The following is a 144,179-nucleotide window of genomic DNA, read 5'->3' on the forward strand; positions in this document are numbered from 1 at the left end:
CTAAAAAGTGTACCTGTCAAGTTTCAGCTCTGTAGCATGTCCAGAACCCCTAAAAAACAGCATTTTTCTTATATTTTCAGGAATATGGCTTCTCTGCGGCTGGCTTTTTTTCTTGCAGGCATTTTTTTAGGCAGGCATGTCATTTTTTGTATTCAGTGTCTGGGGGGTCTAAAAAGTGTACCTGTCAAGTTTCAGCTCTGTAGCATGTCCAGAACCCCTAAAAAACAGCATTTTTCTTATATTTTCAGGAATACGGCTTCTCTGCGGCTGGCTTTTTCTCTTGCAGGCATTTAGCGGGCATTTTTTTAGGCAGGCATGTCATTTTTGTATTTAGTGTCTGGGGGGTCTAAAAAGTGTACCTGTCAAGTTTCAGCTCTGTAGCATGTCCAGAACCCCTAAAAAACAGCATTTTTCTTATATTTTCAGGAATACGGCTTCTCTGCGGCTGGCTTTTTCTCTTGCAGGCATTTAGCGGGCATTTTTTTAGGCAGGCATGTCATTTTTTGTATTTAGTGTCTGGGGGGTCTAAAAAGTGTACCTGTCAAGTTTCAGCTCTGTAGCATGTCCAGAACCCCTAAAAAACAGCATTTTTCTTATATTTTCAGGAATACGGCTTCTCTGCGGCTGGCTTTTTCTCTTGCAGGCATTTAGCGGGCATTTTTTTAGGCAGGCATGTCATTTTTTGTATTTAGTGTCTGGGGGGTCTAAAAAGTGTACCTGTCAAGTTTCAGCTCTGTAGCATGTCCAGAACCCCTAAAAAACAGCATTTTTCTTATATTTTCAGGAATACGGCTTCTCTGCGGCTGGCTTTTTCTCTTGCAGGCATTTAGCGGGCATTTTTTTAGGCAGGCATGTCATTTTTTGTATTTAGTGTCTGGGGGGTCTAAAAAGTGTACCTGTCAAGTTTCAGCTCTGTAGCATGTCCAGAACCCCTAAAAAACAGCATTTTTCTTATATTTTCAGGAATACGGCTTCTCTGCGGCTGGCTTTTTCTCTTGCAGGCATTTAGCGGGCATTTTTTTAGGCAGGCATGTCATTTTTTGTATTTAGTGTCTGGGGGGTCTAAAAAGTGTACCTGTCAAGTTTCAGCTCTGTAGCATGTCCAGAACCCCTAAAAAACAGCATTATTCTTATATTTTCAGGAATACGGCTTCTCTGCGGCTGGCTTTTTCTCTTGCAGGCATTTAGCGGGCATTTTTTTAGGCAGGCATGTCATTTTTTGTATTTAGTGTCTGGGGGGTCTAAAAAGTGTACCTGTCAAGTTTCAGCTCTGTAGCATGTCCAGAACCCCTAAAAAACAGCATTTTTCTTATATTTTCAGGAATATGGCTTCTCTGCGACTGGCTTTTTTTCTTGCAGGCATTTATCGGGCATTTTTTTAGGCAGGCATGTCATTTTTTGTATTTAGTGTCTGGGGGGTCTAAAAAGTGTACCTGTCAAGTTTCAGCTCTGTAGTATGTCCAGAACCCCAAAAAAACAGCATTTTTCTTATAATTTTTAGTAGAAAACGAATGCAGTGTCTTTCCAGCTGTCTTTTTTTCTTTCTGGCAAGCTGAAATATGATATGCCAAGGCAAACATGCCTATCAGTTGAGCTATGACACAGACAACACTGCACACATGGGGAAATATGTAAAACAAAAAACAGGAAAAGGAAATTAGGTGACGGTCACAAAACATGATATTGTGATTGGCCAAATAAAAAGTCGCCTCGCGATGAGGTCGCGCCAAAGTCGCGCTAAGTCGCGCCAAAGTCGCACTGGAAGCGACGCTACTTTAGTGGTAGCGGCAGTGTAAACCAGCACTAAAACATCCAGTGTGTGAATACGATCAGGTATGATGTTTTATCGGTCAAGTAGTGTAAGGGTTACGCCCGTCGCCCGCTTCACAGTGACAGACCAAACTCTGACAGACCAAACTCCCCGTTTAACAGTCAGTCAGTCCATTTGCACAACCGCAAACTCCCCATTTGCACAAGGTTGGATACCAGCTAGCCATGTCCCGTTCCTTGTCCTCACTGACATCATTGAAGGTCTCTTCCTCCACCCAGCCACGTACAACACCAAGGGTCCCCGAAAGGTGACAACAAGCCCCCTGGGACGCCTGCTGTGGCTGGTATTCCACCTCCTCAAAGCCAACATCCTCCTCTGACTTCTCTTCTTCAGACTCCTCTCTCTGCGTTGCCACAGGTCCAGCAATTGACAACGACAAGGCTGCTTCTGGTGGTGATGGGGACCACAACTCTTCCTCTTCATGCTCATCTACAGCCTGATCCAGTACTCTTCGCAGGGCACGCTCCAGAAAAAACGCATATGGGATGAGGTCGATGATGTTGCCTTGGGTTCGACTGACCACCAGGGTTGTCACCTCCGCAAAAGGACGCATGAGCCTACAGCCATTGTTCATGAGCGGCCAAAAAATACCCAGCTCCGCAGAAAGAATGAAAGAAAATGAATGTTTTTTCTATGAAAAATTATCCTGCGGATCGCTTTTGGTCTGTTCACAATGAAGCAACGACCTTATCATCTGGGGTGTGCCAACACAATCCTAGAGGTGATCGCTTCATTGTGATGCGCAAGCCCCTTCACCACGACAAGGTAACGATCACGAAGGGGAATTGACACATGTATGTGCCTTTTTTTTTGGTTTTTTGTTTTTTTGCAGCCACAGTGTAGCACCAGAGGCCAGAAAAATTAGGCATGTACACATGCATGAAAAAGCAGGTATTGTTGCAGCCGCTGCTGTAGCAGCGGCCTGAAAAATTGAGGTTTTAAGGCAGAAAGTGCACTAAAAAATTGCGGCTTGAACCGTAGTTGGTGGCGGAGACGTCACGCAAGTCATCCGGCATGCAGAGAATGATTATATACAGCAGCGTGTGGACCATTTTTAGGCCAAGGCATCTCAGTCATCACCAGGCCTTTTTTAGTCAAATGCATCCCCCACTGTCAGTCCCTTCGGGATTCATGCCTCATTCATCTTAATAAACGTGAGGTAATCAAGACTTTTTTGACCTAGGCGACTTCTCTTCTCAGTGACAATACCTCCTGCTGCGCTATAGGTCCTTTCTGACAGCACACTTGAAGCGGGGCAGGCCAGAAGTTCAATGGCAAATTGGGATAGCTCAGGCCACAGGTCAAGCCTGCACACCCAGTAGTCAAGGGGTTCATCGCTCCTCAGAGTGTCGATATCTGCAGTTAAGGCAAGGTAGTCTGCTACCTGTCGGTCGAGTCGTTCTCTGAGGGTGGACCCCGAAGGGCTGTGGCGATGCATAGGACTAAAAAAGCTCCGCATGTCCTCCATCAACAAGACGTCTGTAAAGCGTCCTGTCCTTGCCGGCGTGGTTGTGGTGGTAGGAGGAGGATTACTTTCACCTCTTCCCCTGTTGGATTCCCGTTGTGCTGTGACATCACCCTTATATGCTGTGTAAAGCATACTTTTTAACTTATTTTGTAGCTGCTGCATCCTTTGCGACTGCCGGTAATTGGGTAACATATCACAGACTTTCTGCTTATACCGGGGGTCTAGTAGTGTGGCCACCCAGTACAGGTCGTTCTCCTTCAGCCTTTTTATACGAGGGTCCCTCAACAGGCATGACAGCATTAAAGACCCCATTTGCACAAGGTTGGATGCCGAGCTACTCATGTCCAATTCCTCGTCCTCACTGATGTCATTGAAGGTGTGTTCTTCCCCCCAGCCACGTACAACACCACGGGTACCAGATAGGTGACAACGAGCACCCTGGGATGCCTGCTGTGGTTGGTGTTCCTCCTCCTCAAAGCCACATTCCTCCTCTGACTCCTCTTCCTCACACTCCTCTTCCAGTGTTGCCGCAGGTCCAGCAATCGATGGTAAGGCTGTTTCTGGTGGTGGTGATGGTGACCACAACTCTTCCTCTTCCTCTTCACGCTCATCTACGGCCTGATCCAGCACTCTTCGCAGGGCACGCTCCAGGAAAAAACATATGGGATGATGTCGCTGATGGTGCCTTCGGTGCGACTCACTAGGTTTGTCACCTCCTCAAAAGGACGCATGAGCCTACAGGCATTGCGCATGAGCGTCCAGTAACGTGGCAAAAAAATACCCAGCTCCGCAGAGGCTGTCCTAGCACCCCGGTCATACAAATACTCGTTGACTGCTTTTTCTTGTTGGAGCAGGCGGTCGAACATTAGCAGTGTTGAATTCCAACGTGTCGGGCTGTCGCAAATCAAGCGCCTCACTGGCATGTTGTTTCGCCGCTGAATATCTGCAAAGTGCGCCATGGCCGTGTAGGAACGCCTGAAATGGCCACACACCTTCCTGGCCTGCTTGAGGACGTCCTGTAAGCCTGGGTACTTCTGCACAAAACGTTGCACAATCAGATTCAACACATGTGCCATGCACGGCACATGTGTCAACTTGCCCAAATTCAATGCCGCCAACAAATTGCTGCCATTGTCACACACCACTTTGCCGATCTCCAGTTGGTGTGGGGTCAGCCACTGATCCACCTGTGCGTTCAGGGCGGACAGTAGTGCTGGTCCGGTGTGACTCTCTGCTTTCAGGCAAGTCAACCCCAAGACAGCGTGACACTGTCGTATCCGGCATGTGGAATAGCCCCTGGGGAGCTGGGGGGGTGCAGTTGGTGTGGAGCAAGACGCAACAGCAGAAGAGGACTCAGCCGAGGAGGTTAGCAAAGAGGATGGAGTAGGAGGAGTAGAGGAGGTGGCAGCAGGCCTGCCTGCAAGTCGTGGCGGTGTCACCAACTCTGCCCGAAGCTGAACCGGAGGAGGATGGTACATTAAGGTTCCGAGCGGAAGCTGTAGATGATTGGGTGTCCTGTGTAAGCCAGTCAACTATGGCCTCAGAATTTTTTGAGTTCAGGGTCTGTGGTGGCCTCTGAACACTGGGCATTATTCTAGGGCCTAAGGAAATCACAGCACCACGACCACGACGGCCCTTGCGGGGTGGCCTGCCTCTGCCTGTCATTTTTTTTAATGTGTTGTTACTGTTGTACTATGAGTGCAAGCTGCTGTGCCACCTTATATATCAGTGGTGGATGGGCAGTGGCACAGTACACTCTCTGTGGACCTGACAGCAGTCACTGGCACCCAGGCAACTGCAATTTAAAAAATATATATATTTTTTTTTTTACTTTGCAAGCTGCTGTGCCACCTTATATATCAGTGGTGGGTGGGCAGTGGCACAGTACACTCTCTGTGGACCTGACAGCAGTCACTGGCACCCAGGCAACTGCAATTTAAAAAATATATATATATATTTTTTTACTTTGCAAGCTGCTGTGCCACCTTATATATCAGTGGTGGGTGGGCAGTGGCACAGTACACTCTCTGTGGACCTGACAGCAGTCACTGGCACCCAGGCAACTGCAATTTAAAAAAATATATATATTTTTTTACTTTGCAAGCTGCTGTGCCACCTTATATATCAGTGGTGGGTGGGCAGTGGCACAGTACACTCTCTGTGGACCTGACAGCAGTCACTGGCACCCAGGCAACTGCAATTTAAAAAAAATATATTTTTTTTTTTACTTTGCAAGCTGCTGTGCCACCTTATATATCAGTGGTGGGTGGGCACACAGTGGCACTGCAGTGGGCACAGTACACTCTGTGGACCTGACAGTCACTGGCAGCCCAGGCATCTGCAATAATAAAAAATATTTTTTTTTTCAATTTATTGCAACAAGATGCTGTGCCACCGTATATATATCAGTGGTGGGCAGTGCACTGCAGTGGGTACAGTGCACTCTGTGGACCTGACACAGCACTCACTGCAATTATGACAGAGGAAAAAAAAAATATTTTTTAAAATGCCAGGTACTGTGCCTGTGCCACCCGAAATGAGTGTGGTGTGCACACAGTACAGTCTGTGGTAGGTCTTTGGCCTCTCACACACAGCGGGCAGGCAACTGCAGTGTACAATAGATATATATATATATATATATATATATATATATAGGAAAAACTCTATTACCAGTTACCAGCCCTTAAAAGGGCTTTTGGGGGACGCTATATATATATATATGTATATGTATATATATATAAATAAAAAAAAAAAAACCTCAATTACCAGCCCTTAAAAGGGCTTTTGGGGACACTAGATAGATAGATATATATATATATATAAGAAGAAACAACTCAATTACCAGCCCTTAAAAGGGCTTTTGGGGACGCTAGAAATATATATTATATATATATATATATATATATATATATATATATATAAAAAAAAAAAAAAATTACACAAATACCAGCCCTTAGAAGGGCTTTTTGGGGTGCTGTCCTTACAGCAGTAGTGGACCAAGAACACTGCAAGACCAGGAACACTGACTAACTGTCCCTAGCTTAACAGCAGCAGCAGCAGCAGCAGCAGCAGCAGCTCTCCCTACTCTCACTACACACACTGCTTCAGAATGATCTAAGATGGATGCTGCCCTTGCTTATTTATAGGAGGTGGGAGGGTGTGGGAGGGAGGTATGCTGATTGGCTGGAAATGTGTCTGCTGACTGTGAGGTTCAGGGTCAAAGTTTGCCTCAATGATGTATTATGGGGGGCGGACCGAACATCGCATATGTTCGCCCGCAGCGGCGAACGCGAACATGCGAAGTTCGCCGGGAACTGTTTCGCCGGCGAACAGTTCTATACATCTCTACTCTGTATGTACTTGCATCGCTCAGTTGCCTGAGAGCCTCCAACCTGTAATTTTCAACATCCAGCACCACAACCACCCCTCCCTTATCAGCCTGCCTTATTATAATATCTTCTCTCTTTTTTAAGCATTGTAATGCCTCATATTCTGCTTTAGTCAAATTAAAACGGGCAGGATGCAGTTTAGTTGATTCTTTTAATTCATTCAATTCCCTTTCAATAATGCTCTGAAATATATCTACAACTTCATTCCTGGCCTGGATAGAGTAAAAGTATCTATCTCCCATGGAGATGACACTCTTCTCAATACCATATAGCCCTTTCCCAGACTCAGATTGAAGTGATTCTAAGGTTGATAACCCAATTAAATGATTAAACAAAAAGGACGAACAATTTTCTGGTTGGGGTGTATGTGGTGTATCTCTTTCTTCCTCTGTCTCCTGGAGAAAATGTTTTCTCAACATAAGATTACGTACAAACTGATTAACATCCAGGATTGTAGACAAAACATCGAAATGATATGTGGGGGCAAAAGATAAACCTTTTGATAATACGGAAAGTTCACCATCAGACAAAGTCACAGATGACAAGTTGAGTACATTGACTGTACCTGCTGTATTCCTTATTTCCCCCGTCTCTTGGGATACTTCCTGGAACTTTGTTTTTCTGTTTTTCCTTCCACGTCTTGTTCTTTTTTTCTCTCTTTTTGGTGCTGTTTGCTGCCCTTTGAGTTTTTTGAAGGTTTGACAGGGGAATCCTGTCTTGAGAAGACTGATCCAACTGAACTGTGAGATGTGTTCAGTGATCGTGATTCACCTGTGTCTGAGCATTCTGATTGAGTATCCGAGATGTCTGGAGAGCTGAAATTAACCCTTTTTTCAGTTGCTGAGCCCGATCTTTTCTTTAAAATAGATCTCGGTCTTCTGCGATCATGATGTACATAAACTATACCCTCCTCATAGTCCTTAAGATCTCTCAGAAATTTAGACCTTTTTGTGTCCATAATTTCCATTTCTAAATTCTTTATGTTGGTTTGGAGGTCTTGATTCAGGAGATCATATGAGGCTAGAGAGCTGAACTGGTTAATGGAATTTTTTAAAGAAGCAATGTCCTGATTCACTTCCAGTAATACTTTCTCTTCATAAACCATAATGAGACGCATAAGTCTTTTAGAACAGTCAGACAATATGTCATTCCACTCCATCTGAAACTGTTCTGAATAAACCATTGATGGTATCTTTTTAATCCTTAATCCTCTTGGTATCATATTCTCATCAATGTATTTCTGCAAACCTATGTGATCCCACCAGACTCTCATTTCTTTTCGCATCACATACTTTAATTTCTCAAATGCTGACTTGCAGGAGGTTTCTGAAATTGATGCTTGTTCCTCTCTGGTAAAAACTTGAGACGACTTCATACATCGATATGTGGAGGGGCCCAATCGATATGATCGATTTGTTCATGAGCTACTTAAATTCTAACCATCTCAATTTAGAATTCACACATAACTTTCATCCAGGATGGCACAGTAAATACCAAAACGTTCAGTAAAGAAAGTGCTGGGAACTCGTTGTTGCTGGCCAATAGTTGCCATCCTCCACACACTGTGCGGGCATTACCCATAGGAGAGTTCACCAGAGCTAAAAGAAATTGTTCCCAGGACAAAGATTACCTACAAGAATGCAGAATTATATCAGATAGATTAAAAGAACGTAATTATAGTAAAGAGTTGATAAATAGAGGTAACCGATTAGCCAAAGAGAAAGAACGTAATATGTTAATTAACCCGGTCCTTGAAGACAGAAAACGTTCTCGTCGAAACAAAAAAGGCATACATTTTGTAACATCATATTCAGCACAATATGATCAGATTGTGAAAATAGTCAAACGTTGCCTTCCCATTCTGTATACAGATAACGCACTGTACAACATTTTACAGCAAGGCTGTCATTTTTCCAGTAGGAAAGCTCCCACCTTGGAAACTATGTTATCACCTTCACTTTTTGGCTCCCACAGTCCTCGAACATCTCATTCTTGGTTGAAGACTGTGGGATCATATCCATGTGGCTTTCTCACATGTAAACAATGTGTAAGACATAAAAAAAGTAAAAACGTTATTTCCTTTTCTACAGGAAAGTCTTATTCACTTAGGCATTATATTAACTGCAATTCTAAAATGGTCATTTATATCATAGAATGTAGTGTTTGTCAATTGCAGTATGTTGGATTCACCATTCGGAATTTAAGAGTAAGGATATCTGAACATTTCAATGATGCATCAAACCTTAATGCCAAAAATATTTCTAGTGTGTCTAAACATTTCAGAGAAATCCATGGAGGTAACCTTAGTTCATTTTCCTTTTTTGGTTTAGAACAGGTTGGAAGAGCAGTTAGAGGAGGTGATATACACCGCACTTTACTACAGCGTGAGGTGTGGTGGATACACAAGCTAAATACAAGAGCACCTAGTGGAATGAACAATAGGATGGATATAAACCTTTTCTTGAAATAATTGTGAAGTTTATTAAGGGTTGCTGCCGGTCCACACTTGTGCGATGTGGGAGCCCTGCAAATATACTGCGGGTTCCTGCTTCACTTTGAATTTTCATGGCGATTCGCACTGCCGCATGCGAATCGCTGGGGGTGTCAATGCTTTATTTACTACACCCCTGGGATAGCTTGCATGTCATGGTGCGAGCTGACAGTTCATTAAAGAGTCGTATCGCACTGGTGTGAACCACCATGCAATCCGATTCTGCTGCAAACCTAAATTAGGGCATGTGTATGTTCGATGTGACTCTGATTCGCCCATGCAATCAGAGTGGCTGAGTTTGTGTTGCACAGACTTTGCGTGTGATTGTAGGAGCGGTGCGCTCCGAGTCGCATGCGGTGTCTGTCATCGCATTAGTGTGGACTGGCATTTAATGTTTGTTTTCCTATGGGACACCTTCCTTGATCCTTGACCGACTTGAACACACCACACCTCCCCTGGTGTTATGTATTGATGTTAATTGCAATTAAGTATGCACCGCCCCTAGTTTTAGGAGCAGTTTTCACATTATATAAGTTTGATTTTATTGTACATGTACATGCTATGAGGAAGGCGTAAAGCCAAAACGCGTCAGCATCTGTCATGTTGTCACCGCTATCCATGTTGGAATAAAGCATTTTACTTGGAAGAAGACTTTTCGTGTGCCGGCTTTATTTATATAACATTTGGTTAATTTAATTGACTTTTTGAACATCTGATTACTGAGGACTAACTATAATATTGACTGTTTGCCAATACCAGTTTGATTGGGGCTATAGGCCCCAAGTGGGCCCCCAAAAAGCCCCAGGTCTCCTGTTGCTTATTCAAAATTATTTGCCCCGAGTCCCAAGGCCTGGGTTTGGCCAAGAACTCGGGGCTACATACCTCAGCATTGTAACATTTATAAAGCACATCCAGTGATTGGTGGGCGATCCGGGGCAGCCACAAGGAGAGTAATTGCAGCTGCCAAGTATAAGCATTAATTTTGGGTGTGGGCGGAGCCGAAATGCGGGGCTCCACCCTTTGTTCTGTGCATAGAGAAACAGAAGCTGGCCAGGGAGGAAGGCGGCAGGGGTCGGGAACAATTGTAACTGCTGTATGTGCACCCACAGTGATGTATAATAAACCTGAATTATACACCGCTGTGGATGCACATACAGTAGTTACAATTAGTCCCGCCCCTGCCACAATCCTCCCCGGCCAGCTTCTGTTTCTCTAAGCACAGAACAAATGGGCGGAGCCCCACATACCGGCCCCGCCCACACCCTGCATTAATGCTTAAACTTGACAGCGGCAATCACTCTCCTTGCGGCTGCCCCAGATCGCCCACCAATCACTGGATGAGCTATAATACATATTCTTTAAAGCAGTCCTAAACACTAAGTTATACACTGAATCTCTTTTAAACATTCTTATTGCTTCTAAACTTAAGAAAGCATTAAAATCTCTTATTGAGCATCTGCAGGTTTCTTTGGGCTCTAGAACTGTTACAGCAGGGGGTATCAGTTTGTAGGCAGAGGTATTGATTAGCTGCAAAAAGGTATCCAATTATTGGCTGGCTGCACCTGCACCAGATTGTTGAGCTGCCCAAAGGAAAGTAGTGCAGTTGTCTTCATCAATCTGGGTTAGACAGCATCAGAGGGAATTTAAAATAGATTTAGTGCATATTAAATGCCCAAAAAAACGCCTGCGCCAAAAACGCCCAGGTGTGTTTTTGCAGCAGGCGTTTTTTTTTGGGCATTTTTCGAAGTTCTTTGGAGGCAGGCAAAACATCTGAAATTCTGTATAGGGGTATATATACACACATACTTATATGTATTTATACACATACACACATATAGGTGTGATAGGAGCGGAGCCATATGACTGTTAATTATTTCATTAGAGCAAGCATAGGTTTATGCTACTTTTACACCTATATATGTGTATGTATATATACATACATGTGTGTGTGTGTATATATACCCCTACACAGAAGTTCTGACGTTATGCCTGCCTCCAAAGAACCCCAAAAAATGCCCAAAAAAACACCTTCTGCAAACCGGCAAGGTGTGAAAATAGCGGAGCCATATCCCTGTTCTATATTAATTCTAATACAAACAAACCTTTTTTTTTCTGGTTCTGGACATGCTACAGAGCTAAAACTTCACAGGTACACTTTTTAGACCCACCAGACACTAAATCCAAAGAAATCTCTTCTTTTTTTCAATAATTTTGTCAATAATTGGCTCTCTATCAAAAATGACAATTTTTAAGAACTTTTTTTTGTGTGATTAATAGTCCCTGGGGCATGACGCAGAACCCTAGGCACTTTTTAGGGGCATTTATTGGGTTTTAGGGCTTCAAAATGGTGTTTTTTGATTACCGAAATCCGGGTCCCATTGATTTCAATGGGGTTTTGAAATCCGGGCCGAACTCGGGAAGTTCAGGTGTTCTGGTCGAACCGAACTTTTGAAAAGTTCGATCATCCCTAGTCTCTAAGACTTTGAAATGTGTCCACCACATATACCAGGATGCTTCGCTTTCCATTCACAGGCCTGTGGAAGAGGTGCTGCAGATCACAGCAGGACAATGCTGGATCTGTCGGGTTGGGCAGTTGAGTGTTCCCACATAGAACATGTAAGATGAGGGGAAAAAAAAAACGATGGGACAATGGTGATGGGTACTGGTCCTCTTTAATATTGAGCTGGTCTCAACTTTGCATTTGTAACAGCCTTCACTTTTCTTAGAAGGCTTTCCACAAGATTTTGTATTGAGCTTGTGAGAACTTGTTCATTTTTGAGGTCAGGTACTGATGTTGGACAAGAAGACCTGGCTGTATTTCAATTTAACCCAAAAGAGTTTAATAGGATTGAGTTTAAGCTGCACTCATTTATGTTCCATCTGATACTGCCATACTTCCCTGGGCTCCTGTATGCTGCTAATCAAGATTTTAAGATAAGTGTGCTATATTTAACTAATTGTTGTCTTTGCAGATTAACAAATTCCTGAACCTTGCACTCTGTACAACGCATTCCTGAACCTTGCACCCCGTACAATGCATTCCTGAACTTTGCACCCCGTAAAACACATTCCTGAACCTTGCACCCTGTACAACGCATTCCTGAACCTTGCACTCTGTACAACGCATTCCTGAACCTTGCACCCCGTACAATGCATTCCTGAACTTTGCACCCTGTACAACGCATTCCTGAACCTTGCACCCTGTACAACACATTCCTGAATCTTGCACCCTGTACAACGCATTCCTGAACCTTGCACCCTGTACAACGCTGTCCTGAACCTTGCACCCTGTACAACGTATTCCTGAACCTTGCACCCTGTACAACGCATTCCTGAACCTTGCACCCTGTACAACGCATTCCTGAGCCTTGCACACTGTACAATGTACTCCTGAACCTTGCACTCTGTATGTAACGCATTGCTGAACCTTGCACCCTGTGCAAAGTATTCCTTACGATGAAAGTGTTTTTATTTTATTTGTTTTTAATGATTGTACTGGGGTTTGTGTTCTTTAGATTCAGACTTGTGGGACAGCAATCAAAGATTTTTTATAAGTACAAGGAAGAGTGTTTTTTTAAGCTTTTGGCCACACATATTTTGCCACGCTATGCGCCACAGTTCTCTTCCTCTCTCAAGTGTCCCTCATTCTGAAGTTCAAAACTTGTGAGGTATGGGGCTATAGTATGCTGTTTGCACACCAGTGCTGAATAGAGAGCAGTAGCTGCCAGAGTTACCTTTCCAAGTTTCCCAGCAGGTGATATTGGTTACTAGGACCACCTAGCAACCAGTCACCTGCTGGGTAACTTGGAAAGTTAACTGTGGCAACTCCCGCTCTCTATTCAGGGCTGGTGTTTCTCTCTCCATTTCTGCCTCTGTCCTGCTCCCTGCTCTACTCTCCTGTGTCTCCCCCTCTGCATGAATGAATCAGGTAGAAAGGGGCAGAGCTGTAGGGGGTGGGGCTGTGTAATGCAAAAGGTGTCCATAGGTGTGTGTGGGGGGATGTGTAATGCACAAAGGGGTCCATAGGTGTGTGTGTGTGTGTGGGGGGGGCGTGTAATGCAAAAGAGGTCCAGAGGTGTGTGTGTGAGGGGGGGGGGGGTGGCTGTGTAATGTAAAGGGATCTAGGGGTGTGGGAGGAGGGCTGTGTAATGTAAAGAGTTCCAGAAGTATGGGGGGCTGTGTAATGCAAAAGGGGTCCAGAGGTGTGGGGGGCTGTGTAATGTGAAAGGGGTCCAGAGGTGTGCGGGGGCTGTGTAATGTAAAGAGGTCCAAATGTGTGCGGGGGCTGTGTAATGTAAAGAGGTCCAGAGGTGTGGGGGGGCTATGTAATGCAAAAGGGGTCCAGAGGTGTGGGGGGGTGCTGTGTAATGTAAAGGGGTCCAGAAGTGTGGAGGGGCCCTGTGTAATGTAAAGGGGTCCAGAGGTGTGGGGGCTGTGTAATGTAATGGGGTCCAGAGGTGTCGCCCCATAAAAATGCTCTAATTTGTGTTACACTCACCTTTAATCCATCGCCGGGCAAAGCTCCCTAGTGCTGACTTCACGCCCCCTTCTGATGTCGGAAGGGGGGCATCGTGGAATAAAATGTACCTTCAGGCTGAAGCCCCTGGTCTTTTTCCTACCTAGCAACACCCCTGGCCAATACCCTAATGCAGGGCTTCCCAAACTTTTTTGGGCCGAGACCCACTTCTGAAAACAGTTATTTTTCGGGACCCACTTGCTTGTAATTGAATATTGTAGAGCGCTACAGAATTTTTTGGCGCTATATAAATGCAAATACTAATAATAATGCATATTTTAAAGTTAGGGGGATGTTAAATTAAAAATATCAATTAACTACTTTTCAATTTATTATTGGATACACTTGCCAGATGTTCTAAGTGAGGGGTTAGAAACCTGTGGCATGTGTGGCATATAAGCGGAGTTGTAAGTAATCAGCACCCTCATAGACAGTATAAGGCAAGCAGAGGACAGAAATCAACCACCCCAGGACAGTGATCAGCAGGCTATATAGCACTCACCCTCCTTCCTCTCCCAGCGGTCCACAGTGAAGGTGAAGCCCCTGTTTGCCCTCTCCGGGGGCCCAGCACACCTCACCCAGAGTCTCCATGATGAGGAGCTCTATGCTGGTCTTTGTGTCCTGGCTCTTTTCCTTCAGATCCTCTACTGGGGTCACAGAAGCTGCCATGAACTCCTGACACCGCCGGGCCACCTGGTCCTCCTATCACACTGAAGCTGTCATCTCTGCTCGCTATAGATGAGAGAATCCCGCCACCAGTCTAGCCACCACCGCTGCTGCCAGCAGGACTGAGGAGCTGGCTCTGCACCCCATGAACATATCCTCATGGGAAATGCAGACCAGCCTCCATAAACTGCGTGGGCGGGGTCCTGAATCCATCGTGATTTGACTGCTCTGGCTCTCTGTAATTTGAGCCGGCTTGCACAGCACAACTTAAACAGGCCCGCTCTCAGTGATTTCCTGCCCAGGGCGACCCACTCAAACTCAGCTCGCGACCCACCAGTGGGTCCCGACCCACAGTTTGGGAACTCCTGCCCTAATGTATGCATACCTACTTTGTAACATGTATCCTTGTGACACTGATCATCACTTTCCTGGTCTAAAAACTTTACTGCTTTCCTGAGAAAAGTAAGTCAACTATTTTTTATGGACATTTATTTGAAAAATCTTACTTCATTTATAAATCACTTTCTTGAGAAAAATATTACCTCATTTATAAATCACTTTCTTGAGAAAAATATTACCTCATTTATAAATCACTTTCTTAAGAAAAATCTTACTTCATTTATAAATCACTTTCTTGAGAAAAATATTACTTCATTTATAAATCACTTTCTTGAGAAAAATATTACTTCATTTATAAATCACTTTCTTGAGAAAAATATTACTTCATTTATAAATCACTTTCTTGAGAAAAGTCACACACCTAGTTTTTATACAAATTCATTGTAAAAAAATCTTATCTATTTTACTACTATTTGCATTTCAGCAAAACATCCAAATAAAAAATCTCATTAATGTGTTTGCTCAAGTTCCAATGGTAAATATAAGTTCATTGTTACACTCCGAGTAAAGTTATTATTTAAATTTATTAATTGATATGAACAGTTCTGGAAAAACAGGATTTAACTTTACCATCATCTATCTGCTCTAATAAACATCAGAAACTCATATAAATAGCAGATAACTGAGCAACATTCAGCCAGAAGGAAAAAGGAATCTCCAGGATTCAGAAGATCTGGGAGAATTGTGCTACTGCTGTTCCATTACTTTTCTGGTATGTGGCTTTCTTATAGAATGCATAGATTAGTAATGGCTCACTATTTATGGTGGCTGCATTAGGTGTAGTCTCTGCAGCTTGCTGTAAAGAGTACCTGTAATTAGGCATTAAGGTTAGGTATTAAACATAATTTAGCTGTGGTAGGGGGTTTGAAAGAGGGTTGGGTAAAATTATTATACACATATTATTTGAATACTCCATTCCATCTTGTTACATATTAGTTGTCGTTAATTGTTTGTAAGAATCTGAATTAACCATTTGCCGACCGCCTAATGTACATTTACTGCAGCAGGTCGGCTTTACTGCATGAAATCACATACCTGTACATCAACTCATGCAATACCATTAGAGGACGCGTGCGCCGCCAGAGGCGCGATCGCATGCTGATTGAACAGAGGGGTAGCCAATCAGTGGGTCCGATGGCCACCCGTGATTGTTTCTGTAGTGTAAACATAGCAGATCACCATTCTGACAGGGGGAGAAGATAGAGAATGTTTTTAAACTGCTACACCATGGAGCCTTCATTTTACTTTTACATGAGTGAAGGGGATGTGCATAGCCAATACTAGTGGAGCCAGTGTCACCATTGTAATGTGACAGAGGATCCTTATACATACAGTATGCTGAAACACTTGTATTTGCCTTATTTGAGGTGAGCAGCCACTGCACCCAGTGTTGAATTCTCTGTTTTGCGTGCGTTTCACATCGGTAACACTGTGTGATTGCCTGACATCTCCATTTTGGATTACCACAGATTTTATATGTGTTTAATCTGCAAAATCACATGGACTTTCTGCACTGAACTTGATTTTTAAAAATGTTAACAATTACCATTTCCTTATATGAACTGTATTGAATCTTTAATCATTCACCTCATTACGAATGTATTGGAATTTTTGAAGCACTAGTCACTTTAATTCTATTTATTCTATCTGTGTAATTTTGGGATTATTCTATGATTTATTTGTCCACTTACTTGCATTGATTTTATGCACTATTATTCTATCACTTTGAATTCACTGTTGTCTGTGTGATTTTAGCGCCGATTCTACATATATATTGTTATATATATTTTTACATTACATAATTGCAAGTGGTGACACTGCAAAAATTGTCTGCTATTAAGTTTTATTGCACAGTTTTTTATACCATTTATCCACTCTCTTAGTGGTTAGCGCATTGGTTTATTCCTCCCATATCTAAAAGGGAAATTCTCCTAATTTTATAGGAATGTATTCTTTCTTCCTGTTGCTACTCTGGGATCAGAAATTGCGAAAAAAAGAAACATGGACTTTGCAGGCACTGGGTATCATAAAAAACCATACTTTATTTTACAATGCATTTAAAAACATAAAAAAATTAGAAAAAAAAGCATACAACAGTCATATCCCATATGAGGGGAATATGAGATAGGCTACCCCCTATCCAGGGAGGATGTATGCTGTGGGATCGGGTGTATGTTAAGGAATATCCCTCTGGCCTTACCAGGCATTTGTGAATACAGATACTTGTTATGTATATGAGTATTTTACTCTTTACAAGTATGCTTTATTGGCATATCAATTTATACCAGCTTGTGTTGATTTTTAACGTCGGGTTGCGTGTTTACCTATACAACCACCCAAGTGACAAATCTGATCCTTTTACTTGTACCATCACTGCCTACTGAACTCTACAGAATATTGATCCATTAGCTCCGAGAGGAAGCATAAGGTGAAACATGTCGAGCAATATGGTTCAACGATACTGTATGATCTACTTCTAACACAAATCTTTCGATCTCCCCGGGACAACAGTACCTTTCCCTGTCACCTGTGGCCATGATCGTCCTGATGTGAACTATCAATATTACTGTGACTGTATTAATGTGTATTATTACCATCAATGTAATCATTTTCTTATCAATCTTGTATCTCATATTCCCCTCATATGGGATATGACTGTTGTATGCTTTTTTTCTCGTTTTTTTTTTTATGTTTTTAAATGCATTGTAAAATAAAGTATGTGATTTTATGATACCCAGTGCCTGCAAAGTCCATGTTTCTTTTTTCGCAATTTGTGACTCAATTTAGGATGTGGCACTTATTACCCTACCCATACGCCCAGCACATCGCTATCTGGGAGCGTATTTTCCAACTTCTCACTCTGGGATCAGAGTTAAAGGGAAATCTCACCAATGTGACCCCAACAGCAAAAAATGAATTGACACAGGTGTTAATGCTTCCTTGCCCTAATGAAAACTAAAAACACACATTTTCAGTTTTACATACACTATAATGGCCAATTAAAGTTTATCTTTCAAAAATAAAAGAGCAAGTCCACCTCCAATATACCTATGCTTTACATTAATTGAGTTTTAGTGGTTAAAGCGGAGTTCCGGGCACAAAAACAATATTTTTTTTTTGTGCCCGTCCGCTAGTTCAGCCTAACGTGAAAAGGAATTGGATAGTTAGATTTTTTTTTTTTAAAAACTCACCTTGTAATTGACGATCGTAAATACTCACCTCAGGGTACTTCCTCCCTCGGAGCCGCGGCTCACCCCGTCACTTCCTGCGCTGCAATGATTCCTGGGAGCTGAACGTCATCGCTCCCAGGAATCAATGCGACGGCACCGGCCCCGCTCGTCACTTCCGGGCGATGCCGCATTCCCCTGCTAAACAGCTTCTGGGCATGCCCAGAAGCTGTTTAGGAATGCGGCGTCGCACAGGAAGTGACGAAAGGGGCCGGTGCAGCGCATTCTGGGACAAGAAGACGCGGAAGAAGACGCAGAAGAGGACCGCGCCGGCTTCAGCTGCCCACAAGAGAGATGGAAACGCTGTGGAAGAAATTTTATAAGTAAGTATTTCTTCTAAAAGGTAAGTGCGAACCGGGACAGATCAGAGGCTAGCCATTGTGGAATGTGCTAACCCTGACTGTCCCGGGGGTATGTTCATTAAAAAATGACATCTGTGCCCGGAACTCCGCTTTAAGTCTACACAAACCTGAGAGCTCTAAAATCAAACAACAAAAACATTCAGTTTTATGCTTTACCTAATATTGTATTGTGGCAAGATAACATTTTGTTTATTTTCCCTACATTTTCCTTTAGGTGAATTTCTAAATCATGAGAATGATATTTCTACACACTGCCGCCTTCTTGTGGATCCTCTGTGGGGTTTCTGCTCAGTGTAAGAACTGTTTTCCCTGACTGTTTGTATAGAACGTTATATGTCTTATATTAGGCTGACATTAAATTGTAATATTTTATTTATCCTGTGTAAGCCAAATATAAATGATGGCAGATAGATAGATAGATAGATAGATAGATAGATAGATAGATAGATAGATAGATAGATAGATAGATAGATAGATAGATAGATAGATAGATAGATCTGTATCTACTGAATATATAGATGCCAATAATCATCAATATGAGATAAATTATAGGTAGACAGAAAGAAAGGTAAATGCTTAGATAAATTATTATTAGTATTACTATATAATAGTTATATAGCTCCAACAGTTTGCACAGCGATTTCCAATAAAAGGGAGGCCATACGGCAACAATACATTTCAATACAAGAGGGTTAGGAGGGCCCTGCTCATGGGAGCTTATGAATCTAATAGGAAGGGGCTGGTGGAATAAAAAAGGCAATAACTATGAGTGCAAATAGACTAGTGCGCTCAAATGAAATATGAATCAAAAGACATAATAAATTATGACAATGAAAGTCATTGAAAGATTATAAACGAAAATGATATCAAAAAAATATATTCATTGCAAAAGTAAAACAAGTACTACAAAACTGCATGGACAACCATCATTAGTGCCATAAACCAAAAACGGGCACAAATAGCTCAGGAAATCCCTAATGAGCAATATAATGTACAAAATAAATTTCAAAGTGAAGTCCAACTGGTGATTCTTTAATGAAGAGTGAATAAAGGCAACTTGCAATATCAAGTGCTGCATGCGACCCCACCGTGATAAAAAAAAAAAGAGTGGCTGCTTACCAGAAACAAGTAATCAAAATGCTTGTGGTTATCCTGTACTCTAGGATTAAATTGGCCCCAGCAGATAATGGAATCTCCTTCAGCAGCAGAGATCCATATATGTAGACATTCCACGTGCAAGAACAGGAAAAGAACTATAATCCTGAGTACTCTCTCAATCCAGCGTTGTCCTGTGTGCAGCAGGACACTCTCTTCGGCTCCTGCTGTCATTCAAATCATGTGAAGAGGGAGCAAGGGCGTGGCCAAATTGCGCTGTGTGTGTCTATAGTGGACTTTCCGAGGGGTGCTCAGAGGAGTGAAAGAGTGAAAAACGGCGGTTGGGGGACTCCAGAAGAGGATGTAAGGGCCACTCTTTCGTCAAGTATCCACTCAGGCAGGCCTTCACAGATTTATGAGATCTATGAACTATGAGGGATGAACTGATGGGAGAAATAAAATAATTGGTTATTAGCAGAGGAGGGTTTGCATGATATTTGGAGACAAGGTTGGTGATGTAGCTCGGTGCTCACTCACTCACTGAGATGTAAATGACTTTGTATGCTATTGTTAAAGTTTTGAATATTTTTTCATTGGGCAATGGGAAGCCAGTACACTGAATGGTTGGTAAGGTGGTATAGTCTGGCAGCAGTACTCATGATAGACTGAAGAGGGGATAGCCTTTGAAGAGGTAGGCCTATGAGGAGGCGAGAAATACCAAGGGAGTAAATGGGTTGCTTAGTGGTCCAAAATTACACCCAGCACCCTGGCATGAGGGGAGGGACTGATAGTGGTATTATTGATCTTGATGGAGAAGTCAGGGGAGGGGGCATGAACAGGAGGAAATATTATAAGCTCAGTTTTAGAAAGCTTGAGTTTGAGGAAGTGGTGTGACATCCATGATGATATGTCAGTTAGTAAGTTAGTAATGCGAAAGGAGACTGAAGAAGTGAAGTGAGAAGTAGACAGATAGATTTGGGTGTCATCAGCATAAAAATGATACTGAAAGCCATGGGAGTTCATCAAGAGACCAAAGGAGGAGGTGCAGATGGAGAAGAGGAGGGGTCCAAAGACAAAAACTTGGGGGGACCCCTTCAGAAAGAGGAAGTGGAGAGGAGGAGACAGAGTTATAGGTAACACTGAAGGAGCTTTGTGATAGGTAGGGGGAGAACCAGGAGAGAGCAGAGGCTCAAAAACAAAGAGTGGATTTTTTGAGGAGGAGAGGATAGGAGGATAGTCAACAGTATCAAAGGCCGCAGAGAGGTCTAGTATGAAGTAGTGGCCAAAATGAAAAGTAGTGGTAAAATCAAATTTTTTTAACATTTTTGGCCAATTTGTTTTCTGCTACATATTTTTGGTAAAAAAAAAAAAAAATCGCAATAAGCGTATTTTGATTGGTTTGCGCTATTGCGTCTACTAATTAAGGGAAAGATTTATGTCATTTTTATTGTTTTTTTTTTTTACTAGTAATGGCGGCAATCTGATTTTCTTGCGGGACTGCGACATTGCGGCAGACAGATCGGACCCCTAACTGACATTTTTTACACTTTTGGGGGGACCAGTGACATTACTACAGTAATCAGTGCTAAAAATATGCACTGTTACTGTAATAATGACACTGGCAGGGAAGGGGTTAACAGTACAGGTGATCAAGGGGTTAAATGTGACCCTAGGGAAGTGATTCTAACTGTGGGGGGGTTGGGCTTGTCAGATGATCATAGGGACATGTGATCTTATATAGCAAGATCACATGAGCTCTGTGATCATTGCAGGGAGAAAGACGATCAGCTGTGTTTACATCAGCCAACCGTCCTTCTCTCTCAGCGGGGAACGATTGCGGGTGTCAGGTGGCAATTTGAGCAGCCTGACACATGCACTGGCTTCCCCACTGACGAGCCCCCTAGACTCCCCAGAGCGAGCACCGTACATGTACGTCGATTTGCCTGTAGGAGCCAGCCTGCCGCAGTACATCTGCGGCGGGCGGTCGGGAAGAAGTTAAATTCCAGTAACACCTAAACCTGCTCTGCACATGCTCAGTTACTCTCTATTTGTAGACATTTTTAGGCACTGCAGAGTTTGTAGAGGCTGATCTGCTGACAGCCTTAAAGCGGAATTAAACCCTCCTATCCCTTACAGCCAATGAAGCTGCTTCTGTTTAATCTGCAACTGCCATGGAGCTGCACATGTGATTAGTTATGATACCAGCCATTTGATGGTTTGACAGTTTGGTTGAGGACACAAGCAAATATGACAGTTAGCAATTTCGGCATTCCAAGAATAACTTTTTTTTTAAACCATTAAATCGATAGGTTTAGTTTTGCTTTAAGATTTAATGCTGCTCAGGGGCTCTGGTCTTCAGAAAAATGGCAGCCTCCAGCAAGAAGAAACAGGAGTAATACAGTAGGCAATTTACAGCACACACCAATTTTGGTAGCATAATTATAAATGTGGAATGTATGTTCCTTGCTAAAGAACGTTTTTTTTTTTTTTTTATCAACTTGTAATAAGTAAAGTTCTGCTTTAAGTAATATGTAATTCTACTTTCACATTGACAGATCGGAATGTTGCCCTTCAAGGTCGAGCAACTCAGTCCTCAATTATAAATGATCAAAACTTTGGCTTCCTGTCAGCAGCTATAAATGCAATAGATGGTAACCAGGATCCAGACTTTTACCACGGTTCCTGCTCACATACACACAATGAACTGTCTCCATGGTGGAGGGTGGACCTGCTGAAATCGTACAAAATTGCCTACATCTCCATCACTAACAGAGTTGATTATGGTTATAGAATAAACGGTGCGGAAATTCTCATTGGAAACTCTCTGAGTGACAACGGAAACCATAACCCCAGGTAAGGATGATGTTTGCATATTATTCCCCTTTAACCACTGCAGCTCTTACTTAGGGTTGAGCGAACACGGACTGTATTATTCGTGTTCGTACCGAATAATTGGATTTTTGTTACCCGAACACGGACCCGAAAACTTTACTGTATGTTCGGGTAAAAATCTGTGTTCGGTCATTTTATTTCCGGGTTTTGTATGCATTGGCGCGCTTTTCATGGCAGGCTTTCAACAGCCAATCAACAAGCGTTTAACTGGTGTGCCTTAAGCCATCCCAGCCATGCCTACAAATGTATTAGTAGCTGTGATTGGCCATCTGAAGCATGTGACCAAGTCTTTATAAGTTCGAGACGGAGCGCCACTGCGTCATTATGCTGTAGTTCAGGGACAGAGCACACATCATACGTGCTGGCTGCTGATTAGGGACAGACAGGCAAAAATCATTTGTGTCCGAATAGAATTGAGGGACAGGTCGGAGTGTTTTAGGCAGGGCGAGTTATAGGGCATTTTAGGGCGAGGCTGCTGATTTTTAGGGTCAGTGTTCTACAATCGATTTTGCTGTGTGGGGGGGGTTTGCAGTGACCGATCTTATCAATCCTTTTAGGGAGAGGCTGGAGATAGGCAGGTGTCAGTGGTCCACATCGATTTTGCTGTGTGTGGGGTACAGTGAACACAATCTTTTTGCCCACTAAGGAGGAGGGAGAAAAGTATTTTCTATCAGTCACTGTGTGCAGCGTTTTTCCTTCAGTGCTGCTGTGCTGACTGTGATAATACACTGCTGTGTTCACATGAGCTATTATTGAGTGATTTCAAAGGTTATACACTTTTTTCTATTCCACTATTCAATATACACCCTTGGGTTAAAAAAAAATTAAATTGTGGCATAGTCTGTACTAATCTAGTCAAAAATTACAAACTTAAAAGGGGAATTTCCCCCCCCCCCCATAGCCTGCAGCAGAGCTGAATGATATAAGACACTGCTGTTCACATGTGCTATTGATAAATCACACCAACTTTATATCATATTTTCTATTCCGCTATTCAATAAAAACCTTGGGGTATAAACAATTAAATTGCGGGATAGTCTGTGTTGGTACCTGTGAGATACACCTTTCCAATTTTTGGGGTGCATCTCATACTTCCGAGGATTTGAGGTTGCTGCCTGTTCCGAACTCCTCCTACTCCTCATCCTGCCTTTGGGGGTACAAAAAATAGTAATTGGGGCCTAGTCTGGTTCTGTACGTGTGAGATACATACACCTTTTTTTTTGATAATATTTTCTATTCCGCTATTCGATAAAAACCTTTGGGTATAAACAATTAAATTGTGGGATAGTCTGTGTCGGTACGTGTGAGATACACCTTTCCAATTTTTGGGGTGCATCTCATACTTCCGAGGATTTGAGGGTGCTGCCTGTTCCGAACTCCTCCTACTCCTCATCCTGCCTTTGGGGGTACAAAAAAATAGTAATTGGGGCCTAGTCTGGGTCTGTACGTGTGAGATACATACACATTTTTTTTGATAATATTTTCTATTCCGCTATTCAATAAAAACCTTTGGGTATAAACAATTAAATTGCGGGATAGTCTGTGTCGGTACGTGTGAGATATACCTTTCCAATTTTTTGGGCGCATCTCATACTGCCGAGGATTTGAGGGTGCTTCAGTCTGCCTCCTGCCTGTTCCGAACTCCTCCTACTCCTCATCCTGCCTTTAGGGTACAAAAAAATGTAATCGGGGCCTAGTTTGTGTTTGTACGTGTGAGATACACCGTTTTGTAAAATTTCTCCTATTCCGCTATTCAATATACACCCTGTTTGAGTGTAAAAAATTAAATTGCGGGATAGTCTGTATCGGTACATGTGAGATACACCTTTTTAAATTAGTTTGGCGCATCTCCTTCTACCGCCGAGGATTGCAGGGCGCTTCAGTTTGCCTCCTGTTCCCAACTCCTCCTACTCCTCTTCCTCATCCTGCCTTTAGGGTACAAAAAATTGTAATCGGGGCCTAGTCTGTGTTTGTACGTGTGAGATACACCGTATTATAAAATTTTTCCTATTCCGCTATTCAATATACACCCTTTTGGGGTAAAAAACATTAAATTGCGGCATAGTTTGCATATTTGACTGTGAGACCCACCCGTGCGATACTGTTGTTGTTTTGTTCCGCTATTCAATAAACACCTTTCTAGGGCAAGATCATAAATTACAGAAATATGAAGAGACCGTCAAATAGGGGGCCGTGGCCTGGGTCGTGGTGCTGCTGGTAGAGCTCTTGTTGCAAGGAGAGGACGTGGTCGATCTGTGCCAGCTACACGCACAAGTGAAACACCTTCCTCAAGTGTGAGTAGGCGACAGAACCTGCATCAGTATTTGGTAGGGCATCATACGCCTCTAGAAGTGATGAGGCCAGAAGAAGTAGAGGCGATAGTAGATTGGTTTGCTGCTGACAGTGCCTCCAGTTCCTTCACATTGTCTCCCACCCAGTCTACTGCAGAAAGGTCAGACTTGGCACCTGCAGCCGATGTCCAACCGTCTTTCACCTCACCCCCTTGCAAATCAGGCAAGCAGTCTGAGCCCCAAGCCATACAGCAGTCTCTTCTTCTTTTTGAGGACTCTGTCAGCAGGGTTTCCCAGGGCCATCCACCTAGCCCTGCCCCAGAAGTGGAAGAGATTGAGTGCAGCGATGCCCAACCACTTATTTCTCAAGATGAGTACATGCAAGGACCATCGCAGCACGTCTCCGATGATGACGAAACGCAGGTGCCAACTGCTGCGGCGTTCAGAATTGTGGAGACCGACAAGGAGGGCAGGGGTGAAGACTGGGTGGAAGATGATGTGGAGGATGATGAGGTCCTTGACCCCACATGGAATGAAGGTCATGCAGGTGACCTGAGTAGTTTGGAGGAAGAGGCGATGGTCGCACAGAGCCACCAGCACAGCAGAAGAGGGAGCAGGGTGCAGAAGCGGAGCGGCCGTGCCCTAGACACTACGCCTGCTACTGCCCAACGCAGCATGGGAACGAGCGCAGCAAAGCCAGCTCAAAGGAGTTCTCTAGCGTGGAAGTTCTTTAGAAAATGTGCTGATGACAGGACACGAGTGGTTTGCACCCTGTGCAATCAGAGCCTGAAGCGAGGCATAAACCTTCTCAACCTGAGCACAACCTGCATGATCAGGCATCTAAGTGCAAAGCACGAGCTGCAGTGGAGTAGACACCTTCAAAACCAAGAAACGTCTCTGGCTCATCCTGCTTCCTCTTCTGCTGCAGTCTTGGCCGCTCCATTCACATCTGTAGTGATACCGGCACCTGCCACCCCGCAAACAGACGATCTGTCAGCAACCATCTCCACAATGTCCCGTGGAAGCGTTCAGCTTTCCATCTCCCAAACACTTGAGAGGAAGAGGAAGTACCCCCCTAGCCACCCGCGATCCCTGGCCCTGAATGCCAGCATTTAAAAATTCTTGGCCTTTGAAATGCTATCATTCTGTCTGGTGGAGACGCACAGTTTTAAAAACCTTATGTCGGTGGCTGTCCCACAATACGTTGTGCCCAGCCGCCACTACTTTTCCAGGCAAGCCAACCCTTCCCTGCACAACCAAGTGGGGGAAAAAATCAGGTGTGCACTGCAATGCCATCTGTGCCAAGGTCCACCTAACTACCGATACGTGGACCAGTAAGCACGGTCAGGGGCGTTATATCTCCCTAACGGCACACTGGGTAAATGCAGAGGCGGATAGCAATTTGGCACATGTCCTTCCACCACCGAGGATTGCAGGGCGCTTCAGTTTGCCTCCTGTTCCTAACTCCTCCTACTCCGCTTCCTCATCCTCTACCGCCTCCTCATCCGGTCAGCATAACACCTTCACCACCAACTTCAGCACGGCCAGGGGTAAACGACAGCAGGCAGTTTTAAAACTTGCCTGTTTGGGGGAAAAAACCACACACCGTGCAGGAGTTGTGGAGGATCATGGAACAGCAGACAAATGAGTGGTTGCTGCCAGCGAGCCTCAAGCCCGGCCTGGTGGTGTGCGATAACGGGCAAAATCTCATAGCAGCTCTGGGCCTAGCCGGTTTGACGCACATCCCTTGCCTGGCGCATGTGCTGAATTTGGTGGTGCAGAGGTTCCTTAAAATCTACCTCGATATGTCAGAGCTGCTGCAGAAAGTGCGGGCCGTCTGTGCGCACTTTCGGCGTTCTCACCCTGCTGCTGCTCGCCTGTCAGCGCTGCAGCGTAACTTCGGCCTTCCTGCTCACCGCCTCATATGTGACGTGCCCACAAGGTGGAACTCCACCTTGCACATGCTGGAAAGACTGTGCGAGCAGCAGCAGGCCATAGTGGAGTTTCAGCTGTGAGTCGCTCTGCGGAACAGCACCACTTCACCACCAATAACTGGGCCTCCATGCGAGACGCCGTTGTCAGCTTAACTATCCCACTTCTATGCCTCCTTGAAAAAACAATTCGGGCAATGATGGAAGAGGATGTGGCACAGGATGAGGAGGAGGAGGAGGATGAAGAGGTAACATTTCCCAGGCTTTCAGGGCAGTCATTCGCAAGGGGTTCCGAGGGTGGTTTCCTGTACACACAAACGCCAGGGACACAATTGTCCAGCAGGGGCACAGTTCTGGAGGATGAGGAGGATGAGGAGGAGGAGATGGAGGAGGAGATGGAACCATGTTCACAGCAGGGTGGCACCCAGGCCAGCTCATGGCCATCACTGGTGCATGGCTGGGGGGATACAGAGGACACAGACGATACACCTCCCAGAGAGGACAGCCTTTCGTTGCCTCTGGGCAGCCTGGCACACATGAGCGATTACATGCTGCAGTGTCTCCACAACGACCGCCGAGTTGCCCACATTCTAACTTGTGCTGATTACTGGGTGGCCACGCTGCTGGATCCCCGTTACAAGGACAGCGTACCGTCCTTAATTCACTCACTGGAGCGTGATCGCAAGATGCGCGAGTACAAGCGCACGCTGGTAGACGCGATGCTGCTGGCATGCCCACCTGACAGCGGGGCCACAGTGGAAGCACAAGGCAGAGGAGGAGGAAGAGGTCGCCAACGCATCCAGGGCACCGCCAGCACCTCAGAAGGCAGGGTTAGCATGGCCGAAATGTGGAAAAGCTTTGTCAGCACGCCACAACAAACAGCAGCACCAGCAGCTCATATGGAACGTCTTAGCAGGAGGCAGCATTTCACCAACATGGTGGAGCAGTATGTGTGCACACGCCTACATGTAGTGAATGACGGGTCTACCCCCTTAAACTTCTGGGTCTCCAAATTGGGCACATGGCCTGAGCTTGCCCTTTACGCCTTGGAGGTGCTGGCGTGCCCTGCAGCCAGTGTATTATCTGAACGGGTATTTAGCACGGCTGGGGGCGTTATCACAGACAAGCGCAGCCGCCTGTCCAGAGACAATGTGGACAAGCTCACGTTCATTAAAATGAACCAGGCATGGATCCCGCGGGACTTTTCTGTACCTTGTGCAGAATAGCGATGGATACCGACCTTACCCAGCCATTGTTCTATTTTTGCTCTTTCTCACTCTTTTGGGGTGTACCCTCATTTAAAATTTCTGAAAAAAAGCAGTGTTGGCTACCTCGTCCTCCTCAGGGCCAGATTAACATAGGGGCTATTGGAGCTGCAGCTCCAGGCCCCTACCTTAATATAGGCCCCGGGTTGGCCATATTCACTGTTACCGCTCTTCTGTCACTTGTAAACACAGAAGTCTGGCTTCTATGCTCGCTTCCCCAGGCAGCTCCCTCAGAACCTCCCCACACAGCACGAAGGCCAGACAAGGAGGGACAGTTGCCGATGCAATGATGTGTTTATGGGCTTCAGAGACAACATCCCATGTTGAATTAGGCATGCATGGCTGCACCCTTCCTCCTCTGGGTGCATACCAAGGCACGGCCCTTAAGGCCCTTCAAAATCCTCAGCACCAAGCCCATGATGCTCTTAATCCGGCCCTGGTCCTCCTCCACCGCCGCTTCCACCTACACCGCCCATAGGTGTGTGCAGCCTATTGCATTAGGGTGTGCACCCCAAAGTTTAAATACACATGCATGTGTTTGCCTACATGTACATGGCCCCGATATATTACTCTCCCTGCTGGCAAAGTGAAATAGAGCAGAGCAGGTCCGAGGGAGATCTTTCCCATCTCCTCACTGGCAAACAGAGCGATAATGCTAATGTGCCCTAGGTGATTAGTGTGTGCCCAGGTACACCCGGCACACCCTGTGCGCACGCCTATGACACCGCCACATCCACCACTACCTCAACCTCCCTCCTACTCCATATGGGCCTCGTCCTTCAGAGATGAAGAACATTGTTTTATTTTTCTTTTTTTTTTGTTGTTGTTTTAAGTTATTTCCCTATCCACATTTGTTTGCAGAGCACTTGCCATGCTCTTAACTACGTTTTGCTGCCATTTGCAGCACTCTAGCCCTTTCCATTGGTGTTTTAGAGCCATTTTAGTGCCTGAAAGTTCGGGTCCCCATTGACTTCAATGGGGTTCGGTGTCCGGGAAAAGTTCGGCAAAAGTCCGGGACACGAACCCAGACTTTTTTTTCAGGTTCAGCCGAACCCGCCGAACACGGACATCCAGGTGTCTGCTCAACTCTACTCTTACTCCAATATACTGTACACCTTATGGACCAGAGCAGTTTTTGCATTTCTGTTATGGGGCTTTGATAACTTTCTCATTACTTAAAGTTGAATTTTACCTATAACAACTTGATAAAAATAAATGTTCTTCAGCAAGGAACATACATTCTACATTAATGATTATTCTACCAAAATTAATGTATGCTTCCAGCATTGTTACAGTCTCTTCTTGTTGGAGGCTGCCATTTTGCTGAAGCTAAACAGCAGTAAATCTTTAGGTTGTCAGCAGATAGATCTCTATAAATTCAGCACAGTGCCTAAAAATAGAGAGCAACTGAAGAAGCGTAGAGCAGGGTGAGATTGTGTATTACTGGATTTTAAACACTATAGACACGTATTGTTTATGTTTTACATAGCTATACATGAAAAAGCACCCAGCCTGAAGTGATCTAGCAGGAGTTTAGTTATGACTAAAGTTCCACTTAAATGCTGAAGTCCACAAATTCAGCAACTTTGTAAAAAGTAGTGCAGGCACACCATGAGTTAAAGTGTTACTAAACCCAGGCCCCTGCAGTCACTGTATCCGGTCTCCCACAGTACACAGAACATGGAAATGCAATTATTGTAGTAAATATAAACTACTAAATACCTTATCTCATCAGCAGTATATAGCAATCGTATGACTTCTATCAGTGTCTGGGTAAAGCTTGCAGGATGAGTTTTTATATTGCACTGACTTTCCTATCAGGATGCAGGACCCCTGGCCCTCTGTCTGGACAGTAATGATTGGCCCTGTGCTGATCACATGCACTCTCCCAACAAAAGAAAAACTCTCTAGCATTACACACCAAACTGAGCATGTGCAGACTGACTCTAGTAACTATTTCTTATCCGGACATGTTATGGAAACAATGCAAGAAGGGGAGGATTTGTGCATACAGGATCAAACAGCTTTTTTACACAATGCAGAGGATTAACTCCTTAGGTTCCACACTGAGTAAAACAAACATGCTTTCCTGCATAAATAGACTGATTTTACAGTTGTGGGTTTAGTAACACTGCGTGATACTATAGTCTTGTTTTTTTTTTTTTTTTTTTTTTTAATAATAAACATGTTATACTTACCTCCTCTTTGCAGTTGGTTTTGCACAGAACAGGCAAAATCTTACTCTTTTCTGGTCCCTCTTTGGCGCTCCTGGCCCCTCCCTCCTGTTGAGTGCCCCCACAGGAAACAGATTGCTAAGGGGGCTCCCAAGTCGCAGCTCCCTGTGTCCATATAGACATGGAGCCGCGGTCCGGACCCAGCCCCCTGTCTCTCCTCATTGGCTCACTGACTTTGACAGCATCGGGAGCCAATGGTGCTTTATTGCCATCTAGGCCAATGAGGAGGGAGGGTCCAGGAAAGCTGAGTCTCTCATACAACACTGCTGAATCGAGTTGGGCTCAGGTAAGTATTAGGGGGTGCTGGGGGGGCTTTTGCACACAGAAGGAATTTTTTATCCTAAAGCATTGAATGCATTAAGATAAAAAACCTTCTGCCTTTACAACCACTTTAAGTCCTAATAGCTGACTGCCACATCATGGGCTTATCGCTATAATTATATCCAACTGGTTCATAGCCGGTGTTGTGGGGGAACAGCTCAAGTGGGGATCACCTTCCTTGGGAAAAAGGCAGTACAAAGACAACTTTTTTTAAAAGCTGACTTTGTAGCCAGTTTTATTAATAAGGTTGCATGAAAATAAAACAAAACAGAAAATAAACCCTTGCCAACCAGGCACTAACTAAACAATTTAGGTTTCTCACAGGTGAAGGGCTTCTCTCAGTCACCAACAGAATAGACAAAATGCAAACCTTTTCTTTCTCTCATACAGCAAACTTAAGATCAGTAGCTCTCTCAGGTTTTGGCTTCCTGAGTCCAAGGCCAAGAGCAACATTATGCTCCAGCCTTCCTTTTTATCTCATCTGGACCATCAATTAAGAAATTAAAGTGGAGTTCCACCCTATTTTTATACTTACCTCCATCTTCTCGCTCCGGGTCACCTGAAAAAGAAATGGATAATCGCATATTTTTTTTTTTTTTACTTACCTCGTAGCGAAGAAAATATACTTACCTTACTTCCTTCTTCCTCCTTCCTCGGCCGCGGCCCGTCGTCACTTCCTGGCTCTGCAATGATTCCTGGGAGCTGGACGTCATAGCTCCCAGGAATCATTGCGCCTGCACCGGCCCCGACGTCAGTTCCGGGTCGCGCGCGTCATCCCCTTCTAAACAGCTTCTGGGCATGCCCAGAAGCTGTGGAGGGGTGACGCGCGCGACCCGGAAGTGACGTCGGGGCCGGCGCAGAGCATCGTGGGACCACAGAAGGCGGAAGAAGACGCCGAAGAGGACGCGCTGGCTTCAAGCTGCCCACATCTGAGATGGCAGCGCTGGACAAGACGTTTGCAAGGTAAGTATTTCGTCTTGCAGGTAAGTGCAACCCGGGACAGATCAGAGGCTAGCCATTGTGGAATGCACTAGCCCTGACTGTCCCGGGGGTATTAAAAAAAAAAAAAAAAAATCCAGGGTGGAACTCCGCTTTAACAATCCAGGTGAGAGACACAAAATCTGAACTGGACTACTAAGACCCAAAGTTACCTCGAAAACCTGGTCTGGATTCCACTAATCCCATACATAGGACAGAAAGTGAGGAGAAATATATTGCCCCTCGACGACTTCCCCTTTCCTTATGTCACAGTGTGCACAGCCTATTGCATTAGGGTGTGCTCCCCAAATCTTAAAACAAACGAACACACGCAAAAACAAAGGAACGATAATGCTAATGTGTATGAGTTGTTTAGGGCGTGGTCAGGCACACTCAGCACACCTATGGGCAGATTTATGGCTCTTCCGGAGGATACACTCCATAATCGAGTCTGTGAGAGAGGAGAGAAGCACAGAGAGCAACTATGCCCACTCCTCCCCTCTGCTTCCCAATGGAAATGATTTCACACAATACAAAGGCTTCTGTGGTTGGGCAGGAGGAGGGGAGGGGTGGGCGGTGGCGTTACCAGAGTTGGTGTCACCCCCCCCCCCAATAATGTTTTTCTCATATAACACTGCATTTAATGGCAATAGTAGTGCCATTAAGAACTATCAAGTAGGGATGGGCCGAACATCTGAACAGAACATCCAGAACATCTCGAACAGAGAAAAAGTTCTAGTGAACATGTGAACTCTAATAAAGTCTATGGGACAGGAACATGAAAAATCAAAAGTCCTAATTTTAAAGGTTTATATGCAAGTTATTGCCATAAAAAGTGTATGGGGACCTGGGTACTGCCCTGAGGGACATGTATCAATGCAAAAAACTAATTGAAAACAATTGTTTTTCAAGGAGCAGTGATTTTAATGATGCTTAAAGTGAAACAATAACAATGAAAAATTCCATTAAATATCATGCCTGGGGGGGTCTCCTTAATGTGCCTGTAAAGTGGCGCATCTGTACGATGTATGGAGCCTGCTGCAGCAATACTGACATTTCTAAAGGAACAAATGTAATTTAAACTTGCTCAGGGCTGTAATGTATTGTCGGCTCCCGGCAAAACAGCTAAAAAAAAAAGAAAAAAAGGAAAAACTGCATAGTGCCTGGTATGGATTTTAAGGGGAACCCCATGCCAAAAAAAAACGCGTGGGGTCCCCCCGAAATTCCATATCAGACTCTTATCCGAGCATGTAACCTGGCAGGTCAGGAAAGGGGGGGTCGAACGAGCGCCCCTCTCCTGAATCATGCCAGGCCACATGCCCTCATGATGGGGGGGTGGGTGCTTTTGAGTGGGGGGGGGTGGGGTCCCCGTGTTGATGGGGACAAGGGCCTCTTCCCAACAACCCTGGACTGTGGTTGTCGGGGTCTAAAGATGGGGGGCTTATCAGAATCTGGAAGCCCCCTTTAACAAGTGGGCCCCCAGGTCCCACCCCCTACCCATTCCCCAAAAAACTGTAAAAAATTAAGAAACACAGGAAACAGTTTTTCACAAGTATTTTGTTAAAAAATAAAAAATAGTATCCCTAGATTAAAAATTCATTGTCAATCACAAAAAAATAGAAAAATTAAAAAAACGCTTCTGCCTATTGGGAGGCGTCCCGCCACCTGCCCGATTTGAGCTTTTAAAGTTCTTATATAGGCAAGGGGTGGGGCCATCTGGCTACATCACTCGGTTATACCGCCCTCTTCTGACGTCACGTGAAGTCACCAGGTGACCAGGTGACGTAGCCAGGCCCCACCCCTTGCCTATATAAGAACTGTCAAAGCGCAGATGGGGCAGACGGCGGGATGCCTCCCAAGAGGCGAAGCATCTTTTATTTTTTCTATTTTTCGGGTCCGGCGGGCATCGTGATTGGCAATGGATTTACATTGAGGGACTTTATTTTTTTATTATTTTTTTTAACAAAAGAACTTGTCAAAACTGTTTCCTGTGGTTCTTACTTTTTGACACTTTTTTGGGTGAATTGGTAGGGGTACTATGTACCTGATACCCATTTATATAGGAGTGCCAGGATCTGGGGGTCCCCTTGTTAAAGGGGGCTTCCAGATTCTGATAAGCCCCTACCCACAGGCCCCAACAATCACAGCCCAGGGTTGTCGGGAAGAGGCCCTTGTCCCTATCAACATGGGACTAGGGATGATCGAACGGTTCAGGTCGACCATTGGTTCGACCCGAACATTGACTGTTCGAGGTTCGGCCGAATTCCAAACTTTTTGCTGAAAAAGTTCGGAATTCGGCAACCAGAACCGACCAAAATGCAATGGGACAGGAACTGGGCTTTAAAAGCTCGTGATTGGACCAGAACCATCAGTAAAAGCCAATTGAGGGGGCAGGAGGTTGCTAGGAATGTGATTGGAGTGACTAGGGGGTCCAGAGGCCAATCATTAGTGTATACGCCCCCCCAGTATATAAGATAGCCCCACCAAATCTCTACCATTTTAATACAGGGCGGTGGAAGAGAGTGGAAGCAGTTCTGTTACTTCTGCTTCAAAGTGTCATTTAGCAATTATTAGTGTGAGGAAAGGGATATCTAGTGTAGTTAGGGTACTATTTTCCACTATAGTTAGATTTAATAATCTAGTTTCTGTAGGGAAAGTGTTAAGTGTAAGGGGACCGTAGTGTAGTGTAGGGTTAACTGACTCTGACTGCTATGGCAGGGTGACAAAACCCTTCCATGTCAGGGTGACCGCTATAGAGAAAAGATTGTTTCTTTTAGAACACTTATAGAACCGGATAGTGGCTTCTCCCCTGTCACCCGGCTTTTTGTTGCAGGCGTTTACAGGGCTTTTTTGAGGACATGTTTGGAGTCAGGCATGACATCTGAACTTCTGTGTAGGGGTATATATACACACACACACACACACACACATGTATGTATATATACACATACACCCAAAAAATGCCCAAAAAAACCCAGCTACAAAAACGCCCAGGTGTGTTTTTGCAGCAGGCGTTTTTTTGGGGCATTTTTGGGGGGTCTTTGGAGGCAGGCAAAACATCTGAAATTCTGTATAGGGGTATATATACACACACACACTTATATGTATTTATACACATACATATATATAGGTGTGATAGGAGCAGAGACATATGCCTGTTAATTATTTCATTAGCGCAAGCATAGATTTCTGCTACTTTCACACCTATACATACATACATGTGTGTGTGTATATATACCCCTACACAGAAGTACAGATGTTATGCCTGCCTCCAAAGACGCCCAAAAAATGCCCAAAAAAACACCAATAATTTTTACAATAATTGGCTCTCTATCAAAAATGACAATTTTTAAGAACTTTTTTTTGTGTGATTAATAGTCCCTGGGGCATGACCCAGAACCCTAGGCACTTTTTAGGGGCATTTATTGGGTTTTAGGGCTTCAAAATGGTGTTTTTTGATTACCGATGTTCGGGTCTCATTGATTTCGATGGGGTTCTGAAATCCGGGCCAAACTTTCGGGAAGTTCGGGTGTTCTGGTCGAACCGAACTTTTGAAAAGTTCGATCATCCCTAATGGGGACATGGTACTTTGCGGGGCATCCCAAAGCACCCTTCTCATGTTGAGGGCAAGCGGCCTGGTATGGTTCAGGAGGGGGGCTACTCACTCATCCCTCGCTTTCCTGGCCTGCCAGGCTGCATGTTCGGATGGGGATCTGATATGGATTTTGAGGACCCCATGCCATTTTGTTTTATTTTTGCGTGGAGTTCCCCTTAAAATCTATACCAGACCCAAAGGTCTGGTAGAGATTTTTTTTTTTGGGGGGGGGATGCTGTTTTTTTCCTAATCATGTTATGGGGTTCCCCTTAAAAGCCATACCAGACCCAAAGGGTCCCCCCGAGCAGTTTTTACTCTTTTTTTTAATTTACACTTTTTTTTGCAATTATTTTTTTAAATTCAGCTCTCATCAGGGAAGCCTTAACAACCTATTGACTGTGTGCTCGGCGGGCGAACATCCCGCTAAGAGCCGTGAAAGTTCAGGTGTTAGGTGAGTACATGAATGGGCGATGTTCAGGCCAAACTTATGCTCGGCCCAAACTGTATGCCTAGCATTAGTGGTGTCTGAACACTGTAACCCCTCACAGTTACTCTTGCTGGGTGCAGGAACGGGCCCTGCTGTTAAAAATTAGAAAAACAAAAATTTAAAAAAACACTTTAACCTGTTTTATTATTGTTTTTTTTTTTTTGGGGGGGGGGGGGGGTTATAACTTTATTATACAGTGTGGGATGGAAATTGGGGGCAATGCTTTTGTGCTTGGTGCACTATAAACCATTTTATTGTTTTTTTTTTTAATAAGAAAAAATTAAGAAAGGCAACAACAAAAAAAAAGGGAACCACTGCTAACACAGAGGAGGAATTCCTACAGTGCAGAATGGAGGAAGAGCAATTATGCCCTTAATATTTTTAGTGCTGCTGTGGAAAAAAAAGGAAAGCACAGCTGACCCAGAAAGAGGAACATCTGCGATGCAGAAGAGGGGACAGTAATTGCCCTAAATAATAAAAGGAAACCACTGCCGATGCAGAAAGAGGAACAGCTGCGATGCAGAAGGGGGGACAGCAATGCCCTAAATATTTTTAGTGCTGCTGCACCACAAACAAATAGAAACAAAAAAAACACTGCTGACGCAAAAGGAATAGCACCGGCGACACAGAGTGGGGAGTACTAATAATGCAGTGACAGGACCCGATGCTGCTGCTGCTGCAAAAAAAAATAATAATATATATATATATATATATATATATATATATATATATATATATATATATATATATGTATATATATATATATATATATATATATATATATATATATATATATATATCAATGAAAAAATGGGATCAGTGGGGTGACACAGACGTGTTGTACACACCAACATTTCAGTGTCACCACTACACTGTGTTATTCACCATACTACACTACACTGACTGCACTAAACTCACTGAACACACAATCCATTTACTACCCTGCCTTATCTTCACTAACACACTACACACGGCTGCCGTGCAAGCAGCCTCATTTAGTTTGGGGTGTGGACGTAGCACAAAGAGTAGATAGAGGTAGGGGTAGTCCCTTGATTCAAACAGAAATCTGCGAGAGACATAACAATCTAAAGAACAATTTGAGACGTAGGCGGTACAAGAATAGTATATAACATAGGTAGTAAGATTTGGATCCAGTATCTAGCGTTCCCAAGTTATTTATGACTGAACTTGTATCTGACTGTAAGTAATCCTCTTCTTCTCCTCTGTGCCACCCGACTTCAACCCTGGAATTGGTAATGAAGGGTGGGGGGGGGGGGGGGTAGAGGGGAGTAGTCACAAATACTGACATAGGCAACATTAATGAGTAGAGTTGAGCGGACACCTGGATGTTCGGGTTCGACGGGTTCGGCCGAACTTCACAAAACAGTTTGAGTTCGTGACCCGAACTTGACCCTAAACCCGAACCCCATTGAAGTCAATGGGGACCCAAACTTTTGAGCACTAAAATGGCTCTAAAAAAGTAATGGAAAGGGCTAGAGGGCTGCAAATGGCAGCAAAATGTTGTTAAGAGCATGGTAAGTGTTCTGCAAACAAATGTGGATAGGGAAATAACTTACAATAACATAAAATACATAAAAAAAATAATAATAATCTTGATGTAGGAGGACGAGGTCCATACGGAGTAGGAGGTTGAGGTGGCGGTTGATGTGGCAGTGTAGGTGAAAGCAGCGGCGGTGGAGGAGGACGAGGCAGCCAACACTGGTTTTGATTTAATTTCATTTTTTTTTTAAATTAGGGTACACCCCAAAAGAGTGAGAAAGATCAAAAATACAACAATGGCTGGGTAGGGCCGGTATACATATCTATTCTGCACAAGGTATGGACAAGTCCTGTGGGATCCATGCCTGGTTCATTTTAATGAAACGTGAGCTTGTCCACATTTGCTCTGGACAGGCAGCTGCGCTTGTCTGTGATAACGTGCTAAATACACGTTCAGATAATACACTGACTGCAGGGCAGGCCAGCACCTCCAAGGCATAAAGGGCAAGCTCAGCCCATATGCCCAATTTGGAGACCCAGAAGTTGAAGGGGGCAGACCCATCATTCAGTACTTCTAGGCATGTGCACACATACTGCTCCACCATGTTGGTGAAATGCTGCCTCCTGCTAAGACGATCCATATCAGCTGGTGGTGCTGGTTGTTGCGGCGTGCTGACAAAGCTTTTCCACATTTTGGCCATGCTAACCCTGCCTTCTGAGGTGCTGGCGGTGCCCCGGCTGCGTTGGCTACCTCTTCCTCCTCCTCTGCCTTCGCCTTGTGCTACCACTGTGCCCCCGCTGTCAGGTGGTAATGCCACCTTGTACTCACGCATCTTCCGATCACGCTCCAGTGAGGGAATTAAGGACGGTATGTTGTCCTTGTAATGGGGATCCAGCAGCATGGCCACCCAGTAATCAGCACAATTTATAATGTTGGAAAATCGGCGGTCGTTGCATAGACAGTGCAGCATGTAATCGCTCATGTGTGCCAGGCTGCCCAGAGGCAACAAAAAGTTGTCCTCTGTGGGAGGTGTATCGTCTGTGTCCTCTGTATCCCCCCAGCCACGCACCAGTGATGGCCATGAGCTGCTCTGGGTGCCACTCTGCTGTGAACATGGTTTCTCCTCCTCCTCATCCTCCACCTCGGCATCCTCCAGAACAGTGCCCTTGCTGGACAATTGTGTACCTGGTGTTTGTGGGTGCAGGAACCCACCCTCGGAGCCAGTTGTGAATGACTGCCCTGAAAGCCTTGGAAATTATCCCTCTTCCTCCTCCTCCTCCTGTGCCACATCCTCTTCCATCATCTCCTGAATAGTTTTTTCAAGGAGGCATAGAAGTGGGATAGTAACGCTGAGAACGGCGTCATCGGCACTGGCCATGTTGGTGGAGTACTCGAAACAGCGCAACAAGGCACACAGGTCTCGCATGGAGGCCCAGTTTTTGGTGGTGAAGTGGTGCTGTTCCGCAGAGCGACTCACGCGTGCGTGCTGCAGCTGAAACTCCACTATGGCCTGCTGCTGCTCGCACAGTCTGGCCAGCATGTGCAAGGTGGAGTTCCACCTTGTGGGCACGTCACATAAGAGGCGGTGAGCGGGAAGGCCGAAGTTACGCTGCAGCACTGACAGGCGAGCAGCAGCAGGGTGAGAACGCTGAAAGTGCGCACAGACGGCCCACACTTTCTGCAGCAGCTCTGACATATCGGGGTAATTTTTAAGGAACCTTTGCAGCACCAAATTCAGCACATGCGCAAGGCAAGGGATGTGTGTCAAACCGCCTATGCCCATAGCTGCTACGAGATTTCGCCCATTATCGCACACCACCAGGCCGGGCTTGAGGCTCACTGGCAGCAACCACTCATCGGTCTGTTGTTCAATGACCCTCCCCAACTCCTGCGCGGTGTGGGGTTTTTCCCCCAAACAGGCAAGTTTTAAAACTGCCTGCTGTCTTTTACCCCTGGCTGGGCTGAAGTTGGTGGTACCGACCTTACCCAGCCATTGTTCTATTTTTGCTCTTTCTCACTCTTTTGGGGTGTACCCTCATTTAAAATTTCTGAAAAAAAGCAGTGTTGGCTACCTCGTCCTCCTCAGGGCCAGATTAACATAGGGGCTATTGGAGCTGCAGCTCCAGGCCCCTACCTTAATATAGGCCCCGGGTTGGCCATATTCACTGTTACCGCTCTTCTGTCACTTGTAAACACAGAAGTCTGGCTTCTATGCTCGCTTCCCCAGGCAGCTCCCTCAGAACCTCCCCACACAGCACGAAGGCCAGACAAGGAGGGACAGTTGCCGATTCAATGATGTGTTTATGGGCTTCAGAGACAACATCCCATGTTGAATTAGGCATGCATGGCTGCACCCTTCCTCCTCTGGGTGCATACCAAGGCACGGCCCTTAAGGCCCTTCAAAATCCTCAGCACCAAGCCCATGATGCTCTTAATCCGGCCCTGGTCCTCCTCCACCGCCGCTTCCACCTACACCGCCCATAGGTGTGTGCAGCCTATTGCATTAGGGTGTGCACCCCAAAGTTTAAATACACATGCATGTGTTTGCCTACATGTACATGGCCCCGATATATTACTCTCCCTGCTGGCAAAGTGAAATAGAGCAGAGCAGGTCCGAGGGAGATCTTTCCCATCTCCTCACTGGCAAACAGAGCGATAATGCTAATGTGCCCTAGGTGATTAGTGTGTGCCCAGGTACACCCGGCACACCCTGTGCGCACGCCTATGACACCGCCACATCCACCACTACCTCAACCTCCCTCCTACTCCATATGGGCCTCGTCCTTCAGAGATGAAGAACATTGTTTTATTTTTCTTTTTTTTTTGTTGTTGTTTTAAGTTATTTCCCTATCCACATTTGTTTGCAGAGCACTTGCCATGCTCTTAACTACGTTTTGCTGCCATTTGCAGCACTCTAGCCCTTTCCATTGGTGTTTTAGCGCCATTTTAGTGCCTGACAGTTCGGGTCCCCATTGACTTCAATGGGGTTCGGTGTCCGGGAAAAGTTCGGCAAAAGTCCGGGACACGGACCCAGACTTTTTTTTCAGGTTCGGCCAAACCCGCCGAACACGGACATCCAGGTGTCTGCTCAACTCTACTCTTACTCCAATATACTGTACACCTTATGGTCCAGAGCAGTTTTTGCATTTCTGTTATGGGGCTTTGATAACTTTCTCATTACTTAAAGTTGAATTTTACCTATAACAACTTGATAAAAATAAATGTTCTTCAGCAAGGAACATACATTCTACATTAATAATTATTCTACCAAAATTAATGTATGCTTCCAGCATTGTTACAGTCTCTTCTTGTTGGAGGCTGCCATTTTGCTGAAGCTAAACAGCAGTAAATCTTTAGGTTGTCAGCAGATAGATCTCTATAAATTCAGCACAGTGCCTAAAAATAGAGAGCAACTGAAGAAGCATAGAGCAGGGTGAGATTGTGCATTACTGGATTTTAAACACTATAGACACGTATTGTTTATGTTTTATATAGCTATACATGAAAAAGCACCCAGCCTGAAGTGATCTAGCAGGAGTTTAGTTATGACTAAAGTTCCACTTAAATGCTGAAGTCCACAAATTCAGCAACTTTGTAAAAAGTAGTGCAGGCACACCATGAGTTAAAGTGTTACTAAACCCAGGCCCCTGCAGTCACTGTATCCGGTCACCCACAGTACACAGAATATGGAAATGCAATTATTGTAGTAAATATAAACTACTAAATACCTTATCTCATCAGCAGTATATAGCAATCATATGACTTCTATCAGTGTCTGGGTAAAGCTTGTAGGAGGAGTTTTTATATTGCACTGACTTTCCTATCAGGATGCAGGACCCCTGGCCCTCTGTCTGGACAGTAATGATTGGCCCTGTGCTGATCACATGCACTCTCCCAACAAAAGAAAAACTCTCTAGCATTACACACCAAACTGAGCATGTGCAGACTGACTCTAGTAACTATGTCTTATCCGGACATGTTATGGAAACAATGCAAGAAGGGGAGGATTTGTGCATACAGGATCAAACAGCTTTTTTACACAATGCAGAGGATTAACTCCTTAGGTTCCACACTGAGTAAAACAAACATGCTTTCCTGCATAAATAGACTGATTTTACAGTTGTGGGTTTAGTAACACTGCGTGATACTATAGTCTTGTTTTTTTTTTTTTTTTTTTTTTTAATAATAAACATGTTATACTTACCTCCTCTTTGCAGTTGGTTTTGCACAGAACAGGCAAAATCTTACTCTTTTCTGGTCCCTCTTTGGCGCTCCTGGCCTCTCCCTCCTGTTGAGTGCCCCCACAGGAAACAGATTGCTAAGGGGGCTCCCAAGCCGCAGCTCCCTGTGTCCATATAGACATGGAGCCGCGGTCCGGACCCAGCCCCCTGTCTCTCCTCATTGGCTCACTGACTTTGACAGCATCGGGAGCCAATGGTGCTTTATTGCCATCTAGGCCAATGAGGAGGGAGGGTCCAGGAAAGCTGAGTCTCTCATACAACACTGCTGAATCGAGTTGGGCTCAGGTAAGTATTAGGGGGTGCTGGGGGGGCTTTTGCACACAGAAGGAATTTTTTATCCTAAAGCATTGAATGCATTAAGATAAAAAACCTTCTGCCTTTACAACCACTTTAAGTCCTAATAGCTGACTGCCACATCATGGGCTTATCGCTATAATTATATCCAACTGGTTCATAGCCGGTGTTGTGGGGGAACAGCTCAAGTGGGGATCACCTTCCCTGGGAAAAAGGCAGTACAAAGACAACTTTTTTTAAAAGCTGACTTTGTAGCCAGTTTTATTAATAAGGTTGCATGAAAATAAAACAAAACAGAAAATAAACCCTTGCCAACCAGGCACTAACTAAACAATTTAGGTTTCTCACAGGTGAAGGGCTTCTCTCAGTCACCAACAGAATAGACAAAATGCAAACCTTTTCTTTCTCTCATAGAGCAAACTTAAGATCAGTAGCTCTCTCAGGTTTTGGCTTCCTGAGTCCAAGGCCAAGAGCAACATTATGCTCCAGCCTTCCTTTTTATCTCATCTGGACCATCAATTAAGAAATTAACAATCCAGGTGAGAGACACAAAATCTGAATTGGACTACTAAGACCCAAAGTTACCTCGAAAACCTGGTCTGGATTCCACTAATCCCATACATAGGACAGAAAGTGAGGAGAAATATATTGCCCCTCGACGACTTCCCCTTTCCTTATGTCACAGTGTGCACAGCCTATTGCATTAGGGTGTGCTCCCCAAATCTTAAAACAAACAAACACACGCAAAAACAAAGGAACGATAATGCTAATGTGTATGAGTTGTTTAGGGCGTGGTCAGGCACACTCAGCACACCTATGGGCAGATTTATGGCTCTTCCGGAGGATACACTCCATAATCGAGTCTGTGAGAGAGGAGAGAAGCACAGAGAGCAACTATGCCCACTCCTCCCCTCTGCTTCCCAATGGAAATGATTTCACACAATACAAAGGCTTCTGTGGTTGGGCAGGAGGAGGGGAGGGGTGGGCGGTGGCGTTACCAGAGTTGGTGTCACCTGGTGCGGTAAAACTTGGCGTCCCCCCCCTTCCCCCAATAATGTTTTTCCCATATAACACTGCATTTAATGGCAATAGTAGTGCCATTAAGAACTATCAAGTAGGGATGGGCCGAACATCTGAACAGAACATCCAGAACATCTCGAACAGAGAAAAAGTTCTAGTGAACATGTGAACTCTAATAAAGTCTATGGGACAGGAACATGAAAAATCAAAAGTCCTAATTTTAAAGGTTTATATGCAAGTTATTGCCATAAAAAGTGTATGGGGACCTGGGTACTGCCCTGAGGGACATGTATCAATGCAAAAAACTAATTGAAAACAATTGTTTTTCAAGGAGCAGTGATTTTAATGATGCTTAAAGTGAAACAATAACAATTAAAAATTCCATTAAATATCATGCCTGGGGGGGTCTCCTTAATGTGCCTGTAAAGTGGCGCATCTGTACGATGTATGGAGCCTGCTGCAGCAATACTGACATTTCTAAAGGAACAAATGTAATTTAAACTTGCTCAGGGCTGTAATGTATTGTCGGCTCCCGGCAAAACAGCTAAAAAAAAAAGAAAAAAAGGAAAAACTGCATAGTGCCTGGTATGGATTTTAAGGGGAACCCCATGCCAAAAAAAAAAACGCGTGGGGTCCCCCCGAAATTCCATATCAGACTCTTATCCGAGCATGTAACCTGGCAGGTCAGGAAAGGGGGGGTCGAACGAGCGCCCCTCTCCTGAATCATGCCAGGCCACATGCCCTCATGATGGGGGGGTGGGTGCTTTTGAGTGGGGGGGGTGGGGTCCCCATGTTGATGGTGGGGTCCCCGTGTTGATGGGGACAAGGGCCTCTTCCCAACAACCCTGGACTGTGGTTGTCGGGGTCTAAAGATGGGGGGCTTATCAGAATCTGGAAGCCCCCTTTAACAAGTGGGCCCCCAGGTCCCACCCCCTACCCATTCCCCAAAAAACTGTAAAAAAGTAAGAAACACAGGAAACAGTTTTTCACAAGTATTTTGTTAAAAAATAAAAAAATAGTATCCCTAGATTAAAAATTCATTGTCAATCACAAAAAAATAGAAAAATTAAAAAAACGCTTCTGCCTATTGGGAGGCGTCCCGCCACCTGCCCGATTTGAGCTTTTACAGTTCTTATATAGGCAAGGGGTGGGGCCATCTGGCTACATCACTTGGTTATACCGCCCTCTTCTGACGTCACGTGAAGTCACCAGGTGACGTAGCCAGGCCCCACCCCTTGCCTATATAAGAACTGTCAAAGCGCAGATGGGGCAGACGGCGGGATGCCTCCCAAGAGGCGAAGCATCTTTTATTTTTTCTATTTTTCGGGTCTGGCGGGCATCGTGATTGGCAATGGATTTACATTGAGGGACTTTATTTTTTTATTCTTTTTTTTAACAAAAGAACTTGTCAAAACTGTTTCCTGTGGTTCTTACTTTTTGACACTTTTTTGGGTGAATTGGTAGGGGTACTATGTACCTGATACCCATTTACATAGGAGTGCCAGGATCTGGGGGTCCCCTTGTTAAAGGGGGCTTCCAGATTCTGATAAGCCCCTACCCACAGGCCCCAACAATCACAGCCCAGGGTTGTCGGGAAGAGGCCCTTGTCCCTATCAACATGGGACTAGGGATGATCGAACGGTTCAGGTCGACCATCGGTTCGACCCGAACATTGACTGTTCGAGGTTCGGCCGAATTCCAAACTTTTTGCTGAAAAAGTTCGGAATTCGGCAACCAGAACCGACCAAAATGCAATGGGACAGGAACTGGGCTTTAAAAGCTCGTGATTGGACCAGAACCATCAGTAAAAGCCAATTGAGGGGGCAGGAGGTTGCTAGGAATGTGATTGGAGTGACTAGGGGGTCCAGAGGCCAATCATTAGTGTATACGCCCCCCCAGTATATAAGATAGCCCCGCCAAATCTCTACCATTTTAATACAGGGCTGTGGAAGAGAGTGGAAGCAGTTCTGTTACTTCTGCTTCAAAGTGTCATTTAGCAATTATTAGTGTGAGGAAAGGGATATCTAGTGTAGTTAGGGTACTATTTTCCACTATAGTTAGATTTAATAATCTAGTTTCTGTAGGGAAAGTGTTAAGTGTAAGGGGACCGTAGTGTAGTGTAGGGTTAACTGACTCTGACTGCTATGGCAGGGTGACAAAACCCTTCCATGTCAGGGTGACCGCTATAGAGAAAAGATTGTTTCTCTTAGAACACTTATAGAACCGGATAGTGGCTTCTCCCCTGTCACCCGGCTTTTTGTTGCAGGCGTTTATAGGGCTTTTTTGAGGACATGTTTGGAGTCAGGCATGACATCTGAACTTCTGTGTAGGGGTATATACACACACACACACACACACACACACACACACACACACACACACACACACACACACACACACACACACATGTATGTATATATACACATACACCCAAAAAATGCCCAAAAAAACTCAGCTACAAAAACGCCCAGGTGTGTTTTTGCAGCAGGCGTTTTTTTGGGGCATTTTTGGGGGGTCTTTGGAGGCAGGCAAAACATCTGAAATTCTGTATAGGGGTATATATACACACACACACTTATATGTATTTATACACATACACATATATAGGTGTGATAGGAGCAGAGACATATGCCTGTTAATTATTTCATTAGCGCAAGCATAGGTTTCTGCTACTTTCACACCTATATATGTGTATGTGTATACATACATACATGTGTGTGTGTATATATACCCCTACACAGAAGTACAGATGTTATGCCTGCCTCCAAAGACGCCCAAAAAATGCCCAAAAAAACACCAATAATTTTTACAATAATTGGCTCTCTATCAAAAATGACAATTTTTAAGAACTTTTTTTTGTGTGATTAATAGTCCCTGGGGCATGACCCAGAACCCTAGGCACTTTTTAGGGGCATTTATTGGGTTTTAGGGCTTCAAAATGGTGTTTTTTGATTACCGATGTTCGGGTCTCATTGATTTCAATGGGGTTCTGAAATCCGGGCCAAACTTTCGGGAAGTTCGGGTGTTCTGGTCGAACCGAACTTTTGAAAAGTTCGATCATCCCTAATGGGGACATGGTACTTTGCGGGGCATCCCAAAGCACCCTTCTCATGTTGAGGGCAAGCGGCCTGGTATGGTTCAGGAGGGGGGCTACTCACTCATCCCTCGCTTTCCTGGCCTGCCAGGCTGCATGTTCGGATGGGGATCTGATATGGATTTTGAGGACCCCATGCCATTTTGTTTTATTTTTGCGTGGAGTTCCCCTTAAAATCTATACCAGACCCAAAGGTCTGGTAGAGATTTTTTTTTTTGGGGGGGGGAATGCTGTTTTTTTCCTAATCATGTTATGGGGTTCCCCTTAAAAGCCATACCAGACCCAAAGGGTCCCCCCGAGCAGTTTTTACTCTTTTTTTTAATTTACACTTTTTTTTGCAATTATTTTTTTAAATTCAGCTCTCATCAGGGAAGCCTTAACAACCTATTGACTGTGTGCTCGGCGGGCGAACATCCCGCTAAGAGCCGTGAAAGTTCAGGTGTTAGGTGAGTACCTGAATGGGTGATGCTCGGCCCAAACTGTATGCCTAGCATTAGTGGTGTCTGAACACTGTAACCCCTCACAGTTACTCTTGCTGGGTGCAGGAACGGGCCCTGCTGTTAAAAATTAGAAAAACAAAAATTTAAAAAAACACTTTAACCTGTTTTATTATTGTTTTTTTTTTTTTTTTTTTTTTGGGGGGGGGGGGGGTTATAACTTTATTATACAGTGTGGGATGGAAATTGGGGGCAATGCTTTTGTGCTTGGTGCACTATAAACCATTTTATTGTTTTTTTTTTTTTTTTAATAAGAAAAAATTAAGAAAGGCAACAACAAAAAAAAAGGGAACCACTGCTAACACAGGAGGAATTCCTACAGTGCAGAATGGAGGAAGAGCAATTATGCCCTTAATATTTTTAGTGCTGCTGTGGAAAAAAAAGGAAAGCACAGCTGACCCAGAAAGAGGAACATCTGCGATGCAGAAGAGGGGACAGTAATTGCCCTAAATAATAAAAGGAAACAAACAAATAGAAACAAAAAAAAAACTGCTGACGCAAAAGGAATAGCACCTGCGACACAGAGTGGGGAGTACTAATAATGCAGCGACAGGACCCGATGCTGCTGCTGCTGCAAAAAAAAAATAATATATATATATATATATATATATATATATATATCAATGAAAAAATGGGATCAGTGGGGTGACACAGACGTGTTGTACACACCAACATTTCAGTGTCACCACTACACTGTGTTATTCACCATACTACACTACACTGACTGCACTAAACTCACTGAACACACAATCCATTTACTACCCTGCCTTATCTTCACTAACACACTAAACACGGCTGCCGTGCAAGCAGCCTCATTTAGTTTGGGGTGTGGACGTAGCACAAAGAGTAGATAGAGGTAGGGGTAGTCCCTTGATTCAAACAGAAATCTGCAAGAGACATAACAATCTAAAGAACAATTTGAGACGTAGGTGGTACAAGAATAGTAAATAACATAGGTAGTAAGATTTGGATCCAGTATCTAGCGTTCCCAAGTTATTTATGACTGAACTTGTATCTGACTGTAAGTAATCCTCTTCCTCTCCTCTGTGCCACCCGACTTCAACCCTGGAATTGGTAATGAAGGGTGGGGGGGGGGGGGGGTAGAGGGGAGTAGTCACAAATACTGACATAGGCAACATTAATGAGTAGAGTTGAGCGGACACCTGGATGTTCGGGTTCGACGGGTTCGGCCGAACTTCGCAAAAAAGTTTGAGTTCGTGACCCGAACTTGACCCTAAACCCGAACCCCATTGAAGTCAATGGGGACCCAAACTTTTGAGCACTAAAATGGCTCTAAAAAAGTAATGGAAAGGGCTAGAGGGCTGCAAATGGCAGCAAAATGTTGTTAAGAGCATGGTAAGTGTTCTGCAAACAAATGTGGATAGGGAAATAACTTACAATAACATAAAATACATAAAAATAAAAAATAATAATCTTGATGTAGGAGGACGAGGTCCATACGGAGTAGGAGGTTGAGGTGGTGGTTGATGTGGCAGTGTAGGTGAAAGCAGCGGCGGTGGAGGAGGACGAGGCAGCCAACACTGGTTTTGATTTAATTTCATTTTTTTTTTAAATTAGGGTACACCCCAAAAGAGTGAGAAAGATCAAAAATACAACAATGGCTGGGTAGGGCCGGTATACATATCTATTCTGCACAAGGTACGGACAAGTCCTGTGGGATCCATGCCTGGTTCATTTTAATGAAACGTGAGCTTGTCCACATTTGCTCTGGACAGGCAGCTGCGCTTGTCTGTGATAACGTGCTAAATACACGTTCAGATAATACACTGACTGCAGGGCAGGCCAGCACCTCCAAGGCATAAAGGGCAAGCTCAGCCCATATGCCCAATTTGGAGACCCAGAAGTTGAAGGGGGCAGACCCATCATTCAGTACTTCTAGGCATGTGCACACATACTGCTCCACCATGTTGGTGAAATGCTGCCTCCTGCTAAGACGATCCATATCAGCTGGTGGTGCTGGTTGTTGCGGCGTGCTGACAAAGCTTTTCCACATTTTGGCCATGCTAACCCTGCCTTCTGAGGTGCTGGCGGTGCCCCGGCTGCGTTGGCTACCTCTTCCTCCTCCTCTGCCTTCGCCTTGTGCTACCACTGTGCCCCCGCTGTCAGGTGGAAATGCCACCTTGTACTCACGCATCTTCCGATCACGCTCCAGTGAGGGAATTAAGGACGGTATGTTGTCCTTGTAACGGGGATCCAGCAGCATGGCCACCCAGTAATCAGCACAATTTATAATGTGGGAAAATCGGCGGTCGTTGCGTAGACAGTGCAGCATGTAATCGCTCATGTGTGCCAGGCTGCCCAGAGGCAACAAAAAGTTGTCCTCTGTGGGAGGTGTATCGTCTGTGTCCTCTGTATCCCCCCAGCCACGCACCAGTGATGGCCATGAGCTGCTCTGGGTGCCACTCTGCTGTGAACATGGTTTCTCCTCCTCCTCATCCTCCACCTCGGCATCCTCCAGAACAGTGCCCTTGCTGGACAATTGTGTACCTGGTGTTTGTGGGTGCAGGAACCCACCCTCGGAGCCAGTTGTGAATGACTGCCCTGAAAGCCTTGGAAATTATCCCTCTTCCTCCTCCTCCTCCTGTGCCACATCCTCTTCCATCATCTCCTGAATAGTTTTTTCAAGGAGGCATAGAAGTGGGATAGTAACGCTGAGAACGGCGTCATCGGCACTGGCCATGTTGGTGGAGTACTCGAAACAGCGCAACAAGGCACACAGGTCTCGCATGGAGGCCCAGTTTTTGGTGGTGAAGTGGTGCTGTTCCGCAGAGCGACTCACGCGTGCGTGCTGCAGCTGAAACTCCACTATGGCCTGCTGCTGCTCGCACAGTCTGGCCAGCATGTGCAAGGTGGAGTTCCACCTTGTGGGCACGTCACATAAGAGGCGGTGAGCGGGAAGGCCGAAGTTACGCTGCAGCACTGACAGGCGAGCAGCAGCAGGGTGAGAACGCTGAAAGTGCGCACAGACGGCCCACACTTTCTGCAGCAGCTCTGACATATCGGGGTAATTTTTAAGGAACCTTTGCAGCACCAAATTCAGCACATGCGCAAGGCAAGGGATGTGTGTCAAACCGCCTATGCCCATAGCTGCTACGAGATTTCGCCCATTATCGCACACCACCAGGCCGGGCTTGAGGCTCACTGGCAGCAACCACTCATCGGTCTGTTGTTCAATGACCCTCCCCAACTCCTGCGCGGTGTGGGGTTTTTCCCCCAAACAGGCAAGTTTTAAAACTGCCTGCTGTCTTTTACCCCTGGCTGGGCTGAAGTTGGTGGTGAAGGTGTTACGCTGACCGGATGAGGAGGCGGTAGAGGATGAGGAAGCGGAGTAGGAGGAGTTACCAACAGGAGGCAAACTGAAGCGCCCTGCAATCCTCGGTGGTGGAAGGACATGTGCCAAACTGCTATCCACATCAGGTCCAGCCACCACTGCATTTACCCCGTGTGCTGTTAGGGAGATATAACGTCCCCTGACCGTGCTTACTGGTCCACGTATCCGTAGTTAGGTGGACCTTGCCACAGATGGCGTTGCGCAGTGCACACCTGATTTTGTCCCCCACTTGGTTGTGCAGGGAAGGGATGGCTTGCCTGGAAAAGTAGTGGTGGCTGGGCACGACGTACTGTGGGACAGTCACTGCCATAAGGCTTTTAATACTCTTCATCTCCACCAGACGGAATGACAGCATTTCAAAGGCCAGGAATTTTGAAATGCTGGCATTCAGGGCCAGGGATTGCTTGTGGGTAAGGGGGTACTTCCTCTTTCGCTCCAGTGTTTGGGAGATAGAGAGCTGAACGCTTCCATGGGACATTGTGGAGATGGTTGGTGACCCAGGTGGTGGTGTTGCTGGCTGACCCTCTGTTTGCGGGGTGGCAGGTGCCACTGTCACTACACAGGAGGATGAAGAGGCCGAGACTGCAGCAGCAGAAGAGGAAGCAGGAGGAGCCAGAGACCTTTCTTGGTTTTTGAGGTGTGCACTCCACTGCAGCTCGTGCTTTGCACTTAGATGCCTGATCATGCAGGTTATGCTCAGGTTGAGAACGTTTATGCCTCGCTTCAGGCTCTGATTGCACAGAGTGCAAACCACTCATGTCCAGTCATCAGCACATTGTCTGAAGAACTGTCATGCTAGGTAACTCCTTGGAGCTGGCTTTGGTGTGCTCAGTCCCTTGCTGCGTTAGGCAGTAGCAGGCTAGGGGACGGCTGCTCTGCTTTTGCACCCTGCTCCCTCTTCTGCTGTGCTGGTGGCTCTGTGCGACCACTGCCTCTTCCTCTGAACTACACTGGTCACCTGCATGATGTTGATTCCATGTGGGGTCGAGGACCTCATCATCCTCCACATCATCTTCCACCCAGTCTTCATCCCTGCCATCCTTGTCGGTCTGCACAATTCCGAAAGCCACAGCAGTTGGCATCTGTGTTTCGTCATCATCCGAGACATGCTGCAATGGTCCTCCCATGTACTCATCTTGAAACATAAGTGGTTGGGCATCGATGCACTCAATCTCTTCCACTTCTGGGGCAGGGCTAGACTGATGGACATTGGCTGCAGGTGCCAACTCTGATCTTTCAGCAGTAGACTGGGTGGGAGACAATGTGACGGCACTGGAGGCACTGTCAGCAACCCAATCAACTATCACCATTCACCTGTACTTGTTCTGGCCTCAACATTCGTAGAGCCGCATTAAGCCCGACCAAATACTGCTGCAGGTTCTGTCGCCTACTCACAACTGCGGAAGGTGTTTCACTTGTGCGTGTAGCTGGCACAGATCGACCACGTCCTCTCCTTGCAAAAGAAACTCCACCAGCAGCACCATGACCGGGTCACGTCCCTTATTTGACGTTCTCCTCATATTTCTCAAATTTAGGATCTTGCCCTAAATGGGTGTTTTTGAGTACCAAATAGAACAACAGTATGTGAACGGTGTATCTCACAGTAACATATGCAGCAAATGCTGCAAAATAATTTTTTTTGCCCTAAAAATTTAGGATCTTGCCCTAAATGGGTGTTTTTTGAATAGCAGAATAGAACAACAGTATGTTGTGTATTTTGCCCAAAAAGGGTGTTTTTTGACTAACACACTAGGACAGCAGCTTGAATTCTACACGTACAGATACAGCAAGCAAGGGCTATAAAATTGTGGATTTTAGCCCAAAAAGGGTGTTTTTTGACTAACACAGTAGGACAGCAGCTTGAATTCTACACGTACAGATGCAGGAAGCAAGGGCTATAAAATTATTGATTTTAGCCCAAAAAGGGTGTTTTTAAAAACCCAGAAAATTATAGCTATATATAGCTTAAAATTCTGCACTGAATAATGCGACAGAGCCCCAAGATGCCAAAAATGGGTGTTTTTTTCAAACACAGAAAACTATTGCAGTATTTCAAGCTTGTTTTTATCACACATGCAGCAAGCAAGGGCTGTAAAACTGTGTATTTTGCCCAAAAATGTTGTTCTTTGACTAACACAGTAGGACGGCAGCTTTAATTCTACATGTACAGATGCAGCAAGCAAAGGCTGTAAAACTGTGTATTTTGCCCAAAAATTGTGTTTTTGACAAACACAGTACAACAGCAGCTTGAATTCTACATGTACAGATGCAGCAAGCAAGGTCTATAAAATTGTAGTTTTTGGCCCAAAAAGGGTGTTTTTAAAAACCCAGAAAATTATAGCTTTATTATATATAGCTTTAATTGTGCACTAAATAATGTGACAGAGCCCCAAGATGGAGGGTAATGCCAAAAATTGGTGTTTTTTTCAAACACAGAAAACCACAGTATTTCAAGCTTGTTTTTATCACACATGCAGCAAGCAAAGGCTGTAAAACTGTGTACGTATATTGCCCAAAAATTGTGTTTTTTGACTAACACAGTAGGACAACAGCTTGAATTGTACATGTACAGATGCAGCAAGCAAGGGCTATACAATTGTGAATTTTAGCCCAAAAAGGGTGTTTTTAGAAACCCAGAAAATTATAGCTATATATAGCTTTAAAGGTGCACTGAGCTTGCATAACCCCCCCCCCCCCCCCCCCCCGCCCACCTAACTAACAAATGGATAAAATTATTATTTTTTTTGTCACTGGGATCAGGGCAGGGTAAAAAGATTGTGCACACAACAAAATCTATGTAGATGAGTTGAAGTTCTGATTAACCACTTAAGCCCCGGAGGATTTGGCTGCTCAAAGACCAGGGCCTATTTTGCGATTCGGCACTGCGTGAATTTAACTGACAATTGCACGATCGTGCAAAGCTGTACCTAAACAAAATTGACGTCTTTTTTTCCCCACAAACAGGGCTTTCTTTTGGTGGTATTTGATCACCTGTGCAATTTTTATTTTTTGCGCTATAAACAAAAAAGGAGCGACAATTTTGAAAAAATAACAATATTTTTTTATATGAAATTCCCCCCCCCCCCCCAAAAAAAAATGTAAAAATCAAATTTTTTTAACGTTTTTGGCCAATTTGTTTTCTGCTACATATTTTTGGTAAAAAAAAAATGCAATAAGCCTCGGTTCACACAAGGGCGACCTGTGAGGCGACCTGGTCGCCTCACAGGTTGCCGCAGGTCGCCTCCCATAGGGAAGCTGCGGACCCGTTCTAATAGGAGCGACACAAGTCGCTCCGACCTAGAAAAAGGGTCCGGAGCTTCTTTGGGGCGACCAGGAGGCGACCGCCATAGACTTCAATGTTATGAAGTCCGTGGCGGCCGCTCCGAGGTCGCGGTGCGCTGCTCGCACCGCGATCTCGGAGGTCGCCCCGGGAAGTAGCGTCGCGGTAGTGTGAACCGGCGCTTAGCGTATTTCATTGGTTTGCGCAAAGGTTATAGTGTTTACTAACTACGGGAAAGATTTATGTAATTTTTATTTTTTTGTTTTTTAACTAGTAATGGCAGCGATCTGCGATTTTTTTTGCAGGACTGTGACATTGCGGCGGACGGATCGGACCCTTGACTGAAATTTTTGACACTTTTGGGGGTACCAATGACATTACTACAGTAAATATGCACTGTTACTGTCAAAATTACATTGGCAGGGAAGGGGTAAAGTGGTGATCAGTGGGTTAAATGTATCCCTAGGGTCATGTTTCTAACTGTGGGGGGGGGGGGGGCGTAGCTTGTGATGTAACCACAGAGACATACGATCCTACATAGCAGGATCGTATAGTCTCTGCAGTTACATCAGGGAGAATGACAGACGGCTGTGTTTACATCAGCCGTCTGCCTTTCTTCCTCTCCTGAGCGGGATCGCGAGTGGTCGGCGGACATCAGAGCCGCCGGTCACACGCGCGTGAACGAGCAGGGGCGGGAGTGCGCCTCCGGCGGCGCGCGCTTGCCCCCTACAGGCTCCTGGACGAGCGACGTAGTACTACGTTGGTTTGCCCAGGAGCGGTTGACTGCCGCAGTAAATATTCTGACGTGGTCAGCAAGTGGTTAAAGAATAATATTAATGATTCTGTCCTCCTTCTATTATCTCTCCCTCTCTCCCTCAAAGCAGCAGCGCCCTAGTACACAACAAAATCTATGAAGATGAGTTGAAGTTCTGATTAAAGAATAATATTAATGATTCTGTCTTCCTTCTATATGCTCTCCCTCTCTCCCTCAAAGCAGCAGCACCCTAGTACAAAACAAAATCTATGTAGGTTAATTAGAATGATCAAAGATTCTGTCCTACTCCTATGCTTTCCCTCAAAGCAGCAGCCGCAGGCAGCCTTTCCCTACACTAGATAAAGGAGAGTGACGTGTGGCGCTATGTGACTCCAGCTTATATGGAGGCTGGGTCACATGCTGCACTGGTCAATCACAGCCATGCCATTAGTAGGCATGGCTGTGATGGCTTCTAAGGGCACACCAGTTAAACGCTTGTGGATTGGCTGCCCTGCATCTTTATTTACGTTCCATTAAATTGCTGGACACCGAACTCGATAACGAATATACAGTATGATGTCCGGGTTCGTGTCCAGTACCCGAAAACCCTAAAGTCCGGTACGAACCCGAACTTCCGAACTTTACAGTTTGGGTTTGCTCAACCCTATTAATGAGGTGTAACACATAAAAGCCCTGAGATTGGAGACAATGGATGGATTAAAGCGTATCAGGGCTAGCAGATAGGTTAAAAGTTGACAATATAAAAATAGATAAACAACCAGGGGTAGGTATCGGGAAGGGGGGGGACAGAATCCATGGGTATGTAGTAGAAGTCCTCAGGTAGTATTTTTGGGTGTCCTCTTAAATTGGAGGTAGTTACTGCTGAAGTGGGTTAAAGAAGTACATCCGCAGGTCAGACTGTAAGTTAATGAGAGACGAGTTTGGGACCAGCAATGGGAGAAGCGTCATCAGTGAGGGGAGCTGCTGTGAATTGATGAAGATAGGTACAGAAGCTGGTCTTGGCTTGGAAGAAACTTAGTGGTGAAGGGTAACCATTTGAGCTGTAGGCAGGATGGTGCGCTGGTAGATGACAAAACAACGTCAAGTTTTTACTTACACAGGAAGGTTAAGAGGTCTTGGTGGACATCTGAAATAGTGGGTGGGTAGGTAGAGGTCCATTTTTTGAGAATGGCTCACCTGGCCAACATGAAGCAGGTAGACAACCAAGCTTTGTAGCGTTGAGTGATGACTTATTGTGATGACTTGTTGTGCTTTTGGATCCTTTGGAGAGACAGATGTTAGATCACCAAATAGCAGAGGGAAGACATATTTCGTTGGGGAGCAACCTGTGACCGTTGCCGCTAAGTGTTTTCGACTTGGTCCCAGAAGGACGAGATGTGGGGGGGGGGGGGGGGGCATAGCCAGAGTCTATGGAGCAAAGAGGGCTTTTCCTGACCGTATAGGGGGCAGAGGCATTTAGGTGGATGGTGCAGAGAGGGCAGGTGTGGTATGTACTAGGCCCGATGCATTATTTTGAACTGTTGTTCATGCCAGAACTCATTAGTAACCAAGTTGCAGGTGGAGTTGAAACCAGCCAAGATACGTGTCACAGCCTCTGGGGAGTTTAGATCTTTATTCCATGAAGCTACCAAAGTGGCTTGAAGAAGTTTGCAAAGGCATGTATTTAGAGGCTTGTATATGTCTGAAATGTACTGATGTTTAGCTGGGAAGGTTTCAAAGATTGTGGGGTGAAATCTTTGGAGGTTGTTTGGACATAGGCTCGAAATATGTTGAACTGCTTGGTGGATGTACAAAAAGTGGTGTTGTGGCAGCTTAAAGAGGTCCAACATTTGAGGAATAGGTAGTGTAGAGCCTGTGGTCAGATCAAATAGCTGAACAAAGTGTGACAGGTTCTGGGAAACCCACTCAGTATAGCTCGCATGTTGTTTAGGGTTCTGGAAGGAAGGGTTCCCGTGGATTGGGAGGTGGCGGGACAGCCAAGGAGATAAGTTGAGCTTTCACCTGGTCTCATGCCAAGCAACCAGCATATCTCGTATTAACAGGTTCCGCCAAAGGCTTGAGGGGATAGATCGTAGCTCACAGTGTACTAGGGCAGATAAAAATGTGAAAGTGAGTGCGCTGATGTTTTTGAATATGCTGCAAACAAAGATCCAACTATAAAATTGGAGAAATTAAATGAAAAATAAATAGTTTGGTGCGCTAAATTCAAATGTTACCACTAGTGAAGTGGTGTGAACCACAGATATACCACCTATGAAAGTGACAAAACAAAGTGACAGGTGTGAATGTGGCCGTGAACAAATAATAAATATATGAAATTATTGAAATATATGTGAAAATCCCCCTATGGGGGGTATATTAACAATTTTACAATTGCAAAACACTGAACATAAACGTGTTAAATACTTAGTCAGTATGCTTAAACATAAAAGTGATACCCCCTAACCGAAATTTGGTGCATAAGAACAAGGGGTCTAGTGAGGTCCACAAAAATTGTCCCACAAATCAATAGTTAAGACTCTAGAGTTCTTGGTGAACAAAATAATGTGGTCTTCAAGTGATGAAGTGAATTCCCGTGAACAATATTCACAACCAAACGTGCTGGATATACTGTATGTGTGTGAATCCCACCACCTTAACGTCTTGCTTCTTACCAGCAAGGGTATTGATAATGGCAGAAAAAACCATAGCCAATCTCCCGAGTGATGATTCCCTGTAGTGGGATGGACAGTGCGCCTCTACACACTTGGTGGAAAAAGAAACCAGTCTCTTACCAAATGATTGTAGTTTAGAAGCCAGTATCTCCCCCTTCCGGGTCTCCCCAGTTTAACACGGTGGATCAGCACTCAGGTCTCTTGTCGGTGATCCCAAATGTATTCCTAAGCTCTTTTATCTTGCTTGAGTCCAATCAGTAAGGCAAAGCTCACATTTAAAAACATTTTTTTTGCCGCTGCCTATCTAGACCAGAGTGCCTGTGGGTCAGTCAAGGGTTCTTGGCAGCAGGATATTAAAAGCTTAAAAACAAAGAAGAAAGCGAGAATGAAGACACTAGATCATTTCAACGGGCAAAGCGATTAACTAGAGATTGACTCTCCTTTCTGAAATCTTCATGACTCAGTAACTCTGGATAAAAGTCACCTGCCTCTCCCTCCCTACACTGCTCTCTACCTTTGCTTCTGCCAAGCAAAGGTATGTTGAGCAAGGCTACATTTTTCATTTGCATCGATATTTACTCCAATCATGCATGATTTGGAGTAATTCATTTTATATATGATGGAGGTGAGGTAGTGATTGTGTGGAGTTAGAAATGTAGATGATGATATCGTCAGCGTATAGGCCAATTTTGTGATTAATATTGCCAATTTAAATGCCAGAGATAGCTGGGTTGGTGTGAATAGAGTGTGCTAGGGGCTCCATGATAAGGGTGAAGATGAGCGGTGACAGGGGGCAGCCTTGACACGTTCCGTTGTTTATGCAGAAGGGATCTGAACGTATACCTGAGGTAGTAACTTTTGCGCTGGGGGTGGAATATAATGCCTATATTGCTTGCAACATTAGGCCAGAAAAGCTGAATTTCAGTTGGACAAGTTCCAATCCACTCTGTCAAACGCCTTCTCTGCGTCTAAAGAGATGAACAGCGAAGGCGTTTGGTGCTGTTCAACCCATTGTAGTAGGTCGATGTATTGATGAGTTTTTGCCATTCACAAAGCCCACTTGATTTGGATGTACTAGATTTGGGATAATAGCGGAAATATGTGTGGCTAGCAGCTTAGGATATATTTTTGTGTCGGTATTCAGTAATGAAATTGGTCTATAGTTAGCTGGGTCGTCGGCTGGTTTGCCAGGTTTGAGGATCGTAGTGATGTTTGCTTCAAGGGCTTTTGGGGGGAAGCAACCTGTGGCAAGTGTATGACTGAAGGATTTACAGAGATGGGGTGCTAGGAGTTTAGAGAATTGTTTATAATATTTATTGCTTAATCCGTCGGGCCCGGAGCTTTGTGCCGAGGGAGGGAGGCAATGGCTTCTTATAGTTCAGGTATTGAGAAGGGACTGGAAATGCTGTGCAATTGTTCAGGGGATAATGATGGCAGGTGTAAACCCTCAATGAACTTTGCTACATCTGAGGGTGTAGGGGAGGGAGCTTCACCTGTATCAGTTAGATTATATAGTTTGGCATAAAACTGACTGAATTGATTGGCTATGTCTTTAGGGTTAGTTAGGAGAGCTTGATTGGAGGAGGAAAGGTGTGAGATTTTGGTATGTATTAGGTGGCGTTTAAGCTACTTCGCAGGGCCAGTACCTGGTTTATTGTGAGGCACGTAGAAATGTTGCTTTCATTTTTTTAAGGTAAGGTTGAAGTTTGCATGTAGGTGTTTGCTTAGAGCTTATCTAGTTTTGTTGAGCTCAGTTTCTTTATGTGCTGCTTCAAGAGTGCATATTTGTTCCAACAGTTTAGAAGTAGTAACATTGCGTTTCTTTTTTTCATGAGCTCCTAGTTTCATGAGAAGGCCTCTGAGATACGCTTTGTGGGCGTGCTAGCAGAGCATTGGGGTAAGATACAGAATCCGCATTTAACAGAAAATAATTTTCAATCTCAGATGCGATATGTTTCTGGAGATGGGGGCTACAAATAGGGGAGGTGTTGAGCCTCCACATTGTATTTGATTGCTTAAATGTAGGAGGGAATAGCTTGGGCAAGATTGGGGCATGATCGGACCAAGTGATGGAGTCTATTTTGGCTGAAGGGTATGTTATCCACCAGAAACATGTCTTTTCTGGAGTAGGATTTTTGTGTGTGCGAATAAAAGGTGTAATTCCTTTCTGTGTCGTGTAAGCATCTCCATGGGTCAAATAAATCTTTAGATTGGAGGAGGGATGAGAGGGCTGTGGATTGTCTGTGGGATGGGTTTGAAGTGTCCAGAATTGGGTCTACAATTTTATTAAAATCACCACATTTCATATGATGAGGGTATTGCTGAAAAGGTATAAGTTTCCCCAAAATGGTTTGGTAGAATTGACCTTGATGGGTGTTTGGGGTATATATGTTGTCAATAGTTATAGTTTGGTTGTTGATAGAAGCATGTAAGATAATAAACTTGCCAAACGGATCCGTCTCAGAGTGGAGTAGCTGGAACGCTACGCTGGAGTGTGTGGCAATAAAGACGCCAGCTTTTTTCGGAAGAATGAATGTGAAAATTGTTTGTGCGAGCAGATGGGAGGTTTGTGGGAGGAGAAATGGGTTTCCTACACACATATAATGTCTGAGTGTAGCCTAAGGGAGTTAAGGCTCTTTACATTCAAGGTAGTGATGTTGATTGCCATGATGGTTGAGTTGTAGGGGGTGGATCAGAAGGTGTGGGAGGGGAAGAACACCTGCTAGTTCGCACACCAAAAATTGAGTACTGGTTATAACTAGGGATGAGGTTTGAGTTCGAGTCGAACGTAAGAATGATGGAGAGGAATGCGGAGACCTGAGTAACTCCTAAAGTGTGTGAAGAGTTTTTGGATTGTAATCTTATCTGAGGCTGGGTTGAATGAAAATAAAATAATGTTTTGTTGGTCTATTTGAACTCCATGTAAGGATGGGTGAGAGAGAATGTGTCAGGAGATAGGTTCTAGTGCCAGATTAAAGAGGGGGCAACCTTGTCTAGTACCTTTGTGTAGTTTGATTGTTTTGGAAATGAGACCAGCTGCTACGTTTGCTGTGGGGTTTGCATACATAGTAAAGATTAGGTGTGGAAAGGGGCCCACAAAGCTGAAACGTTGCAAGGCCAGTGACAACCAGGTTAAACTGACGTGGTCAAAGGCCTTTTCCGCCTCAAGGGAGAATATAGCAATATCGCTGTTGGGGTTGGTCTTTGCCTGTTCTAGGACCGTGAGTACTTTCCTTATGTTAGAAGATGCAGAATGGCCTTTAGGTGAAGCAGAGTATATTAGGGTAGGCATCATTTTAGCTTATCTGTTGGCCATGATTTTTGAGAGGATTTTGGAATCCAGGTTTAAAATGGAAACTGGTCTATAAGAGCCCAGTTCTGTAGGATCCTTACCCTTCTTGGCTATCGGGGTGTGCCAGGCGCCGAACATCAGTGAGCTGTAGAGCGTCAATAAAGGAAAATAATGGAGTGGCTAGAGTGTGAGGGTGGGAGTGGGAAGTAGGTTTTGCAATGGATTTGTCTTCCCCAGTTCCCACACTCACACCCACATATAACTTGTAAAAAGCCCCCCAGTGCTTGCACTCCAATGCACCTTATAAACCCCACCCCCCCAGTGCAATAACTCGCATACACCTTGTACACCCCCCAGTGCCCACACTCACACCTTGTACACCCCCCAGTGCCCACATTAACACCTTGTATGTCCCCCAGTGCTCACACCCACATATAACTTGTAAAGCCCCCAGTGCTTGCACTCCAATGCACCTTATACACCCCAGCCCCCCCCCCAGTGCCCTCACTCACGTACACCTAGTACACCCCCACAGTGCCCACACTCACACCTTGTAAATCTCCCCAGTGCTCACACCCACATATAACTTGTAAAGCCCCCAGTGCCCACACTCACATACCCCTTTTACATCCCCCAGCGCCTGCACTCACATATACCTTGTACATCTCACCAGTAATCATACTCAATCTCTTGCTAGAGCTGGAAAGCAGCAGTAAGTGACATAGCAGACCTAGTGAGCCAATTATCCTTTCTCGGCACAGTGGGTGCACCGTGTGTATCAGTGGAGTGTGTGTGCTCTGCACAGCTTTCTTCACCACTTTTCTGTGAAACTGCTCCACATTTTTTGGTTATCACTTGCATGGATGGTGGAGATGGGAGGGGGGGAGGAGCTGGATATTATGCAATGGGAAGCAGGTAAACTGCCACAAGAAGCAGACCACAGACAGGAGGGAGAGAGAGAAAAAAGAAAGACAGGGAAGGAGGGCAAAGAATGGCAGTCCGTGCGAGGAGCCGAGAATGTGATGGTGTCACCCCACTGGCAGATGTCACCCGGGTGTGATCAGCACCCCCATATCAATGCCACTGGAGGCGGGCATAGTATCTGCACCGACTCTACATTCGAAGGGGTTGAGAGCAGCTGAGTCCAGTATCAAGCTCTGGAAGCTATGCTGCTGGAGCACAATAAACCTGTCATATAAATAATAGAGATAAGTTCAGGAGGTGGCAGGCACCTTATTGGACTTAACTCATAGAATGCCTTCACTTGCTAAAAAGTTGCTGAATTTCTTGAAATTCAATGTTAAAATATCAAAGTATAGCATAGGGTTTTTTTCTTATTTTTTAGGGCAAGCAAGGCTTTCTTTCTTTTCGTACATCACGGGACACAGAGCAATAAATCCTAACATATGGGTTATATAGCCACATTTAGGTAAAGGACACTGGAAACCAATCAGAAAGGATGCCCCCTATATAACCCCTCCCACACAGGAAGTACCTCAGTTTTTTCACCAGTGTCTAAAAGTGATATTCACTGTGGAGAGTCTCTCCACATTTCTTTTCAAGGAAGAAATAAGATATGCTACATACTCCGATCAAAGATCACTGAATCTAAGGGGTTAGCTATCAGATCCATCTAAAACAGTCAATGGATTAAAAAGATGGTAACTGAGCCTCGGGAAGCAGATACAAGGTTTTGCCTGTAATGCTGTCCTTTTTAGGCGCAAGACCCTGGGATCCGGACCTTTGGAATACCACCTCCCAAAGGCAGGGTGCTCTACAGGTCCAAGGCCGTAGCCCCTCTAAAACAAGGGGACCCAGTCCTTGAAGGTCTCAAAGACAAAGCTCGCCGTGATGGGTAAAGATTGGATTCTTGTTTTAAAAAAGAATCCTGCAGCAGGACTGGTAAGTCCAATTTAAAATATTTACACATACAGCAAACCTTGAAGGTAAAAATTGCTGGCATAATTGCAGATTGTAAAAAGTTTATGCCATGTGAGTCTCTGCATGAGACTATGGATGTTTAAGCCAAGGCAAAATACATCTTGTTAAGCATTATTTCTATGCTTGTTTTTCTGACACGCTATTTTCACCCTGTGCTGATTACCCGAGAGGTATCAGTTGTGACAAACCAATGTGTGCATGAGACTGTGGATGTTATGCTATGCAAAATACATCTTGTTGAAAGCTCTGGCTTTTCCTTAGGGAATAAATGTGCCATTTATATCACTTGTGATTATATGAACCCGTGCAGTTGTGGGATGATGTAAAGTTTGTTTAAACATTATTTCTTTGCCTATTTTTATCAGACTGTTTTCCTGCCTTGGGCTGATCATCTGAAAGGTATCAGCTGTGACAAACAAAATCCAGCCTAAGCTGCTTTAACCCCATGTGGTTGCTGTTTTCGCTTTGGCGCATAAGCTGCTGCATGTTCGTCTCCTCCCTTGATAGCGTGTCTGTGGCAAATCTTTGCCTTTAAGTACAGGCGTATGCTACATGGAGGGCGTGTTGAACGCAATTGGCGTGCACGTGGATGCCACATAGCACACTACGCATGTGCTGTACAGCATAAATGGGCACGATTTAGAAGGAACTGTTTCCAACGCGCTAGCCTCTGCTGAGGCTAAAGGGGACACAGAGCAGCAGCAGCTGGGTTGTGTGAGTCACTGTGGGTGTATGTTTACTGGTACAAACAGGTCTTATATCTTGGGATAATCAGTACTGTGTGCAATAAACTGTATAAACTTGGCACAAGCCTTGGGTACACTGAAGTTAGTACTTCAAGTTCATCTTGCTGTAAAGCAATGTCTGCCCCAAAGAGGGCTGAGGGGGCACATTTGGAAGGGGTACTGTGATGCCCCCGTCAGGCCTTGAAGGTCCTAACCATGCTTCCTCTGTGTCTACTCCCCCTGAACAGCCAGAGGCGACTAGCCAATCTGAGCCATTACGGTTCTCAGGCATAGCAGCTACCCCAGGTGCTTCTGCCGCAACCTACGTTACTAAGGACAATTTGACATCGGCATTAGCCAGCCTTGAGGGTAAGATTGCTGACAAGATTGCAGCATCAGTAAGAAGGAAGAAACATGACAGATACCCCTCACCTGGGCCACCCCCTGGATTCAGTTCAGGAGTGGGCAGAGGATGTGAAGTAGCTGATGATGACCCTATAATAGGTCAAGCTGAGGTTTCCACTTCTGGGGAGTCAGGGTCAGAGGAGTCTCTGTCAGCCTCTCAAACCCAGAGATTGTTGGTTCAGTCTCTTACTGAAATGGTCCGGTCTGGACACAAATTTCCTCCCTTAGAGACAGCTAAAGTCTCCTTTTCCTCTCTAGGCTCATTGTGCCCTCCTCACAGTCCTCAGATGTTTCCCATACATCCGCTCATGGAGCAAGAAATGTATAATGATTGGGACCATCCTGATAGGATTTTTGTTCCTCCTAAAAGGTTTTCACTATTGTATCCTATGGAGAAAAACATTTATTAACCACTTAAGCCCCGGAAGATTTTACCCCCTTCCTGACCAGGGCCTATTTAGCGATTCGGCACTGCGTGACTTTAACGGACAATTGCGCGGTTGTGCAAAGCTGTACCCAAATGAAATTGACGTCCTTTTTTCCCACAAACAGAGATTTCTTTTGGTGATATTTAATCCCCTGTGCGATTTTTTGATCATGCGCTATAAACAAAAAAAGAGCGACAATTTTGCAAAAATAACAATATTTTTCACATTTTTTTATATGAAATTCTTCAAAAAATTAAAAAAGTAAAAATCTAAATTTTTTAACATTTTAGGCCAATTTGTTTTCTGCTACATATGTTTGGTAAAAAAAAATAGCAAAAAGCGTATTTTGATTGGTTTGCGCAAAAGTTATTGTGTTTACTAACTAAGGGATAGATTTTTGTCATTTTTATTGTTTTTTTTTTAACGAGTAATGGTGGCGATCTGCGTTTTTTTTTTGCGGGACTGTGACATTGCGGCGGACAGATCGGACCCTTGACTGACAATTTTGACACTTTTGGGGGTACCAGTGACATTACTACAGTAATCAGTGCTATACATATGCACCGTTACTGTAAAAATGACACTGGCAGGGAAGGGGTTAACTTTATTGGAGAAGGAGGGGTTAAGTGTGTCCCTAGGGGCGTGTTTCTAACTGTGATTGGATGTGGCTTTTCATGTAACAGCAGAGATCAACGGTCATACATAGCAGGACCGTATGATCTGTGCTGTTACACAGGGGAGAATGGCAGACGGCTTTGTTTACATTAGCCGCCTGCCTTTCTCCCGGTGTAACCGATGATCGCTAGTGAGCGGCGGACATCGGGTCCGCCTCTCACACGCGGGGGGGTCCGTGAGCGAGTGGGAGCATGCCTCCAGTGGTGCGCGCTCCCTCGCTCCTTAGAGCCTCACAGGCTGTGAAGGGCTGCCTGCCGACGTAAATCGTCGTTAGGCAGTCAGCAAGTGGTTAAGAAATGGTGTATGCCCACTGTGAATGCTGCCATTTCTTTGGTTAACAAGAGTTTAACCTGCCCTGTGGCTAATGCCCAGGTTTTTAAAGATTCAACAGATAAGAAGTTGGAATCTTTATTAAAAGCCTCCTTTGTGGTTGCAGGATCTGCAATAAAACCAGCAGTAGCAGCCATAGGAGTTTGTCAGTCTTTAAAAGACCGTATGAAGCGGGCTTCCAAGACAGTTCCTTCTCAAGGAGAGCCTGTGGAAGATCTGTCAGATCTACCTCACACTTTATGTTACTTAACATGAAAAAGTTACTGGCTGGCTTCCCTTTTCAGGGGGAACATCTTTTTTGGTGATGATCTAAATAAGAATATCCAAAAGATCTCAGGGCGGAAGAGTACGTTTCTACCTGTGAAAAGGAAGAGCAGGCATCCTTTTAAAATCCCCAGCACACATACTACCAGTGCTTCTAATTCCAGATGGCTCGACGGTCTCAATCATCTGGGTCCAGAACCAAGCCTTCAAGGCAGGGTTAGTAAAAGCCCTGGGCCCAGAGATCAGCAAAGTCTTCCTCTAAGCCTACTCTGTGAAGGGGCACCCAGGGGCGGACTGGGCCGGGGGGCAGGGAGGCAATTGCCCTCCAGGCCGCTCTGATGCTTCCTAAAAAAGGCCACTTGCTCCGCACCGCTTCCACCCCTGCAGACAGGCATGACACCCGCCGGCCGCCGCTACATTGTGTTATACTTGCGGTCGGAGCTTCACTGCTCTGCTGCAGCTCTGCAAATATACTGAAATGCAATGTAGCGGCGGCCGGCGGGTGTCATGCCTGTCTGCAGGGGTGGAAGCGGTGCGGAGCGAGTAGCCTTTTTGACTGGTGAGTCCAGTCACTTCCCTGTCAGGCGGAGTGATCTCCACCCGACAGGGGCTTCCTAGTCCCGGCCGAGCGTGATGTCATCCAGAGGCCAGGAGGCGGGAAGAAAGGACGGAGGAGAGTGCTTCTGTTAAGAACTGCGAGGAAGCTATGTAGATGACCTTAGGTCAACATTCCGTTCCTAAAAGGCAAGGTGAGAGATCGCACCACATTTCAGGTCTTTCCTCTCAAGCCTGCCCTAGTATCTGAAGTCCACGTGGTCCTCTCTCAGCATAGCAGCAATCCCTCTGCAGCCTAGATCCCCTCATGGCACAGCTGCAGCCTCACATCTCTCCCCCATTGCACTGCTATCCCTGCTTCTCCCTCAGGTTCTCTCCCTATACTCACGAGGAGCCAGCCCAGGCAGTGAAGCCTTGTGCAAGTGAGTTTCAGAGGCTGATAATACACCTTGTGTGAACTGGCTGAAATGTTTAACTCATTGAGGGGAGGGGTTCATTTACAATGCTGTTTGTAAAATGCAGCATGGAGGAGGTTAATGTACTGCCACTGGCCACTGATGCATTAGTGACCAGTGGCAGTTAATTAACCCCTTTGTGCTGCATTCGTGACAGTGGCACCAGTGTCAGTGTTAATTAACCCCTGTATTGTGCAACATGAAATGGTTAATAAACACTGACACTGGTACAACTAATGCAGCACAAAGGGGTTAATGACTGCCACTAGTCACTAATGCATCAGTGTCCAGTGGTGTATTTTATTTTTGTGCTACCCTAGGCAAGATTTAAATCGGCACCCCCCATCTAAATGTATCCCACCCCAGCCACAGTATACTGTTCTTGTCTCAGGGTCTGATGAGGAAGCCACAGCTGTTCACAGTGAATGGCTGCGGCTTCCTTATCGGACCCTGGGACATGAGGGCAGAGGATGGGGGTCAGTGGGACATAGGACGGGGTCAGCAGGGCAGAGAATGTGGTGGCAATGGTAAGCACTGATCAGGAGCAATGAGTAAGCTGGATTGATATGCAGCACTAGTAGGTGGCACTGATGGACACTGATAGGTGGCACTGATCAAGCTGCACTGATGAGGCTGAGCTTGAATGCACTGGTGAGGCTGCATTGATGGGCAATGATCAGGTTGCATTGATGAGCACTGATGGGGCTGCACTGATGGACACTGGTGGTGCTGCGTTGATGGGGACTGATGAGGCTGCATTGATGGAAACTGATGAGGCTGCACTGGTGGACACTGATGAGGCTGAAAAAGTGAAAAAATGTGGCGCTCAACAGCTTGATAAAACACAAAATAAATTATTCCAATGTGCAAACATTCGTGCAAAAAAACAGTCTCTAGTGTCCAAAAAAAAAAGGGTTAAGCAAACAGCCAATGATGGAAACACAGACTTGATAGGAGTGAATCTCAAAAAAGCCTCCACCTCCACACGTTCACCCAGTGAAATATATAGGTACCGCTTACCAGAACCACTGGACCCCTTAGTTATAGGGGGTCAAACACGCTTATTGATCCACATCAGATCTGACCTTGCAAATCCCCCTCTCACACAGGCGAGATAGGAGACGCTGCTCCACGCCTGCGTTCCTTAGACCCTTAGATTGGGAACGTGAGACCGTAAACTTCCGGGTCTAAGGAACGCAGGCGTGGAGCGGCGTCTCCTATCCCCAGCAAACTGAAACTGATCTTAAGGCTTTTCATTGTTCGGATTGTAGTAAGTGCATTTTATATCAATAAATGATCCTTTGATGAGTAATACTGCACCATGAGAGCCTGTTTGTCATTTCTCTCCATCTATGACTTGGTTCTTTAATACTCCATCGATTTGGCTACACACTGTCGCCTATGTGAGAGGGGGATGTGCAAGGTCGGATCTGATGTGGATCAATAAGCATGTTTGACCCCCTATAACTAAGGGGTCCAGTGGTTCTGGTAAGCGGTACCTATACATTTCACTGGGTGATCGTGTGGAGGTGGAGGCTTTTTTGAGATTCACTCCTATCAAGTCTGTGTTTCCATCATTGGCTGTTTGCTTTACCCATTTTTTTTTTTTTTGGACACTAGAGACTGTTTTTTTGCACGAACGTTTTCACATTGGAATAATTTATTTTGTGTTTTATCAAACTGTTGAGCGCCACATTTTTTCACTTTTTCATTTGTCACGTTATTCACGTTGATTTTGCAGCTCGCAGAGTGGAAGCAATTTCACCTTAAACACATTTATGGTTATGAGTAGTGTTTATTTATTTATACATCACATTCATTTTGCGCAGTTTTTGTTGGGTTCACCAATAATCTTCTTTCACTGATGAGGCTGAGCTGATGGACACTGATCAGGTTGCATTGATGGGCACTGATCGGGTTGCATTGATGGGCACTGGTGAGGCTGCATTGATGGGCACTGATCAGGCTGCATTGATGGGAACTGATAAGGCTGCACTGGTGAGGCTGCATTTATGGGCACTGCAGAGGCTGCATTGATGGACACTGGTGAGGTTGCATTGATGGGCACTGGTGAGGCTGAATTGATGGGCACTGGTCAGGTTGCATTGATGGGCACTGATCAGGCTGCATTGATGGGCACTGGTCAGGTTGCATTGATGGGCACTGGTCAGGTTGGATTGATGGGCAATGATCAGGATGCCTTGATGGGTACAGGTGAGGCTGCATTAATGGGCACTGATGAGGCTGGACTGATGGGCACTGGTGAGGCTGCATTAATGGGCACTGGTGAGGCTGCATTAATGGGCACTGATGAGGCTGGACTGATGGGCACTGGTGAGGCTGCATTGATGCATTATTTTTGTTAAACCTCCTTTGTTGCTATTAACATTAAATTATGTTACCACATTGTATCATATTTGTCTTGCTTTATAACATCATTATCAGTTATAAACCAGGTGGGCATAGATGGTGAGCTCGGTGGTTCAATGGGCCACTTGACTGGACTTGCCCCCCAGGCCCAAGGCTGCCAGTCCTCCCCTGGGGGCACCCCCACTCACTTGAGAGGGTGGAAGGCTGCTGCAGTTCTCAAAGGTTAGGGTGTAATAGATCCAAGACAACTGGGTTATCTCCACCATTTTGCACAAACTGGAATTTCGGGTGATCCCGTATCCTCGGTTTATAGGTCAATTATACCGACAGAACCCCTAAAAAGGGTCTCTCTTTCTGGCATTGGACCAGCTGAGGGCTCAGAGTGATAATGGAGGTTCAGGAGAACAAAAGGTTAAGGGATTTTTACTCAAACCTGTTCATAATCCCCAAACCAAGCAGGATGTGAGACCTATTCTGGATCTCAAAACTTTAAAACCAGTTTCTGAACATTCGTATTTTCCCTTATGGAGCCAATTCATTCAGTCATAGCCCCCTTCAGGGAGAAAAATTTCTGGCATCCATAGACATCAAGGATGCATATCTTCATGTGCCTATATTGCAGGCTCAGCAAAGGTTTCTACGCTTTCGGATTGTGGCCCTGCCCTTCGGGTCAGCCACAGCTCCAAGAGTGTTCACAAAGATCCTAGCTCCAGTATTGGCTGTTCTAAGGTCTCAAGGGATATCTGTAATAGGATATCTGGACAATCTATTACTAATAGATCGATCGGCTTTGGCTTTAAGCCGAAATGTCCTCCAGACTGTACAGTTCCTAGAACTTGGTTGGATACTGAACTTAGCAAAGTCAGCATTACAGCCAGTCCAGCATCTGGAATATCTGGGTCTTCTTGTGGACATAGTACAGACAAAGATATTCTTGCCAACAAGAAGGGTCACAGACCTGAAGGATCTGGTTCGGGTTCGTAGTAAGGCTGAGATATCTTTCTATATGTCTTTGCATGATGTTACTAGAGAATTCCCTATGCTCAATTCCATGCCAGACCCTTACAGAACAACATTCTGACTACAGGGACTGGAAAGGTTCAGTCTCTGGACTTGTCCTTGTCTCTGGTACCAAGAGTACGTCAGAGTCTGAATTGGTGGTTGTTGACCAGATATCTGGAGAAGGGGAAATCCTTTCTTCCAGCGACCTGGAAAATTGTGACTACAGATGCTAGTCTCTCTGGCTGGGGAGAGGTTCTGGAGGAAGCCACTGTTTAGAGGAAATGGTCTTGGGTAGAGAGACATCTCCCCATGAACATTCTGGAAATTCGAGCAGTCAGTCAAGCTTGAAATACTGGACTCCCAGACTTTGGGGTCACCTTGTCAGGGTGCAATTTGACAATGTCACGGCCATGGCTTATATCAGCCATGAAGGAGGCACAAAGTCAGTCAGCCCAGAAAGAGGTGGATATCATCCTATCCTGGGCAGAGAAGTTTGTGGCATGCCTGACAGCGGTTTTTGTTCCTAGATTAGAAAACTGGCAGGCAGATTTTTTGAGCCGTCAACAGATGTTTCTGGGGGAAATGGTCCTTACATCCCAAGATTTTTCAATCAATCTGCCTACGCTGGGGGGGGGGGGGGGGGGGGTCCCAGACATGTATCTGTTGGTATCCAGATTCAACATAAAGTTGAAGAGATTTGTGTCCAGGACCAGGGATCCACTCGCAGTAGGAGTGGATGCTTTGGTAACTAATTGGGAGGAGTATTCCCTGATTTATGCCTTTCAGTCGATACTGTGTCTGTTGCGCAGGATCCAGCTAGAGGGGAAACCAGTAATCCTGGTAGCCCCGGCATGGCCGAGGTGGGTTTGGTATGCGCAAATCCAAAGGTTGGCAGTGATGAGGCCTTGGGCTCTTCTACTGCGTCCGGACCTACTTTCTCAAGGTATGATATCCCCCCCTGCTGTACAGTCTATAAATTTGGCTATTGAAGCCTTAATCTTGAAGGGGCAGTTTGTATCTGGCCCTGCAGTTCATACGCTGATAAACGCCAGGAAATTGCATCCCCGAAAAAATATAAATCGGGAGAATTCTAGTTTCTTTCAAGCAGGGTTGGATATGAAATTAGTCTTGAGCACTATTAAAGGGCAAATTTCAGCCTTATCGGTATTCTTCCAGGAACTGATCGCTTCCCATTAGTAGGTTCAGACCTTCGTCCGGGAATGTTACGTTTGCTCCTGCCTGTGAAGCCACCATTGTGTCCTTGGGAGTTAAATTTGGTGTTGGCAGTGTTACAAAAACAGCCTTTTGAACCTCTGGGGCAGGTTCCCCTGGTTCTTTTGACCAGAAAACTGGTCTTTTTGATTGCGATAACTTCAGCTAAGAAGGGTATCGGAACTAGCAGCTCTTTCTTTCTCTTAATGTAATGCATGCACTTAAGTTTTACTTATATAAATCAGCTCGGATTCATAATACCGAGAGCTTGTTTGTGCTGCCAGAAGGTCCCAGGAAAGGGTTGGCAACATCTAAGTCTACAATTTCTCATTGGATTTGTCAGGTTATTATCCAGGCGTATGGTTTAGAAGGGAAGGTTCCACCTTTTCCTGTAAAGGCACATTCTACCAGAGGGGTAGGTGCCTCTTGGGCACATCGCCATCAAGCCCCTATGGCTCAGATTTGCAAGCCGGTGACCTCGTCGTCGGTGCATGCGTTCACTCTTTCTATCGAAAGAGGAACAGGAGAAATCTGCATTTGGCCGCAGTGTTCTGCAGGCAGCGATGTAATCCCTTTTGTGGTCAGATGGTTGTATTTTTTGGTGTCCCCCTCCCCTCAGATACATTGCTTTAGGACATCCCATATGTTATGATTAATGGCTCTGTGTCCCGTGATGTATGAAACGAAAAATTTATTTTTTAATACAGACTTACCTGTAAAATCCATTTCTTGAAGTACATCACGGGATACAGAGGTCCCTCCCCCCTTCTATGGGGTCTTTATTGCTTGCTACAAAACTTTCTGTGTGGGAGGGGTTATATAGGGGGGCATCCTTTCTGATTGTTTGCCAGTGTCCTTCAACTAAAGGTGGCTATATAACCCATATGTTATATTTTATGGCCCTGTGTCCCTGATGTACTTAAAAAAATGGATTTTACAGGTAAGTCTGTATTAACCACTTAAGCCCCGGAGGATTTGGCTGCTCAAAGACCAGGCCCTATTTTGCGATTCGGCACTGCGTGGCTTTAACGCACAATTGTACGGTCGTGCGATTTTTTTATTTTTTTTCCTGGCGGGGGGTGTTGTATATATTCTAAAGAAGAACGGTATTCTTCATTAAAGATATGTCCACCTTGAAAGTATTATCATAGAAACATAGAAACATAGAATGTGTCGGCAGATAAGAACCATTTGGCCCATCTAGTCTGCCCAATATATCTGAATCCTATGAATAGTCCCTGGCCCTATCTTATATGAAGGATAGCCTTATGCCTATCCCATGCATGCTTAAACTCCTTCACTGTATTTGCAGCTATCACTTCTGCAGGAAGGTTATTCCATGCATCCACTACTCTCTCAGTAAAGTAATACTTCCTCATATTACTTTTAAACCTTTGCCCCTCTAATTTAAAACTGTGTCCTCTTGCGGTATTTTTTCTTCTTTTAAATATGCTCTCCTCCTTTACCGAGTTGATTCCCTTTATGTATTTAAAAGTTTCTACCATATCCCCTCTGTCTCTTCTTTCTTCCAAGCTATATATGTTAAGGTCCTTTAACCTTTCCTGGTAAGTTTTTTCCTGCAATCCATGGACTAGTTTAGTAGCTCTTCTCTGAACTCTCTCTAGAGTATCTATATCCTTCTGGAGATATGGCCTCCAGTACTGCGCACAATACTCCAAGTGAGGTCTCACCAGTGTTCTGTACAGCGGCATAAGCACTTCTCTCTTTCTACTGCTTATACCTCTCCCTATACATCCAAGCATTCTGCTGGCATTTCGTGCTGCTCTATTACATTGTCTTCCCACCTTTAAGTCTTCTGAAATAATTACTCCTAAATCCCTTTCCTCAGATACTGAGGTCAGGACTGTGTCAAATATTCTATATTCTGCCCTTGGGTTTTTACGCCCCAGGTGCATTATCTTGCACTTATCCACATTAAATTTCAGTTGCCAGAGTTCTGACCATTCTTCTAGTTTTGCTAAATCCTTTTCCATTTGGCGTTTCCCTCCAGGAACATCAACCCTGTTACATATCTTTGTGTCATCAGCAAAAAGACAAACCTTACCATCGAGGCCTTTTGCAATATCACTTATGAAGATATTAAACAAAATTGGTCCCTGTACATTATATTGTAAGGGGCTTAAATGTCCCTACCAAACGTCATTTGGTCTTGAGGGAGCTATGGAAGCTTGGATGTTCTGCAGTCTGTTTACAGGAAACCCATCTTACTCACCAAAGCCCGGTTCGTTTATATTCACCATTTTTCCAAAAATGGTATTATGGGCTTTCAGATAATAATAAGGCTAAAGGGTTGGCCATAGGCTTTGGTAGAGATATTGTTTTTCAGCTAGATGAAATGATAGCAGATGATGCAGGCAGATATTTATTTTTGAGTGGGACTATTGGAAACTCCATATGTACATTTGCGAACATTTATTGCTCAAATGTACAGCAAATATAATTTATGTCAAAGGTCCTTACTAAATTAACATCATTTGCGAAAGGGGTGATAGTGCTGGCAGGGGATATTAATATCTCTCTGGATCCTTTGATTGATACATCACTAGGACGGTCTAACATACCGATTAAAAAATTGGCATTTATTAAGAAAAAAATACACGAACTACAATTAATGGATGTATGGCGCCTTTTGAATCCTAAAACACGCGATTATTCATATTTTTCAAAGACACATAACCTATATTCTAGAATTGATGTGATATTTATTAATCATCATTACTTACCGATGGTAAGTGATGCTTCTATAGGTCAGCTTTCAATTTCGGACCATGCACCAGTTCAGATTACGTTGTTATTTCCATCTTTAATAAAAAAAAAAGCTTATCAATGGCGATTAAATGATTCACTTTTGGCAAACCCGGTAGATGTGGCTTCTGTTTCCTTGGCTTTGTCACAATATTTTGCTGAAAACTAAGAAAATAAGAAAAAGAATAAGAAAAAATAAGGGGGGTTTTGATAGAGCTTGGGGCCAGGAGGAAAAACTAAAGGTGTCAACAAAGGGAACAACTTTTGTCGGAAATTAAAATACTTGAGACTAAGCATAAACTTTCCCTACAGGTCCAACATCAGGAACAGCTGGAAGGAAAAAGGGAGGAGCTTCGTACACTTCTGGATCTTGATATCAAAAGACAAGCACATAAAATAGCCCGCTCGATTTATGAATGGGGGGATAAACCTGGAAGGCAACTGGCACGCTCCTTGCAAGCTAGAAATTCGGCTTCCTTTATATCTAAGATTAAAACACGGGCCGGGACTTTGGTTCACTCTACGCCAGAGATTGCCAGGGTTTTCCAGGAATATTACGCAGACCTTTACCACGTAAAAGGGGGTCTTTCTCATTTGTTAAAGGTATCCAGGTTGTAAAGGATTAATACCTACCTTAGACGGGCTAACCTACCGACTATTCTGGATGAGTCGCTGTTACCTCTGGCGATTTGACAGAGACAGAATTTCAAATAGCATTAGAATCCACGGCGGGGGGGGGGGGGGGGAAAGCCCCAGGCCCTGATGGCCTATCGGTAAACTACTATAAGACGTTTAGCTCCCTAATCCTTCCATATTTAACTGCATATGCAAATTCAATATCAAATTGCAGTCAACTTCGTACAGAGACACTTGAGGTGCACATCACGGTTCTGCCAAAGCAAGATAAAGACCCATCATGTAGTACTAGTTATCGCCCTATTTCTTTATTGAATGTAGATATAAAACTGATGGCGAAAGTTCTGGCTTCTCGTCTTATGCCCTTGATACCTCAATGGTTGTCCTCCGATCAATCTGGTTTTGTGCAGGGCCGTGAAGCCAGGGATAATGCATTGAGATCAATATCTCTGATTCATTATGTTAGGCTAAAGTCCTAGCCCACCCTTCTTCTTTCCACAGATGCTGAGAAAGTTTTTGATAGGGTGGACTGGGACTATTTAAAGGCGACACTTCAACATTTAGGATTAGGTCCTAAGATGATTGCGTGAATATTCTCTCTTTATTCCTTTCCAACAGCTAGGGTTAAAATAAATGGCTCCCCAAGTGATACCATTGTCTTGCATAATGGAACCAGACAGGGCTGCCCTCTTTCGCCCATATTGTTTGTTGCTTCGTTAGAATCGTTTTTAGCTACAGTGAGAAATAATATAGATATTAAAGGGATTCAGATTGGTAAATATACACATAAATATGCCGCATATTCGGATGATATTCTCTTTTTCCTACAAAAACCTTTTCTCTCTTTACCCAATTTAGTCTCAGCATTATCGGAGTTTCAATTAGTCTCTAACTTCAAAATTAATATGAATAAGTCTGAAATAATGAATATTAATCTTTCCCCTGCAGAGATTGCTAGTATTAAACCTGCGTTTCCCTTTAGGTGGCAACCACAGAGTTTAAAATACCTAGGGATTTAGCTTACGCCAAAAACTTCTAAGCTTTTTAGATATAACTATATACCTCTATTGAATGGGATTAAGGATCTCCTCCGACGGTGGTCAACTCTCTCACACTCATGGCTGGGGAAGATTAATGTAATAAAGATGTCAATACTACCGCGTATATTATTTCTATTTCAGATGGTGCCATTGGGCGTCCCTTCTAGTTTTTTCTCTGTCCTGCAAGGGTTATTGTCCAAATTTATTTGGAAAGGTAAACCCCCGAGGGTTGCTAGGACAACCCTATTCCGTACTAAAACGAAAGGAGGTCTCGCATTACTACAAATGAAATTATATTACTTTGCCGTAGCCCTATCAAGAATAGCGGATTTGGTACACCTGAATAAGGTCAAACTGTGGGTGCAGGTTGAGCAAGAGTTAAGTGGGGTAGATATTTCTAGGTCTCCATGGATACCGCATAAATATAGATCTTTCGCTCCCTCTGTCTCACTGATTTCTACATCCACGGTATCCATATGGGTTTCCATATATAAGAAATTTAAATGGGTTTATAATTCACCCCTAATGCCATTAGTGGGACATGCCCTGTTTCCCCCAGGTCTTTTAGATTCTGGCTTTAAACATTGAATTTCTGAAGAGGAGCTTCGTTTAGGCCATGTTTATAGGGAGGATCAGATAAAACCTCTAAATGAAATCTTGTATCCAAAACAACCATCTCGGATGGATGAGTGGAGAAATGGCCAGCTGGTAGTTTTTTTGAATTCACTCCCTAAACCCATATGAAATGTTTCGGACCTTTATCCGGTGAAAGAAATACTCCAGGCCCAACAGCCACTTAAACATGCTATATCTGTTTTTTATAACGCATTATTGAACATGTACTATCCCGAAGAGCCGAGTTATTTGGCTAAATGGGAAAAGGATTTGGGGAGTTCCTTAACGGAAGGTCAGAAGGGGAGAATTCTCCAGCTGGCCCTCTCTTCATCATTATCCTCCAAAATAGCCGAGGTTAATTATAAACTCTTGACAAGATGGCATTTTACACCATCAAAACTGCATGCAATGTTCCCTTCGCGATCAGCTCGTTGCTGGAGGAAATGTGGCCAAGTGGCTACACATGCGCATATTTGGTGGACCTGCCCAGCTATACAATCGTATTGGGAAAAAGTACTACTTACTATAAATAAGTTAACGAGCTCTAATTTAACAGGAGACCCTTGGAGTGTTCTTTTTCACTGTACTATAAAACCACTGAAGGCATATAAACGCTCTATTATACCGCACCTTTTAAACGCAGCGAAAGCGGTAATTCCAGCTAGATGGGGAAAATTAGAACCACGACCTTTAGAGAATGGTGTATTAAAGTGGACTCTATAGCACTTATGGAGGATCTTACTTATATCTCTAATGGACGGATAGTTAAAGGATATAAAATATGGGATGTCTGGAAAAAATTTAAGACAGAATGTAATTTGATCTGATTTGACAGGTAACAATCTTAACCTGAGGGGTGTGAGTTATGATTTGGTGTAATAAGAAGAAATTGATAAGTGTTCAGTAATCTTTTGGCAATACCGCCCCGCCAGGTGGATTATTATTATTATTATTATTATTATTATTATTATTGGTCTTTTTTTTTTCATTAGTTAGATGTGCTGATTGTTATGATTTGTTTATGTTTTTGGTTTTGTTATTTGTATATTAATGGAAAAATCTATAAAAAGTTATTAAACAAAAAAAATTGCACGGTCGTGTGACGCTGTACCTAAACGAGATTGACGTCCTTTTTTTACCACAAACAGAGCTTTCTTTTGGTGGTATTTGATCACCTGTGCGATTTTTATTTTCTGCGCTATAAACAAAAAAAGAGCGTCAATTTTGAAAAAATAATATTTTTCACATTTTTTATATGAAATTCCCCCCAAAAAATGTAAAACTCTAAATTTTTTAACATTTTAGGCCAATTTGTTTTCTGCTACATATTTTTGGTAAAAAAAAAAAAAAATTGCAATAAGCGTATTTTGATTGGTTTGTGCAAAATGTATTGCGTTTACTAACTACGGGAAAGATTTTTGTCATTTTTATTGTTTTTTTTTTAACAAGAAATGGCGGCGATCTGCAATTTTTTTTTTTGCGGGACTGCGACATTGCAGCGGACAGATCAGACCCTTGACTGACATTTTTGACACTTTTGGGGGTACCAGTGACATTACTACAGTAATCAGTGCTAAAATTATGCACTGTTACTGTATAAATGACACTGGCAGGGAAGGGGTTAATTTTATTGGTGATCAGCAGGCTAAATGTATCCCTAGGGGCGTGTTTCTAGCAGGATCGTATAGTCTCTGCACTTACATCAGGGAGAATGAAAGACGGCCGTGTTTACATCAGCCGTCTGCCTTTCTCCCTCTCCTGAGCGGGATGGCGAGTGGCCGGCGGACATCGGAGCCGCCGGTCACACGCGCGGGGATGCCCATGAATGAGCGGGGGCGGGAGCGTGCCTCCGGCGGTGAGCGCATGCCCCCTACAGGCTCCTGGGTGAGCGACGTAGCTCTACGTCGGTTTGCCCAGGAGCGGCTGACTGCCACAGTAAATATACTGACGGCAGTCGGCAAGTGGTTAAAAAATCTATTTTTTTTGGTGATACAGTCTTGCATAATATGATTTTATTTTCCATTTAGAAAAATAATAATGAAACTAAACTCACTCAATTAGTCATGTTTCACCACCTCAATACCGGACACTTTCTTCCCCTTCTGCCCAGGGTAATTTTAACCACCTGCCGACCACTCACAGTAAATTTACTGTGAGCGGGCGGCAGGAGCAGGCAAAGTCATGCACGTCATGCACAAGTGTGTGACCAGACATCTACCAGGTTTGGGGCAAGCGTGGCCAACCCGTACTGTGATTGGACACAGCACAAATTTAGCAGCAGACTTCAGCCAATGATTTTGGCTGAATTTTGCTGACTGACTGTGTTGTTTGCAAAAGAACAGATTGTTTGCAAATGCCCAGAACTCTGTGTACATAGGAACAGCATCTGGCTGTTTCCTCTCCGCGAAAAGCAGGGAGAAAAAACAGCCAGATCAGAAAGTAAAAGCAGCACACATTACACACATTATGTACAGTACACATTGTTAGGCGCACAGTTAAACCCTTGATTACCCCTAGACGTTAACACATTCCCTGTCAGTGTCATCAGTACAGTGTCAGTGTACAGTATTAGCACTGATTACTGTATTAATGCCACTAGTGATATCAGTGTCAGTTAATGACCCTCCTAGCCAGTGTCTTAGTGCCAGATCTCCCACCACCATGGCCAGATGCTAGGGTGGTCTATGCCTCCCCCCCTCCTGATTTCTTGTCAGTAGATTGACTTCTGTACAGCAAGCCTGCCCATACATTGGATCGAAATTCAACTGGTCCCCTTTTGAACTGGATGGATTTTGATCCATGTATGGCCACCTAAGAGGAAAATATCACTTTTGTGTGCATAAAAAAACATGTAATGGCAATATTTAATAATAAAAAAAAAATGTTCCTTTGTCCTGAGTTTTATCTGTGTCTGTCAGTTGTTGCACAGTAATTATATTTTGTGGGACAAGGATTGTGGTATATAATGTATGTGCATTGAATACAGCAGGCTCAGATTCTCTTCAATCCCTCTTTAAGTCCCGGTTCACATTTGTGTGAACACAGAGATCACATGTAATTCGGAGCGCACTGCTCCTAAAATTACATGCAATCTCTGTGCGGAGCAAAATCAGCCATACAGTTTGTATGGCTGAATTCGCACCGCAATTGCACCTAACTCACACAGGACCCTTTTTTTGGTCTGCAGGAGAATCGGATCGCATGGTGGTTCACACTAGTGCAATCCGATTCTGTGTGAACTTGCAGATCGCACTGCGATATGAGATCTGATCTGGGGGTGTCATAAACTTTTAATTGATACCCCCTGCGTATTGCATATGGCAGTGTGAACTGCCAGGGGTGCGGATGCGATGCGGGAACACGCTGTATATTCCCAGTGTTCCCACATCGCACAAATGTGAACCGGCACTAAGACCCTCCAACTGGCCAGCTGCAGAACGTATTTCTTTGTTCTTTGCCCCATTTCTTTTATAATCCTAGACACATTTTGTCATGTTGTTTTGACTTGTTAATTGCAAAGCCAGGCAGATTACTTCATTGTGCCAGAATGAATGTCCATGAGCCACACATCAAGAAGCAGACACGTGTGGAAGAATGAATGGCAACCTCAGCCAGTGTGATCCAGCCAGCCCGGGCTGAGACTGCCATTTATCCTTTCACATGGGTCTGCGGCTTGATGGACATTACTCCTGCCACATTGAAGCTTGGACCCAGGAGGAACTCCTATCCTGGCCAGCACTCATAGCTGTTGGGTCACAGGCAGATTACTTGTTATGAGTATTGTTAATATTTTCAACCTTTACAAATTGTTTATTGGTTTCTGGACTGCCTACCAGCAATGTACTGTGGGCAGTTGGCCCGTACATGCACAGCGTCATACTGATACATCGCTGCCTGCTTCTGGATTTAGATTGCGCGCATGCGCACCATTCCCACCTACACCCACTGAGATTGTACACAGCGGGAGTCTGTCGGCAAGTCCCAGGAAATGATTCATGGCCAGGACCTGCTGATCTGCTGTGTCCAATCACATCCCAGAGCCTTGTGCTCTGTACAGAGGAAACAGGGATGAAAAAGAGATCTATTAGTAACAGTAGCACACATAGTTAGGCACACATTTAACCCCTTGATCACCCCAGATGTTAACCCCTTTCCAGTCAGTGTCTTTAGTACAGTGACAGTGTATAGTATCATCACTGATCACTTTATTAGTGTCACTGGTGATGTCAGTGGCAATTAGTCAGTTCCCCCCGGAGTCAGTTAGTGTCAGATTGCTAGTCGCACTATCCCAGTCTTATTATAAGTTGCTAATCCCCGCCATTAGTAGTATAAAAAAAATCCAATATACTGTTGTAGCACTACTCCCAATGGAGCTGCTGAATGTGGTTACCCCTGGGTTACCGCTAGCAACAACAGTACCTTTCAGAATGTTTTTCACTTCAAATAGTTTTTATTGTATATTCAACAGCAAACAGGTTACATGAACATTGCAGCAAACAGTCGATAACCAACTTTATTGTGTAATAAAGGAAAACAAGGGGAAGTAAAGCAGGCATATTATGCATAACTGTGGATTACAAGCACTGCCATCTACTGTTCAAAAGTGAGTTAACATATATATATATATAATCATCACATTCAAAACAGTAATTCTATTTAGTACTCTAATGCCATCTAGCGGCCATAATCAGAAATACGAGCTTGGGATAGTCAAGTCAGGATGAGAAGAAAGCCGTCAATTATCACATTTTGAGGTGTACCAAGCTGTCCATTGTTTCCATTTATCTTTTTCTTTCTGGAATGATTCACACGTATGGGTCATGAGCATTTCATAGGTATGATGAGTTTGTGTGGTGTTTATAATCTCTGTTAGAGAAGGGGATTGCGTACATTTCCATTTTCTCCTAATAGAGATTCTGGTTGCCAAAAGTATATGGAGGGCAACCGTGCATGAACACACGGGATGTGGTCAATTGTCAGGTTCAGTAGGGCTAGTTCGGGGGATGGAGAAACGTGCTGTTCTATAATCGTGGAGAGTAGTTGAAATACCTCAGTCCATAGCGCGGCTATAGATACACAGTCCCATAGAATGTGTTTCAGTGTACCCAAGTGTCCACACCCCCTCCAACATGTAGTCGGGGAATCTCCTTTAAATTTAGCCAGGACTGAAGGTGTGATGTACCGATATCTTCGTGTGTAACTCTCTGAGTGAGGCACTCAGGGTAGCCCTGTGTCCTAGGGTGAAAGCTTTCGTCCACTGGTGAGATGAAAACGTGACCCCCAGGTCACGCTCCAATTTCACGAGCGGGCAGGTCTTCTCGAATATTTGTTTTTCTCAGAGTATGGGGTATATTAATGAAATGCCTTTGATTAACCGTGAGGGAGAGGACAAATAGGTCCACAGTGCAGTGGTGATTTGTGGACGCAGTTGGGGATTTCTGCGGAGGAAAGCAGTTAATTGGCCATAGTGAAACCATTCAGAGGCGCCCAGGTGCAGTTCCGTAGATAATCGAGTGAAGGTTTTAAGATCGCCATTGGAGTACAGTGATTCCAGCTGGATGTGATCGTTATTGGGCCATGAATAGAGTTGAGCGGACACCTGGATGTCCGTGTTCGGCGGGTTCGGCCGAACTTTTCCCGGACTTTTGCCGAACTTTTCCCGGACACCGAACCCCATTGAAGTCAATGGGGACCCGAACTTTCAGGCACTAAAATGGCTCTAAAACACCAATGGAAAGGGCTAGAGTGCTGCAAATGGCAGCAAAACGTTGTTAAGAGCATGGCAAGTGCTCTGCAAACAAAGGTGGATAGGGAAATAACTTAAAACAACAAAAAAAACAGAAAAATAAAACAATGTTCTTCATCTCTGAAGGACGAGGCCCATATGGAGTAGGAGGGAGGTTGAGGTGGTGGTGGATGTGGCGGTCTCATAGGCGTGCGCACAGGGTGTGCCGGATGTGCCTGGGCACACCCTAATCACCTAGGGCACATAGCATTATCGCTCTGTTTGCCAGTGAGGGGATGGGAAAGATCTCCCTCGGACCTGCTCTGCTCTATTTCTCTTTGCCAGCAGGGAGAGTAATGTATCGGGGCCATATACATGTAGGCAAACACATGTATGTGTATTTAAACTTTGGGGTGCACACCCTAATGCAATAGGCTGCGCACACCTATGGGCGGTGTAGGTGGAAGCGGCGGTGGAGGAGGACCAGGGCCGGATTAAGAGCATCATGGGCTTGGTGCTGAGGATTTTGAAGGGCCTTAAGGGCCGTGCCTTGGCATGCACCCAGAGGAGGAAGGGTGCAGCCATGCATGCCTAATTCAACATGGGATGCTGTCTCTGAAGCCCATAAACACATCCATGCATCGGAAACTGTCCCTCCTTGTCCGGCCTTCGTGCTGTGTGGGGAGGTTCTGAGGGAGCTGCCTGGGGAAGCGAGCATAGAAGCCAGACTTCTGTGTTTACAAGTGACAGAAGAGCGGTAACAGTGAATATGGCCAACCCGGGGTCTATATAAAGGTAGGGGCCTGGAGCTGCAGCTCCAATAGCCCCTACGTTAATCTGGCCCTGAGGAGGACGAGGTAGCCAACACTGCTTCTTTTCACAAATTTTAAATGAGGGTACACCCCAAAAGAGTGAGAAAGAGCAAAAATGGAACAATGGCTGGGTAAGGTCGGTATCCATCGCTATTCTGCACAAGGTACGGAAAAGTCCCGTGGGATCCATGCCTGGTTCATTTTAATGAACGTGAGCTTGTCCACATTGTCTCTGGACAGGCGGCTGCGCTTGTCTGTGATAACGCCCCCAGCCGTGCTAAATACCCGTTCAGATAATACACTGGCTGCAGGGCACGCCAGCACCTCCAAGGCGTAAAGGGCAAGCTCAGGCCATGTGCCCAACTTGGAGACCCAGAAGTTGAAGGGGGAAGACCCCTCATTCAGTACGTCTAGGCGTGTGCACACATACTGCTCCACCATGTTGGTGAAATGCTGCCTCCTGCTAAGACGTTCCATATGAGCTGCTGGTGCTGCTGTTTGTTGTGGCGTGCTGACAAAGCTTTTCCACATTTCGGCCATGCTAACCCTGCCTTCTGAGGTGCTGGCGGTGCCCTGATTACGTTGGCGACCTCTTCCTCCTCCTCTGCCTTGTGCTTCCACTGTGGCCCCGCTGTCAGGTGGGAATGCCAGCAGCATCGCGTCTACCAGCACGCGCTTGTACTCGCGCATCTTGCGATCGCGCTCCAGTGAGTGAATTAAGGACGGTACGTTGTCCTTGTAACGGGGATCCAGCAGCGTGGCCACCCAGTAATCAGCACAAGTTAGAATGTGGGCAACTCGGTGGTCGTTGTGGAGACACTGCAGCATGTAATCGCTCATGTGTGCCAGGCTGCCCAGAGGCAACGAAAGGCTGTCCTCTGTGGGAGGTGTATCGTCCGTGACCTCTGTATCCCCCCAGCCACGCACCAGTGATGGCCATGAGCTGGCCTGGGTGCCACCCTGCTGTGAACATGCTTCCATCTCCTCCTCCAGCTCCTCCTCCTCATCCTCCTCATCCTCCAGAACTGTGCCCCTGCTGGACAATTGTGTCCCTGGCATTTGTGTGTGCAGGAACCCACCCTCGGAGCCCCTTGCGAATGACTGCCCTGAAAGCCTTGGAAATGTTACCTCTTCATCCTCCTCCTCCTCATCCTGTGCCACATCCTCTTCCATCATCGCCCGAATTGTTTTTTCAAGGAGGCATAGAAGTGGAATAGTTAAGCTGAGAACGGCGTCATCGGCACTGGCCATGTTGGTGGAGTACTCAAAACAGCGCAACAAGGCACACAGGTCTCGCATGGAGGGCCAGTTATTGGTGGTGAAGTGGTGCTGTTCCGCAGAGCGACTCACGCGTGCGTGCTGCAGCTGAAACTCCACTATGGCCTGCTGCTGCTCGCACAGTCTTTGCAGCATGTGCAAGGTGGAGTTCCACCTTGTGGGCACGTCACATATGAGGCGGTGAGCGGGAAGGCCGAACTTACGCTGCAGCGCTGACAGACGAGCAGCAGCAGGGTGAGAACGCCGAAAGTGCGCACAGACGGCCCGCACTTTCTGCAGCTCTGACATATCGGGGTAGTTTTTAAGGAACCTCTGCACCACCAAATTCAGCACATGCGCCAGGCAAGGGATGTGCGTCAAACCGGCTAGGCCCAGAGCTGCTATGAGATTTCTCCCATTATCGCACACCACCAGGCCGGGCTTGAGGCTCGCTGGCAGCAACCACTCATTTGTCTGCTGTTCCATGCTCCTCCACAACTCCTGCGCGGTGTGTGGTTTGTCCCCCAAACAGGCAAGTTGTAAAACTGCCTGCTGTCGTTTACCCCTGGCCGTGCTGAAGTTGGTGGTGAAGGTGTTACGCTGTCCGGATGAGGAGGCGGTAGAGGATGTGGAAGCGGAGTAGGAGGAGTTAGGAACAGGAGGCAAACTGAAGCGCCCTGCAATCCTCGGTGGTGGAAGGACATGCGCCAAATTGCTATCCGCCTCAGGCCCATCCGCCACTGCATTTACCCAGTGTGCCGTTAGGGAGATATAATGCCCCTGACCGTGCTTACTGGTCCACGTATCGGTAGTTAGGTGGACCTTGCCAGAGATGGTGTTGCGCAGTGCACACCTGATTTTTTCCCCCACTTGGTTGTGCAGGGAAGGGATGGCTTGCCTGGAAAAGTAGTGGCGGCTGGGCACGACGTACTGTGGGACAGCCACCGACATAAGGTTTTTAAAACTGTGCGTCTCCACCAGACGGAATGACAGCATTTCAAAGGCCAAGAATTTTGAAATGCTGGCATTCAGGGCCAGGGATCGCGGGTGGGTAGGGGGGGTACTTCCTCTTCCTCTCAAGCGTTTGGGAGATGGAAAGCTGAACGCTTCCAGGGGACATTGTGGAGATGGTTGGTGACCCAGGTGGTGGTGTTGCTGACAGATCCTCTGTTTGCGGGGTGGCAGGTGCCGGTAGCACTACAGATGTGGCTGAAGCGGCCGAGACTGCAGCAGAAGAGGAAGCAGGATGAGCCAGAGACGTTTCTTGGTTTTGAAGGTGTCTACTCCACTGCAGCTCGTGCTTTGCACTTAGATGCCTGATCATGCAGGTTGTGCTCAGGTTGAGAAGGTTTATGCCTCGCTTCAGGCTCTGATTGCACAGGGTGCAAACCACTCGTGTTCTGTCATCAGCACATTTTCTAAAGAACTTCCACGCTAGAGAACTCCTTTGAGCTGACTTTGGTGCGCTCGTTCCCTTGCTGCGTTGGGCAGTAGCGGGCGTAGTGTCTAGGGCACGGCCGCATCCGCTTCTGCACCCTGCTCCCTCTTCTGCTGTGCTGGTGGCTCTTTGCGACCACCGCCTCTTCCTCCAAACTACTCAGGTCACCTGCATGACATTCATTCCATGTGGGGTCGAGGACCTCATCGTCCTCCACATCATCTTCCACCCAGTCTTCACCCCTGCCCTCCTTGTCGGTCTCCACAATTCTGAACGCCGCAGCAGTTGGCACCTGCGTTTCGTCATCATTGGAGACGTGCTGCGATGGTCCTTGCATGTACTCATCTTGAGAAATAAGTGGTTGGGCATCGCTGCACTCAATCTCTTCCACTTCTGGGGCAGGGCTAGGTGGATGGCCCTGGGAAACCCTGCTGACAGAGTCCTCAAAAAGAACAAGAGACTGCTGTATGGATTGGGGCTCAGACTGCTTGCCTGATTTCCAAGGGGGTGAGGTGAAAGACGGTTGGACATTGGCTGCAGGTGCCAACTCTGACCTTTCTGCAGTAGACTGGGTGGGAGACAATGTGAAGGAACTGGAGGCACTGTCAGCAACCCAATCTACTATCGCCTGTACTTCTTCAGGCCTCATCACGTCTAGAGGCGCATTATGCCCTACCAAATACTGCTGCAGGTTCTGTCGCCTACTCACACTTGTGGAAGGTGTTTCACTTGTGCGTGTAGCTGGCACAGATTGACCACGTCCTCTCCTTGCAACAGGAGCTCTACCAGCAGCACCACGACCCAGGCCACGGCCCCTATTTGACGGTCTCCTCATATTTCTGTAATTTATGATCTTGCCCTAGAAAGGTGTTTATTGAATAGCGGAACAAAACAACAACAGTATCGCATGGGTGTATCTGACAGTCAAATATGCAAACTATGCCGCAATTTAATGTTTTTTAACCCAAAAGGGTGTATATTGAATAGCGGAATAGGAAAAAGGATAAAAAAACGGTGTATCTCACACGTACAAACACAGACTAGGCCCCGATTAAAATTTTTTGTACCCTAAAGGGAGGATGAGGAAGAGGAGTAGGAGGAGTTGGGAACAGGAGGCAAACTGAAGCGCCCTGCAATCCTTGGCGATGGAAGGAGATGCGCCAATCAAATTTAAAAGGTGTATCTCACACGTACCGATACAGACTATGCCGTAATTGAATTTTCTTACACTTCAAAAGGGTGTATATTGAATAGTGGAATAGGAAAAATGTTATAATACGGTGTATCTCACACGTACAAACACAGACTAGGCCCCGATTACAATTTTTTGTACCCTAAAGGCAGGATGAGGAAGAGGAGTAGGAGGAGTTGGGAACAGGAGGCAAACTGAAGTGCCCTGCAATCCTCGGCGGTAGAAGGAGATGCGCCAAACAAATTTAAAAAGGTATATCTCACATGTACCGATGCAGACTATCCCGCAATTTAATTTTTTACACTCAAACAGGGTGTATATTGAATAGCGGAATAGGAAAAATTTTACAAAACGGTGTATCTCACACGTACAAACACAATCTTGGCCCCGATTACAATTTTTTGTACCCTAAAGGCAGGATGAGGAGTAGGAGGAGTTCGGAACAGGCAGGAGGCAGACTGAAGCACCCTTAAATCCTCGGCAGTATGAGATGCGCACCAAAAATTGGAAAGGTGTATCTCACACGTACCGACACAGACTATCCCGCAATTTAATTGTTTATACCCAAAGGTTTTGATTAAATAGCGGAATAGAAAATATGATCAAAAAAAGTGTATGTATCTCACACGTACAAAACCACACTAGGCCCCAATTACTATTGTTTGTACCCCTAAAAGGCTGAATGAGGAGTAGGAAGAGTATGGAACAGGCAGCACCCTCAAATCTTCAGAAGTATGAGATGAACCCCAAAAACTTGGAAAGGTGGATCTCACACGTACCAACACAAACTATCCCGCAATTTAATTGATCCCCAAAGGTTTTTATTGAATAGCAGAATAGGAAATATGATCAAAAAAAGTGTATGTATCTCACACGTACAGAATCACACTAGGCCCCTTTTACTATTGTTTGTACCCCTAAAGGCAGGATGAGGAGTAGGAGGAGATTGGAACAGGCAGCACCCTCAAATCTTCAGAAGTATGAGATGAACCCCAAAAACTTGGAAAGGTGGATCTCACATGTACCAACACAAACTATCCCGCAATTTAATTGATCCCCAAAGGTTTTTATTGAATAGCGGAATAGGAAATATGATCAAAAAAAGTGTATGTATCTCACACGTACAAAACCACACTAGGCCCCAATTACTATTGTTTGTACCCCTAAAAGGCTGAATGAGGAGTAGGAGGAGTATGGAACAGGCAGCACCCTCAAATCTTCAGAAGTATGAGATGAACCCCAAAAACTTGGAAAGGTGGATCTCACACGTACCAACACAGACTATCCCGCCAGTTAATTGATCCCCAAAGGTTTTTATTTAATAGCGGAATAGGAAATATGATCAAAAAAAGTGTATGTATCTCACACGTACAGAAGCACACTAGGCCCCAATTACTATTGTTTGTACCCCTAAAGGCAGGATGAGGAGTAGGAGGAGTTTGGAACAGGCAGCACTCTCAAATCTTCAAAAGTATGAGATGAACCCCAAAAACTTGGAAAGGTGGATCTCACACGTACCAACACAAACTATCCCGCAATTTAATTGATCCCCAAAGGTTTTTATTGAATAGCGGAATAGGAAATATGATCAAAAAAAGTGTATGTATCTCACACGTACAGAAGCACACTAGGCCCCAATTACTATTGTTTGTATCCCTAAAGGCAGGATGAGGAGTAGGAGGAGTTTGGAACAGGCAGCACCCTCAAATCTTCAGAAGTATGAGATGAACCCCAAAAACTTAGAAAGGTGGATCTCACACGTACCAACACAGACTATCCCGCAATTTAATTGATCCCCAAAGGTTTTTATTGACTAGCGGAATAGGAAATATGATCAAAAAAAGTGTATGTATCTCACACGTACAAAACCACACTAGGCCCCAATTACTATTGTTTGTACCCCTAAAAGGCTGAATGAGGAGTAGGAGGAGTATGGAACAGGCAGCACCCTCAAATCTTCAGAAGTATGAGATGAACCCCAAAAACTTGGAAAGGTGGATCTCACACGTACCAACACAGACTATCCCGCAATTTAATTGATCCCCAAAGGTTTTTATTTAATAGCGGAATAGGAAATATGATCAAAAAAAGTGTATGTATCTCACACGTACAGAAGCACACTAGGCCCCAATTACTATTGTTTGTACCCCTAAAGGCAGGATGAGGAGTAGGAGGAGTTTGGAACAGGCAGCACTCTCAAATCTTCAGAAGTATGAGATGAACCCCAAAAACTTGGAAAGGTGGATCTCACACGTACCAACACAAACTATCCCGCAATTTAATTGTTCCCCAAAGGTTTTTATTGAATAGCGGAATAGGAAATATGATCAAAAAAAGTGTATGTATCTCACACGTACAGAAGCACACTAGGCCCCAATTACTATTGTTTGTACCCCTAAAGGCAGGATGAGGAGTAGGAGGAGTTTGGAACAGGCAGCACCCTCAAATCTTCAGAAGTATGAGATGAACCCCAAAAACTTAGAAAGGTGGATCTCACACGTACCAACACAGACTATCCCGCAATTTAATTGATCCCCAAAGGTTTTTATTGACTAGCGGAATAGGAAATATGATCAAAAAAAGTGTATGTATCTCACACGTACAAAACCACACTAGGCCCCAATTACTATTGTTTGTACCCCTAAAAGCAGGATGAGGAGTAGGAGGCGTTTGGAACAGGCAGCACCCTCAAATCTTCAGAAGTATGAGATGAACCCCAAAAACTTGGAAAGGTGGATCTCACACGTACCAACACAAACTATCCCGCAATTTAATTGATCCCCAAAGGTTTTATTGAATAGCGGAATAGGAAATATGATCAAAAAAAGTGTATGTATCTCACACGTACAAAACCACACTAGGCCCCAATTACTATTGTTTGTACCCCTAAAAGGCTGAATGAGGAGTAGGAGGAGTATGGAACAGGCAGCACCCTCAAATCTTCAGAAGTATGAGATGAACCCCAAAAACTTGGAAAGGTGGATCTCACACATACCATCACAGACTATCCCGCAATTTAATTGATCCCCAAAGGTTTTTATTGAATAGCGGAATAGGAAATATGATCAAAAAAAGTGTATGTATCTCACACTTACAGAAGCACACTAGGCCCCAATTACTATTGTTTGTACCCCTAAAGGCAGGATGAGGAGTAGGAGGAGTTTGGAACAGGCAGCACCTTTAAATCTTCAGAAGTATAAGATGAACCCCAAAAATTTGAAAAGGTGGATCTCACATGTACCAACACAGACTATCCCGCAATTTAATTAATCCCCAAAGGTTTTTATTGAATAGCGGAATAGGAAATATGATCAAAAAAAGTGTATGTATCTCACACATACAAAACCACACTAGGCCCCAATTACTATTGTTTGTACCCCTAAAAGGCTGAATGAGGAGTATGGAACAGACAGCACCCTCAAATCTTCAGAAGTATGAGATGAACCCCAAAAACCCCAAATATCATTCAGCTCTGCCGCAGGCCACAATTTAATTTTTTTTAACCCAAGGCTGTATATTGAATAATGGAATAGAAAAAAAGTGTATGATTTTTGAAACCACTCAATAATAGCACATGTGAACTCAACACAGCAGTGTATGATCAGTCAGCACAGCACAGCTGAAGGAAAAACGCTGCACACAGTGCCTGATAGAAAAATACTTTTCTCCCTCCTCCTCAGTGGGCAAAAAAGATTATGTTCACTGCACCCCAAAAATATTATGTTCACTGCACCCCAAAAATATTGTGTTCACTGCACCCCAAAAAGATTGTGTTTACTGCACCCCACACAGCAAAATGGATGTGGACCACTGACACCTGCCTATCTCCTATCCCACCCCACACAGCAATATTGATTGTAGCTTGTAGAACACACTGACCCTAAAAATCAGCAGACTCTCTCCCTAAAAGGATTGATAAGATCGTAGATCGGTCACTGCAAACCCCACCCCACACAGCAATATCGATTGTAGTTTGTAGAACACACTGACCCTAAAAATCAGCAGACTCTCTCTCTAAAAGGATTGATAAGATCGTAGATCGGTCACTGCAAACCCCCCCCCCCCCCCACACAGCAATATCGATTGTAGTTTGTAGAACACACTGACCCTAAAAAACAGCAGACTCTCTCCCTAAAAGGATTGATAGGATCGTAGATCGGTCACTGCAAACCCCACCCCATACAGCAATATCGATTGTAGTTTGCAGAACACCCTGACCCTAAAAATCAGCAGACTCTCTCCCTAAAAGGATTGATAAGATCGTAGATCGGTCACTGCAAACCCCACCCCACACAGAAATATCGATTGTAGTTTGTAGAACACACTGACCCTAAAAATCAGCAGACTCTCTCCCTAAAAGGATTGATAAGATCGTAGATCGGTCACTGCAAACCCCACCCCACACAGCAATATCGATTGTAGTTTGTAGAACACACTGACCCTAAAAATCAGCAGACTCTCTCCCTAAAATGCCTACAACTCGCCCTGCCTAACACACTCCGACCTGTCCCTCAATTCTATGCGGACACAAATGAGTTTTGCCTGCCTGTCTGTCCCTAATCAGCAGCCAGCAAGTATGTGTGCTCTGTCCCTGAACTAGTACACAGCAGAATGACGCCGCTGCGGCGCTGCCTCAAACTTATAAAGACTTGGTCACATGCTTCAGACGGCCAATCACAGCTACTAATACATTTGTAGGCATGGCTGGGATGGCTTAGGCACACCAGTTAAACGCTTGTTGATTGGCTGTTGAAAGCCCGCCATGAAAAGTGCGCCAATGCATGCAAAACCCGGAAATAATATGACCGAACACGGATTTTTACCCGAACATACAGTAAAGTTTTCGGGTCCGTGTTCGGGTAACAAAAATCCAATTATTCGGTACGAACACGAATAATACAGTCCATGTTCGCTCAACCCTAGCCATGAACGCAAGTCGAGATCAGGGACAATCTGGAGAACACTTGATATCGGCAATTGCACACTGGAGGTTGGAGTGGAGGTCCAATCTTCAGTGAGGAGATGGTGCCAAGCCTTAACAGATGCTTTAATGGTAGGGGAGAAGTGGTCAGGAAGTTTTGCACCTTTCCGTCTGCTACACAGCCAGGTGGCAAGATCCCCGAGTGGAATTGATTCTCGTTCCATGGCCCCCCAAATAGTATCTGGGGAGTCCTGGAACCAGTCTTTTAGTTGTGACAGTAATAAAGCTAGGTAGTAGTCTTCCAAGTTGGGTAAGGATGTTCCTCCCACCAACTTGTGTTTAAAAAGCATATGCTTAGGGCTTCTGGGCTTTTTGCCTTGCCACAGGTAGCTGGATAGAGAGGACTGGAGCAAGTTGATGAATGATTTGGATACCGGAATGGGAAGGGACCTGTAGAGGTACAGTAATTTTGGTAGTGTGCACATTTTGAACGCTGCCAGTCGTCCCGACCAAGTCAGTTCAAATTTGGACATATGTTGGAGATCTTTAGCCATTTGAGCCTTGAGGAGATGCATAATTGGCTTGAAATAAGTGTTTAATGTGTTTGGTAAGGGTGATGCCTTGGTAAGAGAAGCCATCATCTGCCCAGTGTCAAGGGAGGGCGTGTGAAAGGAGGGACCTAGTAATGCCGTCCATACCCAGGTCCAGGATATTGGATTTGGCTTTGTTTACTTTGTATAGGGAGATTGAGCCAAATTCAGAGAGGATGCATTGGACCTGTGGCAGAGACATAGCAGGATTTGAGAGCATTAATATGACATCGTCTGCGAAAAGGCTGATGCAGTGTTCTTGGGGGCCTATCTTAAATTCCAGCAATATGTGGGTCAGATCGGATTTTTTGAGCTAGAGGTTCAATTGCCAGAATAAAGATGAGGGGTGATAGGGGACACCCTTGTCTCGTCCCATTGGTGATGTTAAACGGTTCAGACAGTAGATTATCCACCAGGACCTAGGAAGAAGGAGCTTCAAATATAGGACAAGGATTGCTGAGAGTATCCTCCCCCCAAAACCGAAGCAAGCAAGTACCACACACAGATAACCCCAGTGCACTCTTGTCAAACGCCTTCTCTGCATCTAATGAAAGAAGCAGAGAAGGCGTTCTAGTGTGGGTGGCGATGTGTATCAAGTTGACAAGTCTCCTAGTAGCGTCCGCGGATTGTCTGCCCTTTGTGAAATCTGCTTGATCTTTGTGTATAAGGAGGGGTAGAATAGGGATCAATCTATTGGCTATTGTCTTGGCATACAGTTTTACGTTGGTGTTAAGTAAAGATATGAGGCAAAAGTTTTGTGGAACATCGTGCGGTTTGCCGGGTTTCGGGAGGGTTATCACCGTGGCTTTGAGCATTTCGGTCGGAAAGGTAGAAGACACAGTGACCTCATTAAATAAAGTGGTCAGGTGTGGGGCGAGGGTCACTTTTATCATTTTATAATACTTGTTAATGAGGCAATCGGGCCCCGGGGATTTGCCCGTGGGTAGTGAGTCGATGGCAGAAAGAATTTCCTCCAACATAAAGGGGGAGTTTAAACTGGCAATTTGATCCGAGGTGAGGGAAGGAAGGTTTATGGAGAACTTGTTAATTGAATCTGGGGTGGGAGGGTTTTCCACGGTGTCCTGAATATTATACAGCGAGCTATAATAGCAGCTGAAGGTATTCGCTATATCTTTGGGGTTTTTCAATGTGTCTCCCGTAAGCGGGTAAGTTATATTATGAATTTTTGTTTGAGTACGTAGGCCTTTCAATTTGGCTGCTAGCATTTTGTCTGCTTTGTTGCTAGTGGCGTAATATTTGGCTTTGGTTTTTTTCAGGTTTCGTTCATACGTGGCTAGTAAATGAGATCTAAGGTCCTGTCGAAGTGCCAAAAGTTTACGGTTTAAGTCAGTAGAGGGTGAGGATTGATTCAGGGCTTCCATCAGTTTAATGTCATTTGTCAGCTTGTCTATGCGGTGTGACCGCTGTCTATTAGTCCTGTGAAGCATTTGGATCAAAACACACCTGCTAAATGCCTTATGGGCGCCCCAGAGAGTCGCCGACTCCGCCACTGATCCCACATTATGATCCCACATTATTGTTAAAAAATTCTGTAAGCATTTTTTGAAGAGATTCAGTGTTTTCTGCAATTTTTAGGATATCAGCTCTTGCCCTCCACGGTTTTTGGGTGGCAACTTTAGGTGAAAGGGAAAATGTGGTAGAGATGGGAGCGTGGTCTGACCACGTGATGGGGCCTATCTCGGAGTTCGCCACTCCCTGGAGGAGCCACTTGTCAGCCAAAACAATATCAATACCAGAATAGGTGTTATGCACCACCGAATGGTGCGAATACTCCCGTGCAGACGGGTGGTGACATTGCCATACATCATAAATATCATTTTGGTGCATAAATCCCTGAAGGGATGGCTGGTGTCTGATGTGGCGGGCGGTTGTGTCTACGGATCTGTCTGGAGGTAGGTTGAAATCCCCACACAAGATTAAAGGTCCCTTCTGTGCAGCGCAGATTTTTTTCATTGTGCGATTCAAAAATCGAATTTGGTGCGTGTTGGGAAAATACAGGACAGTTAAAGTCAGTGTACAGCCTCCTATGGAGCATGCAATGATGAGGTATCTTCCATTGGGGTCCGCTATGGTTGAGATGAGATTGAAGTCAAGGGATTTATGAAAAGCCACTAGGACCCCCTTCCTTTTCTTAGGGCTAGAGGCAGTAAGAACAATTGGAAAGTCAGTGTGAGCGCATAATGGTGCATGGGTTTCTAGAAAGTGAGTCTCCTGCACACAAACAATTTGGGCTGCTTGTTTGACAGTGGTGCGCCATAATAAGACGCGTTTGGCCGGGTGGTTCAGGCCGTTGGCATTAATTGATAACAGTTTATTGGACATTGGTGGTTGGAGGGTCGTGTGCTGTGCGTATACTCACGGGTCCAGGAAGTGCGATGCAGACTATCGGCTGCTGCGGGAATCTTCTGTGCGAGAAGAAGTCTTTATAGAAGCTGACGAGTATTGAAGTAGTGATTCCCAGATTACGTACCTGAGACCAGAGGGGCACAAAAGTCTTGTACACAGTATTCGATGCTTGCAAAAAGTAATAACCTGCATAGGGAGAAAAGGAAAAGCAAAAAACAAAGCGAACAAACATGTAGAAAACAGATACAGATACAGATCTCCACGAATGGGGGTGAAAAAGGCCCATAGCCAAACGGGCTAGGTGGCACCAGGCAAATAGTGGTATGACCGGGCAGTACGCCAAATGCTCTGTTAAGAAGAACGGAGTGCTTTCAAGTGTCCCTCCTGTTACGCGGAGGTGTGTTATGCCACTGATGGGGTAGTCTGCCTGGGGATGATTCCGCCCCAACTGGGGGGGCTGGATCCGGGATGATATCCCAAGACTGAAGCAGGGTTATTCCCCTTTCCAGGCAGGTGATGGAGTGGGAGACACCATCTTTCTCTAGAACAATTTTTGAGGGGTGTTTAATTGTTCAATTTGCCTGGGGATGATTTCGCCCCAACTGGGGGGGTTGGATCCGGGATGATACCCCAAGACTGAAGCAGGGTTATTCCTCTTTCCAGGGAGGTGATGGAGTGGGAGACACCATCTTTCTCTAGAACAATTTTTGAGGGGTGTTTCCATTTGTAAGGAAGACTATGGTTCCGCAAGGCCTTGGTGATGGTGGAGAGTTGCCTCCGTAGGTCCAGGGTATGTTTGGACAGGTCAGCGAATATCTGTATATTGGTGTAAGGATCAGGGAAGCATCCAAGTGACCTCAACTTAGAGAGTATGGCCTCTTTAGTTTGGTAAAAATGAACCCTCAGTAACACATCTCGAGGGGTTTGCTGGGGGAGAAAGGGTGGCTTTGGCACCCTGTGGATGCAATCAATGGTGAGCTCTAGAGGAGATGCTCCAGGAAGAATAGCTGAGAATAGATCATGGGCAAATTTGTTTATCTCAGAGGGTTGCACTGATTCAGGGATGCACCAGATTTTTAAATTGTTTCTCCTGGAGTGATCCTCCAGGTCAGCGATTTTTGCTTTTAGCCAGTGCCTTTCAGTAAGGTTTTCTTCATAAGCTTCAACTAGGTCATTAATGGTGGTGATCATGTCTGATACAGAGGATTCAACAGCGTGGACCCTGTCACCTAGGGAGTGAACTTTGGCTGTAAAGTGGTTGGCGAGGGAGACCATATCTGCTTGCAGGGATGTGTGCAGAGAGAGTAACATCTTCAGTGTGGTGTCTAGGATGGGTTGGCCTGCAGTGGGGAAGGCTGCTATAAGTGAGGACCCCAGGGTAACTGGCAGAGTGGGGTGGCAGGTGAGGCCTAGTGTAGAGGCCTGGGCAGGGTGTTCCAGTCTCAGGCGAGACTTTGCAGGGCTGTTGCAGGAGGGGCTGGTGGGCTCAGAGGTGTGGGGGGAGACAGTACCTGCAGTGATGCCCCTCCTGGGGGGAAAGTCCTCCGGGAGGTCTGTGTAATGTCCCCACTCACTCTCCGAGGTGGCAAGGCCCGTACCGCCGGTGCCATCTTGCCGACCACCTTGGGGCATCTGCCGGAAGAATGCTGTCAGTTTTTTAGGCCCCTTCTCCTCCTTCCATTTGCGGGACATCTCAGGGGTGTTCTCTGGCTGTGGATAGCAGGGATGCTGGTGAGGTACTGCCCGGATGGCGATGGATGTCGCTGGATTCGTTTGCCTGGCGCCAGAGCTCTGGATCAAGCAGCCATCCTCGTCCCGCGCTGGCCACGCCCCCTTTCAGAATGTTTTTCAAGTGTGAGTACCTCAGACAGGAACCAGTCCAGTTTCTTTGTTTTTTTAGGGTTTATTTGAGAACTTGGATGGGAGAAGTGGGATACTCCAACAACTGAACTATGCACAAATAGGCAGGGACACTGGAAAATGCTGCTTGATGCTATTTAGCGCTTCACTGACGCTGGTTAACGCTTCACTGATGCTGGTTAACGCTGACTGATGCTGGCCTCAACAAGGCCAGTTACTAGAACTTCACCTCTGACTGTGGAAAAGTCCCTTTGAGTTCCCCAGAGTACTCCTTCCTGAGGTAGCTGACTTTAATGCAAACTGTATTGCTGAACACTTCAGGTCCCTTCCTGGTGCCCCCTTTACTCCTCAAACTTCAGGGCTTTACTACTTGGCACCCCCTTTACTGTATGCTCCAGTTTAGCTGGCTCCTGGATCCCCTTTGACCTCACTGGAGTGGTCCCCTCTCCTAGGCAGACCCCTGGGCAGATCTTGAGTACTCACTACACTGTTTTTCCTGAAGATCTCTGCCCAGCAGCTCCATTCGGTCAGCAACTCTGGATCCCTTGCAGCCCAGCTCAACCTCCGGTCCCTAGGCGGACTGCCTGGACCACTTTCTGACTTTTACAGAAGGAGAGACACCTGTCACCTCCTCCTTGAACTGATTATTCCGCCAAAAGGCGCTCTGTCACATGCTCTCCCCAAATGTATTTACAACCCCAGGGTGCACTGCGGCAAACCCCGCCCACTGGGACAGTCATAAACCCTGGTGGGCTATTGGCTAGGTTCCCTCCACTGTCTAACAAGATCCCTTTTTGGATACAGTGGGGAGACTCCCCTGACTCAACAGGCCATGTGACAGAACAGCTAACAGATCCAGCCCCCTGATAAGCAGACAGGGCCAATATATACTTTTTCCTAGCACCTACCTAGGAGGGTTCTACATCTACCCCCCACCAAAAATGAGCCATGTCCCCATTGGCTCTGATGCAGCCGCCCCCTACAAAAATCCTATCAAACTTAGGAGTATCCCACTAACTTGGAAAGGGGGAAAAGGAAAAAGAACCAATGTACAAGAGAATAAAGTAGGTACAAAAATATATAAACAAGCATCTGCTATACAAATTTACAATTTTGGGGTGCAGAAGAAGTACACCCCCCACCAATCAAACTTTGGTGGAAAGGAAAATTCCCCAATATACACATATATATATATATAGCCTAGCTGATTACCTCTAAGGTTTGACATTTCCTGTAGAGAGAAAGCAAGGGTTAACACTATATACAATCATTAGGACATTGGTTATCCAAAAGTTTGAATAAGAAGACCCTCTCCGCAGAGGCTGCCTTCTCATCCAGTTCCCTGACTTCTCTGCTGTAATCTTGGCACAACGTTCCCCCATCCTCCTGATGAGTAAGTCCATGCCCTATCACTAACTACCAAGTTCAGTCAGTAGAAAGAGTGAGTGCAGTATTCTTTTTTGTCCTGAAGCAGGATAGGTCACTGGAGCCTGAGTGACCCATAGTAATGCCAAGTTAGGGCTATCTTCTTTCAGGGGCCTCTAGTACCAGAGCACCCTCCTTTTCCTTTCCAGACCTTCTGGATGCACCGCCCATTACTACCACCCGTGTAATCTTATTGCGGCTCATTGGCCCAAAGACAGTTTCACTGAACTGTGAAGTATTTGTAATCCGGGGATCCCGGCTCGATGGCCCAAAGGATCTTGCTTATGACCCTGGCCCGTTGGCCCAAAGGGTCTGTGAACACTGAATGTTGCAAAAGTAGTGAACAGGGGTATAAGTCCCAACATCAAAGAAAAATATATATTTTTTTCCCTTTCAGATATAGTACTCTGGATGGGAGACCTTCACCAGGTTCCCCTGACTGTCCCGAACTTGGATTGACCAGACCTCTACTCTGTCCACATAGATGGACCGCCGTATAACCATTGGGTTTTGACTGCTGTGACTCCCGTTGAGTCTCGGAATGGCTTAGGAACAAATAGGAAATCCCAAATAGCTTCATAGCATCAAGTCTCTCTTTTGGACTCAATCTCAAGCATGATCTCCCTGGGAGCATATGGGTAGTCATACCCGTATTCCATCGCTATCTTGCACTGCAGCCACCGCTGCATTCTTGAAAATCTGGGGAGGGTCTTCCTTTTTCCTCTCCCAGCAAAGGAGAATGGGGTCTCCTCCCGCCTGATGAGTGAGCTGTAGTCCTCTTTCTGATCCCGAGCCTGGGCATAGTTCGTGGGTGGGGTTAGGTCTGGGACCCTACTTGAATAGGCGTCACAGAACCCCAAATGTTGGGCCAGCTCCCCTCTCCTCACAGACTCCTTGGTCTCGTTGTCAGGCGCCTCCACTACATCAGGACCTGGCGAACTGCTTACATTCTCAGATCCCCAGTCCCATTCTGTCTCATCCTCAGACCTCCAATTGTCAATTCCCTCCTCAATTGTCGCAAACTTGTACTGGAAGCTGGGAGACCCCACATTGATGGCCCCCAGCCTCCTCCTCACTACTTACACTGGCCAAAGGAGTCCCTACTGCCGCCGGCCATCTTCTCTCCTTGATCAGGATGAAAGCAGACATTTTTACTTCAGTGCATAAGGTGGCCACTTCCTGGCCCCCACTACCTGCACGCACCCTTTATCTGGCAATCGGGTTCCTGGTGATGCGAGAGCTGAACCACTGCCAGGCTGCATGGCCTCCAGCTGCATCAGTATTCTGAAGATTCTCCTCCCACCTCCGTGGAGGGGCCCTGATTCCATGGCCATCATGACTCGAGTGGTCCCTGTCTCCCATGACACACACAGCTGTCTTAGCTGACCCTCACTCTTCTCCACCCGCAGCGGCAGATAGCCGCAGTGCCCACACTGGCTCCACGCTCGCATCCGCATGGTCACACTCACACACTGGGGACATAACAGGCCTAAGTGCTCTACGCCTCCTCCAGTGCAAAGTGCCAGTCCTCCTTCGGGCACCATCTGCACTCCTGTATCCTACAGGACAGTCGCCTCCGGCTCTTTGCTCTGCTCCCGGGTCTGCCCAGCAGGTTCTCTACCGATGGGTGGAATAATCGCGGCTGTGCACTCTTGCTCTCCAGCAAACTCCATATTTCTTCTTCTCATACGTGTCTCCCTCTCAGCCACACCCGAAGGGGGGGAAGTAATTTATAGACTACCTTAGTCAAACCTGATTGTCTGGGAGCGTGACCGACGTCTCCACCCACACTCCTTGTTTGGCGGTGGCTCCTCCTGTTAGGCAGAAACTTTTAGTTTGCGCTTTCCCGCATGTTGCAGTAACCCCCCCCCCAATGCCATGCTCTCTCACCTCAGCTGACACAGAAGCTGCTGCAAAGCGGACCATTTCCCTCGCCAGACATGCATCCACTCTTCTTACTTGTAACAGGGCCCCAGCTGTGCCTCCATCTCCATGAGCCAGCTGTCCCTCTTTGCAAGTCCACAGAAATGTCCCACTGTCACATGCATGGTCGACAGTCCTCTACAACACATGTACAAGTAAGGCCCACCATACTGTCTCCGAAGAAAGCTCCACTGCCCTTCCCGGCATGACCGACTGCTATCTTTACAGTATTGACTCTGTCGCTATACAGAATAACTGTCCCGCTGTGGTATGCACGGTCAACATCATTCCATATAACCTTGATACACATGCGGCCCCTGGCACACCGATCCACGTGCCCCTGGCCGCCATTTTCTCCGTCCACACTTGGACCTTATCCTGTCAGGCAGATACAGTTTTCATGCACAATCAGAGGCCTTTTTCCCACCATCCAATACTTTACAGAGGTGTAAATTTCATAGCTGAGGTGAAAGATTCCCGCCACTTTACTGTTCTGACTGGAGTTTTTGCGTTGCCATGGGCAACCTTCAAAGTGCACTTTTATCTTCATCCCACTCTCCTTATCTCCTGTGGAGCAGGCCTCACACTTGGTTTGAACAGTAGACCAAAGTCCCAGACACAAAAATGGAGATTTTGAAAATTGTTTTTGGCCATTGCCATTAGCAACCGGCCCGGTAACCCAGGGCGAAATCCCGGAGGAGCCCCCAAATGTAGCACTACTCCCAAGGAGCTGCTGAGTGTGGGTCCCCCTGGGTTACCGCTAGCAACAACAATACCTTTCAGCATGTTTTTCAAGTGTGAGCACTTCAGACAAGAACAAGTCCAGTTTCTTTGGTTTTTAGGGTTTATTTGAGAACTTGGATGGGAGAAGGGAAAAGTAAGATACTCCAACAACTGAACTATGCACAATTAGGCAGGGACACTGGAAAATGTTGCTTGATGGTATTTAGTGCTTCACTGATGCTGGTTAATGCTTCACCGATGCTGGTTAATGCTGACTGATGCTGGTTAACGCTGACTGATGCTGGCCTCTACAAGGCCAGTTACTAGAACTCCACCTCTGACTGTGAAAAAGTCCCTTTGAGTTCCCCAGAGTACTCCTTCCTGAGGTAGCTGACTTTAATACAAACTATATGGCTGAACACTTCAGGGCCCTTCCTGGCACCCCCTTTACTCCCCAAACTTCAGGGCTTTACTACTTGGCACCCCCTTTACTGTACACTCCTGGTTAGCTGGCTCCTGGATCCCCTGTGACCTCACTGGAGGGGTCCCCTCTCCTAGCAGACCCCTGGGCAGATCTTGAGTACTCATGACCCTGTTTTTCCTGAAGATCTCTGCCTAGCAGCTCCACTCGGTCAGCAACTCTGGATCCCTTGCAGCCCAGCTCAACCTCCGGTCCCTAGGCTGACTGCCTGGATCACTTTCTCACTTTTACAGGAGGAGAGACAGCCATCATCTCCTTCTGGGACTGATGCTCCCGCCAAAAGACACTCTGACAATTGCTCTCCCCAGATTTATTTCCAATACCAGGGTGCACTGCGGCAAACCCCGCCCACTGGGACAGTCATACAACCTGGTGTGCTATTAGCTAGGTTTCCTCTGCTGTCCAACAATATCCCTTATTGGATACAGTGGGGAGACTCCCCAGATTCAACAGGCCACACCTGGAGGCATATGACAGAACAGCTAACAGATCCAGCCCCCCTGATAAGCAGATAGGGCCAATATATGCTTTTTCCTAGCACCTACCTAGGAGGGTGCTACACTGTATATACCATAGTTTGTAGACACTATAACTTTCAAGCAAAACAATTAAAATACACTTATTGGGATTTTTTCTACCACAGACATGTAGCAGAATACATTTTGATCAAAATTTATAAAAAAAAAAAAAATAATCTCTAAAAAATATTTTTTTTGGGTATGTTTTATAGCAGAAAGTAAAAAATATTGTCTTTTTTATTTTTAAAATGTTCTGTCTTTTTTTATTCATATTGCAAAAAAATTTAAAATTAAAAAATCCCAGTGGTAATCAAATACCACCAAAAGAAAGCTCTATGTGTGTGAAAAAAAAAGATTTAAATTTAGTTTGGGTATAACTTTGCATGATTGCACAAATATTGATTAAATTAGTGCAGTGCAGAATAGCAAGAAAATGGATTGAAGTCGTGAAGGGGGTAAAACCTTCCAGAGCTCACGTGAGTTTACTTTTTAAAGGCTAAGTTCACCGTTAGGAATATAATATATACACATATTATATAGGAGCAGGTTAGCTGGAATTTGTTTTTAAAATGTCCTGTGATGTATGATGTACATGTGAATTATATATATTTTTCTACAATAAAGGTGATTTTTGTATGCAGATGGTAGTAGCTGCACATTTATAGAACATTTGGTTTAAAAGATATTTTGAAGTATGTGGATAGGGGTAAAGCTTGCATCCATTTTTGGAGTGTGAGTGTGTTTAACCACTTGCCTACTGGGCACTTAAACCCCCTTCCTGCCCATGCCAAATTTTCAGCTTTCAGCGCTGTCGCACCTTGAATGACAATTGAGCGGTCATGCAACACTGTACCCAAATTAAAGTTTTTAAACAAATAATGCTTTTTTTAGTGGTATTTATTCAACACTGAGGTTTTTATTTTTTCTAGACAAACAAAATAATACCGAAAATTTTGAAAAAAATAAAATAAAACAGTTTTTATATTTGGTTCTAAAGTTTTGTAAACAGGTGATTTTTTACCTTCATTGATGTGCGCTGATGAGGCGGCACTGGTTGGGGCGGCACTGAAATGGCGGCACTAATGGGCACTGATAAGGCGGCACTGGTGGGCACTGATGGGTGGCACTGATGGGTGGCATTTATGGGTGGCACTGATGGGCGACACTGAAGGGCACTGATAGGTGGCACTGATAGGTGGCACTCATGGGCACTGATAGATGGCACTCATTGGCACTGATAGTTGGAACTGATGGGAAACACTTATGATGAGGTACTAGTTGGCACAACTAGATGGCACTGGTGGGCATTGATAGATGGCATTGGGGGGGCACTGATAGGTGGCACTGGTGGTTACTAGCAGGTGGCACTGACCTGCACTGGTAGGTGGCACAGGTGGGCACACATGAGGCAGCAGTGTCTTTTACTCTTCGAGACCGATGTCCCTCTGACAGCAGCTGGTAAAAAAAAAAAAGCAGATTACCGCCTCTGTTTACATCACGTGATCAGCTGTCATTGGCTGACAGCTGATCACGTGGTAAGGGGCCCGGACCGGCCCCTTACTCCAATCTGTGATCAGCTGAGTCTCATGGACTCACTGATCACAGAGCGAGCTGTGCATGCTCCGCAGGGAGCGTGCAGACAGCTCATGCACGGCAATCTAGGTCCGCGCTGTAGCCATTTTTCGGCTATAGCCTGGGCAGGAACAGGTTAAAATATATTATATGTCCTCTGCCCTGCTGACCCCTTGTACACTGCCATACTGACCCCTATACACTCCCCTGCTGACCGCCCATCCTCTGCCCTGCTGACCTTCCATTCTTTGCTCTGCAGACCCCTTGTACACTGCCCTACAAACTGCTGATCCCTGCCCTCTGCTCTGCTAACCACTATCCTCTGCCCTGCTGACCCTCAGTACACTCTGCTACCGATTCCTGTTTTAGTTCACTGCCCTGCTGAACTCCTATCCTGTGCCCCCTGTTATTTTTTACTGCACCCCCACATCAGACTGACTAGATCCGGCCCTGTGTGCCACCCTTTCAGAGTCCCACTATAAGTCATTGATCACAAATATTACAGTAAAGTGCCTATAGCTGCGTACATTCCAGTATACAGTATCTCACAAAAGCGAGTACTACCATCACATTTGTGTAAATATTTTATTATATTTTTACTTGTGACAACACTGAAGTAATGACACTTTGCTACAATGTAAAGTAGTGAGTGTACAGCGTGTATAACAGTGTAAATTTGCTGTCCCCTCAAAAGAACTCAACACACAGCCAATAATGTCTAAACCGCTGGCAAAAGTGAGTACACGTGTGAAAAATAAATAAAAAGTGAGTACACCCCTAAGTGAAAATGTCCAAATTGGGCCCAAAGTGTCAATATTTTGTGTGGCCAACATTATTGTGCAGCACTGTCTTAGCCCTCTTGGACATAGAGTTTACCAGAGCTTCACAGGTTGCCACTGGAGTCCTCTTCCACTCCTCCATGATGACATCAAGGCACTGGTGGATGTTAGAGAGCTTGCGCTCCTCCACCTTCCATTTGAGGATGCCCCACAGATGCTCAATAGGGTTTAGGTCTGGAGACATATTTGGCCAGTCCATCACCTTTATCCTCAGCTTCTTTAGCAAGGCAGTGGTCCTCTTGGAGGTGTGTTTGGGGTCGTTATCATGTTGGAATACTGCCTCCGAAGGGAGGGGATCATGCTCTACTCCAGTGTGTCACAGTACATATCAAAAATAGGGAAGGGGGATAAGAGAGACCTCAGACTCCCCAGTTAAAGGGGTACTCAATGGGACAGGGGAGTGGGAATTGGGGAATTGGTTCTGGATTTAGGATACCAAGGTATATTAGTTACGAATCAACATCAAATATAAATAAAATAGTTTTTATTCCATCAAAAGTTAATCACATAGACATAACATTATGCACAGGACAAACAAATAAAGTCAATATACAGACAGATTGACTGAAATGCATTTGACATAGTTGAAACTGTGGAGTGTAGTTGGCATATTTCCACAGTAGATTCTCTACATGTTTCGCGGACTATGCCGCTTCTTCAGCAGAAACAATGAAGGATAAAAACCGATTCTATAAAAATAGAACAAGCATTGAATGAGTCATAATGAAGACAACAAAAAGATTTTTTATGATTATTGGGACAGTGGGTGTATAGATACCCATGATACAGTGGGGAGTGTAGACTTTACCTGCAGTCACCATGGGGCGGGAATGACCAATGGGGGCGGTAGGATCACAAACAATGTCTCACCGGCGGATATGGGAGACCTTAACATGTGTATGAAGAAATATACCAAAAATGGATAAGTATAATAGAACTCTGAGTGGGGGGGCCAGGGAAGGAGACAAAGTACAAGGGAAGGGGAAGGGAAGGGAAGGGAAGGGAGGGGGAGGGGAGGACAACAGGAAGAGGAGGGGAAGAGACCGACAAACAAAGGGTCAGAGAGATAGGGAGGAAAGTACATAAACCACTCATGTTAAGAAGAGATAATCACCTTTCAAGAACATTCATGTAGATATAACCATGCGGAGAGAGTGTGAGGATGCAGCATCAAAAAGTATCATAAAAATTGGTTACAAATTCCACTGGTGGTCTAGTCAGGAGAGTAACCGAGGGGAAGAAAGAGAAGGGGGGACACCCCTTGGAAAATACCCAGCCAGGGATAAACCCTGTATCTGCTCTAGATCAAGGCACTCTTTATATCCATGTGTTGTTCCATCGGTGTATAGTAATGATAAGTCAGAACATATCATACAAGGAAAGGAAAAGATCCTAAAAAAGGAAGATATGACCACAGTGTAAATGAAAGGTCCGACCAAAATAGGAATAAATATAGCATAGAATGGGTCTATTGACTGTTACCTGGAATGCTGCCTCCAAAACCTCCTCTCCGCATGGTGCATAAGACGCCGACGCCGCCATCAGGCCGCGCGGGCTTCTTATGTGTCTCCGAGCGTGTATGACGTCACCATGCCGCGAGCGGCGTCAGACGTCACACGCCCAGTCCCTCCAAGGTGTACGTGAGCGTGCGCAGACACACCCCGCCGGACATCCGGCGGAACCAGCGGAGGACCGCTGGCAAGGAGGGACACATATCCGCCGGAAAGACCGGACCCCGCCACTGATCCCCAAGGTCCCGCCTCCAGGTGTCAGCAGAGAATATGGAAAAGCAAAAAACAATTTATTAGCATATATAAGCCCACATTAAACAAAGTCAAAGAGGTAAACACATAATAGCTACAAAAATAGCATACATGTATATTTAGATTTCTTCCCAATACCGAGATAACGATATTGGGCATTGTACCTCAATACATATTGCATACAGATGTATAAATAGACCCATTGAATCGGTCCGATTAGGACCTATTTTAGACATCCATCCGGAGAGGGGAGAGGAAGGGATAAGGGTGGGAAAGGAATGGGAAAGGAAACAAGGGGAGAAGGGAAAGAAAAGGGGGAGGGAAAAGAGGCAAGGGTGAAGGGGGTGGAGGAAGGACTGGGGAAGGGGAATAAGAACGGAACATGGAACAGTAGGGGGACCATAAAGATCCCCAGGGAAGAGGGAAAGGGGGGGAGGAAGGAAAAGGACATAACGAAAAGAGGGATGATTTGTTTAATTTCTAAATCATATAGGGATCATAGAAAAGGCTTATATGAGACGACCTCATTCAAGCCAGGGGGAGTGGTGGCATTTAGCCTTTCAATCCCTTGAGTTTCGCGCTGAAGAAATTGCTCTATATCAATCAATCCCTATGGAGGGACTGGGCGTGTGACGTCTGACGCCGCTCGCGGCGTGGTGACGTCATACACGCTCGGAGACACATAAGAAGCCCGCGCGGCCTGATGGCGGCGTCGGCGTCTTATGCACCATGCGGAGAGGAGGTTTTGGAGGCAGCATTCCAGGTAACAGTCAATAGACCCATTCTATGCTATATTTATTCCTATTTTGGTCGGACCTTTCATTTACACTGTGGTCATATCTTCCTTTTTTAGGATTTTTTCCTTTCCTTGTATGATATGTTCTGGCTTATCATTACTATACACCGATGGAACAACACATGGATATAAAGAGTGCCTTGGTCTAGAGTAGATACAGGGTTTATCCCTGGCTGGGTATTTTCCAAGGGGTGTCCCCCCTTCTCTTTCTTCCCCTCGGTTACTCTCCTGACTAGACCACCAGTGGAATTTGTAACCAATTTTTATGATACTTTTTGATGCTGCATCCTCACACTCTCTCCGCATGGTTATATCTACATGAATGTTCTTGAAAGGTGATTATCTCTTCTTAACATGAGTGGTTTATGTACTTTCCTCCCTATCTCTCTCACCCTTTGTTTGTCGGTCTCTTCCCCTCCTCTTCCTGTTGTCCTCCCCTCCCCCTCCCTTCCCTTCCCTTCCCCTTCCCTTGTACTTTGTCTCCTTTCCTGGCCCCCCCACTCAGAGTTCTATTATACTTATCCATTTTTTGTATATTTCTTCATACACATGTTAAGGTCTCCCATATCCGCCGGTGAGACATTGTTTGTGATCCTGCCGCCCCCATTGGTCATTCCCGCCCCATGGTGACTGCAGGTAAAGTCTACACTCCCCACTGTATCATGGGTATCTATACACCCACTGTCCCAATAATCATAAAAAATCTTTTTGTTGTCTTCATGATGACTCATTCAATGCTTGTTCTATTTTTATAGAATCGGTTTTTATCCTTCATTGTTTCTCCTGAAGAAGTGGCATAGTCCGCGAAACATGTAGAGAATCTACTGTGGAAATATGCCAACTACACTCCACAGTTTCAACTATGTCAAATGCATTTCAGTCAATCTGTCTGTATATTGACTTTATTTGTTTGTCCTGTGCATAATGTTATGTCTATGTGATTAACTTTTTATGGAATAAAAACTATTTTATTTATATTTGATGTTGATTCGTAACTAATATACCTTGGTATCCTAAATCCAGAACCAATTCCCCAATTCCCACTCCCCTGTCCCATTGAGTACCTCTTTAACTGGGGAGTCTGAGGTCTCTCTTATCCCCCTTCCCTATTTTTGATATATTGATATAGCATCTGGAAGTTGATACCACTATGGTTCTATTAATTATAGGCTTACTTTGAATTTGTGTCACAGTACATGTTGGCATTCATGGTTCCCTCAATAAACTGTAGCTCCCCAGTGCTGGCAGCTCTCATGCAGACCCAGACCATAACACTCCCACCACCATGCTTGACAGTAGGCAAGGCACGCTTGTCTTTGTACTCCTCACCTGGTTGCCACCACACACACTTAACACCATCTGAGCTAAATAAATTTATCTTGGTCTCATCAGACCACAGGACATGGTTCCAGTAATCCATGTCCTTAGTCTGCTTGTCTTCAGAAAACTGTTTGTGGGCTTTTTTGTGCATCATCTTTAGAAGAGGCTTCCTTTTGGGACGACAGCCATGCAGACCAAATTGATGGCGGCGTATGGTCTGAGCACTGACAGGCTGACCCCCCACCCCTTCAACCTCTGCAGCGATGCTGGTAGCACTCATATGTCTATATACCAAAGACAAGCTCTGTATATGACACTGAGCATGTGCACTCAACTTCCTTGGTCGACCATGACGAGGCCTGTTCTGAGTGGAACCTGTACTGTTAAACCGCTGTATGGTCTTGGCCACCATGCTACAGCTCAGTTTCAGGGTCTTGGCAATCTTCTTATAGCCTAGGCCATCTTTATGTAGAACAACAATTCTTTTTTCAGATCATCACAGACTTCTTTGCCATGAGGTGCCATGTTGAACTTCCAGTGACCAGTATGAGCGAGTGAGAGCGATAACATCAAATTTAACACACCTGCTTCCCATTCAAGCCTGAGACCTTGTAACACTAATGAGTCACATCACACCGAGGAGGGAAAATGGCTAATTGGGCCCAATTTGGGCATTTTCACTTACATAGTTATATAGTAGTTGAGGTTGAATAAAGACAATAGTCCATCTAGTTCAACCTGTGTAGGTGTGTGTGGCCGTAATCATTTCTCATACCCCTGAATGTTTTGATACTTGAGATGTATGTCCAAGAGTCTTTTAAAAGTAGCCATACTCCCTGCAGTTACTACCTCTTGTGGTAGAGAGTTCCACAATCTCGTAGCCCTTTCTGTAAAGAACCCCCTGCACATCCTTAGGTTAAAACGCTTCTCCTCTAAACGCATTGTATGGCCTCGTGTCCTCATGCATTCCTTGCGACTAAATAGTTTTTTTTTATGCTCAGATCACCGTTAAGGTATTTGTAAATTGCTATCATGTCCCCTCTCAGGCGTCTCTTCTCCAGGGAGAATTAATCAAGTGCCTCTAAACGCTCTTTGTAATTAAGGTCCTCTAATCCCCTAATTAATTTTGTTGCCCTTCTCTCTAACTCCAACACATCCCTTCTGAGGACTGGCGACCAGAACTGGACAGAATAGTCCAGATGCGGTCGGACCAGAGTTTTGTAAAGTGGTAGGATTATAGTTTTATCTCTGGAATACATCCCCTTCCTTATGCATGCTAATATTCTGCTGGCTTTGGCAGTTGCTGCTTGACATTGCATGCTATTGCCAAGTCCATCTTCTACTAAGACCCCCGGATCTTTCTCCATTTTTGATTCCCCCAGAGGTTCCCCCCCTAAAGTGTATTGTGCTTTCATGTTATTGGTCCCTAAGTGCAATACCTTGCACTTATCCACATTAAACCTCATTTGCCACATAGTTGCCCACTCTGTTATTTTGTTCAGGTCATTCTGTAAGATTTCTGCCTTACAATGTGAAGTTTTTGCCCTGCTCAATTTTGTGTCACCTGCAAACACTGAGATTGAGCTACTGACTCCGTCCTCAATGCTATATATGAATAAATTGAACACACTTAGGGGTGTACTCACTTTTGTTGCCAGTGGTTTAGACATTAATGGCTGTGTGTTGAGTTATTTTGGGGGGGCAGCAAATTTACACTGTTATACAAGGTGTACACTCACTACTTTACATTGTAGCAAAGTGTAATTTCTTCAGTGTTGTCACATGAAAAGATTGAAGAAAACATTTACAAAAATGTGAGGGGTGTACTCACTTTTGTGAGATACTATTTATACCATAGTTTGTAGATGCTATAACTTTCACACAAACCAATTAATATACACTTATTGGGATTTTCTTTTTTTCAAATATATGTAGCAGAATAATATATTTATGAAGAAATTTGATTTTGTAAAAATAATTATTGGATATGTTTTATAACAGAAAATAGAAAATGCATTTTTTTCATAATTTTCAGTTTTTTTTATATATAATAAATAATTAAAAACCCAGTGGTGATTAAACACCACCAAAAGAAAGCTCTATTTGAGTAAAAAAAATAAAATAAAATAAAGATATAAATTCATATTCAAATGTATTGCCATATGTTTATTTTTAGCAGATTTTATCGGATCAGATGCCTGGCTGGTGTCAGCGGACACATGTCTGCTGACTGCTGACATCTGCCGCCCCATAGAGATAAATGGGTCTGCTGGTGTGAAAGTGGCCCTACAGAGTCTACAAACTATGGTATATATATATATATATATATATGGATCAGTCCTGATATACTGAAGGCCTATCTCATTTCTCGGGGCCCTAAAATTACCCCTTTTTTTCCAAGGTATTTGGGCTGCACTATTTTATGGTTTATTAGGGATTATGGTGATGACTGTCACTTAACCTGAAAAAAAACAGAGGACATCCAGTGGTCAAAAAAAATAAATAAAAGTTCTGTAGGAAAAAGTGCCAGATTTGGAGATCTTTGCAGATTTGAGATCTTTGAAACTTTGCAGGAAAACCTGCTTTTCTGTTTTATCTTTTATTGAGCTGTTCTGCTTTACATATCATCTTGCTGCTTTTTAAATAAATAAATGCAGGTATAACTATTGGTATTACTGTGACTGTTATTACTATTAAGAATTTACCTTTGCAGGTGTGCAGTGATTACCTCTATCCCAAATGGAGCAACACAGAACTTCTACTGTCATGGCATGGAGGGCAGATACATCAATATAATTTTACGTGGAAAGAACGAATATCTTCAATTATGTGAAGTTCAAGTCTGGACCTCTGACAGGAATTAAAAGAACCACTTAAAAAGAACAGCAGTTTAATACAATAATTAAAGTTATAATGTAATGCCTTACAATATTCTGAATAATCAAATATTGCTTAATAAACAATGTTCAGCATTATGTGTGTGTTGTCAAATGTTATCTAAATTTGTTGTGTTCCGGTATACAGAGAAAACATGTTACGTGCCTTAGATTTAAAAAAAAGGGGGATAAAATGCATCAAAATATATAAGGATCTGATCTGAATAAGTAATATTTAAAGGGTAACTCCACTTTCGTGGGGAAAAAAAATCAGCAAATAAAGAAAAAACAATATAGTGTATACAATTGCGACACAAATCATATTGTAATTGAATGTTATTAAAAATGACCTTTCCTTTTCAATCTGCAGCTGTTGTCATTTTCTACAAATGCAATGCAATATGGCCGCCTGGAGATGTTCTGTACACAGAATGTATACTGACCACACCCCAGAAACATAATTTCCTGCTTCTGTGATTGGCTCACCAATTTTACCAGAAGTCTGCCTAAGATACAAGTCAGATTCCTGGCATCCCCTGCAACAAAAATGTAATTCCCAATAGGAACACGTCTAAAGGGATGCAGGCCCAGCAGCGTTCCTCATTAGAGCCCTGCAGCTGCCACAGCTGATTGATAATTATGAAACCACTCCCATTTGACTCACTCGGCACAGAGGAACAAACAATGATTTCTTCAGAATAACAAAAGGTAGGAATCTGCAATAACGTTTGTTAAAATCCTTGCAATGTACAGAGATCACCCTCAACAAACGTGGAGTTATGCTTTAAAATAGAGGCATTTTCTTACTAACAGGGAGGCAGGGGGAACTAAAATTCCAGATCCTGACCTCATTGCTCTCATTGCCAATGACCAGAGAGAGCCATAACATTGAGGAATGATGATCAAATGTGGGGAGAGAAAACAGAGGGAATCTACAGTATCTGCTTATAATAAGTATGAAGCTTTGTAAAACATAAGGTATATAGAGCTTTGTAGAAGATTTAAAAAAATAAAAGACTGTGGTAGAAAATAGATCAGAAGATTGAAATGAAAGTTCTGGATAAAGGTTCTAAACAGGTTTCAGGTAGAAATATTGATGTGCAGAAATATGTATGGAATTTGAGTATAAAAAAAAAGAATAAAATAATTAAATGCATAAAAAAGAATGTTATCAGTGAAGAAGAACTCCATCATAGAATTAACAATATTTGATAGACGATAATATTAGAGCACACACTGGGTTAAGAAATAGATTGAACTTTAATCCTCCTGGTATTCTTAACCATCATTTAACCCTTTCGTGACCAGAGGTCATTGATGTCTATATTCCCAGGGCAGAGTTTGCTCTGTCAGCATGATTCATTTAACTTAGCAATGAATCTTTTAATAATTTGCATACCTAAATAATGTTATTTTTTTTTTCTTTGTAAAAAAAACTGTAAGCTATTGATTTACTACAATGTTTAATTAAAAAAAAAAAAAAAAAAAATCTTGCCGCAAATGTAGATTTTAAAATGTTGTTTCTATTTTTTTTTTAATTCATTTATTATTATTTTTAATAGCTTAACTTTATGTGACAGTTACACTTTTTAAATAGATGGCACTGCAGATGAACAGTGCAGCTTGATGCTAGCATTTATTATGCCCAACCACCTGCGCTCAGTGTCAAATACTAATTTGCAAAGACTGCAGCAACTCAATACCCAAATACCAGATATACAAACCTTATAATACAAATGGATGTGCTGTCTCTTTAAAAATGATCATAACTCCATTCATCAATAAATTATTAAGATAAACTATACAGAGTAAACCAATCTATTGTGCAATGTGAATAAAAATAAGTAAATAAATAAATATGTGAGTAAAGAAATAGTAAATCAACCAACATGTGCCTTGTGACAAAATAGAAAACTATACCAATTCATAAAAACATATAAAATGAAAAAAACAAAAATACATTTCATACACCATACGAAGGTGCATTAAGTGCAACAGTGCATAAATCAATAAATAGTTGAAAATCCAGCAGAAAATGTATTAAATTTCCCAAAATGGTGCTGTGAAAAATGCAACCAGTAGAGTAGTGCCTCTCCAAGTGCTCCACCACCTTCAAGTGTGCAAAACTCCTTTTCAGAAAATGAAGACCTGTATGTGTGAACCGCAAACTTTCTCAAATGTCCGCGAACCGCAAGTTCGCGGCGGACCCCATTGACTTTAATGGGAGGCAAACTTTAAAAACCTTTAGGTCATATTTGCAGCCACAAAAGACTTACTAGCTGTGAACAAACAGTCCCACCAAAAGTTGCCCTTAAACATTTTTTTTTTTACAGCAAAAAATGTTTATTTTTTTTTTCCTAAATCAGCCAGAACTGACAGCAGCCGGTAAATACATGTCAAATACATATAGGGTCCATTCACACATCTGTAAAATGGGTCCGCATCCATTCAACAATTTGGCGGAACGTTTACAGACCCATTGATTTTCAATTCCAGTCTGAAAAATGAGGCATTCACAGGATAAGGAAGTGTCGGTCATTCCAGGCCCCAAAAATTAGCCCACATGGGTTTACCTGACAGCTAAGAACATTGTATTCTGTGGCTGAAGGTACATTAGGCATTCACAGGATAAATAAGTAAGTGTCGGCAATGAAAGGCACCAAAAAGTAGCCCACATGGGTTTACCTGACAGCTAAGAACGTTGTATTCTGTGGCTAAAGGTACATTAGCATTCAATGGATAAATAAGTAAGCGTCGGCCATTCCAGGCCCCAAAAATTAGCCCACATGCATTTACCTGACAGCTAAGAATGTTTTATTCTGTGGCTGGAGGTACATTAGGCATTCACAGGATACAGAAGTAAGTGTTGTGGGTGGATGGCAGTCTGGCGGATATTTGTGGCCTGTCATGAGGAATTTAAATGAAACATGGTCTACTGGTCACATTAGTTGAATTCCTCAGAGATCCATGCCTCATTCATTTTTATAAATGTCAGGTAGTCAACACTGTCATGAGCTAGGCGAGTGCGCTTATCTATCACCATCCCCCCTGCTGCGCTGAACGTCCTTTCGGACAGGACACTGGACGGGGGCAAGCCAACAGTTCCATTGCAAATTGTGCAAGCTCTTGCCAGAGGTCAAGCCTGCCCACCCAGTAGTCCAGGGGTTCATCACTCCAAACAATAAAAGGCTTGCACTACTTCAGTTGTGTGTAATGAATCTAAAATATATGAAAGTCTAATGTTTATCAGTACATTACAGAAAATAATGAACTTTATCACAATATGCAAATTTTTTGAGAGGGACCTGTAATTGGCCAGTAACTGTTGTCACTGTGTGTAGCACAGTAAACGCAGCAAAAGAGACCACATTTTTGCAGGACTAAAATACACTTTTATAAAAGTATACTGTTAAATAACACCCCACTTCAATATGTGGTATTGGGGGGCTACTAGTCTATCACACTAGTTGTACAAAAAATTGGCCAGTAAGTTTGGCACTGTGTGTAGCAGAGTTAATGCAGCAAAAGAGGCAATATTGTTGCAGGACACAAATACACTTATAAAATTATACTCAGATAACACCCCACTTCAATGTGTGGTATTGGGGGGCCACTGGTTTATCACACCAGTTGTACAAAAAAATTGGCCAGTATGTTTGGCACAGTGTGTAGCAGAGTTAACACAGCAAAAGATTCAATATTGTTGCAGGACACAAATACACTTAGACAAGTATACTCAGATAACACCCCATTCAATATGTGGTATTGGGGGGCCCCTTGTTTATCACACCAGTTCTACAAATAATTGGCCAGTAACTGTTGTCACTGTGTGTAGCACAGTTAACGCAGCAAAAGAGGCCAAATGTTTGCAGGACTAAAATACACTCTTATAAAAGTATACTGTTAAATAACACCCCACTTCAATATGTGGTATTAGGGGGCCACTGGTCTATCACACCAGTTGTACAAAAAATTGGCCAGTAAGTTTGGCACTGTGTGTAGCAGAGTTAATGCAGAAAAAGAGGCAATATTGTTGCAGGACACAAATACACTTATAAAAGTATACTCAGATAACACCCCACTTCAATATGTGGTATTCGGGGGGCCACTGGTCTATCACACCAGTTATAATACTTTAAAAGTGCTTCTGTCGCTGCAGAAACGCTGAACACACCAGTCACAATGCTGCACAGTGCACAATACAAATCCACTATAATATGCTTTCTATATTAGAAAGTGTATTATATGTGGAATACACCCCTATATAGTGCACTGTACACCTATAACAAATACCAGTTCTTAAAATGACTTTTGGACCTTAACAGAGCGATTAGTGTCACTGACAATCTGTCCCTGGTGCACACAGCAGACCTCTCACTACACTGACAAAAATGAGACAGTACACCTATACCAAATACCAGCCCTTAAAATGACTTTTGTGGACCTTAACCTCCCTGGCGGTATCCCCGAGCGTGGCTCGTGGTGGATTTTTTAGACTAGGATCGGTATCCCCGAGTCATGCTCGGGGTAGATGTGCAGAGCACGCAGCGGTGTCTCTTACCTTCTCCTGGCGATCCAGCGATGATCTCTCATTGCTGTGACCGCCAGCCGAGATCCCCGCCGCTCGTCTGTCGGTGTGATTACTTCCTAGTTCCGTTCCCTGCAGGGAGGGAAATTCAAACGTTGGACAAAACACAAACACATAACACATTTATATTATATGTATATATATATATATATGTGTGTGTATGTATATATATATATATATATATATATATATGCACACACACACACATATAATGCATGAATTATAATCTAATCAATAATATAATTTTATATATATATATATATATATATATATATATATATATAAAATTATATTATTGATTAAATGATAATTCATGCATTATGTATATATATATATATATATATATATATATATACATATACATATACACACACACACATATATATATAATATATAACGCATGAATTATAATCGAATCAATAATATAATTTTATTATATATATTATATATTATATAATAAAATTATATTATTGATTAGATTTTAATTCATGCAATTGTGTTTCAAATTTATCACATCTGGGATGTCTACTAGACTCTTGTTTTGGTCAGGTTTAAGTCAGTAATTACGAAGAATTGTAGGCCTATAATACATAACGCCAAATTTCCATGAAAAAAATTGTACCACTTTTGGTACATAATTCCTGACATAATCATACCGCCAGGGAGGTTAACAGAGAGATTTGTGTCACTAAAAATCTGTCCCTGCTGCACACAGCCAACCTCTCCCTACACTGACAAAAGGCAGAATGTGAAATGGCCGCCAGGTCAGGTCTATTTATAAGGTAGGGGGCATGTCCATGTGCTGAAAGGTTTCAATTGACTGTCCCGTTCCACCTGATGGCTTTGTCATGGGTCAAAGTTCTCCCCAATGTAAACTAATATGGCCGCCGCAAACAACGCTATATGTTTGCAAAATCGGCGGGCTGCGAACAAGCAAAGTTCGCCGGGAACCGACCACCGGGCGAACCGCAAGGCCATCTCTAATCAGCAGCATCAGCCTGGGGTATATCACTGTCTACTTGTACTACTAAATGTCTCCAGTACACTCTCATTAGACTTCAGCAATCCACCACCTTGATCTCTTGCACTACCTTGTCAAAAGTATTGGGACGCCTGCCTTTACGTGCACATGAACTTTAATGGCATCCCAGTCTGAGTCTGCAGGGTTCAACATTGTGCACTGGTGCACAGTCATGTTGGAACCAGAAGGGGCCATCCCTAAACTATTCCCACTAAGTAGGGAGCATGAACTTGTCCAAAATGTGTTTGTATGCTGACACCTTAAGACTTTCCTCACTGAAACTAAGGGGCCAAGCCCAACCCCTGAAAAACAACCCCACGCCATAATCCCCCACCAAATGATTTGGACCAGTGCACTATGCAAGGTCCATTAGGAAATCAATGAGAGAGTTTGGGGTGAAGGAACTTGACTGGCCTGCACAGAGTTCTTACCTCAACCCAATATAACACCTTCTGGAAGAATGATCAAACATTCCCATAGACACACTCCTAAACCTTGTGGACAGCCTTCCCAGAAGAGTTGAATCTGTTATATGTAGTGATGGACGAACATTGCCGGGGCGGTTCGCGAACGTCAGCCGCAGATTTTCTCAAATGTCCGCAAACTGCGATTTTGCTACGTGCCCCATTGACTTTAATGGGAGGCGAACGTTAAAAACCTTTTGCAGCCACAAAAGACTTACTAGCTGTGCACAAATAGTCCAGCACATGGACAATGTCATAACAGAAGTATTGCAATTGGAAAAGTTGCCCTAAAATTTTTTTTTTTTTACAGCAAAAATTTTTTTTTTTCATAAATCAGACAGAACTGACAGCAGCCGGTACATACATGTCAAATACAAATAGGTTCTATTCCCACATCTGTAAAATGGGTCCGCATCCATTCCACAATTCATCAAACCTTTACAGATCCATTGATTTTCAATTCTAGTCTGAAAAATTAGGCATTAACAGGATAAAGAATTAAGTGTCGGCCATTTCAGGCCCCAAAAATTAGCCCACAGGGTGAACATTGTATTCTGTAGCTGAAGGTACATTAAGCATTCACAGGTAACAGAAGTAAATGTCGGCCAGTATAGGCCCCAAAAATTAGACGACTTGGGTTTACCTGACAGCTAAGAACGTAGTATTTGGTGGCTGGAGGTACATTAGGCATTCACAGGATACAGAAGTAAGTGTCGGCCAGTATAGGCCCCAAAAATTAGACCACATGGGTTTACCTGACAGCTAAGAACGTAGTATGTAATGGCTGGAGGTACATTAAGCATTCACAGGATACAGAAGTAAGTGTCGGCCAGTATAAGCCCCAAAAATTAGACCACACGGGTTTACCTGACAGCTAAGAATGTAGTATTTGCTGGCTGGAGGTACATTAGGCATTCACAGGATACAGAAATAAGTGTCGGCCAGTATAGGCCCCAAAAATTAGACCACATGGGTTTACCTGACAGCTAAGAACGTAGTATTTAATGGCTGGAGGTACATTAGGCATTCACAGGATACAGAAATAAGTGTCGGCCAGTATAGGCCCCAAAAATTAGACCACATGGGTTTACCTGACAGCTAAGAACGTAGTATTTAATGGCTGGAGGTACATTAAGCATTCACAGGATACAGAAGTAAGTGTCAGTCAGTATAGGCCCCAAAAATTAGACCACATGGGTTTACCTGACAGCTAAGAATGTAGTATTTGGTGGCTGGAGGTACATTAGGCATTCGCAGGATACAGAAGTAAGTGTCGGCCAGTATAGGCCCCAAAGTTTAGCCCACATGGGTTTACCTGACAGCTAAGAACGTAGGTTCTGGGGATCTTGGGCGGTGCAGCAGAAGAGACGGTAGCAGCGCAAAAGGAGGAGTCAGCCAAGGAGGAGAGATAGGATGGAGGAGGAGGAGAAGAAGAGGAAGGCATGCATGCCATCCGTGGTGATACAACCAAATCTACACAGGACCCTCGGGTTACATGCTTGACGGATGTCAGAAGGTTCACCCAGTGGGCAGTAAAAGTGATATGAATATGAGGGGAATATCATAACAAAAGAATAAATAAATATAATACATCAGGCAGTGGGCTTGTACGGAGATAATAACGTAGAAGCATAGTAATATAGCAGTAATTATTGTACATCAGTACATTGGAGCCCACTACCTGCAAAAAGATACAAAACTGGGGGGACGGTTTGACAGAGGGGCGGTATCATATTAGCAGTCACCAAAGTAATCTGTACAGATTACTTTGGTGACTGCTAATATGATACCGCCCCTCTGTCAATACCTTGGCTACACTTCCTCTCTATGAATGTCCTCTCGGTGTGCCTTATGTTGGTTGCTGGCTGGGCTCCCTCAGCTCCCGGTGTGGATATGCTGCCTTCTTGACCCAAGCTACATGATGTTCTCTTAGTCTTGCATACTGATTCTACTGCTGTATATGCATATATTTTATGATGCACCTGCTCTTGAGAAAGTGGTTATGTCCACGAAACGCGTCGAGCTTTTTACCGATGCATCTATTTTACTACGATTTGGATTTTACAATATGTACCCATAGCTACCAAAGAACCTATGTACAAGCCTATTACATCATGTGTTTTCAATATTATGCTCTGTACTGTACCATGATCTGCTAATACTATATGTATGTACTATGCAATTGATGCAATGCTATACAAGTTTATATGTAACAATAAACCTGTTGTGTTTTTTACCAATGTTCTTTAAACAATTACTACCAACTTCATGTCCTCACACTTCATTTAAAGTCCCATTTTCCCCCCTTTTTTAACCGTCCCCCCAGTTTTGTATCTTTTTGCAGGTAGTGGGCTCCAATGTACTGATGTACAATAATTACTGCTATATTACTATGCTTCTACGTTATTATCTCCGTACAAGCCCACTGCCTGATGTATTATATTTATTTATTCTTTTGTTATGATATTCCCCTCATATTCAACATGAATAGGGATGGAGGTATCTAACCCCCATTAGGTAGAGCCTCATTTAAAGTCCCACCTTCTGAACCTGGTTCAATTCTCTTGTAGTAAAAGTGATATACCTTCCCTGCCCATGTTTGCTAGACCATGTGTCTGTGGTCAGATGTATCTTGGCACCAACACTGTGTGCCAGAGATATATTCACTTGTCGCTGAACATGGCCATACAGCTCTGGAATGCCCTTCTGCGAGAAATATTTCCTGCCCGGGACTTTCCATTGTGGTGTTCCAATGGCCACAAATTTACGAAAGGCCTCCGAGTCCACCACTTGATATGGCAGTAGTTGGCGGGTTATCAGTTCCGACAAGCCAGCAGTCAAACGTTGGGCAAGAGCGTTATCCGGCGTCATCATTTTTTTAAGCTCCAACATTTGGGCCACAGAAGCCTGCCTTTTTCCAGAACAACATGACGACGGCATGATGGAAGGTGGAGTGGAGGACAATTGTGAGGAGAGAGGAGAAGGAGAAGAGGCTGGACGGTGAGAGACTGGAGTGTGGCTTTGTGGGTTCTGATGGTGTTGATCCCACTGGGCTCGGTGATGGAGTTCAGGTGCCTTACTAAGGCGGTCGTCCCTAGGTGAGTCTTGGGCTTACTGCGACTTATGCGTTGACTGAAAAGGCTGCAGATGGCAACACTGTTGTCAGCAACGGACACATTAAAAAAAGCCCACACTGCGGAGCCATGTGCCGGCGTCCTGGGAGCACCAGATGTGACTGTACATGGTTGATGGCTCGCTCCTGGTACATTTGCAGTCTGCTTTCTACCTCTTGTGCAATGCAAGTTTTGTCTGCCTCTCCTCCCTATCTGCCGGTCTGTCTCTCCCTCTGAACTCCCCTCCTCTTCCTCTCTTGTGGCCATCCACGTGACGTCCATAGACACGTCATCATCCACGTCACCTTCCCCACCACTAACATTCGAGATCTCGGAGTAGGCAGCAACAGCGGGGACCAACCTCCTTGGGCTGATCTGGGTACTGTCGTCAGACTACTGAGTGGCGGCTGTTGCTACCTCCTCTTTCTGATCCGATGCCAACAATGGCTGTGCATCGCAAATGTCTTGTGATGGATCGCAAAATAATTCCAGTGACTCAAGCGAAGGGGAATATGGTGGTGGTGTTGGTGGTGGTGTCTTTGGGGGTGCACACAGCAGAGAGTGAAGAGGGTGCAGAGAGAGAGGATGAGGAGGGTGCAGAAGATGAAGGCTGAGTGAGCCACTCAACCAAGTCTGGTGCATCCTTTAACGTAATCGAATGCACCTTCTGAAACTTCAAACTTTGGCTCCAGCCTACTACTCCTGCCCTACCCCTACCACCCCTGCGTAAGTGTCTGCCTCTTCCTCTGCCTGTCATATTTTTAAATTACCCTGTGACAAAAGTCTCTAGAGAATGGCAGTATATATGGAAAAAGGTATATAATACCCCGCTTCAATCTGTGGTATTGGGGGGCCACAGGGTTATCACATCAGTTCTACAAATAATTGTCCAGTAACTGTTGTCACTGTGTGTAGCACAGTTAACACAGCAAAAGAGGCCAAATTTTTGCAGGACTAAAATACAATCTTAGAAAAGTATACTGTTAAATAACACCCTACTTCAATATGTGGTATTGGGGGGCCACAGTTTTATCACACCAGTTCTACAAATAATTGGCCATTAACTGTTGTCACTGTGTGTAGCACAGTTAACACAGCAAAAGAGGCCACATTTTTGCAGGACTAAAATACACTCTTAGAAAAGTATACTGTTAAATAACACCCCACTTCAATATGTGGTATTGGGGGGCCACTGGTTTATCACACCAGTTGTTCAAAAAATTGGCCAGGGAGTTTGGCACTGTGTGTATCAGAGTTAACAAAGCAAAAGAGGCAACATTGTTGCAGGACACAAATACTCTTGTAAAAGTATACTCAGATAACACCCCGCTTCAATCTGTGGTATTGGGGGGGGCACAGGTTTATTACACCAGTTCTACAAATAATTGGCCAGTAACTGTTGTCACTGTGTATAGAAGAGTTAACACGGCAAAAGAGGCCAAATTTTTGAAGGACTAAAATACACTCTTAGAAAAGTATACTGTTAAATAACACTTCAATATGTGGTATTGGGGGGCCACTGGTCTATCAAACCAGTTGTTCAAAAAATTGGCCAGTGAGTTTGGCACTGTGTATATCAGAGCTAATGCAGCAAAAGAGGCAATATTGTTGCAGGACACAAATACACTTGTAAAAGTATATTTAGATAACACCCCACTTCAGGGGGGGCGTGACCGGAAGCAGACCAAGGCGGACGTCTCTGTGAGGAGCTCCGTCGTTTTTCATTATCATCTGCTGCAATCCTCCATCCCTGCTACTCCCAGCGGCTCACCACTGCCCTACTTTGATTTTCCAGACTCTGGGGTACCCACCAGGCAAAGAATTTTTTAAAACAAGCCATCGGGACCGGATTTACGTCCGCGGCCTAGCTAGGCCTAAAGCCGGGGACTTTCCTGAAAGCGGCACCCCGAGGCCTGCGCGGCCGCCGCGGCCTGCCATCCGGAGCTCCAGAGGGGAGGTAGGCACCAACAACATCCCCACACACCAGCCTGTCCCACAGTGCTGCCCCCCTCTGCACTACGGTGCCTCCTGGACCCTCTCCACCGTCGGCCGCGGCCTACATGCCAGCACCCGGCCGACAACTTCCCGGCCCCCTCACACTTGCTGGGCACCTCTGGGACTCCCCCGCCCTGCCAGGACTCAAGACCCCAGACCTCACCTTCTTCCTGTGATGGTGCTTGAATAGCCGTTGGCCCAGCTTATCCCTGTCTCATCAAGGGATCCCCCCCTGCAGGAGCTGCAGCCCACGTGGGACCCTCCTACTTTACCTTCACTGTGGACCCCTGGCCAAGGTGCACCCCCTACTCCTCTCCTCTGCCAGTTGCCATCTCCCCCACCTGCATGCCTTATGAACTGGCACCCTAGCTGCTCAAGACAGCAAACTGCAATCAGACTGTTAGTGTTGCTCTGCAGAGTATTGCTCCCGGTCATCTGTGACAATCCCTTGCTTTCACTATACAATCATCTCTCCCTTTGCAGTTTTTTGATCGTTTGAGTAGCTATATGTGTGGATGCCTGCCTTGGTGACTGCTACTATTTCTGCTATTCACGTTACACCCTAAACACATCTGTGGATCTCTACACACCTGATTTAAAGATAGCAATCATGCGCTGCATGGCGGCGAGCAGACGTGCTTGATCTGAGCCCCGGTAGCATCTCGGCAATATAACCCCTGGCAATGTCTTCTAAAGCCCCAAATCTACGCTCCATGTCGGGCAAGCAGTCCGGGAAGGGTTCATCCTCCAAACCGTCCGGTTCCGGATCCATTAAGAAGTTCTTGTACGCGGGAAGTTCGGGCTCCCATACACGAGGGAGCAGGGCCGCAGCCTCGAAGTCAGGTGAAGCTTCTTCCGCCCACTCCGCTTCGCCACGCGAGCATTCCCCGGCCTCCTCTTCCTTCTTCTCCGACATCGTGGATGAGCCGCATTCTCCTGCCGCCTCCGACATGTCTTCCCTGCTCCACGGTTTGAAGCAGGAGATAGGCGGTATGTTCCGCAACCTGGAGCGTTCGCTCAAGAAGGAGATCACTGCGGTCCGCTCGGACATGTCTCATTTACTCACCAGAGTGGAGGACACGGAGCGCAGGCAGGACGCACAGGAGGGCTCCATCAAGGACTTCAGGACAAAGTCACACAGCTGGCGATCGCTCACCGTGCAGCTTTGTACAACATGGAGGACCTCGAGAACCGCAACCGGCGGAATAACATCCGCATCCGCGGGCTTCCGGAAGCTACAAGAGATGAGGACCTTTAGGCCTCGGTGAGGGGCATCTTTAACTCCGTATTGGGTAAACCTCCTACTGACCCGTTACGCTTTGACCGTACCCACAGAGCCCTCAGACCCCGCAACTTGTCCACTGACTTACCCAGGGATGTAATATGCCGCCTTCATTACTATGAGGACAAAAATGCCATTATGTCCAAACTACGCGGCACACAGGTCTTAGATTTTGACGGGGCCTCTCTGAACCTCTTCCCGGACCTCTCTAAGGAAACCCTAGAACTCAGGCGTGCTTTGAAGCCCTTGCTGGAGCAACTCAAGGCGGATGGAGCCACGTATCGGTGGGGATTCCCTGCCTGTCTCATTGCCACCAAAAACGGGCGCTCCGCCACCCTGCGTTTCCCCGAGGATCTTCCAGCTTTCCTCCAGGATATGGGTCTACCTCCCATGGAGTTGCCAGGCTGGCACGACTGCATTCCTGTTTTTTCTTTTAAACCGGACACCTCCTGGCACAAGACGCCATCCAAAAAGATGCACACTTCAGCTCCATCATCTACCCGCAAATCGAGCTCCAATGCTCTGTGTCCTCATCCTCCTGAGTAACTGTGGAACGGTATTGTACAGGATGCCCTTGATGCGATGTCTACCTTTTTTCAGCTTGCTCTCCATGTTTCCCTGAGGGCTTTTTTCCACTCACCTGTTTACTCTCTGATCCGGTACTATCCCCTTTGCCAGGGGGAGGTTTTTGTTACTTTCCTTTTATGTTTATTGTTCAAGTAACCTCGGTTTGCCGGGATGCCGCCACCGGCTCCTTCCTAAGTGGTTCAGCAGGATGTTCCTCCGCCTGCTTGTCATGTTCCCCTTCTTCCTCCAGGGTATGGGGGCATCGGGGGCCGGGTTTCTGTCGCGCAGGGGGTTTACCCTTGCGAGGCGCCCCGTCTCTCGCTCCCCCCCTCCCCTCTGGGACCACTGCAGTTCGCTGCGTGATTGTGTTGTATGTCCCATTGGACATTTGACTTGTGTCTTCTCTCTGTTCGTTCTTTTCTTTTTGCTCTTCCTTTCTGCTTCTTCTTTCTCTTCCTCCCCCACACCCGTCCCATCTGCTCCCCTCCCTCTCCCTGGTAGACCCGAGTATATGTTTAGTATGTGTGGGGCGTTCCCTGGTACTCCATGGCGACCGTAAAAGTCTTGTCGTATAATGTTCGGGGTCTGAATACAGCTTTTAAACGCCACCAACTGTATCGGGAGCTTCAGCGTGAATTATGCTCTGTCGCATTTTTGCAGGAAACCTACCTCTCCCATTCCACGCATGTTAAACTATTCTCCCCGAATTACCCTACTTGGTTTTATAGTCTCTCCCCCTCGAACAAGACTAAAGGGGTCGCCATTGGGTTCCATAAGAACACTCCCTTTCAACTTGACAAGGTGCTTACTGATAACGATGGCCGCTTCCTATTTTTGAAGGGGTCCATAGGTAACACCCGCTGTACGCTTGCCAACATCTATGCCCCTAATCAGGCTCAGTCTACCTTTTTACGCAAAACACTATTGGAGCTGGCGGGATTTGCTGATGGCCTGCTTGTTGTCGCTGGCGACTTCAATATGGTCCTGGACCCACTCCTTGACACCTCTAGAGGCAGATCTAACGTCCCCTTCAAACAAATAGCCCGTCTTAAGAAAAATTTGCTTGCCCTTCAACTCGTTGATGTTTGGCGCATCTTACATCCCAAGGTCACTGACTTCTCTCATTTTTCTAGAGCCCACGGATGCTACTCTAGGATTGATAACATTTTCATAGATCACTTTCATTTGCCACTTTTGAGATCTGCATCCATAGGCTGCTCCACCTTGTCAGATCATGCTCCGGTCACGGCCACCCTGCTCCTGCCTTCTCTGCCCCCCCGCTCCTCTAATTGGAAGCTAAATGATTCTCTCCTTGCAAACCCCTCAGATGCAGCTTTTCTGTCGTCCGCCTTATCGCAATATTTCGGTGAAAACGCCAAGGATGATGCCCCTCCCTCTCTGGTTTGGGAGGCGCATAAGGCCACCATGAGGGGAAAACTAATAGAGTTGGGGGCTCGGAGAAAGAGGGAGCAGGGTCAACTGATTGCAGAGCAGCTCGCACGGGTCGCCGACCTGGAAAAGTCTCACAAATTGTCCCTGCATATCTCCCATTTGCAGGCTTTGACAGAGGCTAGGGAGACTTTGCGCTCGTTACTCGACCAGGCCACTAAACGTAAGTTTCACCTAATTGCTCACAAGCGATATGAATGGGGTGACAAACCAGGCAGGCTGCTTGCCAGGTCTCTTAAGGAGCAAAAAACGGCTGCCTTCATACAGAAAGTTAAGCCTTCAGGTGGCCCTATGGTTCACTCCTCCCCTGCTATAGCGCAGGCTTTTAGGGATTTTTACGGTAAGCTCTATCATGTGGAGGGTGACCTTAGCCATCTCCCCCCCCCTGAAAAGCGGAAGCGTATCTGGGCGTACCTCAAACAGGCTAATCTCCCGAAATTATCTAAACGTTCTCTGAGAAAGTTGGAGGAAGATTTTTCGGTAGCAGAATTTCAACTAGCGTTGAAAACTACGCCGGTGGGCAAGGCCCCGGGCCCTGACGGATACACAGTGGCGTACTATAAAAAATTTGCGGATGTGTTGCTACCTCACCTGACCTCCTATTCCAACTCGATCTCCAAATCTGTAGGTTTTTGCCCAGAGTCGCTTGCTGCTCACATCTCTGTCCTACCCATACCTGGCAAGGACCCTACAGACTGCGGTAGTTACCGCCCCATCTCCCTTTTGAACATAGACCTTAAGTTATACTCCAAAGTATTAGCTAATAGACTCCTACCCCTCATCCCCTCCTGGATTTCCACGGATCAAACCGGATTCATCCCTGGGAGAGAGGCTCGGGACAATTCCCTTCGCGCCCTCTCCTTACTTCATTTTGTCCGCAGTCAATCCCAGCCCACCCTGTTTCTGTCTACGGATGCTGAAAAAGCGTTTGACCGGGTGGACTGGGATTATTTGTTGACAACTCTGCGCTTTTTCGGCTTGGGCCCGCGGGCACTGCACCGTGTTGCGGCCCTTTACGCTCAGCCGACTGCGCAGGTACGCGTTAATGGCCTCCTGAGTACCCCCTTTCCATTACATAATGGCACACGGCAGGGGTGCCCTTTGTCCCCCCTGCTCTTTGCCATTTCCCTCGAACCCTTCTTATCCACTGTTAGACAGTCTGCTGATATCCACGGTGTCAAGGTCGGGCATACAACGCACAAATATGCCGTGTACGCGGATGATATCCTCTTTTTCATTCAACAACCCCGCATTTCACTGCCAGTGCTACTGCGGGCCTTTGCCGACTTACGCCAGCTCTCCAATTTTAAAATCAACATGTCTAAATCTGAAATTCTAAATATCAATCTCCCACGCACCTTAGTTGACTCCCTCTCCCCACATTTTCCTTTCCAGTGGTGCCCGTCTAAACTAAAATATCTTGGCATCTATTTAACTCCTAACTTGCACTCCCTATTTCAACATAACTATATCCCCTTACTGAATGCAATTAAATCAGATCTGAGGAGATGGTCCTCCCTACACCATTCGTGGTTGGGGAGGACCAATATTGTAAAAATGAATATTTTACCCCGTATTCTTTTCTTTTACCAAATGCTACCGCTGGGTGTGCCTATTGGCCTCTTTACTTTACTACAATCCCTGATTGTGAAATATGTGTGGCAAGGTAGGCGCCCCAGGATTGCTAGGGCAACACTTTATCGCCCAAAGCGAACTGGGGGGCTTGCACTTCCTAGTATACGTGACTACTTCCGGGCGATCTCGCTCACCCAGGTGTCCGACTGGAAGTATTCATCTCAATCCAAATTGTGGGTTCAGCTGGAATATGACATGTGTGGTGTTGACCTGTCTGTAGCTCCCTGGATCCCTGGATCCGCCCGTGCACTCTCTCCAACCACCTCCCCACTGACCTTAGCTACTTTGTCAGTTTGGGACAGCCTCCATAAGAAGTTCTCCTGGGCCCACAACTCCCCTCTCATGCCACTTTTAAATCATACCTACTTCACCCCTGGTTCTCTGGACACTGGATTTAAACAATGGTCCCCGAAAACCCCACTATTGCTTCATCATGTGATACACTCCAATGCTTTGAAACCTGTACACCTAATTCTGGGCTCCAGATCTGCTACTAATATGGACCGTTGGAGACATAGACAACTAGGTACATTCATTGGTTCTTTGCCACGCCCCTTGCGGGACCTCACAGACCTTAACCCTATTGAGGCCATCTTACACCCTCGGGACGCCCCTCTCCACTCTACATCGCAGTTTTACAAAGCTCTTCTATCACTGCAAAGTCCACCCTACCCAGACTTTATCCACCAGTGGGAACGGGACCTTGCCTCTCAGGTATCTGATGGTAGAAAGGACAAGGTACTCGCCTTAGCACATATTTCTTCTATTTCGACCAGGATGGCTGAGTCCAACTATAAGCTGCTCTCCAGGTGGTATTACACTCCACGGAAATTGCATCGTATTTCTCCGGCCATCTCCCCATTATGTTGGAGGAGCTGCGGAGAAGCCGCCTCACATGCGCACATCTGGTGGCATTGTCCTGTGATTCAGCCATTCTGGTCAGAAATTCTACAGATTATCCAGGATATTACGGAAGAAAAGATCCCTGCTGACCCTTGGGTGGTCTTGTTGCATGGTACTACCTTGCCTCTTTCCAAATATAAACGTTCAGTCATACCCCATATGCTTTACGCTGCAAAGGCTTTGATACCTGTCCACTGGGGCACTCCTACCATTCCCACAGTGCGGCATTGGTTACTAAAAGTAGATGCGACTTGTCAGCTGGAAGAACTCACTTTTATTGCCCAAGACAAACTGGACCGCTTCCAATCTACCTGGTACTCATGGTCCACCTTTAAAACCTCCCGGTTTATATCTCTTTAATCACAAATGGCACCTCCAATACCGCCCCACCCGATTAATGTGTATAGGCTTAAACTTTAGTAGCTCGTGTGGTCTACCTACCCTCTTCCTTCCCCTTTCCCCTTCCTCCCCCACCCTTCTTATCTCCTCTTTTTCTTTTTCTCTTTCTTCTGCTTTTCCTCCGACATGGTTTACGCCTCTCTGCTCATATTGTTTATGATCTGATTGCTCGTCTCTAATTAGAGCTGTGCAGGATATGATGTATGCATTTGTGTTCTGTAGTACTTGCTGGCACTGCATGGCATACGTTGGTCATTTGTACTTCTATTGTTATGACTTTGTAGTTTCCCCGCACTTTGCTGTGTCGGATTGTGTTGTTTATGTTCTGTTTCACCATTTTCAATAAAAACAAATTAAACAAAAAAAAAACACCCCACTTCAATATGTGGTATTGGGGGGGGGGGGGGGGCACTGGTCTATCACACAAGTTATAATACATTAAAAGTACTTTTGTCACTGTTTGTAATATTGCTGCAGCAACGCTCAGTCACCACACCAGTCACAATGCTGCAAAGTGCACAATACAAATCCACTATAATATGCTTTCTACAAAGTATATTATACCGTGGATTACACCCCTATATAGTGCACTGCACACCCATACCAAAAAGACTGCAGCCCTTTAAATGACTTTTGTGGACATTAACAGAGGGATTTGTGTCACTGCAGTGCCAATCTCTAACTGCCCCTAAAGCACACACTGGATACCTGTCCCTAAACTAAACAGAGACTGTACATCTATACCAAATAAATACCAATCCTTTAATTGACTTTTGTGGACATTAACAGAGCGATTTGTGTCACTGTCTGCCGATCTCTATCTGTCCCTAAAGCACAGACTGGATACCTGTCCCTAAACTCAAAAGAGACTGTAGTAGACCTTATACCGAAATACGAGCCCTGAAAAGGACTTTTGTGGATCTCAACATAGCTATTTGTGTCTGGCAATCTCTCCCTCATGAACACAGCAGACCTTTCCCTATGCTGACAAAAAGCAGAATGTGAAATGGCTGCCTGCTCTGGTCTATTTAGGGGGCATGTCCATGTGCTGAATTGTTTCAATTGGCTGTCCCGTTCCACCTGACGGCTGTGTTATGGGTCAAAGTTCTCCCCAAAGTAAACTGATATGGCCGCCGTGAACAACGCCATGTGTTTGCAAAATTACCGAACAAGCAAAATTCGCCGCAAACCGACCGCTGGGCGAATCGCAAGGCCATCCCTAAAGCCTGACTCTAACGCTGCTGTTTTGTGTGCTGTGTATCGAAAGTGTCAGTGATCTGCTGATACTACACTTCTTGGGGGATGGGCAAAGGGGCTAAAAACAGGTGCTGGTGGTTGTCAGGGCTGATCCTGCTAATGCTGCATTTTGGGAACACTAAACACTATTGAAGACATTAGTATACAGTAGTTCTGATCTGATCAAAGATATTGATATTTTCAGACACTACACTAGTAATGGAGGTGTTTAATGTGTATGTTTCACTATCAATCAAAGGGTTAAAATGTATTACTAAATATGTGGCGGTCAATCTGACGCTATCCTGGATTGACACTCACTAACGTTAACGCTAACTGATGTCACTGGTGACACTGATACAGTGATCAGAAAAAAGATCTGTACACTATAATAGTGACACTGTGACAGGGCAATGAAGGGGTTAACTAGGGGTGATCAGGGGGTTAAAGCTTTATTAGGTGATATACTGTGGGTACCCAAATTCTATCTGGGTCTGACACTAACTAACACTAACTGGCGTCAACAGTGACACGAATACTGTAATCAGTAAGTTATCTGTATACTGTATATAGTGACACTGTGACAGTGTGTGAAAGGGTTACTTGAGGGATGACAAATGTGCCTAAGTGTACTGGTGTCAGTAAAGTGCTTGTGTAATCACTGCCTGATGCTCTCTCCTCTCACGCTGGAACCAAAAAGGGGCACCTTTCCTGTACCTGTGTTTACAAATGTTATGTGATTCGCCAGAACCGATCAACAGGTCCAGGCCATAAATTATTGGCCTGGATCTGATGAGTGATTGGTCCTGGAGCAAATCCAAACACCACCGGGTCAGCGCACGTGCCCCCACCATCACTAATAGAATCCTATTTAGTAATAGAATAAATGGTGCTGAAATTCTCATTGGAAACTCTCTTACCAACAATGGAAACAATAATCCCAGGTAAGGATGATGTTTGCACAATATTCCCCTTTTAACCACTTCAGCTCTCACTGCTATACTGTACACCAGTTTTTGTATTTCTGCTATGGGGCTTTGATAACTTTCTCATTACTTAAAGTGTAATTTTACCTATAACAACTTGATACAAATAATGTTCTTTAGCAAGGAACATACATTCCACATTATTATTTATGCCACCAAAATTAGTGTTTGCCTCCAGCATTGTTACAGTCTCTTCTTGTTGGAGGCTGTTATTTTGCTGAAGCTGAACAGCAGTAAATCTTCAGGTTGTCAGCAGATCGGCCTCTATAAATTCGGCACAGTGCCTACAAATAGAGAGCAACCAAACATGCATAGAGCAGGGAGATATCGTGGATTACTGGAATTTAAACAGTATAGGCACTTATTTTTAATGTTTTACATAGCTATACCTGCAAAAGGGGCCAGCCTGAAGTGATCTAGCAGGACCTAATTTTATGACCAAAGTTAAACTTTAATGCTAAAGTAGACAAATTCAGCAACTTTGTAAAAAGTGCAGGCACACCATGAGTTAAAGTGTTACTAAACCCAGTACCCTGCATTCACTATATCTGGTCTTGCACTAGTAATTCCATTAGTAAATATCAACTACTAAATACCCTTTCTTATCAGCAGTATCAGCAGTGTATAGCAGTCTTGTGCCTTCTATTAGTGCCTGGTTAACCAGCTCCCGACCACCCGCCGCCTTTTTACTGTGGCTCGTACAGGCAAAACGACATAGATCTACGTTGCCCGCCTGGGAGGAGCTGCGCTGGCGCTCCCCCCCCCCCCCCGATTGTCAGCGGGGAAGCCGATGCATGTGTCAGGTGGCTCCGATTGCTGCCTGACACCCGCAATCGTTCCCCGCAGAGAGAGAAGGACGGTCAGCTGTTGTAAACACAGCCGACTGTCCTTCTCCCTGAAATGATCACAGAGCCCCTGTGATCCTTCTATATAAGATCACATGTCTCTGTGGTCATCTCAGAAGCCACACCCCCCACAGTTAGAATCACTCCCCTAGGCTCACATTTAACCCCTTGATCAACTATACTGTTAACCCCTTTCCTGCCAGTGTCATTATTACAGTAACAGTGCATATTTTTAACACTGATTACTGTAGTAATGTCACTGGTACCCCAAAAAGTGTCAAAAATATCAGTTAGGGGTCCGATCTGTCCGCTGCAATGTCACAGTCCCGCAAAAAAACGCAGATCGCTGCTAGTAAATAAACAATAAAAAATTACATAAATATTTTCCGTAGTTAATAGACGCGATAAATTTTGCGCAAACCAAAAAAAATATACCTATTGCAATTTTTTTTTTAACCAAAAATATGTAGCAGAAAACAAATTGGCCTAAAATGTTAAAAAATTTTGATTTTTAAATTTTTTTTCTGGGAATGTTATATAGCAGAAAGTGAATTTTTTTTTTTTTTCCAGAATTGTCACTCTTTTTTTTTTGTCCAAAATGCTTTATTGAGAAAGAAGAACAAAATTACAAAGTAAGTGAACATGCGAACATTCCGATTAACATTCTCGGTGTTCGGTGTAACAATAATTTACATAAGACAATGAATACGTTAAAGTAGAAGTATAAAATGAGTGATTGCTGATGGTACATTAGTAAATACAATGAGGAGGAAAAGGAAGGTAATACTGAGGCTAGAGTAAAAGGCCAATTCAACATTGCTTACTAAAGGGGGAAAGTACTTTTCATTATTAGGAGGAGAGAGGGGAGTTGATGTCCGGCATAAACTCCCCATTGAGAAGTGACAGGGGTGGTAGAGGAAAGAGAGGGTAGGGAATGAGGGTAAAGGGAGAGTATTGCTATTGTAAAATAATACATAGGACCAGGATATATGAAAGAAAAAGAGAAAAAATCACAATATAACGTCTTAACGCTAAGCTTTTCAAAAGGTAGGTATATTTACTACATATTGTTTTTGTAAGTAATTGTTTCTTTAAAGGCTTTCCAGGGATACCATGCAGAAGCATATTTAGTAGGTGTATCGTGGGATATCGCTATTAGTTCTTCCATCTCCGATAACTTTTCCACCTGGTTCAACCATTCTTTCAAAGTGAGAGGAGCCTCAGTACCTGGGGATACATAGTCTGGCTGCATTTATAAGAAACATTGTGAGTGATTTGCAGTGTTTATTATTGGCGTTTGGCAACAAATGTAGGAGATAGGTGGAGGGTGATAGAGCTATGGATTTGTTGGTTATACTTAAGATAGTGGAGTGGACTTTTTTCCAAAATTTCTCAATGTGGGGACAAGTCCACCAAATGTGAAGGAGATCTTCCTCATGTTTGTGACATCTCCAACAAAGATTATTTATGGATTTATTCCAATTGTGGAGCATCGCTGGCATGCGGTACCAGCGGGATAGTAATTTGTAGTTATTTTCCTGTGTGGAGACATTGACGGACCCCTTGTGAGCCGCATGGAACACTTTTGACCATTGATTTTCTGTTAGTTGTAATTCTAATTCTAATTCTTTAAGTCTGATGACCAAGCTTTGCAAAAGTGCCCATCAGCTGTTTTGAAGTCGCCCCATAGAATGGAGTAAAGTTTGGATATAAGGTGTGGTTTAGGAAGGGGATCAAGGCATATCTTCTCAAAGGGTTTTAGCACAATTGGTTTGATATGATCTCTAAGGCTCTGGTCAATGCAATGTCTTACTTGAATGTAATCCCAGAAGGGAAAGTTAGTGTAGTTAGGAGAGGTTATGAGAGAGTTCTTCATAATTTTGGATTTTCCCTTGGTGTAGTAAATGAAAGATTCTGGTAGTGTTGTTTAGGGAGTTATTGGAGAAGTGTTGGTTAATACTCCCTGGAGTGATGTCTGGGTTATTTAGAATTAGAGACAAGGGACCAGGAACTGTTGAAATGTTTAGGGTCTTAAAGGCAGAGTGTGAACATGTCAAAGTGGGTCCAATCAATGGGTCTTTCGTCAAGTCAGGGGGGATGTTTTTGTGCATATACCATGGAATAACAGCAAGTGGTACCTGTGAGAAGGAGTTCTCTGAAGCAATCCAATCTTTACAACTGTGTTGAGTGTTCCATTCTACAATGCGTTTTAAGTGGCAAGTTTGAAAATATTTGTATAAGTCTGGAATACCCAGTCCACCTTTAGGTTTGTTTTTTTTAGCTGATTGAGGTTGATTCTAGGTGGCTTGTGTGCCCAGATGCAAGATCTGCATTGCGAGCGGAGTCATTGGAAGAAAGATTAAGGAATATGGATTGGAAGGGTTTGGAAGAGGTAGAGTATTCTTGGGAGAATGTTCATTTTGAAAATAGCAGCTCTTCCAAACCATGAGAAGTTTGCCTTGTACCAAGTTTTTAAATCTTGATAAATTTTTTTGAGGAGAGGAATGTTGTTTTTTTCAAATAGAGAGTTTAATTGTGAAGGGAGTTGTATTCCTAGATAGGTGATAGAGTCGGTAGTCCATTTGAAGGGGAAATTTTGTTTGCACATCTTAACTTGGTGATCTGATAGGGTTATATTTAATGCTTGAGACTTTGCGTAGTTTATTTTAAGGTTGGATATAAAAATTATATAATTTGAGCGTTTTAAGTAAATGTGGTATAGTTATATGGGGATTGGACAAAAAGAGGAGCACGTCGTCTGCAAAGGCTGCTATCTTGTATTGTTTCTGCCCAATTTGAATTCCCTTTATGTTTTCATTAGCTTGCATGGATCGTAAAAGGGGCTCCAAGGTTAATATGAAGAGAACGGGGAATATGGGGCAACCTTGTCTCGTACTGTTTGTTATTTGAAAGGCGTTTGACAAGAGGCCGTTAACCCTGACTCTTGCAGATGGGTTACAATATAGTGCCATTATGAACCCAAGGAGTCTGGGACCTATACCTAAGTGTGTTAGAACTTCTTCCAGATAGTCCCAGGCCAACCTGTCAAACGCCTTCTCGGGTCCAGTGAAAGGAAGAAGCCGGGGATTTTTTATTTTTTTTGTAAAATAGTGATGAATATTAATTGCCTTAATGGTGTTGTCCCTTGCTTCTCTACCTGGTATAAAGCCTACTTGGTCTTGGGAAAGTAGTGGTGGAATATATGGGAGCAATCTGTTGGCTAGAATTTTTGCATAGATTTTTAGGTCAACGTTCAAGAGGGAAACCGGTCTGTAGTTTGAGGGGTGATTTTCATCTTTACCAGGTTTGGGGATAACTGAAATATGCGCTTCTAGAAGAGAGGGACATTTAAAGTTGGTGTTTGGAAGGGCGTTAAATGCTTTAAGGAAGGGATCTACTAAAAAATTAGCAAATGTTTTGTAGTATACGAGTGCAAAACCATCTGGGCCTGGGCTTTTACCGAGTTTCATCTGATTGATTGCCAGGTAGAATTCCTCGGCTGTAAGGGGTTCGTCAATGTCTTGTGTTTTCTGTGGTGTTAGTGGGTCTGGGCTATATTTGTGTAGGAAGTCTTTAATTATCTGTTGCCTGTCTTTGGGTGGGGTATGTTGTTCAGTGTTGTTTTTTAAATTATAAAGTTGAGAGTAATAATTGGCGAACTCGTTAGCAATGTCATTATTCGCTTGAAGTTTCCCACCTTGCGGAGTAAGGAGGGAGTAAACCATATTGTTTCCTTTTTTGGTCACCAAAGCTCTAGCTAGGTATCTACCACTCTTGTTACCAAACTCGTAGAAAAGTTTTTGAGAGAGGGTGAATCGTTTTCTAAATTTCTTGTTTAATTTGTTTCTAAGGAGTTGACGAGTGTCTTCTAATTCCTTGAGTATAGATTGGGCCTGGAGAGAGTCAGCTATTTTGAGGGGGATGTTTTTTGAAATCATAATGGTCATTCCTTTAGTTTTGGTTAGGGGATTAGTGGAGTGGAACATAGTAGGGTACTCTTTTGAATAAAATTTAGGAATTTTATCAGTACAAAGCGAGTTTCTTGCAATAGGACCACATCCGCTTTAGTCTTTTTTAAATATTGCATGAGTTGAGACCTTTTCTCGGGGAAGTTAAGTCCTTTGACGTTTAGTGACAAGAGTTTAAGTGTTGCTACTTTATTCCTCATATCCGGTCCTGTATGATGAGGTGTCTGTATGGTGTGTGTAGAGCTGTGTCCTCTACATCTTTGGATGTCGTACCCTGACACATCCGCAAATGTGATATGGTATCGCTCTGCAACAGCTCTTTCTCCCTCTCCCCCCCCCACCCTCTTTACTCTTTCCTCTCCACTACCTTCCCCCTCCCTTATACTTCATCCCCTCTCCCTTACCTCCACCCTCCCCCCCCCTCGCTCTCTCTCTCTCTCCCTCTCTCTCTTTCTCTCTCTTCTCCTCTTCCTTCTTCCCCCCCCCCCCCCCTCCCTCACACTACTCTATTTTTTTTTTTGGATGTTTTACTCTATGCTCTCTTATTCCCCCAAGTGGGATCAGTATACGGTGTAAAATGTGAAATGAAGTGTCGATGCCAACCTATTGCATTCATTCTCGGGGTCAGAGTCTCTTTGATTGGATCTGACTGTTTGTTGTACATCCCTGTTTTAACTGTTTCTGATGTATTGTTTATCGACCTTCAATAAAATATTATAAAAAAAAAAAAGAAGCCTTCTTCTTATATAGAGTGATTAAGACGTGTGCAGAGGGTTAAAGTGGTAGAGGATGTAGGTCGAGAGCTAGATAGGGGGTGAATTAATGAGTGGGAGTGGGGAAATGTAGGTAAAGGAAAAAAAAATGAGGGTATAGGGCAAGGGAGGTGTGAAGGGATGGGATACCAACAGTGAAACTAGTCCTGCTAGATCACTTGACTGTAGTCGGTGAGTGTAGATCACCATATAGATTGTGTAAGAACAATTTATGTGGGAAGTTAGAAAGTATTGAGATAGGTACGTAACGCTTAATTATTTATGAACCTGTAATTGACATCTGTTAGAAGCTAAATCATTAGCTATATTAAACCAGAGATTCTATTTTTAGAAACCAAAATCTTTGATATTTAAAAGCTATCAACAGAAAAACAAGCCTATATGTTCTATTTACTATGGAAATAAGAAATGTAGGTGCGCATGCACGGCGCAGGACAGCATGGACGGCTGAAGAGAGAGCTCCGGTCAGAGCTGTGGCTTCAGAGCTCACAGGGGCCATAATAACCCCCACCGATCCCTGCAAATAACACCCCCTGCTCCCCAAGACTGGAGTGTATGTTGTCCAGCAAAAGAAAACACCCTGTAGGACCCCGCAAAGACCTCTAACACATTATCTCCTCAGGTACAGGGAAAAATACATCATGGAGAAAGATGGCGCCGGCTCCTCCTCCCCCTCCCCCTCCACAGTACACACTGTGCAAGCAGCCACCTCTAAGGATCCTGCATCTACAGCTAACTGTGAGTACAACACTCCCCTCACGAAAGCAGATTTGGATCACAGCTTAGAGGCCATATATACAAAATTGATCTCCAACTTTCAAACAGAGCTGCATAAGACTGCCAATACCCTCACACAGGAAATATCTCTTCTCTGGGAGGGAGAACTGATAGATTAGAAACTAAGCACGATGAGCTCTGTTTAGCCTACAAGGATCTCAGCAGAGATCATGAATCCCTCAACACTGCGTTTATACAATTGCAATCACATGTCGAAGACCTCGATAATCACAATAGACGCAAAAATTTACGCCCGAGAGGGATTCCTGAATCCTATACGGATCTGACTCCTACTGTCCTCCGTCTATTTAAATCCCTTTTGCCAGATATAGAAGATTCAAGTTTTGCCTGCGACCGCATCCACCGTGCATTAAGGCCCAAACCCCCTGCTGACAAACCACCCAGGGACATAGTGCTTTGTATGAGGTATTTCCTCACAAAGGAAGAAATTTTAAGAGGCGCCAGAAATACCCCTAACATAATGATTGACGGACATAGATTACAGATATTTCCCAACATTTCCCAAGCTACCCTGGAAAGGAGAAAAATGAAAGAAATCACATCTGTCCTGCAATCAGCCCGCCTAAGATACAGATGGGAATTCCCCTTCAAATTAATAATTCCACATAATGGTACTACCTATGTGGTGACAAATCTGCTGGAAGGAAGAGAGACCCTCGTCAAACTAGGTCTCCTAGAGCCCACAGAAGCCCAGGCCCCCTCTCCCTCTCCTCCAATACTGCCCACTTGTTTTAGGGGTTGTGGGGAAATTGGCTCATTGAAACATATATTTTGGGATTGTAACAAGATTGCTCACACCTGGTCCCAAGTTTCCTCCCTAATTGAAAAACTAACAGACAAAAAAAATATCACTCACTTTGCCACAGTGTCTATTGTTTCATGACATCCCAGATATTTCCTCTTCTTTACCTAGATTGATACACACTATTTGCATTGCAGTGATGTGGACGGTGGCCTTTCAATGGAAAAATCAGGAAATCCCTTATCCAATGGTACTCAACATAATAGAAGAAATTCGTTCCATGGAATACTTACACCATTCTATCACTAACTCAAAAAAGATTTTCGACAAAAAATGGACCCCATGGTATTTATATAAATGTTCCTTAGTCACTTAAATACATGTCCCCAAAAGATGATGCAATAATTACATGCATTATTTATTTGGGTCAATATGTCATTTACCCTATAAACCCTTTAGACCTACTCAACCTGATGTTGTCCCTCCAATATAATCAAGGGAGCAAATGACATCAACTTATTCTACTTTCTATAAATATTTGAGATTCTTCGAGATATTCATCTTTTGAGAGTTGTCTTTTTGTTTCTTATTGTTGTTTATAAAATTGACAAAAAAAAAAAGAGGTATATACTGTATATATATTATTATCTTTTTCTTCACAACAAGCCTATTTTTTGAGATATATATTTTTCTATTATTATTGCATTGATGTATGGAAGTTTGTAATCTGTACATGTGCACTTTATACACGTGAACAACTTTTGTATGACTAATTTTTGCAATAAACGTTTTTAAACAAAAAAAGAAAAAGGAAATAAGAAATGTAGACCCTTAAAGAGGAAGTAAAGTCAAAAAAAAAAACCGAGAAAAAAAAAAGCCCTGTAAAGAGAAAGGCATAATGAGCTAGTATGCATCGCATACTAGCTCATTATGTAGTACTTACCTTAAAACGAAGCCCCCGCCGTGCCGCCACCTCAGCGACAGGACGGCGACATGTCCTGCCGTCCCGCTTCCGGGTTCGCGTCCTCCGGCCATCTGATTGGCCGGAGGCGCGATTACATCACTCCCGCGCATGCGCGCGGGAGCCGCCATTCACGGCACTGAGCTCTGAAGGAACGGCACGGGTGGCCGTTCCCTCAAAGCGCCTGCGCCGATGACGTCATCGGCAGTTTGCGCTGTAAATATCTCCTAAACGGTGCAAGTTTGGGAGATATTTATAGCACCTATAGGTAAGCCTTAATATAGGCTTACCTATAGGTAAAAGTTATACAAGAGGGTTTACAACCTCTTTAAGAAGTTACAGATTCATATAGTAAATAAACAAGAAAAAGCCATAATATATTTACTGTAGGTTACTGTTTTTGCTTTCAGAGGGTGAGTACTGAAATAATACTTAAGCTATCAATGAACAGCTAACAGGAGGGAGAACAGATTTACCATACCTTTGAAAACAATGTGACAGACATGAAATACGATAGGAATGGAAACAGCATTGCTCCGTGGTTATCTAACGCAGCAGCGCCATTTAGTGGAGCTTTCAGGAACTGGTCAGATGACATTGTCAGAGAATGTTTAAGATTATATAGCCTACATTTCTATAGTGGCAAAAGAAGAAAGAAATAATGTTAAATTAGGGCAGTAAATACTCACTGAGCATTCAATAAGTCACACATTTGTGGGATATGTGCTAATCCACTAAATAGCCCGGAGGAACAATACCCATTCTTTAGGCAAATGGAACCTCATGTAGGGAAAGAAAAAAAGGGCATTATATTCCAACTAAATGCTTTAACTAATTTTCAGCAAGCTCAGCAGATTGGCACCGTTGTCGCACACCACTTTACCAACTGTCAAATTGAGCGGTGTTAGCCACTGATCTGCCTGCGAACGCAAAGCTAAAAGGAGTGCAGGACCAGCGTGGCTCTTGGCTTCCAGGCACAACAGACGCAGCACAGTATGGCAACGTCTCACCTGGCATGTGGAATAGGTTCTGGGGATCTTGGGCGGCGCAGCGGAAGAGACGGTAGCAGTGGAAAAGGAGGAGTCAGCTGAGGAGGAGAGGGAGGATGGAGGAGGAGGAGGAGAAGAAGAGGCAGGCCTGCATGCAATCCGTGGCAGTTCAACCAAATCTACACGGGTGCCACAGATTACATGCTTGATGGGCGTCAGAAGGTTCACCCAGTGGGCAGTAAAAGTGATATACCTTCCCTGCCTGTGTTTGCTAGACCATGCGTCTAAGGTCAGATGTATCTTGGCACCAACACTGTGTGCCAGAGATATATTTACTTGCTGATGAACATGGCCATTCAGCTCTGGAATGCCCTTCTGAGAGAAATATTTCCTGCCTGGGACCTTCCATTGTGGTGTTCCAATGGCCACAAATTTCCGAAAGGCCTCCGAGTCCACCAGTTGATATGGCAGTAGTTGGCGGGCTATCAGTTCTGACAAGCCAGCAGTCAAACGTTGGGCAAGAGGGTTATCCGTCGTCATAATTTTTTTACGCTCCAACATTTGGGCCACAGAAGCCTGCCTTTTTCCAGAACAACGTGACGACGGCATCATGGAAGGTGGAGTGGGGGACAAATGTGAGGAGTGAGGAGAAGGAGAAGAGGCTGGACAGTGAGAGCCTGGAGTGTGGCTTTGTGGGTTCTGACGGTGTTGCTCCCACTGGGCTCGGTGATGGGAGTTCAGGTGCCTTCTTAAGGCGGTCGTCCCTAGGTGAGTGTTGGGCTTACTGCGACTTATGCGTTGACTGCAAAGGCTGTAGATGGCAACATTGTTGTCAGCAACGGACACATTAAAAAAAGCCCACACTGCGGTGCCGGTGTCCTGGGAGTGCCAAATGTGACTGTACATGGTTGATGGCTCGCTCCTGATACATTTGCAGTCTGCTTTGTACCTCTTGTGCAATGCAAGTTCTGCCTGCCTCTCCTCCCTATCTGCCGGTCCGTCTCTCCCTCTGAACTCCCCTCCTCTTCCTCTCTTGTGGGCACCCACGTGAGGTCCATAGACACGTTATCATCCATGTCACCTTCCCCACCACTAACAATCGAGATCTCGGAGTAGGCAGCAACAGCAGCGACCAACCTCCTTGGGCTGATCTGGGTACTGTCGTCACTCTGCTGAGTAGCGGCTGTTGCTACCTCCTCTTCCTGATCCGATGCCAACAATGGCTGCGCATCGCAAATGTCTTGTGATGGATTGGAAAATAATTCCAGAGACTCAAGCGGAGGGTATGTGGTGGTGGTGTTGGTGTTTGTGGTGGTGTCTTTGGAGGTGCACACAGCAGAGAGTGAAGAGGGTGCAGATAGAGAGGATGAGGAGGGTGCAGAATAGGAAAGCAGAGTGAGCCACTCAACCAAGTCTGGTGCGTCCTTTGACATAATCGAACGCACCTTCTGAAACTTCACACTTTGGCTCCGGCCTACTGCTCCTGCCCTACCCCTACCACCCCTGCGTAAGTGTCTGCCTCTTCCTCTGCCTGCCATGTTTTTAAATTACCCTGTGACAAAAGTCTCTAGAGAATCGCAGTCTATCTGGAAAAAGGTATATAACACCCCGCTTCAATCTGTGGTATTGGGGGGCCACGGGTTTATCACACCAGTTCCACAAATAATTGGCCAGTAACTGTTGTCACTGTGTGTAGCACAGTTAACACAGCAAAAGAGGCCACATTTTTGCAGGACTAAAATACACTCTTAGAAAAGTATACTGTTAAATAACACCCCACTTTAATATGTGATATTGGGGGGCCACTGGTCTATCACACCAGTTGTTCAAAAAATTGGCCAGGGAGTTTGGCACAGTGTGTATCAGAGTTAACGCAGCAAAAGAGGCAATATTGTTGCAGGACACAAATACACTTGTAAAAGTATACTTAGATAACACCCCACTTCAATATGTGGTATTGGGGGGCCATTGGTCTATCCCACCAGTTGTTCAAAAAATTGGCCAGGGAGTTTGGCACTGTGTGTATCAGAGTTAACACTTCAAAAGAGGCAATATTGTTGCATTAAACAAATACACTTATGAAAGTATGCTCAGATAACACCCCGCTTCAATCTGTGGTATAGAGGGGCCACAGGTTTATTACACCAGTTCTACAAATAATTGGCCAGTAACTGTTGTCACTGTGTGTGTTGCACAGTTAACACAGCAAGAGAGGCCACATTTTTGCAGGACTAAAATACACTCTTAGAAAAGTATACTGTTAAATAACTCCCCACTTCAATATGTGGTATTGGGGGGCCACTGGTCTATCACACCTGTTGTTCAACAAATTGGCCAGGGAGTTTGGCACTGTGTGTATCAGACTTAACACAGTAAAAGAGGCAATATTGTTGCAGGACACAAATACACTTGTAAAAGTATACTCAGATAACACCCCACTTCAATATGTGGTATTGGGGGAGCCATTGGTCTATCACACCAGTTATAATACAGTAAAAGTGCTTGTAGTATTGCTGCAGCAATGCTCAGTCACCACACCTGTCACAATGCTGCACAGTGCACAATAATACTACTAATCCACTATAATATGCCTACTAATCCACTATAATATGCTTTCTACAAAGTATATTATACCGTGGATTACCCCCCCCCCCCCCCCATATAAGGCACTGCACAGCAATAACAAAAAAATTTCAGCCCTTTAAATTACTTTTGTGGACATTAACAGAGCGATTTGTGTCACTGCTGCCGATCTCTAACTGCCCCTAAAGCACAGACTGGATACCTGTCCCTAACCTGAAAAGAGACTGGACCTATACCGAAATACCAGCCCTGAAAAGGACTTTTGTGGGCATTAACAGAGCGATTTGTGTCACTGCTGCCGATCTCTAACTGCCCCTAAAGCACCGACTGGATACCTGCCCACAACCTGAAAAGATACTGTAGTAGACCTATACCAAAATACTAGCCCTAAAAAGGACTTTTGTGGATCTTAAAGCGGAGTTCCGGGCACAAAATCGATCTTTTTTTTTGTGCCCGTCCGCTAGTTCTCCTTCACCTGAAAAGGAATTGGATAGTTAGGTTTTTTTTTTTTTTTTACTCACCTTGTAATTGAAGATCGAAAATACTCACCTCAGTGTACTTCCTCCCTCAGTTACCACTTTAAATCGTGCATGTGCAAATAGAAAAGTGCATATAGTGCTAGAGGTGCACGCAATAATATATAATGTAAAATAATATAATATAAAGTGCTACGTGCTGTTTATGGGCTGTGCTTAGTGTACCATACTGTAAACATCATATGTTATACATATAAAGTGCCGAGTGCTGATAATGCCAAAAACCACATGTAGTGATTAAGAAATCAAACAAAGTATGGCGTCGGTAGATGACCCACCAAAACCACCGCTGGTTACCACACTCTTTCGGCCGATGCCTCGACACTTCTCGGTCACTAAAATAAAGGATAAGCCTCCATTGCGTAGCATATGTTATGTCAAAACAAATTAACGTAGCATCCACTCACAGTTAGGGAGTAGGGTTGAGCGGACACCTAGATGTCCGTGTTCGACGGGTTCAGCCGAACTTTAAAAAAAAGTCCGGGTCCGTGTCCCGGAGTTTTACCGAACTTTTCCCGGACACCGAACCCCATTGAAGTCAATGGGGACCCGAACTTTAAGGCACTAAAATGGCTCTAAAACACCAATGGAAAGGGCTAGAGTGCTGCAAATGGCAGCAAAACGTAGTTAAGAGCATGGCAAGTGCTCTGCAAACAAATGTGGATAGGGAAATAACTTAAAACAACAAAAAAAAAACAGAAAAATAAAACAATGTTCTTCATCTCTGAAGGACGAGGCCCATATGGAGTAGGAGGGAGGTTGAGGTGGTGGTGGATGTGGCGGTGTCATAGGCGTGCGCACAGGGTGTGCCGGGTGTACCTGGGCACACCCTAATCACCTAGGGCACATAGCATTATCGCTCTGTTTGCCAGTGAGGAGATGGGAAAGATCTCCCTCGGACCTGCTCTGCTCTATTTCTCTTTGCCAGCAGGGAGAGTAATGTATCGGGGCCATGTACATGTAGGCAAACACATGCATGTGTATTTCAACTTTGGGGTGCACACCCTAATGCAATAGGCTGCGCACACCTATGGGCGGTGTAGGTGGAAGCGGTGGTGGAGGAGGACCAGGGCCGGATTAAGAGCATCATGGTCTTGGTGCTGAGGATTTTGAAGGGCCTTAAGGGCCGTGCCTTGGCATGCACCCAGAGGAGGAAGGGTGCAGCCATGCATGCCTAATTCAACATGGGATGCTGTCTCCGAAGCCCATAAACACATCCATGCATCGGCAACTGTCCCTCCTTGTCAGGCCTTCGTGCTGTGTGGGGAGGTTCTGAGGGTGCTGCCTGGGGAAGCGAGCATAGAAGCCAGACTTCTGTGTTTACAAGTGACAGAAGAGCGGTCACAGTGAATATGGCCAACCCGGGGCCTATATAAAAAAGGTAGGGGCCTGGAGCTGCAGCTCCAATAGCCCCTACGTTAATCTGGCCCTGAGGAGGAGGACAAGGTAGCCAACACTGCTTCTTTTCACAAATTTTAAATGAGGGTACACCCCAAAAGAGTGAGAAAGAGCAAAAATGGAACAATGGGTGGGTAAGGTCGGTATCCATTGCTATTCTGCACAAGGTACGGAAAAGTCCCGTGGGATCCATGCCTGGTTCATTTTAATGAACGTGAGCTTGTCCACATTGTCTCTGGACAGGCGGCTGCGCTTGTCTGTTATAACGCCCCCAGCCGTGCTAAATACCCGTTCAGATAATACACTGGCTGCAGGGCACGCCAGCACCTCCAAGGCGTAAAGGGCAAGCTCAGGCCATGTGCCCAATTTGGAGACCCAGAAGTTGAAGGGGGCAGACCCCTCATTCACTACATGTAGGCGTGTGCACACATACTGCTCCACCATGTTGGTAAAATGCTGCCTCCTGCTAAGACGTTCCATCTGAGCTGCTGGTGCTGCTGTTTGTTGTGGCGTGCTGACAAAGCTTTTCCACATTTCGGCCATGCTAACCCTGCCTTCTGAGGTGCTGGCGGTGCCCTGTTGCGTTGGCGACCTCCTCCTCCTCCTCAGCCTTGTGCTTCCACTGTGGCCCCGCTGTCAGATGGGAATGCCAGCAGCATCGCATCTACCAGCGTGCGCTTGTACTCGCGCATCTTGCGATCGCGCTCCAGTGAGTGAATTAAGGACGGTACGTTGTCCTTGTAACGGGGATCCAGCAGCGTGGCCACCCAGTAATCAGCACAAGTTAGAATGTGGGCAACTCGGTGGTCGTTGTGGAGACACTGCAGCATGTAATCGCTCATGTGTGCCAGGCTGCCCAGAGGCGACGAAAGGCTGTCCTCTGTGGGAGGTGTATCGTCCGTGTCCTCTGTATCCCCCCAGCCACGCACCAGTGATGGCCATGAGCTGGTCTGGGTGCCACCCTGCTGTGAACATGGTTCCATCTCCTCCTCCAGCTCCTCCTCCAGCTCCTCCTCCTCCTCATCCTCCAGAACTGTGCCCCTGCTGGACAATTGTGTCCCTGGCATTTGTGTGTGCAGGAAACCACCCTCAGAGCCCCTTGCGAATGACTGCCCTGAAAGCCTTTGAAATGTTACCTCTTCATCCTCCTCCTCCTCCTCATCCTGTGCCACATCCTCTTCCATCATCGCCCGAATTGTTTTTTCAAGGAGGCATAGAAGTGGGATAGTTAAGCTGAGAACGGCGTCATTGCCACTGGCCATGTTGGTGGAGTACTCAAAACAGCGCAACAAGGCACACAGGTCTCGCATGGAGGCCCAGTTATTGGTGGTGCTGTTCCGCAGAGCGACTCACGCGTGCATGCTGCAGCTGAAACTCCACTATGGCCTGCTGCTGCTCGCACAGTCTTTGCAGCATGTGCAAGGTGGAGTTCCACCTTGTGGGCACGTCACATATGAGGCGGTGAGCGGGAAGGCCGAAGTTACGCTGCAGCGCTGCCAGGCGAGCAGCAGCAGGGTGAGAACGCCGAAAGTGCGCACAGACGGCCCGCACTTTCTGCAGCAGCTCTGACATATCGGGGTAGTTTTTAAGGAACCTCTGCACCACCAAATTCAGCACATGCGCCAGGCAAGGGATGTGCGTCAAACCGGCTAGGCCCAGAGCTGCTATGAGATTTCGCCCGTTATCGCACACC

The 144,179-nt window shown here is 44.9% G+C and overlaps 1 protein-coding gene across 2 annotated transcripts; it reads left to right on the forward strand.

Annotated features, from left to right (window-relative positions):
• Positions 1-18,557: 18,557 nt before the first annotated feature.
• Positions 18,558-109,307, forward strand: LOC309549331 (fucolectin-like). 2 transcript variants are annotated; one of them, XM_082249529.1, is made up of 3 exons: positions 18,558-18,642; positions 22,000-22,297; positions 109,093-109,307. In XM_082249529.1, exons 1-3 carry the CDS (start codon positions 18,579-18,581, stop codon positions 109,241-109,243), a joined length of 513 nt encoding a protein of 170 aa, XP_082105655.1. In that variant the 5' UTR covers positions 18,558-18,578; the 3' UTR covers positions 109,244-109,307. The 2 variants fall into 2 exon arrangements, with proteins under 2 accessions (XP_082105655.1, XP_082105654.1); XM_082249528.1 differs by having other exon boundaries at positions 18,578-18,651.
• Positions 109,308-144,179: the final 34,872 nt, after the last annotated feature.

The sequence above is a fragment of the Pelophylax lessonae genome, assembly GCF_965119305.1.
Source record: "Pelophylax lessonae genome assembly, chromosome: 3".
NCBI lineage: Eukaryota > Metazoa > Chordata > Amphibia > Anura > Ranidae > Pelophylax > Pelophylax lessonae.

Excerpts from the sequence above, each read along its gene's own strand:
- LOC309549331 (XM_082249528.1), top strand. The coding sequence starts at position 18,579 with ATGAGAATGATATTTCTACACACTGCCGCCTTCTTGTGGATCCTCTGT. Across the intron at positions 18,652-21,999 it reads TTCTGCTCAGTGTAAGAACT|ATCGGAATGTTGCCCTTCAA; the intron begins GTTTTCCCTGAC and ends TCACATTGACAG. Across the intron at positions 22,298-109,092 it reads AACGGAAACCATAACCCCAG|GTGTGCAGTGATTACCTCTA; the intron begins GTAAGGATGATG and ends TTACCTTTGCAG.